The sequence below is a fragment of the Callithrix jacchus genome, chromosome 1, assembly GCF_049354715.1.
Source record: "Callithrix jacchus isolate 240 chromosome 1, calJac240_pri, whole genome shotgun sequence".
NCBI lineage: Eukaryota > Metazoa > Chordata > Mammalia > Primates > Cebidae > Callithrix > Callithrix jacchus.
The window spans coordinates 3,388,545-3,532,723 of record NC_133502.1 but is presented as its reverse complement, the minus strand read 5'-3'; positions in this window follow the sequence as shown (position 1 = coordinate 3,532,723).

The window sequence follows — 144,179 nt, the reverse complement described above, 5'->3', positions numbered from 1 at the left end:
GTACCCCAAAACCTATAATCCAATAAAAAATTAAAAAACAAACAAACAAAAAAACAAAAAACAAAAACAAAAACAAAAAAAAAAAAAAAAAAAAAAAAGAATGGCGATCATTAAAAAATCTGGAGACAACAGATGCTGGAGAGGATGTGGAGAAAAAGGAACACTTTTACACTGTTGGTGGGAGTGTAAATTAGTTCAACCATTGTGGAAGACAGTGTGGCGATTCCTCAAAACTTTCTATTATTTAAATGGCTCAGACTGGAACTCGTTTATATGCTCATGGGAATTAGTGGTGAAATTTTCAAATAATTGACTAAGCATAGTTATAAGAAATGTTATACTAATTATGCTTAAAGGGATTTTTTTTTAACCTGAGACAACTGGATCAAATAAGAAAGATTAAAATGATCAAATAAGAAAAGAGATTTGCTATCTTTTAGAGAAGGAGGAAATATGGATGGGAATAAGTATTTTCAGGTATTGGCTAAGGTGGCTAAAAAAATGTAGGCTTTATACCATCTTATCATTACCATATGGCAAAATCAGAGGCAGTTTTAGTTTTTGCACTGTTTTCTTGCACCTTTCAGTACTCAGCTCTACGATTCTGTATTATATTCTTTCTGACTTTATTTCTTCTGCTTCCTTCCTTTTTTTCTTCTCAATTCATTTCATTTTATTTTTATCCTTACAAAAATTTCTTGAGGTAGATTACGGATATAAATGAAATGCCTCAACATAGCAAATCGGAACAGAATGTAAAGGATAAATTAAAGGGGGAACAGAACTAAGGATTTATAATGGAGATAAAAATGGCATTAAAGTATAAATGCATATGTAAAATTTCCATGCAATCACTAAGGCCAAAACCAAGTTTGGACATTAAATTTTCTTATCACTAATATGAATGGGAAATCTCTATATGTTAAGTAATATATACTGCTTGTGAAATATAGGCAAATCCTTCGTACAAACAAAAATATATCTAGTATGTGGAATCCACTCAGGAGTTCTCTTAAAACAAATCATAAATAACAAAATTAAGGGAACATTTTAACAGAGAGTATTACAGTCTACACACAGGTGATTTAAAACATTATATTAGCATTCGTTATGAGTAATGATATCATACTGAAACATTCTTCTAAGGGACAAATTGAATACTTCCTACATATATGGCTCTCTGAATGCATAACTTAATTCTAAGTAGATTTTTGAATGTATGGGAAAAATAGACTGCATATTTTTCATAAAAAGCTGTAACTGTGTGGATCACAGTAGGAATGGCTACCCTGTCTTAATGTAGTATATCACCTTACTTCTTGTTCATGGTATAAAGGCTAAGAAAGAAGGCACTGGATCTGCAAACAAACTTATTTATTCTTTAAACATTTCTTTACAAAGTCTGACACAGTGTTCTACAATAAACTAGTTTAACCTAAAGCTTAGCAGTTTTATAAAATATTAGCCTGAGAAACACAAAACTAACGTTTATTGTCAAAGAAGCTAGCATACCATTTGGATAGAATGTAATTTGAAAGGGGATGGTGAGATAAATTATATTCTAATTCAAAACTAACAGTTCATGTCTACTTTTTAACCCATGATCAAAGATAGAAATTCACAATTCAGAATGATTATTGAACAGTTTTAAGAATATTACATGCTTTTGCTAATTTAATCCTCATTATGTTGTGATCTTTTCAGAGATTTATGATTCTCATTATAATATGGCCAAATAGAGAACAGGACACCAAGTAACTTATCCATAATTTCACAGTGTTTATATCCTGTTACAACAGTGAAATTTGAAATTAACCTAACAGTAACTCTGGCTGCAGAATCTATGCTCATAAACACTAAACAGCATATCTCCTTGTGCAGAAAGCAATCACCTTGCGCTATCTATGCTATCTAATGCTATAAGCATTAGCGACAAGTGGCCATGAGCATTTGAAATGTGTTCATTCAGATTTCACGTTTGCAGGACATGTAAAATACACACCAGATTCTGAATACTTACTATAAAAATAATGTAAAAATGTAAAATATTTCATCAGTGATTTTGACAGTGATTATGTGTGGAAATAATAGTTGGGATATACTGAGTTAAGTAAGATGTTACTAATATTAAAATTAATTTTACTTGTTTCTTTTTCTCTCTTTTATGATGTGTTTTAGCATGATACATGGGAAGTCAGATTATAGTATCCAAACAAACACTTGATAAATACATACATTAATGGTTGATACATGACAGCTACTCCTCTGGATAAAATACCAACGTTTTTGCTCTATGTAGATGAACCAATATTTTGGCTTTTCTTAGAGTCTGTGTCTGCAGAAAAATAATATTATTTTAATAACAATTTATTGAAGTGTTATTGACATGCAAAACCTTTACATGTTTAATCTATAGAAATTAATGAATTTGGAGATAAGTGAACTACTGCCACAATTTATGCCACAAACATATCCATAACCTCCAAAATTTAAGAGGCTACTGTTAACAAAATAATGTACTAGCATTTTATTGAATGCTAACTGGGTTCTAACCAATGGTTGCTTGTTCTTACCCTTTCATATATTCAATATTTGTAATTATATAAAAGAGTATTACTGATAAACTTACTTCAAAAATGAGAGAAGTGGAGCTAACAGAGGTTAAATAAAATTCTGAGGGTCAAATAATTAGTAATTGAGGAGAGTGGAATTCAAACCTAGGCAGGGCTTTAGTAGATGAGGATTAAGATACGAATAAAGTAATAAATTTGAGGTAGGGATACCCATTTTCCAATGTTCTAATCTCATTTTTAATTCCTGGGGTAATGTTGGGCAAGGCAAGTAACTATTTTGTGTAACAGTTTGCTCACCAATGAGATGAAGGGATTTAAATATCTCATAATATATATATTTTAAGAATACCAAAACCTGAAAATACAATATGGATCCAACTTTTATTTCTAGGATTTTATCCCAGCAGCCCTTACACAAGTCATGCACCACCGCCAAAGTGAACTATTTATTGATTCTTGAATACACCCAGCATGTGTTCTTACACCTCACATATGGTGTCCTCTCTGCCCACATGTATTCTCCTTCATCTCTCACTAAGGAGACTTTTTAATTTTCAATACTCCTATCAGCCTTTGTGTCCTACTTTATTCTTTTTTTATTATTAGCTGCATGTAACTTCCTTGCCTTTTGAACAATCATCATATTTTATGTATATTTTGGCATTTATCTCCCTTCACGTAACATTCTGGTTGTAGTATACCTGGCTAGCTATTATGCATTTATAAGTTACTTCATGTCAAATATCATACTTTCCTCCTTTGTGTATTTTCTGCATTTTACTTTAGTCATAAATGCTCCAATATATTTCTCAAGTTAAGTAGCATCTTTACCTCACTATTAAGAAATCCTGTGGATATTTCTCTCTCTAGAAAGAGAGATATAAAGATAAAGATAGATAGATAGAAACATGGATGAACCTGGAAACCATCATTCTCAGCAAACTGACACAAGTATAGAAAATCAAACACTGCATGTTCTCACTCATAGATGGATGTTGAACAGTGAGAACACAAGGACACAGGGAGGGGAGCATCACACCCTGGGGGCTGTCGGGAGGAAATAGGGGAGGGACGGGGGGGTGGGCAGTTGGGGAGAGATGGCATGGAGAGAAATGCCAGATATAGGTGATGGGGAGGAAGGCAGCAAATCACACTGCCATGTGTGTATTTATGCCACAATCTTGCATGTTCTTCACATGTACCCCAAAACCTAAAATGCAATAAAAAAAGATATATAGATACATTTTCCTTGCAAAAAGAGGAAGCAGTTGAAATTTTTGAAATTCACTGTAATAATTTTGAGAAAAAGATATAATTATGGAATTTATATCTTCATTTTCTTTCTAATCAAACAATATTAAGTGCACACACATATTCTCACATTAATAACATTAAATTATTTTTTGGTTAATATCAAGACTTTTCCAGTAACTAATTCTAGTACAATAGAAAGTAATTGTATGTGTGGCAAGTTCACAGATTCTCTGTATCATAAATTATACAACCAAATATTTATTTTATTGGTTTAGTTTTCTATATTGAGATATCATAAAAATTTCCAGAAAAATTAGATTTATATATTAGATCAAACTGTTGAGCCTTAAAATGATGAAGTGATTCAAAATCTAAAATTATTTAGGTGAAGAAAGGAGTCATTTACAAAATTTAATAGACATGCAACTTCAGTTTCTATTGACATATTTTCTATGTCAATATTTTTGAGATGGTAGGAAGTTCATTCTGGTGTTGATTTTAAGGCATTCTTATACAATATCATACAAATTAAAAAAAAAAAAACAGTTAACTAGAAACACCCACGGTGGGTCAGCACTAAAAGCAAAATGAGGTGGCCTTGAAGAAGAAAGACTGAGTTTCTGTATTCATGAGCAAGAATGACAAAGACCCCATGTTACTTCACCATTATTTAAACATCATCAACTTTTAATACTCTGTTAAATGTAACATTAACATTTTCAATGTTCAGAAGATTATCCCAATTTTCTTAAGAATAATTTTATAGTTATTATTCTTATTTACTTTGTTATTTTACAAATAATTTCAACATTATAATCGTAAAATATCTTTCAATGACAAGTATAAACATCACAAAACATAAATGTTCACTCTTTGAAATAATTATTTGGCCAAAAGTGTTGAAGACATAACTTGTCAGAAATTGGCCTGTATAGTTATTTCTATAAATAGACCTACATATAAAGGATAAAGATACTTTATAAATATATTGCTATTAGTTTTCTAAAGAATTTAGATGTATATATACATATATATATTACAAATAATTTAATATGTAAAATAAAATGTTTAAATACAAATATTTAATTCCTTAGAGTTATGAATAGATAATATATATATGTATCTGTGTGTGGATGCATATATATGAACTATACATTATTTCTTAATTTCTTAGAATGTGTTGAAGTGGAAAATAATTTATATTTTATACAACCCTATTATGATATTCTGTAGGCCTTTTAAATAATATTATGTAACAGGAATTGGAATTTTGAGCAACCATAAAGAAAATAAATCTCTGTGCAACTGGCATTCACAATATAAAAGCATGAAAAGCAGGAGAATTTGAGAAAACACATTGTTCTTTCTTAACTTCATTCTTACTCTATCTACAGCCAAATATAGAGATAGATAACTGAGTGGCAATTCATTTGAAACTTTTGCATTCCAAAAAATAGTCTTTGTTAAAAACCTGAAAGATATTGTTCAATTTAAACTGACAGAGAATTCAGAATGATATTTCATTCAAGCAAAGTTATTGCACATAAAAATAAAATAGTTCCAAGAATTCTATCTCACTTACGGGCATAAACTTCTTACAATTATAACATCAAGACATTCTTCACCACTATACTTACATTATGTTTAGTCTCATGAAGTATTTACAAGTATTTGATGTGATTACTGGTGTCGAATTGACAGAGAAATATCCATAGATTCATATATATTTTGTACATTAATATATTTAAAATATACTTTTTAAGATATCTATGCATGAAATAAAAGTTATATATATTAGAATTTATTTTTATTAATATTTATGCTCCATATTATAAATATATCTTTTATCTATTATTGTATACAGATATGTCAATATTTTAAGCAAGTTAGCTGGATATGAAAGGAAGTATGCCATTTAAAAAATTATGGATTTATAAGAGATAGATTAATGTGTGCTCAGATTAAAAAGCCATATTTGTTAGTTTTCTTTGTATGTCAGTTACACACTTCCCTTAAATTCAGACTCCATGAAAATCACATGATAAAGAATATGTGGAGCACATTATGCTTCTTTCTTTCTAAAATCTCCCACATGTATTCTTAGTTTTTCTGTACATCAATAATTCCTTCTAGATTTTCATAAGACTCCACACTTTGTTGTGTTCTTCCTAAATGTTCTTTTATGTGAATATAATAAATATTTTTTACTTAATTCCTTCTGGAACGCCATAATTATCAAAGCACTCCTGAGCTATAGAATGGAGTTGTACATAACATCATTTCTTCCTTCTTTCAACCATTCTATATGTGTCTCTACATGTGAATTAAAGTGCTCCTCTTCTTTTAGACAGACGACTAACTTTTCCCTAGCCACTTAATTTTCCACTGCCACCTATTCAAAACCCTCCCCAAACACTAATTCTATCTTCATTGAATTCTTGATATGAACCTACAAATTTGACATGCACAATCAAGAAGATACAGCCTTTGAAACTTGGATATTTTTATTCGTATTTCTACATTCATGATCCCTAACAATTAACCTTTAGTGTTTAAGTCAGTTTTCCCTGACATATGGATTTAGAACCTCATGAAAGCTAAATAAATTACCGTATTTACACATCTAGCAAAGAAGAGCTGTCCTTAGGTATTCACAGTAGACTGGTTTCAGGACCTTTCGTGGATACTGACATCCTCGGATGCTCAAGTGCCTGATACAAAATGGTGTAGTATTTACATATGAGTTACACACATTCTTCTGTATATTTAAATCATTTCTACAGTACTTATAATTTTAATACTATGTAAATAGTCGTTGTATTTACATTGTATTTTAAAGGGAATAATAAGAAAAAACCTGCACATGTTCAGTGGTTTTTAAAAAATCTGATTCTTGGTTGATTGAATTTGTGGGTACTGAGGACTGACTATACTGTCATTTAGTAAGTGGTAGTTTTTTATAAATTAAAAAAAAATCATTCTGTTTTTTTCTTCTGACTTTCATGATCTATAATTACTCACTAACATCCAAGTAACCTCCAGAGACCATGTTAGATGCTACCTTTATAATATAAGGCAACATACTTGACGTCAAGTACACATTTTATTTTACTAAATAATCTTGTCTAAAATGCTGAAATCTGATTTCCGACTGTTATCTTCTATTGAAAGCTATTTCTCAAAACTTACTACGGAATCCCACTTACTCCACATACTCAGTTAGTTTCTGTTGAACAGCAGCATAGTACATGCCATCGTCGTTTTCCTTGGATCTCACTTACTGCACATACTCAGTTAGTTTCTGTTGAACAGCGGCATAGTACATGCCATCTTCGTTTTCCTTGACTTTGCAGCATTTGACATTAATCAACATCCCCCCATTTTGAAATTCTCCTCTTCAGAGCTTCTTTTATATTAGTATTCTTTTCTTTCTGCTCCTCTACTTTGCATCCTTATGCCTTGCTGTAATTCTTTTTTCCATAACCTATTACAGGTTTTGGTGCTTTGGAATCCTATCAACATTTAACCCTCTCATTAATTTCTTAGTTCACCCCTGACCTCATGCTGCACTTCAGTCCTAGGTTTATAGTCACCAGCTGTGTGTTGCTGTCTTGCCATCTCAAACTCAATGCGTCCTTAAAATAATTCTACAAATGCAGACAGGAAGCCTTTGACATAAAGCCCCTTGAACTATGACTGCCCTGATATGTTACTAACACTAATCTCACAGTTCGTCATCCCAGTCTCGATCTGTAGTGCTTCAGAATTTATATACAGGAGGAATCAGAGAGAATGGCTAAATGACATAGGAGAAAGAATCATAGATAAGAAAGTTTTCTAAAAGTTTTCTATAGAAATCACCTTATATATAATTTTTAGATAATAAAAGAGAACACAAACTTTAAAATGCTTTCTTTTCTACTTTTCGAAAATTGTAAAAACATAAAGTAATATTGTGTTATTATTAGAGGTGCATTTAATATTGTTAATATTTAAGGTGGCTTGTGAAACAGTAGTGGATATTATTAGAAGACTCAAATCTGCCATCCCTCACCGGAACATACCCTAGAGAACTATAATGGATACATTTAACTCTTCCTACATTATTTTTTGTCCTTTCAACCTTCTATTTTAGGATCATAGGGTATATGGGCAGGTTTGTTATGTGGATTAATTGCATATTGCAGGGGTTTGGTGTACAGATTAGTCACCCACTTAACTATTACAGTACCTGATAAGTACTATAATAGTTTTTCCAACCTCACCCTCCTCCCACTCTCCACACTCAAGTAGACACCATTATCCATTGCTCCCTTTTTTTGTGTGTTCATGTCTACTCAGTGCTTAGCTCCCACTTATAAGTGAGAACATGCTGTATTTGATTTTCTGTTCCTGCATTAACTTGCTTAGGTTAATGGCCTCTAGCTCCATGGATGTTGCTACAAAGAATATGATTTTATTCTTTGTAGTAACAGCATAGTATACCATGGTGTATATTTACCATTTTCTTTATCTAGAGAACCATTGATAGGCATCTAGATTGATTCCATGTCTTCGCTATTGTAAATAGTGCTTTAATGAACATAATATGCACGTGTCTTTAGAATAGAATTATTTATATTTCTTTGGGTATATACCCAGTAACGGGATTGCTGTGTGGAATGGTAGCTCTGCTTTTATTTGAGAACTCTCCAAACTGCTTTACACAGTGTGTGGGCTAATTTACATTCCCAACAATAGTAGTAAAAGCATTCTCTTTTCTCCACAGCCTTACCAGCATCTGTTGTTTTTTGACTTTGTAATAATAGCCCTTCTGACTGGTGTGAGATGGTATCTCATTGTGGTTTTGACGCATTTCTCCGATAATTACTGATGTTGAGCTTTGTTCATGGGCTTGTTGGCCACATGTGTGTCTTCTTTTGGGAAGTTTCTGTTCATGTCTTTGTTTATTTTTTAATAGGACTGTTTATTTTTTTTTGCTTGTTAATATGTTTAAATTTCTTATAGATTCTGGATATTAGATCTTTATCAGATGCATAGTTTGGAAACATTTTCTCCCATTCTGAAGGTTGTCTGTTTACTCTGTTAATAGTTTATTTTTTTAATTGGAAAAATGTTTTATTGGCATGTAATTTTCCTTTGCTTCAAACTTTTAAAAAATGTATTTATTATACGTTAAGTTCTGGAGTACATGTGCAGAATGTGCAGGTTTGTTACATGGAAAAGCTCGTTAGTTTAATTAGGTCCCACTTATTTTTGTTGCAATTGCTTTTGAAGTCTTCATTATGAAATCTTTACAGGGTCTATGTCCAGAATGATATTTCCTATATTATCTTCTTCTTTTTTATAGTTTTAGGTTTCATATTTAAGTCTTTTATTCACCTTGTGTTGATTTTTGTATATGGTAAAAGAAAAAGGTCCAGTTTTAATATTCTGTATATGACTAGCCTGTTACCGCAACATAATTTTTTGAATAGGGTTTTTTTTCCCCATTGCTTGTTTGTGTCAATTTTGTTTGTTTCAAGCTTCTCTAACCTGTTCCATTGAACATGGTTTTTGTTTTGTGTTTTAATCAGCACCATGCTGTTTTAGTTATTGTAGCCTTGTAGTATAAAGTTTGGTAGTGTGATGCCTCCACATTTGTTCTTCTTGCTCAGTATTGCTATGGCTATTTGGGTTCTTTTTGGTATGTATGAATTTTAGAATAGTTTTTCTAATTATGTGAAAAATAGCATTGGTAGTTTGATAGGGATAACACTAAATCTCTAGGTTGCTTTATATAACATGGCTATTTTAACAGTATTAATTATTTATATTTTTGCACCTGTGAATGTCCTTGCATTTGTTTGTGTCATCTATATTTCTTTCAGCAGTGCTTTGTAGCTCTCATTTTAGAGAAATTTCACCTCCCTAGCTAGCTGTATTCCTAGGTTTTATGTTTGTGTGTGTGGCTATTTATTAATGGGATTTCATTCTTGATTTGCCTCTCAGTTTGGATATTATTGTTGTATACAAATGCTACTGATTTTTATACATTGATTTTTTTTTGTACTGAAACTTTGCTGATGTTGTTTATCAGATCTAACAGCTCTTGGGTAGAGACTTTGGGGTTTTCTAGGTATAAAATAATATAATATGTAAAGAGAGATAGCTTGACTTCCTCTTTTCTTATTTGGATTCCTTTTATTTTTTTCTCTTGCCTAATTGCTCTGGCTAGAACTTCTATTAATATGTTGAATAGGACTGATGAGAGTGGTTGTCCTTGTCTTGTTCTGGTTCTAAAGGGAACTTTTCTATCTTTTGTCCATTTAGTATTATGTTGGCTGTGGCTTTGTCATTGTGGGCTCCTTATTTTTAGGTGTGTTCCTTGGATCTCTAGTTTGTTGAGGCGTTTTAGCCTGGTGCAACGTTGAATTTAATTGAAAGCCTTTTCTACACGATTGAAATGCTCATGTGGGTTTTTATTGTTTTTACAGGAATATTAAATAAGCTGCTCCTGACTGATGTGGGTAAGCAATGAAACTAAGGCAGAAAAGAAACAGTCTTAAGTAAGGGTCTGTAGCCTTATGTCCAGAGAATTACAGAAAACTTTTAGCTGATTTATTTGTGTCCTCCACAATTTTTTTCATTCAATCTATCCAATATATTACATTCATGTGAATCCTTGTAAAGCAGAATTTTGATCAGGGAAATATTGGGATCAAAAATCCTGTCATCTCTGGTTTGCCTGATGGATAAATTCCAAATATTTTTCAAAATTTGGAACTCTAGATAATCTGGTATTCTCAGTCTCAGTTGCTTTCACCTTTTTTTTTGTACTTTTCATTTCCCTGCTTTCTCACATCTGCTGTTGATTGTTTATCTTTCCTTAGCTCTTAACTTCCCCCCTTAAAGGGAGGGGAAATTTACATTTTTTTTTCTCAACCAGTCTAGCTGGACCTTTGCCTCTCAAACTAGCAAGAGGGGAGTCTGTGCCTTTCTGAATTTTGTACATTTTATATAACTTAAGAAACACTGTGAAACGTAAATATTAAGCTTAATAATTTGAAGAGTCTCTCTGATTTCTCATTTAGAATTAAAAGGCTGAGTGTTCAACCATGTGTTTCTTCAAAATGGACATGTACACACATACACATAAATTGCTGATATAATTTACATACTTATATATGTGAATATATACATTGAAAATTACCCTGGCATCAGATCATCCAATTGCTATTACAGAGATTTAAGATGATACTACTTCTAGAGGCTAAATGTTGTATAATGATTTTAGCATATCACAGATACTAATCTTCATAGTATTTCTAAATTATAATCTTTCATTTGTTTCTTCCTCTTAATCTCTACAAAGAAGATTGTAGATTTGAAAGGTGAACTAAGTAAGAGCAAAATTATGTTAATCATTACCTTGGCAAAAATTGTGTGAAATTTAGTATAAAGAAAAGCACTACTAATACCCTTTCTCAAGCATAGAAAAAGGGATGCTCTATACGTGCCTGATTCTAACTAAATTATGTATTGAAGAATAGTTTTTAAGAAATCATACTAATGACTTTTACAAGTTTAAAATTGGGTAAAGGAGTATGTTCTTTGCCAGGTAAACTATTTCAATTACTATTTTCCTAATTGTTACCAAGTTAATAGATTTTAGTTTGTATGCTTTTCATTTTACGTGTAATTCTAGTCAGTGTGTTACCCACATTATGTAATTCAAATATTTTATACAAAATATTATTTTAAAAATTTATAATTTTTAATTATAAAATAATTGAAATTTCAGTAGTGCTTACTCTAAATAAAATGTTACTATAATCGATGTTATATCATTTTCAGATCTTTTCCAAATTTGTATAAGCACATTAATTTTAAACATACTAAGGCTATATGAAATTAAATTAAAATTTATAAAATACATAAAGTATTTCAATATTAATTGAGTTGGTTTTCAACAAATAATTTTAATTTTTATGATAATGAACTAGTTCAATAAATTATCTTTTATTTTCATGATCTAATAATCTTTTACAATTTAACCATTGCCATCAACATAATGAAATACCTGGCTAGAGATATTTTTTTATTAGAGAAAGAAAGAAAGAAAATAAAGAAGAAACAAAGAAGCAAAAAAAGAAAGAAATCAAGAAAATAACAAACGAATAAACATAACCAAAAAAAGTCTTTCCTCAGATCTATGTTAATTAAAAGCAAGTAGCCAATTTGAAAATCTATTTTACAACTATAATAACTAATTTTCTCTACCAATTCTTCCAAATGGGTAAAGCCAATTGAATTCTTCTTAAATTAATAAAACATCTGGTTCTTCTAAAAGTGTTATTTTTTATGAACTGCTTGTCGAATCTATTAAATTTATGTTATTTTCTGACTTGTTTTAAAAACACAGCTCTCTTCCTCAACTTTAAATACAATTTTGATGGTAGTGATTATATGAAAATATTTAATGAATATTGTTACTCATTGATTTTAACATTCAAATAATTTTTAAATTTTCAGTTTGGTCTAACTTTAGCATCTGATATGCTCTCAGGTTGTGTACAAATGTATTTATACAAGAAATAAGTCTTGCAGCATTAATTTTTTAAAGATATTCACTGAATTAATGTGAATATTTTATTTTATTTTGCATTTTTCCTCAGATACTGCCAAAATAGAATAAAAATGTAGTGAAAACATAAGCCACACAGATGCTTTATATTGCTGCACTGTTTATATTGGAGTTTATATTCATATATCCTCTTCATTTTTAAAGTTGCTTTAATAAACTTTTAGTTTTTTTATTATTATCAAGCACTTGGATGATAGATTAAAGGTAAGATTTGCCTTCAAAGAGCTCACACTTTAATAGAGGGACAGAGTAATTAAAAATAAGTTAACTGTTCATGGTACTGTGGAAAAGCATGGAGAAATGATATGTAGCTTTGATGGTGTGATCAAATTTGATTATTAGGTATATTACTATTACAGCATTGTCCAAAATAGACCCAGATATCAGAAAATATAAGAAAACTAACTCAGAGTATGATAAAGCAGTTCTCACAAATAATCACAGGTACTTGAACTAAGGACAATCTGTAGATTACTTTGTGTTGAATATATTGGGGAATTAGTAAGAAAAAACAATTTTAAAAATTAATGACAGACTTGAATATGAAAGTAATAGAAGAACTTCAAGATTTTTCGCTAAGACAATGTTCATTTAAGCTCATAATAAATGCAGCAAAGGATGCAAACTTTTTATTTTAGGGACAATAATGAAATCACTTTTGTACATTTTAATTTATTTTGGCTATAGTGTATGTAAGTGCAGATATGCTGAAAAAATTAAATGCAGCAATGTATATATCAGGTAAGAAGTTTAGATTTATAAAGACAAATTTAGAAATTCCAACATAGTCACATTTAAACTGATGGCTTTCTTGAGCTATAGTACTTAACCTCATCATGCTTCCGTTTCTTTGTCAATATTCTAGCAACATCATGGAGGAAAATGTATTACCTTATTACTACAACTAAAGAGATTCAAATAGTTCTCAAAATGTATGTATTCAATGATTATTAACTAAAACAACAGGGAAAGGAATGACTCTATTTACAATTTTTGGGGGGTGAAATTTGGTTCTTATAAAGTTGTTCTGGAATCAGGTAGTCTTGAAGGAATGTGCAGAAACTTCAGAGGAAACAGAAAAAATATCATAAATTTAGGTGTTTTGCAAAAAGTCCAGGTCCTGGGCTCAACTGATGCGAGAGAATGATGCAGTAGTAGATAAATATCTACAATTTGTTCAAAGTCATTCACCAAGTGAACTAAAGTCCAAATATAGCCCATGTGATTCAACATCTCTTCCAATGTACTTTTTAAAAATTGTCTATTCACTAAGCCAACTGTCTCACCTCATGAACCAGAGCAGATTTATGGAAACTAAATAGTTCCAGACTCTATTTTCTTTTATTCACTTATGCCTCCATCTTATGCCAATTCCACACTATCTTGATTGTGGTACCTTCAAAGGTGCCTAGTTTCCCTCTTCCTAAAATACAGGAAAAAAAAAAAAGCAAATTTCCTCATATATAATCCATCCAACTTAAGTCCTGTCTAAAAATTATATACATAGTAGAAAACAACTCATCATTACCATAAATAGTACAATTTATTTTGGCCTGCATAAATGTACAGAAACGTGGTCACAAGAAACATTCTGGAATTTTCCAATTTTCCTGTTAAGTTTATGTAAGATATCAATGTCACCAGATGACAGGAAAATGTGACTAATAGATGAGAAACAAATATAAATTATGTTTGTTTCTCATTAAGTATTTAATTCATGTATTTTTAGCACTTAACATGTCACACATGGCTTTAAGGAATTTGGAGAGAATAGACAGATAATGTCTCTAGTGCATAGATGTTAACTTCCAGTAATAGAGACAGATTATAAATACATGAATAAATTTGATTAATTATAATGGTAGTAAGTGTTGTAAAAATTAAAAGTGGGTCACGTGCAGTGGTTCACACTTCATAGCACGTTGGGAAGCAGAGACAGGCAGATTGGTTGAGCCCAGGAGTTCAATACCAGCCTGAGCAAGATGGTGAGACTCTGTCTATTCCATAACAACAACAACAACAAAAACGTGTATAAAAATTAGCCAGATCTGATGGCGTGTGCTTGTAGTCTCAGATACTCAGGAGTCTGAGGTGGGAGGATCACTTGAGCTTGGTAGGTGGAGGTTACAGTGAGCCAAGTTTGTGCCAATGCATTCCAGCCCAGATGACAGCATGAGACCCTGTCAAAAAAAATCAATTAATTAAAAATGGGCACTGTATAAGGTAAAGACTGCAAGAGGAACAAATTTAAGTAAAAAAAAAAAATAGAGAAATCTAGCAAAAACAAAGCTTGTGAGTCTGGAGAAAATTGAATTGGTTTGAGGAACATAAACTTCACACACCTGCTGAACAGTAAGAGATGGTGAATGCAGAAGGAAATTAGGTTAGAAATGTGGCCAGAAATCAGGAAGGACCTATTAGTCTCTGGTAAGTAATCTGAGCTTCCGTTTGTTTTTTAATTTATTGGGAAATCTTGGGAGGGTTACAAGAAAGTAAATTACAGATAATTCGAGTTCTTGTTATTTAACAGAACACCCCCAGCTTTTTGGCATAAAACAATATTTTCCTTGGCTCTCCAATCTGCAGCTTGGTGAAATGAAGGCTTATCTTTGCTTTACCACATCATCTGCCTCAGCTCAACTGGGAGCTGGAAGATCCATTTGAAAAAAGAATCTCTCTTACATGGGTGCCAGTTAATGCAGTTGACTGGAGACTCAGCTGGTGCTGAGGGTCAGGAGCTTTTCTTTTCTTTAGAAAAGCTTCTCTGCGGCCCTTTCTAGGCTTGACAACAAGGGAGCTGGACATAAGGTGAGCATCGCAGGAGGCAGAAAGTAGAAACTATCAGTTTCTTTTATACTCAATCTGGGAATTGGCACATCATTTCTATTGTACGCTATTTATTATGTGTACAAAGTCCATATTTCAGGGAGAGGCATAGACTGTATTTCTCAATGGAAGAAATATTAAATAATTTTGGTACCATACTCTTTTCTGACCACCAGTTATTTACATTTTCCCACTTTCTATATATAACCACACTGTGCAAGAAACCCCAGAATTTTTTGTGCCAGTACAGCATCAGGAAGAAAATCAATGACTAAGATCCTGTCCTCTATATTATGTATAAATATGGATAATGCCCTTTATTTGCTGTTCCTTGGGTATGTCTCCTTTGAATACAGCTCTCCATTGACATAAAGCTATAGGAAAAAAAGAGGCAAGCTCTCTTCCCTCATCATACCCAAAATTTACTGGATGGACAGACATAGGCTAATTACAAGAGTCATTGAAGGGGGTGGGTAAATAGGAAGTCCAGTGACTTATCCATAGTAATCTTTAAATCCAGCTAAAAAATATTACTACTTTATTGACTGGGTCACAGTGCCACTTCCCAGGAGTTATTATTAATGGCTTATAGTTTCCTTCTTTTGGATCTTTTTTCTACCTTGTGAAACATCTTTCATTTTCCATAAAACATAGCTTCTTCTTGCTCCTGAGTAGTTTTCTTACCATAAAAGTTTAGGAGTTTAAATGCCGTTTTCATTTTGTACTGTCTTTGTTCCTTTCAGTCTAATCTGGCAAGGTTTCCACCAGAATTGTTTATAGCCATTCTTTGAGTTTTATTGCTGCTCACTCAATTAGGTAGAAGCCACAACCACAAACCTCGTTGAGATAAGCTTTACTGCAACTTGACATCATTGTGAGGCTACTATGGGACAATAACAGCTAATTGAACTTGGGGCTTATCCTGCACTGGCGGTTGGGTATAGCTGGAGCAGCAACAGCAAATGTACGGGAGCTAGCTATGTCTCCCGTCTTATTGTCTCAAGGTCTCCACATTGTGATCTCTCGGTGTGGGCTAATTTGGACTTTGTCATATCATGGTGGCTGGGTGCCAAGAGTGAGTATCCCAATAGAACCATGTCAAAATTGATTTAATGACCTAGCCTTAGAAGTCAGATAGCATAAGACATAGACTTAACATCTCCAAGTTTAAAGAGAAGCCAACACAGACCCCCCACCTCTTGTTAGGAGAATTGTCAAGGTCATGTTGTAAGTGACTGCGCCATAGAACATTGTATTGTGCTTATTTTTAAGAAAATACAATCTACCACATTTAGAATTTAGACTAATATAAGAAAGTAATCAAATATGCAATTGTTACAAAGTTCTAATTTTTGTTTGTGTTTGGTCTCATTGCAACAGTCCAGAGATAGATGGGTGCTGAGGCTCCAAAAAATTGTAATTCCCAAAAGATGGCTTCCATCTTGGGTCAACTGGAACTAATACCTCCCTGCCAGTGAGTAAAGGCCAATGGGGTAATGTGTCATGTTTCTTTCTTTTTTTTCTTTTTTGAGACAGAGTCTCGCTCTGTCACCAGGTTGGAGTGCAGTGGCGCAATCTTGACTCACTGCAACCTCTGCCTTCCGGGTTCAAGTGATTCCCGTGCCTCAGCCTCCCAAGCAACTGGGACTATGGGCGTGTGCCACCACACCCAGCTAATTTTTGTATTTTTAATAGTGATGGGGTTTTACCATATTTACCAGGCTGGTCTTGAACTCCTGACCTCATGATCCACCTGCCTCGGCTAACAAAGTGCTGGGATTGCAGGTGTGAACCACCGCACCCAGTCCGTGTTTCTTTTAATTGCACCCTGAAGTAGCAGACATCACTTCACTGCCCTCTAATTAGACAATGGTAGTCATATGTAGTCATATGCTATAATAACCTGCAAGAAAAGATGGAACACATAATCCTTAGTTGGGAGACCATGTGTCTTACACAAACCTAGTGGTTCTATCATTAACAAAGGTAAAATGAATGTCATCGGAAAATTACTGATTTCTTCTACAAGTGACATAATCCAAATATTGCTTCAAACTCTATATGTAGTACTGTTGGGAGAATAAACTGAGAAGTGGTAAGAGTAGAGGCAGATCCCTATGTTAGAAAGCAATTACAAAACTTAAGAAACATTTGGCATTGCTTTGGGCAGGATGGTAACTGCCTGGACTTAGATTTTTGGATTGATTGACTGAATATACAATTGTATCATTACTGTAAAGGAGGAAAGATTTTCTTATAGGGTGGAATAGAAATTCATACTTTTATTTTCTTACATGTTAATATTATGATGTTTTCTTAATAGTTAAGTCAAAATGGCAAGTTGAAAGTTAGCTAAATTGATCTATAACTTATAGAAAAATCATGGGCAGAATTTTTAATTTGGGGTCAATAGTATGAAAATTATCTCTGCTGAAATATTGAAAACTATACACTTGCCTTGGGAAACTCAAGATATTAGAAAATGTCTGGAGAAGAAAATGATGCAGAGAAGTGAGGAACAGTAGTGTTGCTGCTTGTTTCAAGGGTAAAGGAAGTCACCTGGGGAGCAGAAACCCCAAAAGATGAAAGAGGAAGAAAAGACTGATGCTGTTCAGCTTCTCTCTTTCTTTTCCTAGACCCATAGTTGTGCTCATTAGGGTAAGTAATACAAGGATATACTTTGATTAAGGTTCTAGGAAGTTCTTGATTATATTTATTCTCTTTTTTGTGGTTTTGTGCTTCTATCTCCTGCTTAGTTTTCTGTTAAGTATCTCTTGCTCAGAGGGGATTACACCTATTTCCCAATAGTCTCCCTGTTTTTTCTCTCCCACAGAATCTAGTTATTTATTTTACAATATTTAACACAATTTTAAATTTCATTCCACTTTGTACATTTTTGTGCAAAATGACCTATCTTATCTAGGATTCAACATCCTAGACTGTAGAATTTGTACTTTGCATAAAATTGGAACTTTTCAAAAACGTGATTATTGACCACTGGGCGTATAATTTAGAGTTCCATCTACAAACGCATTACTGTCTGTATAATTACAACAAAGAAAGGACCCTACCTTAAGAAGACTGGGAACACATGACTCAGTTTGAGACTCTATGAGTTGGGAAGCTTTGATTTTCCCTTTTGTCTTTGTAAAGGTTTTCCTTGCAGACAGCTCTTTTTGCTGTCTCTTCACCATTTGAGTCATAGTATTTGAAGAGCCATGATTAGAGGAAAGACTGTGGAAAATAGGCCAAGAAACCCATTAGTGAAGCTTTTAGTGTTGTTCTTAAGCTTGCCAGTGGTCTAGGCAAAAGGAGTTCTGAAAGCTTTATATAACAGACTAACCCAACTCATGAATCCATTGGGGCTTGGACCAAAGCCACAGCTAGAAATGGAACCTGTGCACTACTCTGTATCCTCTGGCTATCTCTCTTTTGATTTTATGACTCTAGAAAATGGGTGTTTGAGGATTCAGATAGTCTATCTACAAATTAAATACAACTTCATTGGTGAAATAACATGCAAATATAAAAGTTGCATCAAACCAAAAAAACAAGAATTTTTATGCACAACATCTAGATATCTTAAGAGAGTCTAATATAAATTTTGTGACGTGTTAGGTCACAAGACTAATAAGGAAAAGAACAGGAATTAGATTCCAGATCTGTTGCAATACAAGAATATGTGGGCTTCATATTATATTAATTTGCTTATATAATAAATAACAACAGCATTCACAAAAGAGAGCCTCCTTTGTTACTTTAAAATTGTTACAATTTTACTGGGTTTCAGCGAAAGGAACATTCCCTGAGAAATCAGACCTGTGGGAGAAACTTATTTGCAACAGATGGATTTAGTGAAGAGTCGAAGAGAAAGATTAATTTTCAAGGTGAGAAAGGTGTAAAAGGGCAAATTAAGGCTTGTAGTACCAGGTGAGTGCAACTTTTTCTTCACCTGCCCCTGCAGACAAATACCAGATTGCAACTGAGTCAAGAGTGCAGTAGCCACACAAGGAACTTTGAATGCCATTCTCTTTCTTTTTGTTATTATAACCTGTTGCCAAAACTATGCATTTGAATAATTAATAAACAATATGAACTCAATTTTTTCAGGGAGTGACTTGACATAAGATCAGGATTATTACAGCTCTATTTTTTTTTCCTCTGAGGAAATACTTGTAATAAATGTTCTTGTGAAGTTACATTTTAAGATACTTCTGAATCCATCTCTTATAAATTAAAAGATACACATGCATATTATTATGAAAATAAAAGACTGGATTCTGGTAGACTTATTTGCTTTTAGACATTTGTTTCATGTTCAGACTTATCAAGATTTATGAGCTTTCCTCTCCTTCCATGAACTCTGTACCTTTCTTCACAAATCAATTGTATGAAGAACAGGATTCACTGCGACTTTCCTAAGTGTAATAAAATCAACCAAAAGAAAACCCAAATTCCCTTTTGCAAAGTATGAATAATGATACAGAAGAGAAAAACATTCATCCTAACTCTCCTTTTTACAAATGCCCCTTAAAGAATTTATGACTCTAGTGAATGACTAGTCTGGTGGGATGCAGTTTTCTAGGCTAAGATGTAAAATAGCCTAAGAACATTTATTACTGCTTGACTGGACTTAAAACTTTTTTAAGATATAGGCCTGCAAATCAGATATATGTTGGAAAAAGTAGTGACTATTAAATTCGGAAGATAATACACAATAAGATCAAGCTATTTAAATTATCATTTACTTTTTGTCTGATCTACATTATATCCTGTGAGAATTTCTGCATAGATTCTCACTAAATATACATCAGCATCAACAATGACATTAAACTGAAAATGATATTCATTTGGTAAAGCTGTTTTGTAACCAACTTTTTCGGAATAGTTGTATTGGCCAAATACATTAGGAAGTTGTGAATCTGATTTTTGTTAGAGAGACAAAACCATGAAACAAATGAAAAAGTGTTAAAAGATTAAGAAAACATTAATAGACTTCCTTAAAATACTTTGAAATAAAATTAAAAATCTATAAAAATATATCCAATAACCAGTTATAAAAGTTTTATTTGGACTAGCAAGTCCAGGTAATTTAATTTCAATTTTATTTTATCTACAAAGTGAACTTTTTTTATACATTTTATTTCCATATGAACTACTTAGAATTAATTTCCTTGTTTTTCTATTTAATTTTAGATTTAGATGAACAACTCCTATTTTTAAAATTATACATGATTTTTCTTTAATTCACAGTATAGAAAAATGAATATTTTTAGCCCACAGGTCAAATAAAAGACTAATAGTTTATATGTAATAGCTGTAAATTCCTAAGAACTCTATGGATGTCCAAGTGGAAGAGGTGATTAAGACAGAAAAAGGCAACTATAAATGAAGACATATAAATCCTCAACCTTTGAAATAATAAGACATGGTTTTTCATTTATATTAGCCCTTAAAAAATATAAGATCCACTGTTGAAAAGGTGCATAGTCCAAGAACTGTTGATAGAAATATATTTGATATATCAACATATTAGTGATATATTTGATCAATATATATATTTGATTAAAATATATTTGATGGAAAGAATTATTTTGATGAGAAGAATTAATATATTTGGTGGGAAATCATCAAACATATTTTGATGGGAAGAATTAACATAGATAAATATGTATAATTTTCTTTTGCTATACATTTAAGTTACCTAAACAATTAAAGCCTTATTTTCTTATTCCCTTTAGTATTAATAACAAAGTCTACTTATTTAATAAGGCTATTGTATGAAGTAAGAAAACCAGGCATATAATATTCTTTGTGTAAAGCCTACATATTGGAAGTCACATAGAAGGTAACCACGATGCTGATTTCCATTCATGAATATGTTTGTATTTTCTAGAAAGAAGTTTTGTGACCTTAATTAAGAAATATAAAAATGTTCAGACCTTTTAGGCCACAATTTTATTAGTAGGAAATTATCCTAAGGAAACAGTCACTTACACACACACATGGACACACACACACACACACACATGCACACACACGTATACCATAACATTTTATAAAATGATTGTGAATTAATGAAAATATTTACAGATAGAATAATATTAAGTAACTCATGGATTTTTAAATTAAAACCACTTTGGTATATTTTTAAAGGACTAAAAATATTTTGGTACAAATTTCAGGAAAAATACGATGCTAGCCCAAAAGAACGTGCTGATCTTGCTCCTTGGCTAACTACCACACCGCTCACCTAACTTTGGTCAAGGAGGCATTTGCAAAGCTCCCCTTCTGACATGTTGATTTAGAGATGGCATTGTTGTCTCTCTGTCTAAGGTAGCAGTTTCTTGAATTTATTTGTGAGCACATGCAAAGTCTCCTGAATTAAAAACAATAACAGCAACAACAACAAAAAACAAAAACAGAAAAACAGTGAGGACAGTTGTAAAGGTACAGAGTTTCTGCAGAGCTCCTGAACACAAGAGCCCATAAAAAAATGTGATGTAGTAATTTTATTACTACAAATGTGAATTCAATTTTCATAGTTTTGATGACTTGTGGAGGCCTTTACCTGAAGCACCCTGAATTTGAGATCAAGAAAAAAAAGATACTAAATGTTCCATCTTGGCATGCCTTGGGGCATAATAGTAAGATTGATCTAATAGTAGAATTCTGTTATTTTATAGATATGATTATATATGTTATGGTATATTTTTGTAATAAGCATGTTTTGCTTTAGAAAAAAAAAACGGAGACATTTGAGATGTCTGAAAGAGTGGAGTTTCCCTTGTGCTGTGAGATGATTAAGAAAAAATGGCATGTACAACTTTTTCTTTGGGTGGGTGGGGGTTAAAATAAGAACTCAATAATAGACAACAAGCTTCAGGCTAGTTTTAGGAAAAAAATCTTTCTTTTTTCTTTCTTTCTTTCTTTTTTTTTTTTTAAGGCAGTCTCTCACTCTGTTGCCCAGGCTACACTGCAGTGGCAGGATCATGGCTCACTGCAGCCCAGCCTCAACAGCTTAAGCTCAGGTGATCCTCCCAACTCAGCCTCCCGTGTAGCTGGGATTACAGGGGCATATCACTACTCCTGGCTCTTTTTTTTTTTTTTGTATTTGTGTAGAGACAGGGTTTCACCATTTTGCCCAGGCTGGTCTCAAACCCCTGAGCTTATGTGATTCATCTGCCTCAGCCTCCCAAAATGCTGGCATTACCAAGCTGAGACTTAACTTTCTAAGTAAATTAGACATAATTAAGAATCAGTACTATAAACATTTTAAGACTCCAGTTTTAACCAGAATCCCTTTCAGCATTTTGACAGAAGTTATGTATCTTCTACTTCAATGATTACATCTACTTTTCCTCGGGCACCTGCATTGAACATTAATTTAAAAAAGATCCTGTCAAATAGTACTCTTGAGCCTTTGTTTAATTACTCTTATTACAATACTTTTAGAAACTACCGTGAAGGAATTTACATAATTTATATTCATATATTGAAAATAAGAGACTTTAGTGAAATAATTTCTACTGTCTACTGAAAATAAAGTTTTCAGCTATATTACAATGTAAATCAAATTCTGTTATAAAGGATTGGGTGCAAAACTATATTGTTATCTTTTTTTCTGGATGTTCAAGCTTCTAATTAATAAACTTATAAATGTTCTGTGGTGAAATTAAAAAGGTTCTTAACAAGTGATTTATGAAAAATAATTTTCTCCATGTTTACTACATAGTGTTTCTCGAAATTGCTACTACGGACACAGAAAGGTTTTTGAAATTATTGGGCTTTTTTACGTTCTACAGTTTCTCTACTAAAATTTTAATTTTATCTTTCTATTTTGATAATAATTTGATAATAGCCTTATATAAGCATATTCTTTATTAATGTAAGACCAATACAGATCGATTATTTCAGTGCCATGTTTGCCTTTGGGTTTATGATATTGTTGGCTCAAAGACATGTGATGAGAAGTTAATGAACAAGTGAGATAGAGAAACTACATATGCAGTATATTTGTGCAAATGAAGCCCAAATTACATGCTTGTGACACTGTGGAAACAAAAGTTTGGTAACATCTTAATGTGGGTAAAAGGAGAAATTGAGTCTTAGTATGGCTTGGGGTTGACTAAGCCTGTGAAACTTAACACAAAACTTTATCACAACAATCAAATCATATTTTATTTTAATTGAGGTTGGAAATTTACTGTTAATAACACGTGTTCTATTGTCTCAAATTTATGTCGTTAATTTTAATTTTACGGGTTTATAATTTGCTTGGCTTAACTGATAAATTCTCTTTGCTTTTATAGTTATAAATTCAAAAAATAAATTAGAGTTCATCCCGAGATTTATGTTTTTAAGTTTTTAATTTATATCATAATGTAATTTAAGTTGATACTTGGATCAGCTGGAATTCTTTTTTAATGTGAAAAAGTTCCCATAAATTTTTCAAGCTGAAGAAACTGTTCATTGAATCATATATCTTTTTCCCCTTTTATATTTGAAAGATAAAGAAATGAAAAATATCTATTAAATTAGGAGAATTGTTTGTAAGTATGTAGTTGAAACTACTTGATTAACATTATGTCATTCTTTCAATCAACACATTTTTATGAGCGCCTATTATCCTAATATTATTTACCGCTCAAGAAATTTATTAGAACTTGAGAAAACAACAAAAGCATCAACAGTAAACATCACATACGCTAAAGGAAAAAAGGAAAATACTATTTTTAGGCCAAACATGTTAGTTTATCAAATAAGTAAGTGATTTCTTGTCAAAGAGGAATTACATACTCTCCTGAAAATATTCCCGTGAAGACATCACCACAGATAAATAAATTTACCGCTTTGAATTATTTTATTTGTTGCCATGACAGCGCCACAGACAGTTTCTCTTTTGTGGTTTTTTTCTCTTTTAATGTAATATATATTCAACTGTAACAGTTTATTAAATCAAGTATTTTGTCACATGGTGGAGGTATAAAATGGAATGGACCATCACCATACCAAAGGATTTTACTATTTGGGGACTGGGAATAATCTTATACCAAGTAATAGGGCTCGAATCGATTATAACAAATGCTCCTATAGCTGATAAAATTGTTAAATCTCTGCTCATTAGTTTCAGTTATTTAATAATTTGTAGTGTTTCTGAATTTTTTTACATGTATTCATTTTTACTTCATTTTAGGGTGTCGTTAAGAGACAAAAAAATTGCCAGTAAGAAATAAGCAAATAAGTTTTCTGAAGTGAGGATATAGCACCTATCTGTGAGATCAAAGTCATCTGACCAAAAACTGATGCCTCGGAGACTATAATAAAAGGATGAAATAATGAAATTCTTTTCCACTGTCAAGCTTCCATGTCTCTAAAAGAGATATTGTTCTTCTTTCATAAAAAGAAATAACAATATATCCTTGAAATATTATCATTACACTCAAAGTTACTTACACTCTTCCTCATTGCTGTAATTTCCTAGTTGGAAGCCCTCTAATTTAGAAAATTATTTAATGTGATTTTTTTCTTTCTGACATATAAATGATCACATCACCTTAAATGTTGGGACTTCATGTTGGAAAGTGGGTGGATAATATTCTTGAGGAAGCTGTCATCCTTTTATAGATAACATTACTTCCTTGTAAAGGTTGCTTTCTATGTATTATTCTACATTTTCTAAGAGAATACCATATAATGAAAACTTGAATCTACAGGCTTGACATCCTATTACTAAGATTATAATTGTTGAAGTCCTCAATAGAATTTTAAATCAAATACATTGTGTTACATGCCTATTTGTATTTCACTCATTGATTCACCTAGCTAGGATCTTAGAATTTAATTTTAATTGCAAATTTATTACTTCTTCACTCTCTTTATGTATTAATTTAAAATTTACTTTTTCCTGCCTTCATCTTGGTTTGAGAAAACTATTTCCCTTTTATTTAATTTCTTATTTTTAATTCACACTTGCATATTTGTTACCTGTATATAAGCAAAAAATTATAGAATAGATTGGTATGAGTTAATACATAAATATTATGAGAATATTTTCTTTATACTTAAAATAAATTGTAATTAAAATGCATTGTTTAGCTAAACCGTGCCTCCTAAAAATTTAAAGACATTTAAAGACAGCACTATGTGAAATATAAAATTACTTCCTTCCCTCTACGTCAGTAATTCATTGAAGTAATGTTCTTCAGGAAAATTTTTTTTTAAATTTTATTTTAAATTTATAATTGGCATAATAATTGTGCATATTTGTAGGGGACAATGCAGTATTTTAATCCATGTAGATGATATAATGATAAAATTGGGACAATTACCATATCTATCACTTTAAACATTTGTCATTTTTATGTGACAGGTTACAATATTTAAAATATTCTGTTCTAGCTGTCATGAAATATGCACCACTTTGTAGTTTGCAGTCACCCTCCTGAACTTAATCTTTTTTTCTGAATTTAGATTTTCAGAACACACTCACAAAAAAATGGAAACCAAATTATTTATAGAATTGACAGAAATGTTATTCTTAGTAAAAATATTAATTTATATTTATATTTGTAACTGCAATGTCTATTGTGAGCTGTAATAATCTCTTTGTAGAGGTAAATATGCAAATAAAATAAGCAAATTGTGAAAAAGCAGTCTTTCATGCTGCCTACTTGCTAAATACATCTAAACTTCAATCCAAATAACAAGGCACAATATTAGACATTTTAAGGCTGCTAAGCAAAATTGTGGGGATAAAGTATTAATATTAAATTTCAGGAGTTATATTAGGGCAGTGACTAAAATGAATAAGATTAAGAATTCAAGATTTTTCTTAAATATATTTCTTAAATATATTTTAATTTCTTAAATATATTAACATTTTCCAAGTTATGTGTCAAACACTATCACCTATACAATATAAATTATGGAGATTTATATTTTGAATAAGGTTCAAGTCAATAGAAATAATAACTCACACAAGGTTATATACTATTCCTGGAATTATTTTGTCAAAAATAAAATGTTACTGTAACTGTGGTAATGAGTCATATACAATGCCTAAATGCCAGTTTTAGTTGGTTGTTCCCAAAAATAACATTACTATTCTACATAGCTAAGTTTATTGGTTTCAGGATGACAGAAACAGAACTATGCTTGAAAAATAATTTAATCTCCCTTATGGAGTTTATCCTTTCTATTTACTTCCTTATTCTTCTTTCTAAGTATTATCATATAGTGAAAAATACTGAAATATACCAATACAGTGGCTATAACATTATATTTGATTCTTACAGATATCATTTCTTTATTTTCCAACTAGGAACAATTTTTGTCTAACTCATTAATGTGGATATTCCACTTCAAAAAACTTGTTCACTTTAATTTCCTGTTTCAGAAAGTATTTTGCATTTATTTATAATTTGTCCTGAAATTAAACCTGTACATTATTGAGTGTTACAATGTCGTCTGAGGCACGCTGGAGGACTCCAAGAACGTATTTTTGGATCCAAGAGAGCCTCAGTTTGTTTTCAAGCACTTATCTGTTCATAGCTAAATCTTCTTCATACACTTCAACCAGAACAACATATCACAACAGACTGAGTATTTTCTGAATATTCAGAAGAGTGGAATATTCAGTTGTCTTCTAAGCCAATCCTTAAAGAGTTTCACAAAAATACAAAGCAATACAAACTGTCTCACTAAACTTACTTTTGCTTCGCAGAGTAATCACTATCATCAAAATGTTACTTTTGTTAATATTTATGTGTACCTTATTACTATTTTTAAAATTTAGTGACTTACTAGGAAAATTAATATTTTAAATTTTTTCTGTTTGAATTTCTAATACAATAATATCAGTTGATACAACCTGCATAAAGTAAAGCTCCTCGGGGTCTTCCCTGACATTAAGAATGTAAGTGGTCCCATGATAGAGAAGTTTCAGGTTTTATAATGTTCAGAAACTATAACCATAAGGATAAAGAAGAATTCTAGATGAAAAATGCATACATTAAAAAATACTATTATAAAAATATAAAACTCCTATAATAAAGAGAAAGTAATGCAATTTTGTTGGATTCTGTGCAAGCAATAAATTTTTATTGTGCATTGAATATATTCTTCACACTGTTTTGGCTACTGGACTTCATTCATGATCAAAATAGCTAAAACTCATTGACCATATGAATTAAATATTCCACCGGGTATATACAGTAAGAATGAATTCATGTCATTTGCAGGGACATGGATGAAGTTGGACGTCATCATTCTCAGCAAAGTAACATAGGAACAGAAAACTAAACACTGCATGTTTTCACTCATAAGGACATGAACTCATTTTTTTCTGGCTGCATAGTATTCCATGGTGTATATGTGCCACATTTGCTTTATCCAGTCTATCATCAATGGGCATTTGGGTTGGTTCCAAGACTTTGCTATTGGAAATAGTGTTGCAGTAAACATAAGTGTGCATGTGTGTTTATAGCAGAATGATGTGTAATCCTTTGAGTATATACTTAGTAATGGGATTGCTGGGTGAAATGGTATTTCTGGTTCTAGACCCCTAAGGAATCTCCAACTGTCTTCCACAATGGTTGAACTAATTTACACTCTCACTAACAGTGTAAAAACATTCCTATTTCTCCACAGCCTTGCCAGCATCTATTGTTTCTTGAATTTTTAATAATCGCCACTCTGATTGGCATGAGATGGTATATCATTATGGTTTTGATTTGCATTTCTCTAATGACCAGTGAGGATTAACATTTTTTCATATGTTTCTTGGCTGCATAAATGTCTTATTTTGAGAAGTGTCTGTTAATATCTTCCTTTGCTCACTTTTTGATATTTTTTTCTTGTAAATTTGTTTAAGTTCCTTGTAGATTCTGGATATTAGGTCTTTGTCAGATGGGTAGATTGTAAAAATTTTCTCCCATCCTGTAGGTTGCCTGTTCACTCTGATGATAGTTTCTTTTGCTATGAAGAAGCTCTTTAGTTTAATTAGACCCCATTTGTCAATTTTGGCTTTTGTTGCAATTGCTTTTGGTGTTTTAGCCATGAGGTCTTTGTCCTGAATACCAACCATGCCTATGTCCTGAATGGTATTGCTTAGGATTTTCTTCTTGGGTTTTTATGGTTTGGGGTTTTACATTTAAAGTTTTAATTCTTCTTGAGCTAATTTTTTGTATAAGATGGAGAAGAGATCCAGGTCTAGTTTTCTGCATATGGCTAGCCATGTTTCCAAGTACCATTTATTAAATAGGGAATCCTTTCCACATTGTTTCCTTTTGTCAGGTTTGTTAAAGATCAGATTGTTGTAGATGTGTGGTGTTATTTCTGAGATCTCTATTCTTATCTATTGGTCTATATAGGTACCAGTACCATACTGTTTTGGTTATTGTAGCCTTGTAGTATAGTTTGAAGTCAGGTAGCATGATGCCTCCAGCTTTGTTCTTTTTGCCTAGAATAGCCTTTTCTCTACAGGCCCCTTTTGGGTTCCATATAAAATGTAAAGTAGTATTTTTCTAATTCTGCAAAGAAAGTTAATGGTAGCTTGATGGGAATATCATGGAATCTATAAATTACTTTGGACAATATGACCGTTTTCACAATATTGATTCTTCCATGAGCATGGAATGTTTTTCCATTTGTTTGTGTCCTCTCTTTTTTTTTTTTTTTTTTTTTTTTTTTTTGTAGTTCTCCTTGAAGAGCTCCTCCACATCCCTTATAAGTTGTATTTTTAGGAATTTTATTCTCTTTATAACAATTGTGAATGGGAGTTTATTCATGATTTGGCTCTCTGTCCATTGTTGATATATAGTAATGTTTGTGATTTTTGAAGATTGATTTTGTATTCTGAGACTTTGCTGAAGTTGTTTATCAGATTAGAGAGTTTTTAAGCTGAGACAATGGGGTTTTCTAAGTATAGAGTCATGTCATCTGCAAACAGAAATAATCTGGCTTCCTCTCTTCCTATTTAAATATCCTTTATTTCTTTCTCCTGCCTGATTGCTCTGACCAAAACTTCTAATATTATGTTGACTAGGAGTGGTGAGAGAGGGCATCCTTCTCTTGTGCTGGTTTTCTTTTTTTCTTTTCTTTTTTCTTTTTTTTTTTTGAGATGGAGTTTCGCTGTAGTTACCCAGACTGGAGTGCAATGGCACGATCTCGGCTCACCGCAACCTCCGCCTTCTGGGTTCTCCTGCCTCAGTCTCCCAAGTAGCTAGGACTATAGGCACACACCACCATGCCCAGCTAATTTTTGTATTTTTAGTAGAGATGGGGTTTCACCTTGTTGACCAGGATGGTCTCGATCTCTTAACCTCATGATCCACCCGTCTCGGCCTGTGCTGGTTTTCAAAGTGAATGCTTCCAGCTTTTGCGAATTCAGTATAATACTGACTATGGGTGTGTCTTCTTAGTGCCACATGGCACTTATTCTAAAATAGACACATAACTGGAAGTTAAACACTCCTCAGCAAATTAAAAGGAATGGAAATTTTAACAAACAGTCTCTCAGACCAGAGTACAATCAAATTAGAACTTAGGAATAAGAAACTCACTCAAAATTACATACTACATGGAAATTGAACAACCTGCTTCTGAATGACTCCTGGGTAAATAATGAAATTAAGGCAGAAATAAAGTTCTTTGAGACCAATGAGAATGAAGAGAAAATGTACCACAATTTCTGGGACACAGCTAAAACAGTGTTAAGAGGGAAATTTATAGCAGTAAATGCCCACATCAGAATGCTGGAAAGATCTCAAATTGACATCCTACCATCACAGTTAAAAGAACTAGAGAAGCAAGAGCAAAGAAATCCAAAAGCTAGCAGAAGACAAGAAATAACTAAAATTAGAGCAGAACTTAAAAATATCGAGAGGTGAAGCGCCTTTTTTTTTTTAAGACAGTATCTCACTCTGTCCCCTAGGTGAGGGTGGAGTGGTGCAGTTTTGGCTCACTTCAACCTCTGCCTCCTGGGCTTAAGCCATCCTTTAATTAGGAGATCATTATACTATTCCATTGGAGAGATGACTGTGGCTCAGATTAGAGCATTAGCATTTGAGAGGGTGACATATGTCCTGATGAATTACATGTGAATGTGAAACAAAAGTGAGTATTCAAAATGACTCCAGGCTATTTTGGCCTAAACAACTAGAAGAAGGAGAGGAAGGAAATTGAGACAGAAAAACAGGACAATTTTTTTAAAAGCTCTGCTGAGAAAGTAAGAGGAGTACAGGGATGGAGGACTGCAAAAGATGCAGCTCAAGAGAAAATAAATGTGTGTCTGTGTGTGTGTGTGTGTGTGTGTATCCACGTTTGAAAGAAATAACACTATGTTTTTGTGCTGACTTAAATGAACAAATGTTGATAGAGACAACCAAAATAAATTGTGCAGAAAACCTAAGTAGAATATTTTAATATATATATATATATACACACACACACATATACATATATATACCCATATATGTACTTATATATGTATCAAAAATATGAAGATCTTAACAACATCCAAAATTAATGAAAATTTACATGCAAAGAAATGTCTATTGAAAAAATACAATAATCAATGGAATAAAGAAGGGTTTTCTTATAAAATCAGGTTAGGAAGGATAAAGTAATAGTTAATAAGTTTTTACTACTTTACAGTTACACAATTTGTTTATTGAAAGATTCAGATGATAAAATAAAATGCTACAATTGATAAAACAAATTGGCATTCCATATATCTAAAATATATTCAAAGAAGTCATATAAATTAATACCCCAAATGAAAAATGGAGCTTAATACTTATGAAGAAATTTGAAAGAGGAGAAATGAAAGTAGTGAACATGTGAAAAAATGAAATCAAGCCTCATTAGTCATGGGGAAATATAAGTTAAGAGCTTCATGAAAAATTATTTTCCATTTATCCTAATGTCAAAAATTAAGACATGATTATACAAACTGGTAGAAGGCATGCAGATTAATTTCTACTTTCAGATGTGACTGGAAAGAGCTTGTATCAGTGCAACCATCACTTTAAAAGGTTTGAAATTACTTTATTTCTCCACTCTTAAATTTTTCTTGTTATACTTTAATTATCATTCATTTAATGGTTTCCTGGAAACTACAAAATGTATCTGTAACAATATACCCTATCTAAAATTATCAATTTTACTATGTCCCAGACAATAAATGTAGAATAGATCAATCATATTTAGTCCAGCCTTTTTAGATTTTGTCATATGTTAAAATTCTAACCGTTTATGTTATAAAGCCCACAAGACACAATTACTGTTGTTTCTTCAAACATTTGCTCTCCCATGCTCACATACCTGCATTCACACATACATATTTATTTATTTTTGCATGCTGTTTGTTTCAAATTAGAATTCTAGGTATCATTTCCTTCAGAGTGAAGAGCTTTATTTAGTTGTTCTTGTAATGCAGGTGTGCTGGTGATGAATTCTTTTAGCTTTTGATTTTTTTGAGGTACTCCTTGTTTCATCTTAATTGAAGGTTACTTTCATCCAGTGTAACAGTCTAGGCTGACGGGGTGGTTTTCTGTTACTGTTCTTGTTTTCTTCCATTTCAGTAATGTTAAAATGGATAAAATACATAAAATATCTCAAGGTCCTTTCATTTAGAATGTAAAAATCTATACTTGGATAAACAGGAGATTATAGGATACCAAATATATTTGATGAAATCATGGCCCAAATACTGAAACCTGCTGAGTAGATAGCTGTTCTTTCCTTATTGGGCCTCAACAGGAAACTGAATTGTTGTTGTTGTTGTTCATTTTGCCACTTTATAAACTGCATGATCTTTATCTGTGTTGCAATTAATATTTTATACTTTTTCATGTTGCTTTTTATAGAGCTGTGTATCATAAAATTTTTCTTAACAATAACATTACTGAGTGTAAGATTTAAACTTTTAAAACCATTATTATATAGCAAGGCAGGCAGAATAATTTCTTCGCAAAAAAAGTCCCCTTATTAATGCCCGGAATCTGTGAATATGTTTATTTATCTGGAAAATGAGGCTTTACAGAGGGGATCAAAGCACAGACTGAGATGAAGAGATTATCCTGGATCATTAGGCTGGACCCAATGTAATCACCAGGGATCCAATAAATGAAAGACAGAGTTAGGAGGACCAGAGTCAGAGAGATTTGAAGATGATACTTCTCTGATGGCTTTAAGGATGTAGGAAGGGGTCATGAACTGCGGAATACAAGAGTGGCCTGTAGAAGATGGAAGATGCAAAAGAATGGATTCTCCAATAGACCCTCTAAAAGAAACACAGACTTGCCAACACCTGGAGTTTAGCCCAATGAAACTCATTTCAGACGTTATACTTCCCAATTTGTAGAATAATGACTGCTTTATTTTAAGCCACTACATTTGCACATATTAATCGTTTTGAGCCCCAGTGTGTGGTAAGTATGTAAGAAGGGAATGTGAAAAGAGAATAGAAAAGAGACTTTCAGGGAGATTTGTAACAACAGTATCAGGATCTCCTCAACTTTCTCTTTATTGTGCATTAGTATTTTATCTAAATTGCCCATAAAAAGAAAACATATACATACACACATATACAGACATATATATACACACATAATTTTTTATAAAGAAGACATAAATGTTTTAGAAAGGTTAAATATATATGTATATATTTATGTATATATATCTATATATATAGATGTACACATTACTTTTAAAAAGCACATACAATTCCTTTTTCAAAAAGAGTTTAAATATATGTGTGTATAGAGTTGACCCTTGAATGTGTGGGTTTGAACTGCACAGGATCACTTATACTGAGATTTTTCTCTCACCTCTGCTGCAGCTGTGATACAGCAAGCTGATATACCCATCCTCTTTCTCCTCCTCATCAACTCTACATGAAGACAAGAAGGATGAAAACCTTATGATGATCCACCAGAATACAGAATATAATACACATAACATACAAAACTTGTGTTAAGAGACTATTGTCAGGTCAACTGTAGGCAATTAGTAGTTAAGTTTTAGGGGAATCAAAGTTATCCATGAATTTTTGACTTCATGGGGGTTGATACCCCTAACTCCAACATTGTTCAAGGGTTAACTGTATGAAATACATGTACATCCACCACTTTTGCAACACACTCATTCTCCAAAATTGTCAGGGTATGTGGGCAGGCTGGAAATTTATACTGGATTTCTATGTTGCAATCCTGAGGCAGAATTTCTTTTTTTGTTTTTAGGAAACATCAAATGTTTTTGCTCTCAAGGACTTCAGCTTACTGGAACAGGGCCACTCAAATTATTGAGGTTAATTCAATTTTTTTTAAAAAATGTACTTTATTACTTATTTTAAAAATGGATTCATAACAAGTATTGTGGTATAAAACATGATGTTTTGAAGTGCATATACAGTATACACATAGTTAATAACAAATGTTTTATCCCATATAGTTATCATTTTTACCATAAGAACGTATAACATCTATCCACGTTACATTTTCAATAATACAATACATTATCATTTATTATAGCCACTTTGCTGTACAACAGACTTCTGGAAATTGATTTCTCCTATCTAACTATAATTTTATGTATTTTGGCCAACGTGTCCCCAAATCCCACACCCTCCTAAGAAATTGCCCTTTACCCATTTTGTATTCTTGATATCAGTTAACAGTAAATGTGCAGATTTGTTTCTGGATTCCTTTTTTCTGTTTCTTTAGTCTACATGTCTATTTTTATGTGAGTACTATGGCGTTTTGGTTACTATAGCTTTGTAGTATACCTTGAAGTAAGTTAGTGTGATACAAATCTAAATGTTTTACTTAACATCAACTGACTGCAATGTTAATCACATATAAAGACACCTTCACATGAGAATTTAGACTAGTGTTTTAATAATACCTGGATTTGTTTTTATACCTTAAGTTCTGGGGTACATGTGCAGATCATGCAGGATTGTTACATAGGTATGTGGTTTTGATTTGCATTTCTCTAATGACCAGTGATGGTGAGCATTTTTTCATATGTTTGTTGGCTGCCTAAATGTCTTCTTTCGAAAAGTGACTGCTGTTATCCTTTGCCCACTTTTTGATGGGGTTGTTTGTTTTTTTATTCTGGTAAATTTGTTTCAGTTCTTTGTAGCTTCTGGATATTAGCCCTTGGTCTAATAGATGGGTATATTGCAAAAATTTTTTTCCCAAACTGTTGGTTGCTGGTTCACTCTAATAGCTGTTTCTTTTGCTCTGCAGAAGCTCTGAAGTTTAGCTAGATCCCATTTGTCTATTTTGGCTTTTGTTGCCATTGCTTTTGGTGTTTTAGTCATGAAGTCCTTGCCTAGGCCTATATCCTGAATGATATTGCCTACATTTTCTTCTAGAGTTTTTATGGTATTAGGTCTTATGTTTAAATCTTTAATCCAACTGGAGTTAATTTTTGTATAAGGTGTAAGGAAGTGGTCCAGTTTCACCTTTCTGCATATGGCTAGCCAATTTTCCCAACACCATTTATTAAACAGGGATTCCTTTTCCCATTGCATGTTTTTGCCAGGTTTGTCAAAGATCAGATGGTTGTAGATTTGTGGCATTAATTCTGAGGTGTCTGTGGTGTTCCATTGTTCTACATCTCTGTTTTGGCACCAGTACCATGCTGTTTTGATTACTGTAGCCTTGTAGTATAGTTTGAAGTCAGGTAGCTTGATGCCTCCAGCTTTGTTCTTTTTGCTTAGGATTGTCTTGGCTATGTGAGCTCTTTTTTGGTTCCATATGGAGTTTAAGGTGGTTTTTCCCAGTTCTGTGAAGAAGGTCAATGGTAGCTTGATGGGAATAGCATTGAATCTATAAATTACTTCAGGCAGTATGGCCATTTTCACGATATTGAGTCTTCCTACCCATGAGCATGGAATGTTTTTCTATCTGTTTATATCCTCTCTTAATTCCTTGAGCAGTGGTTTGTAGTTCTCCTTGAAGAGGTCCTTCACATCCCTCATTATTTATATTCCTAGGTATTTTATTCTCTTTGTAGAAATTGTGAATGGGAGTTTCCTCATGATTTGGCTCTCTGTTTGTCTGATATTGCTGTATAGGAATGCTTGTGATTTTTGCACATTGATTTTGTATCCTGAGACTTGGCTAAAGTTGCTTATCATCTTAAGGGGATTTTGGACTGAGACAATGGTGTTTTCTAAATATACATTCATATATTCTGCAAATAGAGACAATTTGACTTCCTCTTTTTCTAATTGAATATGCTTTATTTCTTTTCCTTGCCTGATTGCTGTGGCCAGAATTTCTACACTACGTTGAATAGGAGTAGTGAGAGAGGGCACCCTTGTCTTGTGCCAGTTTTCAAAGGGAATGCTTCCAGTTTTTGCCCACTCAATATAATATTGGCTGTGGGTTTGTCATAAATAGCTTTTATTATTTTGAAATATGTTCCACTGATACCTAGTTTGTTGAGACTTTTTCACATAAAGGGCTGTTGAATTTTGTGGAAGACCTTCTCAGCATCTATTGAGATAATTATGTGGATTTTCTCTTTGGTTCTGTTTATGTAATGAATTATGTTTATAGATTTGCCTATGTTTAACCAGCCTTGCATTCCCAGGATGAAGCCAACTTGATTGTGAATGATAACCTTTTTGATGTACTGTTGGATTGGGTTTGCCAGTTACTGAAGATTTTCACATCAATTTCATCATGGATATTGGCATGACATTTTCTATTTTAGTTGTGTCTCTGCCAGGTTTGGTATCAGGATGATGTTGGTCTTATAAAATGAGTTAGAGAGTATTTCCTCTTTTTGTATTGTTTGGAATAGTTTGAGAAGGAATGGTACCAGATTCTTTTTGTATATCTGGTAGAATTTGGCTGTGAACCCATCTCGTCCTTGACTTTCTTTGATTGGTTAGGCTATTAATTGCTGCCTCAACTTCAGACCTTGTTATTGGTCTATTCAGGGATTCAACTTCTTCCTGCTTTGGTCTTGGAAGGGTGTAAATGTCCAGGAATTTATCCATTTCTTCCAGATATACTGGTTTCTATGCATAGAGGTGTTTGTAGTAATCTCTGATGATAGTGGCATTTTTGTGGGATCAGTGGTGAGATCCACTTAATCATTTTTTTTATTGCATCTATTCTATTCTTTTCTTTTTTATTAGTCTGGCTAGTGGTTTGTCTATTTTGTTGATCTTTACAAAAAGCCACCTCCTGGATTCATTGATTTTTTGTGTGTGTGTCTCTATCTCCTTCAGTTCTGCTCTGATTTTAGTTATTTCTTGTCTTCTGCTAGCTTTTGAATTTGTTTTATCTTGTCCTCTGGTTCTTATAATTGTGATGATAGGGTTTCAATTTTAGATCTTTCCTCGCTTCTCATGTGGGCCTTTAGTACTATAAATTTCCCTTTAAACACTGCTTTAAATGTGTTCCAGAGATTCTGGTACCTTATGTCTTTGTTCTCATTGGTTTCGAAGAACATCTTTATTTCTGCCTTCATTTCATTGTTTATTCAGTAGTCATTCCAGAGCAGGTTGTTCAGTTTCCATGTAGTTGTGCAGTTTTGAGTGAGTTTCTTAAACTTGAGATCTAATTTGATTGCACTGTGGTCTGAGACACTGGTTGTTATTATTTGTGTTCTTTTACATTTGCTGAAGAGTGATTTACTTTCCATTATGTGGTCAATTTTAGAGTAAGTGTGACGTGGTTCTAAGAAGAATGTATATTCTGTGGATTTAGGGTGGAGAGTTCTGCAGATGTCTATTAAGTCCACTTGGTCCGGATCTGAGTTCAAGTCCTAGATATCCTTGTTAATTTTCTGTCTCCTTGATCTGTCTAATATTGACAGTGGAGTGTTAAAGTCTCCGACTATTATTGTGTGGGAGTCTAAGTCTCTTTGTAGTTCATTAAGAACTTGATTTATGTATCTGGGTGCTCCTGTATTGGGTGCATATATATTTAGAATAGTTAGCTCTTCTTACAGCAGTAAAGCCTTTACTATCCTGTAATGCCCTTCTTTGTCTCTTTTGATCTTTGTTTAAGTCTGCTTTATCAGAGACAGGATTGCAACCCCTGCTTAAATGTACCTCCATCCCTTTATTTTGAGTCTATGTGTGTCTTTGCATGTGAAATGGGTCTCTTGAAATAGGTCTCCCGTCAGCACACTGATGGGTCTGGACCCTTTTCCAATTTGCCAGTCTATGTCTTTTGATTGGGGCATTTAGGTCATTTACATTTAAGGGTAATATTATTTTGTGTAAATTTGATCCTGCCATTTTGATACTAGCTGGTTATTTTGCCTATTATTTGATGCAGTTTCTTCATTGTGTCAATGATGTTTACCATTTGGTATGTTTTTGAATTGGTTGGTACTGGCTGTTCCTTTCCATGTTTAGTGCTTCCTTTGTAAGGCAGGCCTGGTGGTGATGAAATCTCTCAGCAATTGCTTGTCCATAAAGGATTTTATTTCTCCTTTACTTATAAAGGTTTGTTTCGTGGGATATGAAATTCTGGTTTGAAAGTTATTTTCTTTAAGGATGTTAAATATTGGCCCCCACTCTCTTCTGGCTTGTAGGGTTTCTGCTGAGAGATCCACTGTGAGTCTGATAGGCTTCCCTTTGTGAGTGACCTGACCTTTCTCTCTGGCTGCCCTTAGCAGTTTTTCCTTCATTTCAAACCCAGTGAATCTGACATTATGTGCCTTGGGGTTGCTCTTCTTGAAGAGTATCTTTGTGGTGTTCTCTGTATTTTCTGAATTTGAATGTTGGCCTGCCTTACTAGGTTGGGAAAGTTCTCCTGGATAATATCCTGAAGAGTGTTTTCCAACTTGGTTTCATTCTCCCTGTCACATTCAGGTACACTGATCAAATGAAGATAAGGTGCTTTCACATAATTCCATTTTTCTTGGAGGCTTTATTTCTTTTTACTCTTTTTTTTTCAATCTAATCTCGGCTTTTCATTTTATTTTATTGAGTTGAGCTTCGATCTCTGATATCCTTTCCTGTGCTTGATCAATTTGACTATTGAAACTTATGTATGCTTTATGAAATTGTTGTGCTGTGTTTTTCAGCTCCATCAAGTCATTTATGTTCATCTGTAAGCTGGTTATTCTAGTTAGCATTTTGTCTAACAAATTTTGTCAAGGTTCTTAGTTTCTTTTCATTGAGTTAGAACATGCCCCTTTAGCTCAGAGATGTTTGTTATTACCCACCTTCTGATGCCTGCTTCTGTCAATTTGTCAAACTCATTCTCCATTAGGCTCAAACCTGGATAGTTAATCTTGGCCGGGGGAGGGGTGTCCACCATTACCAAGACAGTTCTAATCTTGCCTGTGTAAACAAAATTGCAAGCTTTGTAAACAAAAAAAGCTCAGCAAGGCCTCTGCAGGAAGACTGTGGCTAGACTCCCTCCTTGCTGGGCAGGGCATCTCTGAAAAAAGGCAGCGGCTGGACAAGGACTTAATAAATAAAGCCCCACCTTCCTGGGTCAGAGCACCTGGGAAAAGGGGTGGTTATAAGTCCATCTTAAAGCTACCAGAGGAAGGAACAGGCAGCAATCCTTGCCGTTCTGCAGCCCCCACGGGTGAGTCCCAGGCAAGCAGGATCTGGAGTGGACGACCAGCAGTCCTGCAGCAGAGACGCCTGACCATTAGAAGGAAAACTGAAAAACAGAAAGAAATAGCTTCAACATCAACAGAAAGGATGTCCACTCAGAGACCCCATCCCAAAGTCACAAAGTTCAAAACCCAAAGGTGAATAAATCCATCAAAATAGGAAGAAACCAGTGTAAAAAGGCTGAAATCATCAAAAACAAGAACACCTCTTCTTCATAACAGAATACCTGGATTTTAGAGCCTAGCCAAGTGGACACATAAAATGAACTATTACAGTCTACTCCTTATCAACTTGTCACACTTACACATCTCCTTAAATCATATTTAATTTCCAAATCAAGATAATGGCAAAGAATACTTCTTTCTGACATAATACAATCATCCTGCATAAACCTGAAAATCCACCAACTCTTTCGCCAGGGGAGGATGAATAGGTCTTGGTTAGTGTTTTCTCTGATATCATGTAACTCAAATGGAATGATATAAAGTTAATATTTAAGTACTATGTTGCAAAATTAATACAACTTTTTTTATAGAAAGGGGTAATGTTAGAGACAGCAAATGTGTTTGTGTATATGTATTTGAATATATGTGTTATGTATATATATAACACAGTCACATGTTTGTATATACATATGTCCATATACCTCACGTATATATGCACACACATACTTACCATTAGATCATAATATTTACAATACAATAAAGTGTCAGTTCTTGTTTCTGAAGTAGTCATGTGGACTTTGCTCATCATCATAATTATCTTTTTCCAGTATCAATTCCTTACTACTTTTGTCCTCAGCAGGCACCTCAGTGGGTTGTGGTTTTTTTTGTCAAGTGACATAATACAAACCTTTATTTCTTAAGGATCTGTGCCTTTTTCTTTTTTTTGTGAGACAGGGTCTTACTCTTTTGCCCAGGCTGGAGAATAGTGATCCTATCATAGCTCATTGTAACCTTAAACTCCTCGGCTCAAGCAGTCCTTACACCTCAGCCTCCCCTACAGGTGCATACCACCACTCCAGGCTAATTATTTTTTTGTTGTTTATTTTCTGTAGAGGTGAGAACTTGCTATTTTGCCCAAGCTAGCCTTGAACTGCAGGCCTCAAGCAATCCTCCCACTTTGGCCTCCTGAATTGCAGTGATTACAGGTGTTAGCCACTGCACCCAGATTTTCATTAACTTTTAATCACAGCAGGATATGGTAGTACTCAGAGGCCATAAAGGATCTCCTGTATTAGGCAGATTCTTCCTTAGCTCAATTGCAGAAGTCTAATCTCCCTTGGTATTAAAGACCAATCATCCTGTGAGTATAGTAGCTCCTTTATTTGCCTGTTGATTCAGAGTCATGAGAAATCCAAATTGACTGAGCAGTAGTCTTAATTTCTAGTTCAATAAAATCATTGTTTTGTCCCTTCGTGGATTTCTTCTCTTTGGAACTAAAACCTCTAGACCAGTTCGCCATAAAGTTGCTGGGACAAAAGGCAAAAAAAAATTTGCTAGTGGATCATTAGGAGTTATAGTGAACAGTACCTCATTTCTATCTCCTTGATTCCTGAACCATTAAATCCGGGCTATGGGAGAAACAGCAATTTATACGTGGCACGGATTTAGAACATAGCCTCCTAAAGGAAGAGCATTGCCCCAATCCTGCAAGATATTTTCACCTAGCTCTCAATGTAGCAGACTCTTTAAAGGGCCATTTTATCAAGCCAGCTGCTTCAGAATGGTGGGGAATATGGAAAGACCAGTGAATTCTCCTACAAATTTGAAAAGAGCAGGCAAATGTAATAATGTAGTAAAAACATCAAATTTTCCTGCTTTTCTCCAAAAGCAATAACTGTCAGCCTGTATTATGACCTTTTCCTACAAATATGTTTTGTCTGCTTGTATTTATTTATTTTTTATGGCTCATACTTTTAATCTCAGCAGTGTGGAGGGCCATTGCCTTCTTTAAAATTTGTATTTTATACATAGGCTCTGTGCTGTTTTTAATTTAAAGTCATTTGTCAATTAACAAGGAAGATACATTCTCAGAAATCCATTGTTGGGCAATTTTGCTGTTGTCTGAACAACATAGAGTAGATTGACCAAATTTAGATGATATAAACTACTATTCACCTAAGATATATGGTATAAACAATTGTCCTAGGCCACAAATGTAAATAGCATGCTTGTCCTGAATGCTATAGGGAATTGTAAAACAATGCTATGGATTAAACATATCTAAACATACAGAAAATACAGAAAAAACAAGGCTTATAGATAAAAGGAACCCCTGATTATGGCACTTACCATGAGTGCAGCTTGTAGGAGTGGAAGTTGTTCTGGGTGTGTCCGTGAATGCATGGTGAGTGAATGCGAAGATCTAGGTAGGACATTACAGTATATTACCATAGATTTGTAAAGAGTACACTTCAGCTACACTACATTTATAAAAAACTTTTCTTTAATAATAGCTTACTGTAACATTTTTTACTTTATATACTTTTTAATTATTTTCAAATTTTGACTATTTTGTAATAATATTATAGCTTAAAACACACAACACACTATATGATTACACAAGTACTCTATATTTTTATTCTATAGGTTTTTTTTAAGTTTTTGTTATTTTACTTTTCAAACTTTTTCGTTGAAAACAAAAACACACACACACATTAGTCTAGACTTTCATAGAGTCAGGATCATCAGTATCACTGTCTCCCTTCTCTGTATCTTGTCCTACTGGAAGGTTTCAGGGAGACAGACAAGGACCTGTCATCTCCCATGACAATAAGACCTTCTTCAGGAGTACCTCTTGAAGGATCGTCTGAGGCTGTTTTACAGTTACCTTTCATTTTTAAGTAGGCACACTCAAAATAATGACAAAAAAGTATAGCAAATACATTAACCAGGAACATAGCGGTTTATGGTCGTTATTACGCATTAGGTACTACACACAGTTGCATGTGCTATACTTTTATAAGACTCTCAGGGCTCTCAGTGTGTTTACAGCAGCACCACACACATATGGGTAAATGCTTTGGCTATAATGTTGCAATGGCTAAAATGCCATCAGCAATAGGAATGTTTCAGTGACTGTATTTTAAGCTTTTTCCATGTCACATAGTCTTTGCCTGAAACTCACTCTCAATGGCTGCCAAACTGTTCACCTTATGGTTTTATCATATTGTGTTTATTTATTTGTGAACATATTTAGAGTGTTGTTATAGCCTTTATTCTACTTAGCGTATTTTTAAAAGATATTTTTCTTCAATTTAGTTAATATAAATAGCAGTTTTCTACTAATTATCTATCACCTATTTAGCGGCTCTGTTAGATAATTTTAACCTTACATGATAGATTTGCTTCCCAGTTACACTTAAAAGGTACACAGTTTTTAAAAGTTAAACTCTTTAAATTACCTAGGATATTGGTAGTGTGTAGTGCAGGATGACTAAACACTTTAACGAAAAATGAGTTGCTCTACCTCTACTTGTGGAATTTATTTACAAAGGTTGCTGAATCACAAATAATTACTTATGTAAACTACCATTTCTTTATGCAGTGTCTGCATGAATACATGGATTTATTTTTTGTCCAGTGCTTATATTAATGATTCATTAAGGAAATTATTCCTTTACTTAAGAAATAATTTCTTTTTTATTTTTTTTGTAAAACTTTTGTTCAGTACACAATAGGTGTATAAATTTATGGGGTGCATGAGATGTTTTGGTACAAGCATGTAATGTGAAATCAGCACATCATGGAGAATGGGGTATCCATCCTTTCAATCATTTATCCCTTGAGTTACAAATGATTCAATTACATTATTTATTTTTAAGTATACAATTAAGTTATTATGGACTATAGTCATCCTATTGTGCTACCAAATAGTAGATCTTATTTATTCTTTCTATCATTTTGTACCCATTAGCTCTCTCCACCTGCTCTCCAACCACCCATAAGTTCAACTGTTTGGATTTTTAGATCCCACAAATTAGTGAGAATATGCAGTGTTTGTCTTTCTGTGCCTAGCTTATTTCACTTAACATAATCATCTCCAGTTCCAGCTGTGTTGTTGCACATGAAAGGTTCTCATTATTTTTATGGCTGAATAGTACTTCATTGTGTGTATGTACCACATTTTCTTTATCCACTCATGTGTTGATGGTCATTTAGGCTGCTTCCAAATCTTAGCTATTGTAAACACTGCTACAAGAAACACTAGAGTGCAGCTATCTCTTTGATACACTGATTTCTCCTTCTGTTGGGTAGTTACCCAGCAGGTTGATTGCTAGCTCAATTTTTAATCTTTTTGGAAACTTCCAGCTATTCACCATAGTGGTTGTACCAGTTTTCATTCCCACCAACAATGGACAAGGATTCCCTTTTCTCCACATACTCACCAGCATTTGTTATTGCCTGACATTTGGATATAAACCATTTCAACTGCGGTGAGGGGATATCTCATTGTAGTTTTAATTTGCATTTCTTTTTTTTAATTGCATTTTAGGTTTTGGGGTACATGTGAAGGGCATGCAAGATAGTTGCATAGGTACACACATGGCAGTGTGATTTGCTGCCTTCCTCCTCTTTACCTATATCTGGCATTTCTCACCATACTATCTCTCCCCAACTCCCCACTCCCCACTGTCCCTCCCCTATTCCCCCCAACAGACCCCAGTGTGTAGTGCTCCCCTCCCTGTGTCCTTGTGTTCTCATTGTTCAACACCCGCCTATGAGTGAGAATATGTGGTATTTCATTTTCTGTTCTTGTGTCAGTTTGTTGAGAATGATGTTCTCCAGGTTCATCCATGTTCCTACAAAGGACACCAACTCATTGTTTTTGATTGCTGCATAATATTCCATGGTGTATAGGTGACACATTTTCCCTGTCCAGTCTATCATCGATGGGCATTTGTGTTGATTCCAGGTCTTCGCAATTGTAAACAGTGCTGCACTGAACATTCGTGTGCATGTGTCCTTATAGTAGAACGATTTACAGTCCTTTGGGTATATACCCAGTAATGGGATTGCTGGGTCAAATGGAATTTCTATTTCTAGGTCCATGAGGAATCGCCACACTGTCTCCCACAATGGTTGAACTAATTTACTCTCCCACCAGCAGTGTAAAAGTGTTTCTATTTGCATTTCTGTGATGATCAATGCTATTGAGCACCTTTTCATATGCCTGTTTGCCATTTGTGTATCTTCTTTTGAAGAAAAAAGTCTGTTCAAATGTTTCAACCATTTTTGATTGGATTATTATTTTTTCTAAGAGTTGTTTGAGCTTCTTTTATATTCTGGTTATTAGTCCCTTGTCAGAGAGGTAGTTTTTGCAAATATTTTATCCCATTCTGTAGGTTGCCTCTTCATTTTTTTGATTGTATACTTGGCTGTGCAGAAGCTTTTTAACTTTATATGATCTCATTTGTCTATTTTTGCTTTGGTGCTTGTGGTGTATTGCTCAAGAAATCATTGCCCAGACCAAGGCCTGCAGATCTCCAATGTTTTCTTGTCATAGTTTCATAGTTTGAGATCTCTTTCGTTTAAATATTGAATTCACTTTATATATGGTGAGAGGTTGGGTTCAGTTTCATTCTTTTGTATATGGATATTCAGTTTTCCCAGCATTATTTATTGAAGAGACCATTTTTCCCCCAATGTATGTTCTTGGCATCTTTGCCCTTCCCTTAAAGACAGTGGGTTTCCTTCTGGGCCAGGGTGTTTCTAGAAGTGTCCTCTGGGAACTAGGGTCTGGAACGAGGGCCTCATGACTCTGACTGGTGCCCTATTCTGTTGTGGCTGAGCTAGTATCCAAAATGCAAGACAAACTCCAGTCCAGTCTTCCCTCTTCCCTCCTCAAGTGGAAGGAAGGGGTCTCTTTTGCAGCCTGGAGCTGTGCAGCCTGAGGTTAATGGCAGGGTGATGCCAGCACTCCTTTGGTTGCCCCAACTGATGTCTCAGATTATCACCTGTCCCCTCAGTCTACTGTCTCTGCATCTAGTTCAGCCTTATGGCTTGCCTATGAGTTGCAGTCTTTATGGCCTAGACTGCCTTTTAAGTTTACTTAGAGACTAAAGCACTTTAGCCTTAGGTGACAAGGTTTGCCAGACACTCAAATTTGGACCACTGGGATTGGCAATTCCCCTCTGGATAGGGCTGTTTTAAATGCTCTCTCCTTGGTCAGGCATCAGTTGAATTTGATCTGGTTTTCCTTTCTTCTCTAACAGGAGAGCACTGAGTTCAATACCTCACAATTGCTGTGTTCTCCTCCCCCAGCACCCAGAGACATGACCCACACCATGCTTCTGCAGCTGGGAGGGGGACAGGTGGCATAGGTGATTTAGGACTGTTTTTTTCTATCACTTCACTGCCTCTTTCAGTAATATAAAGTTCAGCTACTGTGAGTACTCACTTGATTTTTGGTTCTTATGAAGGTGTTTTCTTCTGTGTAGATAGTTGTGAACTTAGTGCCTTTGCTGGGGAGATGATCAATGGAGCTTTCTATTCAACCATATTGTTCTGCCTTCTTGGAAATCATTTTTTGACAGCTGACTATAGATGTTCAAAATGGTATTGAATACAACTCACATTATCTTCCTTGTGTTAGAATTGATAGTAAACGTGGAATGCAGATATTAAATAACTTAAGTAGAGATGTGTTTCTTTGTTGTTATTGTTAATACAAAGCACAGATTCTATGAGAGTGGATAACCTAACTCATTTTGATGTAAAATAAGATACATTCTAGAAAAATAATTAGATGAGAGGTCTGAAAGTTAGGAATTTACATAATTTTTAGGACTGAAAGAAATCTATAATGTATATAGAGAGAAGGAAGAGAGTGATACACCTTCAATTGGGAGGACAAGAAGATCAAGACAACTGCATTTCTTTTAAAATCATGCTAAAGATTAGAACCAATAGAAAGCGTTGACAGTGAACAGAGAATGTGAAGGAGAGAAACCAGCCTTCTTTCTGAAAATTTTCTCCTTCTACATTGATAGACAATGTTACGATTTACTGACATAAGGAAGACTGCAGGTGGCAAAGTTCTGACGAGAAAAGCAGGAGCTTATGTTTTGACAGATGAACTTTGAGGGGCTTATTAATCATCCAAGGAGGATGTCTCAAAGAGAGATTTAGACCTAGAGGGCTACAGATATAGAAGTCTTAGGGTAGAAGATTGTATTAGAATCATAAATTTAGAAATTTCAACACTTAGTATTTATACTAATGAGGTGAGATGAGCTCACCAAAGTAATCAGTGTATATTGAAGGGTGCTGTATAGAGTTATGTCAGGGATAAATGTGACAGTATATTTTAAAGCAGTTGTACAATTTCAGCTCCCATCAAGGAGCTAATGATTTCAGATTATTTGCTAATACTAGCAATTTAGTTTGGGTTTGAGGTTTGTGTTTATGGGGTCACACTCTCTTATGTTGACCTGCAATTTCTTTTGGTGTCTAGTGGATGTGATAAGGAACATTTTTTTCTTTTAGTATGCATAAATCTACAGGATTACTTCTGTTTCATAATTTTTAGTGATATTAATGTACTAGAGTTTAATCATATTTTTATTTAGATAACTTGCAAATAATATTTAGTTATACCTGGAATTGAGGTTGAGCACAAAAAAAAGGTGAATAAATAACGAAGGAAGAGTTTATTTAAATGTTACAGGTAATAATACTGCCTACCATCTAATAATCTGCATGTTTTGATATGAATATGAATTTTTTACAATTTCTCATTGGGTCTCAGATTCAACTTCTCTAATAATACGAGCATCTTACATGGGAGTAGGATTCTAGTATCTGTAGACAAGAAAATTAGTATCAAAGGGCTTGCAAATTGAAGGGCTCTCCTTCATTGGGTGATCAATTGGATAGAAAATTGTTTAAAGTTATAGGAAAATATGGGTTATGCTGGACTGACTGAGAGATACAATGTAAGTTTTTAAGCTTCCTTGATACTTTTTTTTTTCTTTACAAATTTTCAATATTTACTTCTGTGGTACTCTTAGAATCTAAGCCCTGGGTAAGATGCCACACCATGCTGCAAATAATGGCATGACAAACTTTCCTAGTGCATGCGAGATAACTGTGCACATAGAAATGACTCTGTGGGATATATTTTTAAACGTAGAAATGCAGGGCCTAAAAGTTTATGGTTTAAAACATTTTCAAAGTATCTCTGGATGCTAAACAAACTTACGTTCCCTCAACATCTTGTGAGCATTCCATTCGTCCCACCTTTGATAACATGGATATTACCAATCTTTAAAATTTTTGCTGATATGATCCTTATTGTTTTAACTTTCATTCCTGTGCTTAACACGCTGATTGAGCACCTTTGCATATATTTTCCTCTGTTTGTATTTTTAAATTTTTCTACATCTTCTTGACTTCTTTAAATTGTTTTACTTTTCTTTGCAATGTTTTATATTTTGCTCTTTATACTGAATCCATATTATTTTTGAGTCTGCATGCATGTGAATTTTAACTTGCTTATGGTTTCACTTATTATAAATATTTTGTGTGTGTGTGTGACTGTGAGTGCATTGTGATGTTTGAGTGTGTGTTTGTTTACTGTTGTTAAAACTAATCTTTTATTTTATTTTGCACTCTCTGTCTTGTAAAGTGATCTTCTAAGCCCATAAAATAAGTCTGGAAGTTCTCCAGTAATTTCTATATACTAGCATAAGTCTAAAAATATAAGAATTATCTATTCTTCAAATATTGGTAGCAATTCCTTTAACACCATGTGCTGGGATGAAATTTAGGTATTCTTAGTGTGTTTCATATCCTGCTTCAGCAATAATACTTTACTGGATGTGTTTTTTAGTCGTGCGTTGTTCCAGAAAACTTGCTCATTTCCAGATATTTTCTATTTCTTCCTACCAGCCAAATAGAAATACTGAGTTGCTGACATCTAAACTTCGTGGATGTAGTGGGTTTTCTAGTCCACCATTATACTGCACAAGTTTTATGCTTTTCCCCTCAGCCAGTCAACTTCCCTCTGAATTAGAATTTAACTGTGATAATTTTAAAAATTATTAATATACTTTGTTTTGGGATACATGTGTATAATATGCAGATTTGTTACATAGGTATATATGTGCCATGGTGGTTGGCTGCACTCATCAACCCCTCATCTACATTAGGTATTTCTTCTAATACTGTCCCTCCTGTAGCCCCCCAACCCTTAACAGGCCCCGGTGTGTGATGTTCCCATCCCGGTGTCCATGTGCTCTCATTATTTAACTCTGACTTACCAGTGAGACATGCAGAGTTTGTTTTTCTGTTCCTGTGTTAGTTTGCTGAGAATGATGGTTCCTGCAAAGGACATGCCCTGATATCTTTTATGGCTGTATAGTATTCCATGATGTATGTGCCACATTTTCTTTATCCAGTCTGTCATTGATGGTCATTTGGGTTAGTTCCAAGTCTTTGCTGTTGTGAACAGTGCTACAATAAAGAAACATGTGCATGTCTTTATTATAGAATGATTTATAATCCTTTGGGTATATATCCAGTAATGGGATTGCTGGGTCAAATGTTATTTCTGGTTCTAGATCCCTGAAATATCACCACACTGTCTTCCACAATGGTTGAATTAATTTACATTTCCACCAACCATGTAAAAGCATTCCTATTTCTTCACATCCTCTCCTGCATCTGTTGTTTCCTGCATTTTAATGATCACCGTTCCAACTGGTGTGCATTGTGGTTTTGATTTACATTTCTCTAATGACCAGTGATGATGAGCTTTTTTCATGTTTCTTGGCCACATAAATGTCTTCTTTTGAGAAGTATCTGTTCATATACTTTGCTTACTTTTTGATGGTGTTTGTGTTTTTCTTGTAAATTTGTTTAAATTCCTTGTAGATTCTGGATATTATTCCTTTGGCAGATGGACAGATTTAAAAAATTTCTCCCATTCTGTAGGTTGCCTCTTCACTCTGAAGATAGTTTCTTTTGCTGTGCAGAAGCTCTTTAGTTTAATTAGATCCCATTTGTCAATTTTGGCTTTTGTTGCAATTGCTCTTGGTGTTTTAGTCATGAAGTCTTTGCCCATGCCTATGTCCTGAATAGTATTGCCTAGGTTTTTGTGTAGGGTTTTGTTATGGTTTTAAGTCTCTTACATTTAAGTCTTCAATCCATCTTTTAATTTTTGTATAAGATGTAAGGAACGAATCCAGTTTCAGTTTTCTGCATATGGCTATCCTGTTTCCCAGCACCATTTATTAAATAGGGAATCATTTCCCCATTGTTTGTTTTTGTCAGGTTTGTCAAAGATCAGATGGTTGTAGATGTGTGGCATTATTTCTGAGGACTGTTTTCTGTTCCATTGGTCTATATATCTGTTTTGGTACCAGCACTATGCTGTTTTGGTTACTGTAGTCTTGTAGTATGGTTTTAGATCAGGTAGTGTGATTCCTCTAGGTATGTTCCTGTTGGTGAGGACTGTCTTGGCTATACAGGTCCTTTTTTTGGTTCCATATGAAATTTATAGTAGTTTCTTCTAATTCTGTGAAGAATGTCAATAGTAGCTTGATGGGGATAACATTAAATCTATAAATTGCTTTGGGAAGTATGGCCATTTTCATGATACAGATTCTATACGTGAGCATGGAATGTTTTTCCATTTATTTGTGTCCTCTCTTATTTCCTTGAGCAGTGGTTTGTAGTTCTCCTTGAAGAGGTCCTTCAAATCCCTTGTAAGTTGTATTGCTAGGTATTTTATCCTCTTTGTGCTTGCTGTTTACTCTCTGTTCTGTTTCTAGAGAGATGATTAGGAAACGTATATCACAGACAATATAGTGGTTAAGCAGATTTAACCTTCAGGCAAACTGCTGAGATTTGAGATAGGACAGTGGTACTAATTAGGTTTTTAAACCTGAAGTTACGTAATATATGTTTGTCTTAGATTCTTCAGTAGTTAAGGCAATAACTACGTAAATGGTAGTTAAATACCTCATTAGTTGTTATAAACTCAACAATTGTTACCTCATGTTACTATTATCATTTAATAGGAGGGTGGAAGATTGAGTGGGGATAAATTATTGCAGTCATGTAATATTTGTGTCACATATAAATCTTAAGCCTCAAATTAGCATTTATAGAAATTTATAAATATTTTTTATTCTTTAATTGCATTTTCACATTTTTAAACTTAATTGGAATATAGCATATATTAAAGAAAATACACCCAACATATATACTCAATACATTATCACAATACAGGTAAGTATGCAACTGCAATATGTGCAAGGAATAAACTATTGCTAATATCCTAGAAGCTTACCCATGCCTTTTTCTAGTTGCTAATCCTTTATAGCCTCTGCCTCTAAGGTTTCTTTATTTTGACCTTAACTCCATAGTCTAGTTTTTCCTGGTTTTGAGCTTAAAATAAATAAAATCATAAGGTGTTTATTCCTTTATGCCTGGCATTTTTTTACTCAACATTATGCTTTAGTCTGTAGCTTCAGTACATTAATTTTCATTGCTACATAATAACATTATATTGTATAAAAATAACAACATGCAACCATTCCACTAATGGTAAACATTTCAGCTATTTAAATGTGTGGCTATTATAAATAAGACTGTTGTTAATTTTATATGTCTTTGGTGCACACATGTATGTACCAAGATGCACACACACATGCATGAACTTGCTAGGTGGTAGCATACATACATATGTAGCATACATACCTATGTAGCAAGCATACATATATTCAACCTTGTAGACAAACACACATTGATTTTTTTCAAAGTCATTGTTATGCTGTCAGTGTTTATGAGGGTTTCTGTTTCTGCAAATCCTTGGAAACAGGTGGTTTAAATATCAATAATTCTGGTTAATGTATTTTCATATAACTTATTGTGATTTGTGATTTCAATTTGTATTTGCATAATTTCTAATCCGTTGTCCACTTTTTATTACATTTATTAAGTTTTGGGGTATCCTTATTCATGACAAGCCTATTCTGTCACCTTGCCTAAATATCTATGAGATAGAATTTCCATTTCTCATTGCTGTGGAGTAGTTACTTATAGTTTCATAATTTGAGCTTCTTTTCAATGTCATGGATTACAAAATGTATGTTTTATACTTACAGTATTAGGTTTCACAATCCTTGAGAATAATTTTTTTTATTTATTTAGCTATTCTTTATTTTTTCTATATTTTAAAGTATTTTTTCTGTAGAGGTCTTCACATTTTTTGTTATGTTTCTTCATAGTTATTCACATTTTAAAAAGTATATTTTAAAATATCTTTTAAATATATTATATATATTACATTTATAGGTGGCGCCCAACTAGATTTTGAGAAGGCAAATGTGCTTCGGATGTTTCTTCTAAAAGAATCACATCTATATTGTGGGGGATGTTTGCAAGGTAGTGGAGAAGGAGAAGTGAAGTAGAAGGCCTTTCCAACAAGCTAAGTGGTGGATAGTTAGGGCTTGATATAGAGAAAAAGGAATTAATAAGTGATGAATATAAGCAAAATCTAAGCATCTGAGTCCACAGAAATTAGCATCTTTTGACTGTGAACAGTGATGGATAGGATGAAAGATGAAAAGTTACTTTCCTACCAAAAATTTTATAATTTATTTTCTTCTGGAAGAATAAAATAAGATATTGGTGTTCAATGGGAGTCAAGAGAAAGTAGAGGAAGTCATGACTATGTTTTTACAAATGTTCATGGCAGCCTCTTTTCACATTCCTTTCTGATGTGCTCACTACATATGCTCTCAAAAGAAAAATCAGTTAATATTTTTTTCTCCTCCTCTTTGTGACTAGTCTATGTTCATCATGAGAAATACTGAATGACTACAGACATAAATAAAAAGCATTCCTTTAAAGTTCCAGTGATGGGTTAGTAACTGAGGAGTCTGTGAAATTTTCTGTCTAGGTGTATCCTTAGAAAAGCCACTGCTATGCCCAACCAGCACTGGGAATCCCAGATCACATGCAATCATAGGAGATGCCCTGACATGCAGATGATCAGCATATGTTCTGGTAGAAGGAGATTACAGTGTTGTGTAAAGCAAAGAGAAGAAGGATGCCCAACTCTCTAACATAGGCCTCGGTGTCCACAACGAGATAGGAAATGAGCTAGGAAGCAAATCTACCATAAATGGAGAAAGAGGAGAAACCAGTTGAGCTTTTAATAAACCTATGGCCTGACTCATTGGGGTGGAAATGGAAAGAGACCCTTATGCAAACATAAATAAAGTATGTCATATATAACTTACACCAATAATGATTTTCTCTCCCACAACCTCAATTTTGCCCAGATTGAATTATTTCTCATTTCCTTATTTTTTCACAGTAATTTATTTAAGTAAAACCAGGATTTCTTTTATTCACCTCCATTTCAGTTGCTAAGTCTAAGTGATTTAAATAGTTCCAAAAATATGAGAAAAGATGATTGGGTGAAGTTACACAACACATTATTATCTGATATACAGTCATTGATTTTGTATACTAGCCTTGACCCCTGGCTACAGACAACTCTGGCTTTTGAAGATTCAAAGACAGAGGCTTGTAATCATTTCATACTTTAAAAGCATTTTTATAGTACATGTGTTTAAATAATTCATAAGAACAAGTAATAATACCTCATGTTATTTATTTTTCAAAAATATTTCATATATTTCCACCTCTTCTTTCAGATGATTTTTTAAAAACTTGTGAAGATTCAATGTGGCTGTTGTCTTTGAAAGATGGTCTTGTCAATCACAAGGTCAGTTTTTAGCCTTGCAATATGATAAGATGATGTGCATTTGTTTAGAGGGAGACTTCAGGATACAGCAAAGTGTTTTACAAATGGTTACCATTTTTATTCTTATTAGATTTTTGAAAGTATTTTGTTTAAAATTTTATTCTTTTCAACCATCTCTTTAAATTACCCATCAATTCTTGTTAAGAGTATACATTGTGTATCTCTCTATATATTTCATATATTTTTGTGTGAATTGTGTTATTTTTCTATTCAGTCTATATCTCCAATATGACTCAATATATATATGGATTCCATATTTTGGTAGTGATTATTTCCTCTTTTATTATTAATACATTCTAATTTATTTCAAGTTGTCATCTCTGTAATACATAATATTCTGTAAAATGTTGACTCCATTTTTTATGTTTTATAATTCCTCAGTTATAATTGCACATAAATTAATATTTCAATTGATGTTATGATGTACACAGTGTTTTTTTACTATGCATTGTAATGTTTATCATCCAAACTCTCCTTTCAACTGTGTTTTATTCTCCTCCATTTTATATCTTAGTGAAAATGTCCCTCCTAAACTTAGCTATTAAATGAAATAAATAAATTAGGCATTAATTCCACCCTCTTTTTCTTCATTAAGTCATGCTGATCTTACTCCTCAATGGTTCTTAAATTCAATCTTTATTTTTTTCCCACACTTTTGTCCAGGATAGATGCTCAACATCATCTTTCCTGGATTGCTGGCTCAACCTCTTGATTCTTTGTCTTCTCTCATGTCCTGCCAGCCTCATACCTGTCCCCTAGCCTGTGGCCAGAGTGCTTCAACTGAACATGCTACTTAATTTCTGAGACACATTTTTTTAAAAACCTATCTATTAATAACTCTCCCTTTTTTGATTCATCGTACTTCACAAAGCGGTGACGAATGTGGTTAGATATTAATGTCCTCCCCTCACAGGGCCACAGCAAGGGTCTCATGGTTGCTGCAGTGTCCTAGCCAAGGAAAGCTTCATACTTACCTTAGTGCATTATGCAAGCTTCCTAATTTTCTGAATATTGGTGGACATGAATAAACATGGAAAGCATTAAATTAAAAAGTTAAAAGTCCTTTAAGTGATATAGAAAATCTTCCTAGACTAGGAAGCATAGCTAAACTATGTAATACCCTTGTGCAAATCTTTAAAAAGATATCATTTAGCCCCTAACAGACAGATGATTTTTAAAAGAGGCCCCAAGTAGACAGTTGGTATAATTGATAATATGTTTTTGCTAAGAATGAGGTGGGGGACGTTGGGAAGGAAGGGGAGGGCAGGGGGGGGGAAGAGAGAGAGAGAGAGAGGGAGGGAAAGAAAGGGAAAGAGAATTCTTTTTAAAATTTTTTATTGCATTTTAGGTTTGGGGTACATGTGCAGAACATGCAAGACAGTTGCATAGGCACACACATGGCAGTGTGCTTTGCTTCCTTTCTCCCCTTCACCCACATTTGGCATTTCTCCCCAGGTTATCCCTCCCCACCTCCCCCTCCCACTGACCCTCCCCTTTCCCCCCCCAAATTATCAGGGGCAGATTCAGCCCTGTGTTAAGTTCCAGGAAATGGGCCAGTTTTACAAACTGCATAAGGCCAAACTCCCGTTACCCGATCTCTTGGTGTATTGCCTTCTTTAAGCTATTAATCATGCTGTTTTACAAATTATGTCTTTTCTATCTTTGTCATCACTGATTAGGAAAACCTTACTCTGTTTCCTTGAAGGATTCTCACCTATCCACACTTTCAGCTAGTGTAACTTTTTTCTTGAGTCCAGTCTTGCTTCCATCAAATCTAGTGTGTAATATTATCATAGACATGATCACATCATTTTCTCTATATAGTGTTTATATTTTCCAAGGGACAAAAACACTATAAAGTTACACTACTTCTCAATCCAGCAATTTTACTCTTAGTTATCTACCCAAGAGAAATGAAACATGTATCTACACACACTGGCATGTAAAGGTTCTTGTCATTGTTATTAATAATGTTTACAGTGAAAACAATCTAATTGTATGCCACCTGATGAATGAATCAACAATCTATCCAAATGGTAGAATACTACTTAGCTATAAAAAGAACAAACTGGAGATACATACTACTATGTAGATGAACCTCATAATTTCATACACACTGAAAGAAGCCAGGTACCTAAACCACATACTGAGATTTAATTTATATACAATGTCCAGGAAAGGCAAATCTTCGGAGATAGAAAGTAGATTGGTGAATGACTTGAACAATGGAGAGGGAGAGAGACAGTTAATGTGCACATAGTATCTCAGTGAAGTGATGAAACATTTGAAAACTGATTTATGTTAATGGTTTTAAAGCTTGGCAAATTTACTAAAATATCGGTGAATTCTACACTTGAAATGGTTGAATTATATGATACATAAAAAATGACTCAGGTAAATTACTTTGTGAAACAGATTAGTTGTCTTTTCATTTCTGAGGTTTAACCAACAGCCCAAGAACTGGCCCATGCACAATCTCTACTCAACATTTTCCCCAAGTTAAAAAACATTAGTTATTACTCATTTGTTTAGAATAAGCGTATAAAGGCCTTATTTCCAATTTGATAGATATTTGGTTAATATTAAAAAGTCAGCCATGATTCTAATATGATTTTCTAAATAAAGTGTTTTATTAACTAGTCACAATTCAGTTTGTGTTTTCCCATTGCTGAAAAAAAGATTTTTTGGGTGATCCCTAAAATAAAAGATTCTGTAATAAAATAAAGTTTGTAAAATTGCATTATATAGTCGTTTCTTAAAAGATTCATAAGAGACACTATTATATATTTTTAGAAATCTTGAGTTAGCAGCTTTAAATTTATTTCTTATTTGGTTGTTGCTATAATAATGCTATGTTTTAAAGAGCCAAAATCATAATAGTATACAAGAATATACATGGATTTTCCAATCACAGATATGAAGACCCATTAGATATAGACCGAGCTGCTTTTTAGACGTCATTCATTCTTGGATCTGGGTGAAGGGACAGAATCTATCTGGGGCTGGCTTTTTTGCTGTAAATCAAAGGAGACAAGAGACTATGATACACCACACAGACACATATAGAACTTTTGCTTGGATGTGGGATGTATTATGCTCGTTCAATGATATGAGGAATTATATCTTACCCAGGGTGAAGTAATGGCAAGGGAGAGAATGAAAGATATGTGACCTTGCTATTCAGAGATTTCTTACTTTTAAATAGATCTCACTACCCATTTTTTCACAATACGTTTTTGAATCCTAGATTAATGGATTATATTTTGAGAAACAATGTGAAATTGTAATTATTATCTCTGAATGTATATTAAAATCGTATGTAGTGTTTTTCAAAAATATTGATAGCCACTTTCCACCTATGCCGATTGATGAAACAGTCTTGGGGGAGTGGAATCCAGGCAATGGTATTTTAAAATTATCTTCATTTGATCTTTGAATATATATAAAACGTTTGAGAACTACTATTGTAGAGAAATGGAATGTGGCAGAATATTTTTCATATTCTTCATGTGAACATTTATAACTAGAATTCAATATTTATACATATATAACTAAGCTTAAGTTCATTACACTTCAAGCAGATCTGAATTTTATTCTCTTAGTTACAGAAAGAGTAGTGATTCTTGAAGTTTGATATGGAGCTTTATTTTAGCCTTATTGGGATTATATATTCCATTCCCCTTGGAGTCTGTCTGTAGATATCAGATTATAAATCCCTTTGTAGAGTTTTCAGTGCATTATATTTTGCTGGTATATTTTTACATGGAGGAGAGAATATATTTTGGGCCATAGATACACTATGATTAAGTATTATGTCTTCCAGGAGAAATGCGAAGCACATTATGGTTTCAATTATATATATTTGCATAATTTAAAAAAATGTAGAGCTAAGGAATTTCAACATTATTTCAGAAGTTCCACAAGATGTTAAATTTTTGTAGCTTCAAACATTTCAATCATCCTATGGGAAACTCCTATTATTTTTTCCCATAAATTAAGTATCTGTTTTTTGACTTGAATTACATATATTGCCTTATAAAGTTTTCAAACACTTTGACTATAAAACATTATTTAATAACCTACACTTAATAAGTCAGAAATGTTCTATTTGTGTTATCACCTTATACTTATGATTTGAAGTTCTTGGGGACTAATACGTAACATGGTGATTCAGAGTATAGAATAATAAAGAAGTGCGAAGTCTAAATCATATTAAAGCATATAAAGCAATAAAAAAAGGAAGCATCAATACAGAAGAAAAGCATAGTACGTAAAGCAGAATGAAGTAATCAGTAGCAGTGGGTTATAGCATACAATTGCAGATGATTGAAGGAAAATCCACTTGAGTTATGTAGTGATACTAAAGAGGTACAACAAATTTCCACTGCAAAGGATAAAAGGAATTCTGAACAATATAGTTGAACTTTGGTAAATAGTTTTGCTTTCAAGCCACCAAAGAAGAAAAACGAAGTGTCTAGGTTCTAAGATCTAACAGAACCTTAAATCCTACATTAGGATACTAGGACTCTAATATCTACTTTTATCCCATGGTAGCCTAATTTTTTTTTACCACAGGATGAAATTAGATATTACTAAGTAGTTATTACTTATTTTCTAAGGAACTAATGTGAATTACTACAGTTTCTTATTACTATGCTAAAAAAAAATTCACCACAGAACTGGTGGACTAAAACAACGGTAACCACTGAACTCTTCTTTTCCATGTTCCTAGGGGCTGACTGTTCTCAGCTGAGTGGTTCTCACTTGGAATCTTGCTTATGGTTCCGGGGAAATGGTGGTTGAGACTGGAATGATTTCAAAGGTTTTTACTCTCACAAGTCTCCATGTAACTTGGCCTTCTTCACGTTATGATAGCTGAATTATAATAAGAATCCTAAGGGACAAAGCAGAAGCCAGAAGGTGTCTTCCTATTTAGGTCCCAACTTTGGAAATTATAACATATTCCCTTTCTATTCCAGACATTCAAGAGGATATTCAGAGCCCATGCTTTCAAAAGAGGAGTGTAAACTTCGCATAAAAACATGGAAGATGGAAAATCTTTTGGCCACTATCTTGGAAATGTAATCTGCCACATGGATCTTAAAATTCCTTTTTTATTTTTGCTTGCTGTGAGCAATAAAATATTTACCTAGGCTTATATAATGCACACATCATAATTTTCCCAAAGAAGAATTTTAATATGGGAGTTTTGGATACACACAGGATGTGAATTGCAGACATTCTCCTAAGAGTTTACCTAGTTGTTCAAGGTATGAGAAAGGCAGCTGCCTTTGTCTGAAACCCCCACACATATCACTCTTTGTCTTACTCATTAAAATGCAGCCTTAGTCTTGTAGTTCCTCTGAAATTCTAAGCTGGTTATCACCTCATAATCTCTGCTTATATTTGTTAATTTGTCCCCTGGATCTTTGCATAATGTCTTAACCAGCTTGGGCTGCCATAATAAAATACCAAAAGCTTGGTGACTTGAATGACAGAAATTTATTTCTCATAATTGTAGAGGCTAAAATTATTGGACCAGGGTGCCAGCAAGCTTGGGTTCTGTTGAGAGCTCTCCTAGCTTGCAGAGGGCCACCTTCTAGATATGCTCCTATGCAGAGAAGGGTGAGGGCAAGCTCTCTGGTACTTCTTTTTATAAGGACACTACTCTAATCTGGAAGGCACCCATCCTTTTGATCTCATCTAAACATAATCAGTTTCCAAAGTTTCCATCTTCAAATACCTATCAATGAGAGATTAGGGCTTCACATGTGAATTAAGGGGGTTGGGACAATTCAGTCCATAGCACATAGGTCCATAGCACAACCTTCTCATATTTTCTCTCTCAGTTCATATGTCAAATCTTCCCTGGCCATCCCGTTCACAATAGTTCTGTTCTTCCCCAGGCATTTTTATCATGTTGCCTATTTTCTTCGGTGCATTTACACTCTTCCTTCTTTATATTAGATTGAAATCTCAACTAAAGTAGCTTTTTGTCTTCATGCTGGAACAGTGCTTACTGCAGACAAGCCTTCAGAAAATGATCCATGGTTGGGTGAATGAGTTGATGACTCACCAGAATAATCATATATGAGTGCTTTGGCAGCTTTAATTTTAGGGGAGAGGTTCTCTTTCTTAAACGGTCATAAATCAAACCACCTACAGTTTTTACGCATTCATTCCTATTCTGTTATTCTGCAGCCACGGAGAAAGTCATTAATTCTTTGACATAATCAACTGCACTTGAAAAATTTATAAACAGCTCTTCTGTCCCATTTATATCTTCACGTTAAAGGTTGTGCATGCTTACAAACACATTTAATATGACAGGTTTCTAATCCTCTTGTCATCAGTGACACTTATCTCTACAAGTTTTCAGTTTTCAAATGACCCTTTGAAAGTGTGTGCTCCCAGTAGAATATAGCACTCTAGGTAATGCCTCACTAAGCTGAGGATATAATAGGCCATCACTTCCCTTGTTAGGGGCTGTGTATTTTTATTGATGCTGAATAAAATATTTTGCCTTTTCTGAAGAAATATGATTCACAAACAATCTAATGCATATTTCCATTTTTAATTTTGTCTATTTTGCCAAAGCTAAAATCAGTTTTGCCAAGTGTCAAATATCAAGAATCTTAGGGCCTTTCAAACTGACATTTAAAAACCAAGAAAACAAAAAAAAAATTATTCTAAATGGGTTAAGATTCCAAAATAAATTCAGAGAATTGACACAAAATGAGATCATGCTGTTTTCATAAGCAAGATCAAAAGAAGCTTCCAAATAATTCATGAGACTTCTGATTTAATGCCATATGGCTGGCATCTTTGCAATAATCAGCTTGAATTTCCTGTTTAAAAAATGATAAAGACCTTCAAAGGAAGAAATGAAAACAACAAAACCTAAAATTGATTAACAACCAATGATTAGAATCAGTTAAATTTTAACAATTCCTTCCCTATCTTGTTGGATTAAGGCTATTTTTTTCATATGTCCTACTCATATTTAGACTCTAAATTCTGTAATCTCTAGAACTTTGTTAAGAATATCACGACAGTAGTCAGTCATACTGGGTTTAAATCACAGGGTCAACCTTGTTGATTTTAAGGCAAGTTACTTAGCATCTTCATGCCTCAGTTTCCTCCTTTGTAAAATAAGAGTATTAATAGTATCAAATCAGAATTAAATACAAAATAAAATAATGTGCATATGACTCAGTAAGTATAAAACAGGTATTCAATAAAAGTAAGAAATTGATGAAGTGTTTATTATAGAATAAAATATTTAGGTTTGCTTGAAGACATTTAGAGATATATAATCCTTTCACCAATGGCTTCCCTATTGGCAAAGCAATTCACATTTTAGCACCAGAATTTGTAGTTCTGCTGCTCTAATGAAAAAAAATTTACCTTTGAAGGTATCTGGGTCGCCAACACCACCATCACCACTGTCACCACCTCCACTACTCTTGTGTCTCAATCCATTGATCTGTGCACTAGACCCTGGCCACTTCAGCTCCTTTCTATAGACTGTAAGCATAAGTATCAACTGAAGCAAGTTAGAATCTTAGAACCCCAGGCCCTAGTCTAGATTTAACTCTGATTCTGGCTTTTAATAAGACCCCAAGTTTATTCATATGTTTATCAATATACATGCATCTCTGCTGTATATTTATCCAGAGGCTGCAGCTTCCAGCAAAAGACTGTTCAAACAGTAAACATAAGAGTATGGAATTGTTACTTAAACCCTGAAAATTTTTACAGTCTGTTAATAAATCCAGATGTTCGGGTATGGAACCAAAAGCAAGAGAAATATTCTGAGATTTAAAGTTTTACCAATTGTATTTGTGTATACCGGGGTATCATGTAAAGGAAGATAGAAATAATTGATTGTACAGCGTTTCTTGATGGAAGCAGGACATATCAACTGACTTTCAGTTCCAGATCTGCAAGAAGATTTGAATAGCATCCAGTTAGATAGTAAATAGAGAAAGGATTTGACAAGTACTATTGTATTAAACAAAACATTTGAATAAACTTTTCACAACAAATACAACACTTAAAAAAACATTAATAATTGGAAAAGAGCCCAGTCACAGGAGACACCAAATAAATATATGTTGAGGTCAACCAAAAAATGAAAAGAGAAAATTGCAAAGAACAGACAGTCTTTCAGATTTTAGGAGCTCTGTTTAGTGGCAAAGAGAGAAAATTTCAAGACAATGCCCTAAGTGCAGGATAGGAGTATGTAAAGGGCAAACTCTGGCATGTATCTCACCCAACATGTGTGTATGTGGGTATAAGAGGGATCTCTGTAAATAAGGGTATTTTACCTCAGTTTAAAAGGCATGATTGCTGCTTATGGGGATAGAGGGGAAGGTAATGACATTACAGAAAATTTGATGTAGGCTTTCCTGTGAGTCATGTATGATTGATCAGCCAGCAGCACAAGATGTCTTGGGAGAAATATCAGAATTCACAACATGGAGGTTATTGCATGAGGAGCTTGTGTAGGGTGGAGTGGGGTGGAGGTAATTATAGAGAAGACTTTGAAATGTTTTAAGGGGAAAAATGCTAAGATCAGGTTTTAGTTTCATATAATAATAATAATGTATAATAGCATATTATGCTGAGAATGTAATATATATATAGTCTCATTTAAACTTAATAAAACCCTATACATTATGGGCTGCAATTATTCCCATTTCAAAGATGAGAAAGTGTGAGCTTAGAAAAGTTAAGTATTTCAAAATGATGCATAATAGTCACACTTCCCCAGTATGAACTGGTTGAGCTTCATGTCGGGTGCAAAGGCTTAGCTTGGTATCTCAATTCCTCGTCTTCCTGGGAATTTTACTCACATTTCTGTTGTTTCTGATTTTTTAGCTTGTGTAATTTATGTTCCTTTCTTGGTTTACTATCTTACTTGAGGTACACATCTAACAACAGATTTAAAACTGTTCCTTGGGAGAAAAATATATGAAGATCGTAAATATCTAAAAATATTTGTTTTCTACCCTTATACCTAATTTTCTGAGTATAAAATTTTAATGTTGGAGAAATTATTTTCCATCAGTCTTTTAGCCACTGCCCATAGCTTTTTTTTGTTTGTTTGTTTGCAGAGATGCCATTGAGAAATCTCAAGCCATTTGGAGATCTGATCTTTTATCTGATATTTATCTTTTATATTTTCTCTAGAAGCTTTTTGATTCTTCTCATAGGTCATAGTGCTCTGATAGTCCACAAACATGAGCTTTTGACTGTAACATGTAACATAACTGTAACATGAATTTATTTTCATAGAATGTGGTAATCACTTAGAGTTGTATCTTTTAATCTGAAAGTCGGCATTCTCTGGTTCTGAAAAATTTGTTTATCTCCATTCTGGTTTCTCTGTAAGCTGTTTTTGGAAGAGTTTTTTATACTGCAATCATCGAATTTAATTAATTTTATCGCATATTTTCTTTGTGTTCAGTTTTTTTTTAATTCTTCAACTTTTTTAATTTTTATAGTTTTATTATATTTTAAATTCCACAAGTTCATTTTAATTCTTGACTTTTTTGTATTATGACATCAGGGTTCTATACCTTTTTGTACAATTCTGAAGACATTAAAATAATTTTTAATGTCTGCATAATTTGTTTCCACCAATTGGCTTGTTTTCTATTTATTTTGTTCTTTTTTAGATTAGAAGCTTTCTTTAGGTATCTCATAATCGTTTATTGTCACTTTATATGTAAGAGTGAAACTATTTTAAAAATTAAAACTTGACCTCAAATTTTGAACCTAGGATTGAGCGTGGTGACCTTGGAATTCACTAAATGCTGATCTGTGTGTGGTGATTATTGGATGATTTCTCACTCCAGCGTATTTGAGTCTTTCTTCTTGACAAACCAAATTTTTCACAGAAAAGGGCTCCAATCTCCTGTTCAGAGTTGTTCCTACCCTCTAGAATTTTGTAAGAACAGGGAGGTAGGAGTATGAAGTTTCAACATTCAGCATCCAGTTTTCCCCTTCTTCGTAATACCTACATATTCAATTATCAAAGGATCTTCCAGACTTGAAACAATGTTTTATTCTTCCTAATAGTATTGAGTAAGGTAGCAGATGTTAGCTTATAAAGACTTCTAACAGTTTTTCTTACCCATTTCTCCTCTTTGGGTGGCATCCCTTCAGGTAAGCCATCAGGTGAGGTGAGGATGTGTTGTCTTTCTTATTAAAACTATACATCTAAAGACCTAATCCATTACTATTCATAGCAATAATAGGTCCTCTTAGGGTTTACATTTAGTAGAAAACGTACGTTTAGTTAATAAAAGTGTATTTATATGTATACATATGTTTGTAATAGTTTTACAATTATACTACTTAATTTTATCTTTGTTATTTTAGAGCAATCTCATAAATAAGAACATATATTATGAAAAAGTAAATATAAAAAAGCAATTCATTTGACAACTGTAATGAGAAGTAATAGATATTTAAAGCCATGTGAATAATACAATTAGAACTATCAAGATGCTAAGACAAAGGCATATCCATAAGCGTAAAAACAATACTCCTGTCAATACCAACATCTCTATTGTTAACACAGTGAGCTTCAGAATGAATTGTGTACATTGTCATTGAACATAAGTGTATACTAACAAATAGTTAATATTACAAACAGCATGTAAATTATAGGACATTTGTACTTTATGAAGTTTTTAATTTATGAAGCAAAGCAAACTATAAATACAATTGCATAGAGGATAAATTTGTGGTAAAATATATTAAAAACTAAATTGTATTGTTTCAAGGACCCCAAATGCTAATTAAACAGAAGATAATGATATAATTAGTAGATGTGACAGAAAGTGTTCTACTGCAAGAAATATTTGTAACACGGTCGGTACAAAGGGGCAGATCAATAAGGAGTGAAATTAAATGAGATTGCAGATCTCTCTCTATGTTTCAGCGAGATAGGCATTTTAAACTGGGTCATGAAATGGATTGGGTGCCAAAAGGAAATCTGAGATAAATGGGAAGGCAAGCATGAGATTTAGGTTAATATGAATTTATACCTAAAACTCCTGCACAATTTAGAAAACAAGAAGTTCAGGTTTGTTCATGGTACTTCAGAACAAACAGAATGTGAATTTAAAAGGGAGTGTCAAGATAAAAAGCAGTCATTTCATAGTACTGAAAATAGGTGGTCATGGGCACATTTGTAAATATAAAATGAGTGACGATCAGCTGTATTTTTCGAAACGAAAACACTAAAGGAAAGTTGATAGATTTTTAAACATATGCAAAGGAGATGAGAAAAATGTTTGCATGTGTTCCAGATTAAAAAAGAAATTTTGAGTTTAAAATATCTAAACAGCATATAATATTATTTTAATAAATTGTTAGGACCATATTAAATTTTACCAGGAATATAGAATCAATTGGACATGATTTTATAATTAATTTATGTATCAAAATAAATTATCTAGAGACATTAAGACCAACTGTCAGAACAGCTATGACAAAACTATACCAACAAAGCATCAAACTTCCACACTTAGTACAGGATTTGGGGATATAACTGCTTGAAATCTGAGTTAATTTGTTGACAGTAAAACATACTTAATATTAGTGGTTTGAAAAAATGATGAAAACTGATAGAAAAGTTCTACCCTGACATTAAAAATGTATGATTACATATCTATATTTTCCTCTCGCTCTCTCTCTCAGCTTCTCAGGTTACTCCTATCTTTGTGTTGTCTTCATTCTCTAAGAGATTTTCTATACATAGTGGAATATGCACCTACTTTCAGAATCAAATCTTGTTTTTATGGTTTATGTACAAATGAATGCAAAAAATAAAAACAATGAAAGTGACAGATACCATCACATGAATTATTAATTAAAGAGGAATCAATTCCTATCCTATTTTCTTAAGATAACCCTGTTGTCTCCATTAATTTCACCACTGGAAAGTGGTAGAAGCAGTTGGTGGGAAATATTCCACTTCAGTTCAAGGACTACATAAAACCAATATTTAGTGAATATCAACAATGAGCCAGAATGCTCTGGCTCATTTGCAACAAAGAAAGAAAAATTTCTGTTCTCATGGAGCCTATATTCTAAAGTAAAAAAAATGAATATGAATAGAAAATAGAAGAATATGGAAAACATATACGTACATTATATGACATTTTAGAAGGCAATGCATACTTTGTGGAAAATGATAGTGTATAATAAAGTGAAAGAAATTGGGAGTGCTGGGATTTAGGGTATTGGGGGTGGCTACTTTAAATATGGTTCTTAGTCTAGTACTCACTGAGAAGGTGATGTTACATCAAGTCTTACATGGAATGTGGGGCTAACCATGCGGATTTATCTAAGAGAGTGGCATTCGTGCCAGGGCTAATATAGGAACCTGTTTTACATTTTAGAGAAGTTGCAGGAAGGCTAGTGTGGTTAAAATTGGAGAGTGAGGAGATGAGGTCAGAATTTGTAAATTATTTGTGGACTTGACTTTTATTCTGATGAAATATGTAGACTTTGGAAGGTTTTGAGCAGAGGAATGAAATAATCCAACTTATATTTTGAAAGGATCACTTTGGCTGCTCTGTTGAGACTAAATTGCAGGTAGACTGAGAAATGAGAAGCAAAGCATGGAGATCAGTTAGAGGAACTCGGAGTAATTCAGGTGTGAGCTGACGATATATAGGATTTCATTGTGGTCAGAAATATACTCGAAAAGATTTCAGTCTTCTTAAATTTAAGACTTGTTTGTAAATAAATACATTTGATCTATCCTTGGTAATGTTTTATGGGTTCTTGAAAACAATGTGTATTCTGCTGTTTTTGCTTGAAATGTCCTGTATATATCTGTCAGATCCATTTGGTCTAGTGTCGTTCAAATCATCTATTATCTCATTGATATACTGTCTGGATGTTTCTTTTCACTGTTGAAAGTGGCATGGAAGTCTCCTACTATTATTATATTGTTGTTTATTTCTTCCTTTAGTTCTGCCAATATTTGTATTATATTTTTATGTGTTCTAATGTTAGTTGTGAATATATTTTTTAATTGTTGCACGTTCCTGTGTATCAGCCCTTTTATCATTATATAATTTCCTTATTTTTCTTTTGTGACAGCTTTTTACTTAAAGTCTATTTTGTCTGATATAGTTATAGCCACCTCTGCTCTTTTTTTTTTTTTAGTCACCATTTGCATGGACTGTCTTTTTTAATCCCTTTACTTTCGGCTTATGAGTATCCTTAAATCTAATGTGAGTTTCTTGTAGACAGCATCATATAGTTGATTTTTCTTTTTATTTTTCTCATTCTGACATTATTTTTTGTATTTTGAGGAGTTTAATCTCTTCACATTTAAAGTAACTACTGATTAGAAAAGATTTACTCTTGACATTTTCTTAATAGTTTTATGTTAATCTTATAGGTATTTTGGCCATCTTTTCATCTCTGGCTGTTTTCCTTTATGTTTGCTGGTGTTTTATATTGATATGCTTTGATTTCTTCTTTTATTTTGTATACCTTCTATACATATTTTAATTCTGATTATCATGAGACTCAAATAATATATATTTATAAAGACCTATTTTAAGCTGATATCAAATTAAGAGTCATCCCATACCAAAAATAGACTTACTTGTATCTTCTTCCTTCTACTTTACACCATTTTCACAATTTACCTCTATTTATGTGGTGCATATAGTAGTACATTTTTGTTAAAGTTTTTAAAAATGTCTTTTAGCTCTTCTACTATGATTAAAAGTAATTTACCAACCGTTATTCTATACTGAGAGTATATATATAATTTGCCTTTCCTAATGAATATTAGTAAGAAATAATACTCATTAAAAATGTAAATATATAGAAAATATTTTTATGCTACCACCTTGCTGTATAGCATCCTTTTATTTTAACGTGAAAAATTCCCTTTCGTATTTCTTGTAAGGCATGTCTAGTGGTAACAAACTTTCTTAACTTTTGTTTTTCTGGCAAATACTTGTTCTCTCCATTTTTTTTTTTTTTTTTTTTTTTTGTGACAGAGTTTTGCTCTGTTGCCTAGGCTGGAGTGCAGTGGCACAATCTCGGCTCACTGCAACCTCTGCCTCCCGAGTTCAAGCGATTCTCCTGCCTCAGCCTCCTGAGTAGCTGGGATTATAGGCATGCACAACCATACCCGGCTAATTTCTGTATTTTCAGTAGAGACGGGGTTTCACCATGTTGGTAGGCTTGTCTGGAACTCCTGACCTCATGATCCACCCACCTCAGCCTCCCAAAGTGCTGGGATTACAGGCATGAGCCATGATGCCCAGCCTCTCATTCATTTTTAAAAGACAGTTTTGGCTGGTATAGTATTATTGATTTAGCAATTTGATTTTTACTTTTAGTACTTCAAATATATAATCTATCCCTTTCTAGTATGCAATGTTCTTTATGAGAAATTTGTTGATAGTCTTACAGAGATTACAAATCATTTTTGTATGACAAATAATTTTTCCTTGCTGCTTTCAAAATCTGTCTTGTGACTTTTGGCAATTTGAGTATAATATATCTTGATGTACATTTATTTGGGTCCATTTGATTTTGCAATTTTTAGATCTAGATGTCCATTTTCTTCACTAGAATTTTGAAGTTTTTGGTCATTATTTATTTAAATTATCTTTCGGTTTCTTTCTCCCTTCCTTGCCTGAAACTCTCATAATACATACATTGGTTAACTTGATGGTACCCCATAAGTTACTTTTCTTTTGACCTTTTTATTTTTATTTTTTTACTGTTTGTCTTTTAACTGAATAATTTCAAATGACCTATCTTTGAGTTCACTGATCTTTTATTTGCTGGATATAGTCTGCTCTTGAATCTTTCAGGTGAATCTTTTAATTCAATTATTGTATTCTTCACCTCTATTATTTGATTGCTCCTTTATTTATTATTTGTTATTATTGTTGTTGTTCTGAGACAGAGTATCACTCTGGTACCCAGACTGGAGTGCAGTGACAAGATCTCAGCTCACTGTGAGCTTTGCCTCATGGGTTCAAGTGATTCTCCTGCTTCAGCCTCCAGAGTACCTGGGATTATAGATGTGCACCACCAACCCCAGCTAATTTTTCTAATTTTAGTAGTCGACTAGGTTTCACCATTATGGCCAGGCTGGTCTTGAACAATGTTGTCAATGATGTTCTGGCCTCAAGTGACCAGCCTGCACTGGCCTTCCAAAGAGCTTGGATTACATGTGTGAGCCACCACACTGGCCCTGCTTGTTCCTTTTAAAAAAATGTTTTCTATCTCTTGGTTTAAATTCTCAATTTGTTCATGTATTGTTTCCCTGACATCACTGAGCATCTTTATTACTGTTAATTTGAATTCTTCACCAGAAAAATTGTACAGATCCATTTCATTAAGGTTGGTGTCAGGAGATTTACGTTGCTTTTTTTACTTGAAGCATATTAACCTGTTTCTTCATCTTTATTGATTTTCTGTGTTGGTGTCTCTATATTAGACAAAGCAGCCAAATATTCCAATCTTGACAGACTGGCCTTTTATAGGTGAAGACTTTTATCAATCAGCTCCAATCCACTTTCTTTGGTCTTCGCAGGCCCTGGCTATGTAGGGTAAACTAGGTCCTATCTGTACAAAAGGATAGTAAGATAAAAGCAAGGTCTTTAGGTAGCTACCAGAAATTCTGGGTCATTGGATACACCATTCAATTCTTTACCTCCCCCAAAAGTAGCTGGGAGCTGGGGTTTTTCATTCATTCTCTGCGCTGATCCTAGGGGGAGACTTTTCGGTGAATGATAGCTCATGCTTCATTTGTATTCTACCCCAGGCAGCTAGTTTACATCAGATTCATTAGTATTCTTTGATAGGCAGGATATAAGCAAGTTCTCTGGGCAGCTCTGGAGGAGCTGGGGCATTGAACACATGGCTTTATTTTCCTCCCGAGGGTAGAAGCTGGAAGCTAGGAATTTTCTTCCATTCACACCACGCTGAGCTGGGAGGAGGAGCTAACCTGACTGCCAACACAAGCCGCCATCTACATTTTCTTCATTGTGGCCTGACTGTGCTGGTCCCATCAACATTCCAAGCCTCACAAAATAAAAGACAGTTTTCCGAGAAACCTCCACAAAGAGTCTATAACATTGGATGTGTGGACCACCCCCGAGAGTAGCTGGGAGCTAGGGGATGTCTTCCCAATTTTATGATTCTATGCTAGGGACGGTGGTTCTGGTAAAAGGGTGTTCTTAATCTCTCTACTGGCTTTGATAAATTTGGTTTCCTGTTCAGCTGAGGAAAGAGGCTTTCAGTGATCTTCAGGATTTCTTAAGAAAAAGATTTCTGCGATCATTGCTGAATCAGTGTAGCTGTGGAGGAAAGGATTTTCCAGGGTTGCCCCTACCACTTCTTCCTGACTTCACTCCCACTTTTGGACTTCTTAGGTCTGGAAAATTTGTTCTATTTATTAAATGTATTCCATAGTGTTTGTAAACAAAGAAAATGAATCTATCGACTCTGAAATGGTATATCTTTCCATAATTGATTTTTTCATGAAAATATTGGCAAAATCAAGTAGTTGCTATTTTCATGTGTGCATATTGGTGTTTTCACTATAAAATATAGTATGAATATCTTATACATGTTATGCTATAATCTAAATGCCTGTGTCTTCTAAAAATGCAGGTACTGAAACTTAATCTTCATTTCCATGGTACTTGGAGATAAAGTATGTGGTAATGGAATCAGTGTCTTTATGAAAGATGTTGGAGAGAGCTTATTCGTTGTTTCCACCATGTGAAGACACATCAGTGAGGCACCATCTTTAAAATGGATGGTAGACCCTCATTTACTGCTGGATCTGCTGTCACCTTGAACCTGGGCTTTCCATCCTTCATAACTGTGAGCAACACATTTTTATTGTTTATAAATTATCTAGTCTAAGATATTTTTATAGCAGCTTGAAAAGACTAAGAGTGTTCAAACATCAACACCAAATAATGCACAATAATAATGGTAAATAATTGATTTTATATTAGGGTTTTGAAAAATATTGGTAAGATTACTAAAATCAAGCATCCTTTGATTATGTTTTAATGGGTAATTTCAGAATATAAAATTATGGTTTAACTTCAATTTAAGTACATTACATTTGTAGAGATATACATTAAGCATTTCAATATAAAAGATAAATTGAAACAATAAATGCTGAATAGAACTTCTTTTAAATACATGATATTAGGTTAAGCTTACTCTTTGATGTTTACTCTAACAAGGAAAAGAAAATACCCGATGGATTGTAAAGTTAATTTGATATGCTTTAACCTTTGCCTTAGAGCATTTGATTAGAAAGAACAAGCCATTTGTTTCTAACACTTATAGCCTAAAGCTTGCTATAAATACATAGGCACTACCCATCCAGGGAAACTAACAAAATTAATTGTTGACATTGTGGGAAATCACAACATTGTAATTTGTTGTGATAGTTTGCAATTTATAAGATAAAGTAGGCATACCTGTTTACTTATTATTTTTTACTTGCCCTACAGTGGAAAATAATTTGTAGGCAGTGTTCAATAATATATTTAAATAATCAAACAAGATATAAGTAGCACATGAAATCTGAGAATGCTACCATTTTTGAAAAATAAGACTAAAAAGTGACAGAATTCTATCAGTAAAACTAAATATGCAATAAACTATTAGCAAAGGTTAAATTAAACTTTAAGTTAAAATTGTAGAGTGAAAAACATCACGACATATTTATTCATCATCGGGTTCAAGTCAACATGAAAATGAATGCTTATAACTTCATAAATATTATGTATCAATTCAGAAGAGTCAATTAATTGAACAAGGCTGGTTTTTCCTTCCCTTTTTTCATTTAGCTAAATCCATTTTCTCATGCCATAGGTTTATTTGCTTTTCCTTCTGTCTTCTACTTCTACATATGCACATTTCTATTTCAGTCTGTCTCTAGGATTTGAACTTCGTTTCTACTTCATTACTTCCTTTTATCTCCCTTAGCTGTATAAACCAGCTAATTTTCTTCTTCTTTTTTTCTCCCATTTTAGATCTGTTCCCAGAAATAGCAATTGTCTGATGAGGTTATGAAAGAATAGAATAGAATATCTATTTTTCTATTGGAAATGTCAAGTTGAATATATGTGAGTGCATGTCATATAATAGATATCCATTAAATGTAGATTATATAGACTATTTCCAATTTTCACATAGAAGAACGCTATGTAGAGACTCTGTTCTACACATATGTTCCTGTTCCTCCTTCTTAATGTTTCAAACTCAAAATTTTAGGTTTAAATGTAATTTTAATTAAAGACACCTTTATTTTCTATCTTTTACACACACATATATATAAATACACTCTTTTTTATTTCAATACGTTTGGGGAACAGGTGGTATTTGGTTATATGAATAAGTTTTTGGTGCTGATTTCTGAGATTTTGGTGCACTCATCACCCAGGCAGGGTGTGCTGCACCAAATCTTTAGTCTTTTATCCCACCAATCATTCTCCACAAGTCCCCAAAGTTTATTGAATAATTCTTATGTCTTTGCATCTTCATAATTTAGCTACCACTTATAAGTGAGAACATACAGTGTTTAGCTTCCATTCCAGAGTTACTTCACTTAGAGTAATGGTCTCTAATTCCATTCAGGTTTTTGCAAATACCATAATTTCATTTCTTTTTATGGCTGAGTAGTATTCCATGGTGTGTTTGTGCGTGTGTGTGTATATGTGTGTGTGTGTGTGTGTATATATATACCATATGCAATCTTTTCTAAAAATTGCATTATGATTAAGGGTTTCTGCTTCTCTGTAGAATAGAGTCATTTGTATTAGGTAAGCATTCCAACCAAAGAAAACTGGAACATTAATCAAATGGAGAAATTATCTCTTTGAAGGTATGAGAGATCTGCGTGGCAATGAGAGCTGAAGGAGCTGAAAGAGATGAAAGAACTTTGAGAGGGGAACACACATCTGCATTCACTGGTATTCTGGAAGACATTGTTAACACTGAACAAGAACACGTTTCAAAACTTGGCCTTTGTATTACCAAATTAGTGGCAATGAAGAGCGAGTTTTGGTGAGAACTTGAGCTCCAGCATGCCGGGCATACACCATTCTGAGGTTTTGTAGATCAGCAATATAAAACCAGGCAGGATTCTCTCATTTTGTGAAAATATTGAGAGAACTCTAAAATAGAGATGGTTTAGAGTTAGGGACTGACTGGGAGACGAGCTCTGCCTTGACACTATACCTAAGGTTTAAAAAACTTGTGTGATCAACTAGAAATCGAATGTAGACACTTTCCTGGGTCTTCAATATACATTGATTGAGCACAGTTGCTATTTAGATTAAGGTGATTAAGGTTCACTCTCTTGATAAGGTTTGGCTGTGTCCTAACCCACAGCTCACCTTGATTGTCATAATCCCCACCTGTCAAGGGCAGAGTCAGGTAAACATAATTGAATATGGAGGTGGTTTCCCCGGTAATGTTCTTGTGGTAGTGAATAAGTCTCACGAGATCTGATGGCTTTATAAATGAGAGTTCTGCACGAGCTCTCTCACACGCCATCAAGATTGTGAGGCCTCTCCAGCCAAGTGGAACTGTAAGTCTGTTAAACCTCCTTCCTTTGTAAGTTACCCAGTCGTGGGTATTTATTAGTAGTGTGAGAATGAGTAAGTAATATACTCCTTACCCTGCAGAGAGAAGGACATATCATCTCTCAAGATATAATATCATTTGGAGACTTTTAAAAACATACATCTATCATTAGAAAAGGTTACTAAGCCTATCTATGATATATGACCAAAGTAAAGAGAAAAGCACAGTGAACTCAGATCTGCAGTGATTGCTTTTGGAATAAGCTGACAAGGCCTTGAAAATAGCACAGAACACTGACATCTATGAAAAGAATGAATTAGATGCAGTTAAGCTAATCAGAAAATAGACCAAAATTTGGGTACTAACTTCATAAAACAGCCTTGTAAAATGGTCAATAAACATAGGAAAACCTGTCAATCACACTCTCACTAAAAAATGCAAATTGAAACCACAAGATGCTATCACTGCACAGCCACCATAATGAATATTAAGAAAAAGTAAGAAAATAGCAAGTACTGTTAAGCATTTGGAGCAACTGACAAATTGGCACATTCACTTTAAAAATTATTGGGCAGTATCTTATAAAGTAGAACACGCACATTCACTTTGAACCTGAAACTCACCCCTTGGTATTTGTCTAACACATATTCAATAAATGATGCATACAAGATGTTCAACATGGCTCTATTCACAATATTCAAAAATTTGAAACAACACAAAATGCTTGTTTACTCTAGAACTGGTATGATATATAATAATGGCATAGGTAAAGTGAATAAAACCTACACAATTAACTTGGAAGAATTTCTCAAAAATAACTGAGCAAAGTCAGCCATATATAAAGAGTACTTACTTTACAGCTTAATTTACACAAAGTTGAGTGAAAGGCAAAATTTATCTAAAGTGTTTTGAGTTCAGGATGGGGGGTTGATCATTGGAGTGGAGCACGAGAAGCAATTATAGGTTACTAGTAATGTTCTATTTCTAAATTTCAATGTTATGCACTTATGTTAACTTTTGTATTAATTTTAACTTACAATTTATAATGTTTTCTCTTATTATAATTCATTAATGAGTTTTCATTAAAAATAAAAAGGACTTTAAAATCATGCAAAATATTAACTACCGCTGGAGAATTTATAGTACCAAAATAATGTTGATCTTTAAAGTAGTCACTCTTGGATGTTACCTGAATTTCTCCCTGCATGAGACTAGCACTACATAATTTATTGTCTATATTTTTGGAATTGCTTTTGAATTCCTTTGTGCAAAGTATTTTAAAAATCAGTATTATGACCATTCTTTAATCTTTTATCAATATCAAATGCATTAAAATGCAACTCTTTCTAAATATTGCATTGTGGTTAAAAGTTTCTCCTTCTCTGTAATATATAGGCATGGGTACCAAGTCAGCATTCCAAACAAAGAAAAAATGGAACATTAATCAAATGGAGATTGTTATCATTTTAATAAGTATATGCTAAAAATATTTAGATTAAATTACTACAACCGATATGATAAAACAGTATTGTAGACAAGTAGAAACTTAGAAAGCTTGTTTTAAACAATCTGATAGTAAAAGTGATCACAGTGTCATTTTCAGAGAGCACTGAGATACTTATAAATCTAAAACAAAAGCAACTCAGGTTATTATGATGATATTTCCCAGTAAAAGTGAGGATGAAATAAGTGATCTTCCCCCTGTAGCCCTTCTTGGAGTCTTGCCATGACAATTCTGTTGATGTAACCTAAATAGCAGGATATTTATTTACAACAGCTGCCTTACTCAGCTACAACCACACAGGTATCATTGATATGACATTTTAAGAAGCTTTTTAGATATTAGGTCAACATGCCAGTTTTTAGCTGAATGTAAGTATGAAATACACAGGGAATAGGCTTAATATTTAATATTCTTATCTGTTGAAAATTATGTTTAAAGTAAAGCACGTAGAAACAGACTGAGAGCATATGCTTCTTAGCATACTAAAGTATAGATTTGCAAATAGTTTTTTGAAAGTTATGGTTGCTGCATTCAAAATTTAAGAACATGTATAAGCCCTAAAATATCTGACATTCAGTCTATCATTTCTCCTGGAATTTTTATTCCATGTGTTGTTGTTTTTACTTTCTATTTTTTCAACTTGACAATAGACCTGGATTTTGCCCATAAGGCAGCTTCAGCTTGCATTGCACATCAGTCAGGCTGCTGTTAGAATCATCATTTTAGATCTTAAGCTTGGTTATAATTTGATGTAAATTTTTTTAACAGTCCAGTGATCAGGAATCTGATGTTTCCCAGCAGGGAAACTCCATTTATGTGCAGGTTATTTTATGTCTTTGACCTCCCTCCCCATCCTGCTCTTGGTGAAGCCTCTTTTTGGGGGCAAAAACTCTATTTGCAGCCCTTCTTGTAAGAAACATCGGTTGGCATATCTTTTGGTGTTACCGTCAAGGTATGAGAGGGATGTCAGTTTTGTAGCTGGGATTGCGATGTGTTTTCCCAAGTCAGCCAACTGAGTATTTTTGAACCACAGAAACAAAATGGCTTCTGGGTAGTTGGTTTATTCTTGGTCCTCTATTTCCCATACTCACTCTAATGTTATTACAGTGGTCAGTGGCCTTTGGACAAGTTGTCCACTGTGCATTTCTCCTGAAGCTGCTGTGCTTTTTCTTAATGGGGGATATTTTGAATGATCCTTGCAGGGTCAGCACTTTGTACTGTATTTGTAGAGTTAGCATCCTTTTCTGCTTTCCTACCTGTATTAGTCTGCATTCATACTGCTATTAAGAACTGCCTGATACTGAGTAATTTATAAAGGAAAGAGATTTGATTCACAGTTCAGCATGGCTGGGGAGGCTTCAGGAAACTTACAATCATGGCAGAAGGCAAAGCAGAGTAAGGTACCTTTTCACAAGGTGGCAGGAAGGAGAAGTGCTGAGTGAAGTAGGAAGAGCCCCTATAAAACCAGCAGATATCATAGGAACTCACCCATAAGAACAGCATGGGGTAAACCACACCTATGATTCAATTACCTCCGCCTGGTCTTTCCCTTGACATGTGGGCATTGTAGGGATTATGAGGATTACAATTCAAGATGATTTGGATGGGAATGCAAAGTCTAACCATGGCACTACCTAAAGATAGGTTTCTTTTGTTATTTTCACTGGCTTTAAGTTTAGTGTAAATTGTTTAAATTATTTTAGAGAAGAAGTTTTTGTTTGTTTGTTTTGTTTTTGAGACTGAGGAGTCTAGCTCTGTTGCCCAGGATGGAGTACAGTGGAACAATCTAGGCTCACTGCAAACTCTGCCTGCAGAGCTCAGAGGATTCTCCCACCTCAGCCTACCAAGTAGCTGGGATTACAGGCCCGCACAATCATGCCCTACTAATTTTGTTTGTGTATTTTTAGTAGAGACGGGGTTTCACCATACTGGCCATACTGGTCTTGAACTCCTGATCTCAGGTGATCTACCTGTCTCAGCCTCCCAAAGTGCTGGGATTACAGGCGTGAGCCACCAGGCATGGCCAAGAAGTAGTTTCAAATAGTTAAATGTTCAGTACTATAATCCAAAATTAGTAACTTTAAACGAGAGAACCTTAATTCAAGTCCTGGCTCTTTCTAACTATATGAAATTGGATAAATTATATTGAGACTCAGGCTTCAGTTCATTCTTCTATATAATAGAAACATTTCTTAGGTTTGTTGTGGAGTTTAAATAAGTTGATTAATACACAGCACTTACAAGAATATCTGGGTAGGTATCATATACTACATTAAGATTAGCTATTGTACTTATTATACAGTCTTAAATTATTTTTAAATATGCGACTTGCTACTTTAGAATTTCAAAGGATAAGTTCTATTCCTTGAAATATATATATATGTGTGTGTGTGTGTGTGTGTGTATACATATATATACATTTAATTTTTGTTGATAATCTGTGTGATTTAGTACTAGGTAACATAAACCATAGCTTACTATAAAATACAATACAGGCAAAGGAGATAAATACATTTGTATTTGGAACTAATTTTTCAATATAATAATTTATTAAGCATCTACATGCCAAAGGAGTTACAGAAATGTAAACATAATTATGGTCTTCAAGACCCTTAAAGTCTGGTAGTGTCAGCATTGCAGTAAGAACTTACAGGAGAGAGTTTGAAAGATGGGGAGAGCAGGGAGAGAGATGGTAAAAAAGAAAGAGTGTCACAAAGTGTTACATGTAGTTAGTTATAGTTATAGTTAAGTTCTATAGCTATGGTACATAAATGCATTGAATTAAATCATCTTCTGTAATTTATTACTTATTTAGTGCCTCAGTCATTCATATTTTATGCATTTAAATATTTAACTTCTCAGATATATTTATAGCTAGAATACATTTTTCATAAAAATTAAACATAAATATACTGTAAATATATAATATAAAAAATTAAGCATAAATATACTACCTGCTCTTAAGAATAATATATGTATTTTTTAACCTTATACCCCCCAATCCCTTAAGAAGATAAATTTGAAAAAAAAAGTACCACTTTACATGTTTTGGGGTATAGAAGGAATGTGTATTGACTGTAATAGTGTGTTTTCAAACAGTAATGTCATAGAGGATGTAGATTATTGATATTTTCAGAAAAAAAAATGTGTACCATGTAGAGATAAGGAAGACTTTATTCAAGGCATCACAGTAGGTGTAAGACTACTATAAGAGGGAGACAGATTGAACTCAATGACAGGAAAACAAAAGGAGGGAGAAGTTTGAAGGGCCAGAGTGAGGTGAAATGCATGGAGGTTCATTAATGTCAGTAGGTCATCTGTGTTTTCTCATTGGTGCTTCTGTAAGTTAGGTTCCTAACACCTCACAAAGACTGGGAAATATAAACATTATCTTACTTGATTACATTTCAATGGAATGACTTCTGGGTTCATCAGAAAGATATCCTTTGTTGTAAAACCAGCAAGAGGTTGACAGGTGATTTACATCTCAAAGGAGCAGAGAAAGAATTTACAGTTGGAAGCTTTCTAAATTAAATGCTCTGAGAAAAGGGATATCAGAAATCTGTACGCAGGAAGAGTCTATCTGAAGCGTAGGCAAGCTGATACCAGAAATCTGTACTCAGGAAGACTCTGAAGTTTCGGCAAGCTGGAGAAAACATTAAGGCTTTCTTGCTCAATATCCTACTTTAAATATTTATAGGCCGGGCACGGTGGCTCAAGCCTGTAATCCCAGCACTTTGGGAGGCCAAGGCGGGTGGATCACGAGGTCAACAGATCGAGACCATCCTGGTCAACATGGTGAAACCCTGTCTCTACTAAAAATACAAAAAATTAGCTGGGCATGGTGGCGCGTGCCTGTAATCCCAGCTACTCAGGAGGCTGAGGCAGGAGAATTGCCTGAACCCAGGAGGCGGAGGTTGCAGTGAGCCGAGATCGTGCCATTACACTCCAGCCTGGGTAACAAGAGCGAAACTCTGTCTCAAAAAAAAAAAAAAAAAAAAATTTATAGTTATATGTTATATTTCTTAGCATACTCAGACTAGAAAACAAAACGAACCCAGAAAGAGAAAAGTTCTACAGTAAACAGTAGCCAAACAAGTACGAAGAAAGTTTCAGTATGTGACCATGTTTCTAATTCAGTCTTGCTATTTAATGTTTAACAAGACTCACAATAGTAATAATAAGACTTCACACACAAAAAAAGAGACGGATTTAGACTCAAGTCTCAGAGCAATAATGAAATTGCACACACATTACTGTTTTTAGATCTTGAACTTGAACCTACTGCTATGTTAATGCACAAGGTAATGATCCAAGGGTGCCCTGATTTGCCAGATTATATTTCATTCAGTTTGAACAGATGGTCTTCCATTTAGACAAATTGTTCCTTGAAACAAAAGATTCAATTCTCTGTTTTATAGAAGATACACATTCTGCCAACTATTTATTCAAGTAAACATCATATTAGATAAATAAGAAAAACAATTATAATTATGGTGAAATTATCTGTCAGCACTGGTGATTTCCCATGGATCACATTTTCACTTAAGTCTTCTATAGATGAAATATATTTTTAATTTAGTGACATTGACATTTCAAATTTTAAATATTACTCAACTATAGGGACTTGCAACTAAATTATAAAATGATGCCAGAGAACTGTTTAAAAGTGATACTTTCTAAACAGCCCTAAAATATTTTTAAATACAATTCCCCTTAATTTTTTTTAACAATTTCTGGTAAGTATTAGAGGTAGAGGAAAAGGAAAACAAGATTCTCTTAAGAGGGAGAAGATGAGGGTTTGATGTAGATTATATGTACTTTTTAAAAACAAGTGTTTTTAATTGTTTCTTTTTGAAAAAATTCAGAAATTATATCCATATGTTTTGCTAAAATTTTACATTTAGCATTCTTTTATATTTATGTATTTTTCAATTGAATTTTTATTTTATTCAAGGAGTACATGTGCTTGTTACCTGGGTATTACATGTTTAATAGTGGAGCTTCTAGTGTACTCAGCACCCAGATAGTGGACACTATACCCAGAAGGTTAGTTTTTAACTTTCACACACCTTCCCTGCTTCCCTCCATTTGAATGCCTAGAGTCTGTTATCTCTGTATTCGTGTACATGTGTATCATTTGTTTAGCTCCCTCTCACAAGTGACAGCACTTGTAATAGATTTTCTGTTGCTGTGTTAGTTCGCTTAGGATAACTGCCTCCAAATACATCTGTGTTGCTGCAAAGGATGTCTTTTTGTTCTTTTTTTATGGCTTCACAGTTTCGATGGTATATCCAATCAACTGCTGGTGGACACTTAAGTTGGTTCCATGACTTTGCTATTTTAAATATTGCTGTGACAAACATACAAGTTCCGATGTCTTTTTTTTTTTTTTTTTTTTTTTTTTTTTTTTGAGACGGAGTTTTGCTCTTGTTACCCAGGCTGGAGTGCAATGGCGCGATCTCGGCTCACTGCAACCTCCATCTCCTGGGTTCAGGCAATTCTCCTGCCTCAGCCTCCTGAGTAGCTGGGATTACAGGCACGTGCCACCATGCCCAGCTAATTTTTTGTATTTTTAGTAGAGACGGGGTTTCACCATGTTGACCAGGATGGTCTCGATCTCTTGACCTCGTGATCCACCCGCCTCGGCCTCCCAAAGTGCTGGGATTACAGGCGTGAGCCACCGCGCCCGACCCGATGTCTTTTTAATGAAATGACTATTTTCTTTATTCTTCTAGATACCCAGTAGTGTGATTGCTGGGTCTAAAGGTAGCTCTATTTTAGTTCTTTGAGATATCTCGATACTGTTTTCCACAGAGGTTGAACTGATTTACATTCTCATAAACAATGTATGAGCATTCCCTTTTCTCTGCATCTACACCAACATTTTTTTTGTTTGTTTTTTGACTGTTTAATAAAAGCCATTCTGACTGGTGTAAGGTGATATCTCAGTGTGGTTTTAATTCACATTTTGCTTATGATTAGGAATATTAAGCATTTTTTTCATGTGTTTGTTGGCCATTGAATTTCTTCTTTTAAAAAATGTTCATGTCCTTTGCACGGTTTTTAATAGGGATTTTTTTTCTTGTTGTTTGAGTTCCTTGCATAGTCTGCATATTAATCCTCTGTAGGAAAAATTCTACTAAATATTGACCTAGGCAAATAATTTATGCTGGAGACTTTATAAGCAATGCAACAGAACCACAAATAGACAAATGGGATTTAAACTAAAAAGTTTCTGCACAGCAAAAGAAAAAATCGACAGAATAAATGGATAACCTACAGAATGTGAAGAAATATTTATATGTAGTGTTTTTTTGTAACTTAAGGGAAACTGCAATCTCAATATGTAATCAATTGTGTAATAACAGTAATTGCTCTACCATCACTATCACCATCATTATAATAATGATACATATGTAATAATGATATATACCATATATAATATATAAAAATCATTAATATAATCATATATAATAATCATGTTACCATTATCATATATTAACACAGAATGCAGAAAAATGAACAAAAAAAACACTTCCTTTATCTCCAGATATTCCAGCTACTAAGTTGTTTCTCTTTCTCTTGAACAATTTAAAAGCATCTATATTTCTTTTGTCTATCAACCTTTGCTGAAATGTTCCACAGAAACTGCTGTCATTAAAATATTAATCATATATTTCATATTGCCAAACTGAATGTTTGCTATTCTTAACCTTTTAATATCCTCAATATCCCTATCTCTGTAAACAGTACCATAATTGTTTAGTTGCCCAAGCCAAAAAATGAGGTTATGCTTGGCTCTTTGTTCTCCATTCCTCTCCATATAATCTCTAGAGACTATATAAATTTGTAGTTACATCTATCAACTTCTCTGCACTTGTCACTGCCACTTACCTGTATATATCAGTAAATATGTCATTGTTCATTGCAGTTCTCTTGTCAACCTTCTTCTGATGTCTCTCTAACCCATTTTTTGCATGGCATACAGTACTGTCTTTAAATAAGAGGATCATATTACTCCAATTATAAGATTTTAATTACTTTCCTGTGTATTTAGATTAAAATTAAAACTCAAATGGTGCTTTCTGTTTGAGTGCCTACTTATTTCTGTAACCTGTAATTTTATATTCTTCTCCATGCCCATTTTATTCTGTCAGACCTGGTCACTATTCATTTTCTTAAATATAGCCACTGCAGCCATGTCTTAAAGACTTCACCCAAGATTATAGCTTTTTCATAAGATATTTCCCTAGGTTTCTCCACTGCTGTTTTCATCTTTTAGGAATCAATCTTAAAGTTACCTCCTCAAAATACTTTATTCTTTCCATCTTAAGTTTTACTCTCATTTTCTATTAATTTTGCTTATATGCCATGTCTCAATTTGTAGCTGAATATTGCTTGCTTACTTTTTTGTTGTAAACATGGTGAAATTACCTATCAACTCTAGAAATTTCCTATGGAGCCCATGTGTTTTTATAGTCTTGAAGTCAGAAAAATTTTTTAAATTCCCTAAATTAGATAATTTCTAAATTATGTTTCTCAGTGGCATACCAACTACAGTATACACTTTGGGTGATAGGAACTGTGTGTGTATTCTTGACTGCTTTAAACTCAGTGCCTGGCACAAGAATTGGCACGCAAGGCTCTAAGTTATATATAAATTGGTTGAATCAATTAAAGAATAGAGGAGTATAATAAAGGTTTATTCTTTCTCCATGGAAAAACTTTTGCAGATTTCCACCACCTTCTTAACCAAAGTCTAGAATATTTTCTTTTCTTTTTTTTTTTACCACAAACAGTGGAAAATTTTTAAACTGAAGTCTGCATTTCATTATGCTGCATGATAAAAACCCAAATTTGGAAATCCATATCAATGTGTATTATATAAAACACTATATTTTGAGGGTGATATCCTTTTGACAAACACATTCCTTGGTAGAATAGATTGTTAGGCTGATCCACCAAGAAAAAAATAAAAAGCACCCATGCATTATATCTTTGACTGCTATGCTGATTTCGTATATACTGAACTGTGTTACAGGTTTCGAAGGAACATTATGTAAATGTATTCTAGTGGTCAAAATTTCTGAGTATCATTGGTTTACTATTATTCAGTTTCTTTGTTTTGAGAAATAGAGTAATAAATGCATAACTTTGTAAAGGAGGTTTGCACTGTTTGTCCTCATCAGAAAGTAGAAGAGTATCTACCAGACTCTACTTGAGCACAGCTGGAAGCCTTAATGAATAAGAACATTGAGTTCTCCTTCAAGCAAGGTTAATTTAGAGCGTTTCCGCCTTCAGTACCATCCATAAATTAATTTCTACAACCCATAACATTTTTTATTAGCTCTTTCAGGAGAAAATTTGTATGTAATGTGCATAAAAATCCTATAAACTTACATTTCCTGTTTAAGAAGGAGATGAAATACCATATAGAAATTTTTGTGCTCTTTTTTATGCTTATCAATTAGCAATGTTATCAAAATACATGAGCTTCATGAATGCATTAAAAGAGTAAATGAGGTGCTGATTAGAAATTTCTTCTCTAATAATTTTTTAAATGTATCATCTAGTTTCTATTTTTAATATAAAGTTATTTTCTTGCTTATCAACATGGCTATAATCCATTGTGAATTTCTTGCCAAGGGATCTTTTTTTTTCATTTCTCATTTTCTAGTGCATGATTACATAAACTTTATCACTTATTTAACTACTTTTCCTAAATTAACCAGGTTTCCTACGCAACAAAATGGATTTTGGACTAAAAATGGTTACTGACAGACCATCTATCATTAATAAGTTCAGACTGGCCTAATTTATTTTTAAATAAAGTCTGACTAGCCTTTTTTAACCTTATCAAATTATACAGTGTATTCAGCCAAAAAGGAATTCCTTTTATGGAACTGGTTTAACATATATTTCAAGGTCTTTAAATTGTTTAACTCATGACAGTGTGAAGTTCTCTGATTTCAAAATTGTGAATAGAATGTGAAATTTCTTCCCAAAGAAAAAATTCTGGTGCAAACATATGCAATTTTGCCTTTATTCTGATATTTTAAACAAATATTTAAATATAATACATGCAAAAATGCATAACTTAGTTGGGTATATGCACTGATTTTATGAACATTCTTTAACATGTAAATATGTATCAGTAACATATATGTTAATAAAACATGAGATATATATATATATCATATATATGGCATAAGTAATAGTAAATAAATTGAACCCAGCACACAAATAAAATATAAAATATTAACTGTAATTTAGAGACTGTCTCCTTAACATGAGTAATTCTTCCCTTTCTCTCTTCTAAAATCAAATATTCTCCTGAATTTTGTTAAAAATTTTATTGCTTTTAACCAAGTAATATATTGTTTAATTCTTATAATTCTTACACTTCATATAAATGGATTGAATTATATGTATGTTTCTGGAAGTGTGCTTCTTGTGCTTAATGTAATTTAGGAAATCATTCACATTGAAGCCTGCCTGTTTTTTTTTTTGTAAATATAATAATCCATTACATAGGTATAAGACTATATGTTTATCCTTTGTACTATAGATATGTTCAGTGCCTGATTCATGCAAATGTTATACTATTAATATTATTGTGTATGTTTCCTGAATATGTGCTTTTATAGGATGTTACATGAAACAGGAACTTCTGGGTCATAGAGTTTGTTCCTGTTCAAATTTGCTGTGAAAGATTAAATGCTTTTAAAAGTGAGTCTACCAATCAATGTATCTTTGTACAGGGATAAGCAACATAACTTTTTAAACCACAAAAATGTAAACATTTGACTTTGTGCAACATTACAAAACTCATTTGAACCTATTAGATATGGAATATTATTTTAATTTACATGCCCCTATTATTTTTAAATTTGTAAGTTTTTCTTACAGTTATAGAACATTGGTACTTTCTTTTCTGTAAACTGTTTTAGCATAAGTATTTCTCAAAAAATTATAATCAAAAATAGATAAGGAACATCTATAAATTATAGGTTGCTTATGCACGGTTGATGCTTATACTTGGCTGTTTCTCTATTTTCCTATACTTTAATAGATGCTTATTATATGACATTTACATTTTTTGAAAAATAATTATTCTAAAATGCTTTCCAGTTTGTGCTTTCCTTTTTATCTCATACTATTTATGTGTGTTTTTTGTTGAACAACTAATTAAATTTGATATAGTCTCATTTATCATTCTTTTTTATGATACATTATTTTGGTCTTATTGAAAAATGTTTTCCCTGTATAGAAACAGAAAAATCTACAGGACAGTTTACATTATTCTCTAATCATATTCTGAAGGATACTTCAAACTCTGTGTGATAGTACATGTTATTTATCAACTTATATTCACTAATATTCACTAATTCATTTTTCTTAACCTATAACACCATAAAGTAAAGCTATAAAGCTACAATGGGATTTGGTAGATTCCATGAGGATAACTTACAATATCTTTAATCATTTTACTTAGATTCTGCTATTGAATTTTGTGGATTTCATGCAGATGGGTACATGTATGTTATGCATACTTGCTTTCCTGCTTCTCTACTATTCTATTAGGGAATGATAAACTTATTTAAGGGAAGTACAAATATGTAAAAAAAGTGAGCCTAAAAAAGGGTGGGGAATTACTTATACATGTGCAAAAACATTTAAATAATGCTAGTAATATACAAAAATAGAAAATTTATTAATAGAAAATTTATTAAAGCTGGGACTCAAAAACTGCATCCTTTAATTTCAAAATACTAAAAATGTAGAGTTAGAATGGATACAAAGTTTAGAAGATATAAACTGAAAAATAATATGTATGTAACTTTCTATAGAACAGAAAATACTAACTTTAGCAAGAACAAAATAAAAAAGAAAGTAGAATTCAGAATAACCTGAACTAAAATAAATGTCACAGAAAAAAACTATAAGCAACTTTAGATATCTATGCTCAGAATAATAATCATGTATTATATTAGAAGAAAAGCAAAATATTTGACAAATAATCATATATGAGTTTATGGTTCTAAGTGTATTATAAAGTTCTCAAATACTCAACAATATTATTAAATTGAAATGTAGTAAAATTAGTTTTCTTTTTTTGGATCTTCTCAGTCTTCCAAATTCTCCCCACTGGGGGAAAAATAAAGCATGCTAAGATGTCTGTCTAATGTGATTTTGAAGTTCAAAATGAGATTTTCAAAACTCAAAAATAAAATTAGCAAGTGAAATAAGTGCATACATAATGGAACACTAGAGATCTAATAGTCCATAATGGAATAGGATAATAATTGGTTTTCCTTTAATAGTTCATCCTTTTATGTCTACATCAGTATTCTATTAAAATCATGCAATTTTATTTTCATGTTAGTTATTTCTACTCAATATTACAGCAATATGAATAAACTTTGTAATTTTACTAGTTTGATGAAAAAGTAGAAGTAGAATATTTTGAACTATTTCCATTACTTTATGTCTATATAATTTTTGTCACTTATTTTTTAAATATAAATTCTTAACCATGTTATTTCATATGTAAAAAGCTAAATTTGCATAAAGCACTTATGCAGACTTGTATATTTAATCATCATATTTCATCTAATTTTCAGTGCTATAAAATTAAATTATTGATACTGCCTAAAACACAGCTTATTCATGATCTCTATATTTCACCCATCCACAGCATATTTATGATGACACTGTCATTAAAAATGATTTTGCATATGGACATCACCAACATTTAAGCTTCACATTTGTATTAAACATGACCAGTTTAGTACATCCAAAATCTTAAAGATTTGAGAAATACATCTAATAAAACACATAAACCTAGAGATGATATAAATGCATTTTTGGTCATAGGACATGTATTTCCTACTTGATTATTCATATTTTATAAAAGAGTAGAACTTCTGAATATTGAATATACTTATTTTGTGAGAATATCATTAAAATTTGGTAGAGTTAATATTCCAAGTATCTCCTAGAAAATATTAATATATTCCATGGCATTTTTTTAATACTTGATATGCCCAAAGAGTAAACACAGAAACGGTTAAGTAAATAAAATATATGTATCTGTGAAATTCATTTCAATATTTTCTTTAATATTAATCAGTTCATATTTGTCAACTCAGAGATGAGCATGTTGGTAATACGTAGCTACATGTATATGGGTAAGCATGAAAGTGTATATATCAATAAACAAATTGAAATGTATAAAGTTTATTGATATGTTACTCTACCACATTTTTTAAATGAGGAAAGGATATTCGTGAAGTGTTTATGTCCTACCACTATCCGACAGGGTAGACACTTTAATTTATAATCTGACTCAGATTACATATTTTAGACATCTTTGACCTGTTGTTTGGGAGAGTTGGTAATTGAATAAGTGTGTAAGTTGTATATTTTGGTACATAATTATTATAAATACATTTTTAAATTTATACTTATAATTAAACACTATTTTGTTGTACAAAATTATCTAAAATTATTTTACAAATATTCATTTTAGTTATATCTCAATTCCAATAAAAAATCTTATTTATGTGCCACTACCTTCATAATCAAACAGTATTGAATTGTTTCTGTATAATATCCTTCCCTTGGCATTCTCTTTTCCTTATACTTGTTTTTGTTTAAATCCCTAACATTGGTGATCAGCTGATTGAGAATTTAATTTTTTTAGGCTTTCTCTCCCTACTACAACTTAAGCTCTAAGAATAGAAATTTTTGCCTCTGATTTGTATTGCACTGTAAGTGTTGCATACCTGGCACATGAACCTTTACCTGGCTCATGGTGGTGCTAATGAGAGCACTTTACTACTATGGCTGCTATGACAACTGCCACCAGTGGAACACTCCTAATCTGAGAATCCAAAATTCAAAATGTCCCCAAATCCAAAATTTTTTGAGTGCTGACATGCTAGCACAGTGGAAAATCCACACCTGACCTCGTTATTTGAAATATGGTATAAAATTACCTTGGAGTGTTGTGTATAAGATATATAGGAAACATAACTGAATATTATGTCTAAATTCGGCTGCCATGCCCAAAATATCTCCTTATGTGCATGTAAATATTCCAAAATCTGAGTAAATCTGATATCCAAAACACATCTGTCAAGTGCTGTCAGGGGTATTGAATCTGTGTTACTGCTAAAGTTAACGTCTGTGCAGAACTTATCATGTTTCAGGAACCATTCTTACTTTTGATTTGCTTTGTTTACATACAACACATCCAATAGTCAAAATAACCTTATGATGTGTGCAGCATGATTATTCCAGAAAAGGAAACTGGGGTGCAAAAAGTCAAGGCAAGATTTTGACAAATTTCACACACTAGCAAAATTTGTAGCCTGAATTTAGCCCTTAACTTGTTTATATTCTGTAGAATTATATTTTATACTCAGTATTCTACCTTCACTCTCAAGATGTTATTTTAAATTAAACAACTGTGATGTGATTCCACATATGTACAATTAAAAGCATTATAGATCAGTAAATGACTTAATGATCAGTGAGTTTTTTATTACTTGCAGTTTATTATAAATAAAATTTTTAAGTGATTTTCCTCTCTGAAATAGTTAATCTGTGTTGAAAGTAAAAACCAAGTAATTCCCTTTTCCTCTTTCTCTTCAAAGTATTGTTCTAAATAATGAATCCTTAACAAATGACACAGAAACATTTTAATCAGTTTTTTATTACTTTCTCACTGGAAATTTATTTATTGGTAGATAATTTGAAAATAACCGTTGCATTGGCTATGAGAGTCATTTTATTTTTCAATGTAATTTGTAATATCTGTCATAAAAAGTTTTTTAAAGTAATTTTACTATATGTGTTGCAGTCCAATTGTAATATTGATCAGAAGAGATATTTAATGTCAGGTTTCTTATTAAAAATGCATTTATAAAGAAGTGGAAATAGCCTCAGTTTGCTGTTTGATTATGTATAATTCAATTTTTAGCCAAAGAGCAACTTGTGGTTTAACTTGTTTTTTGTTTTGTTTGTTTTGTTTTGTTTTGCTACTGAGTCTTCCTCTGTGGCTCAGGCTGGCATTCTTGGCTCACTGCAACCTCCACCTCCTGGGGATTCAAGCAATTCTCTTGCCTCAGCCTCCTGAGTAGCTGCAACTATTGGCACCCAGAATCACATCCAGCTAATTTTTGTATTTTTGGTAGAGATGCAGTTTCACCTTGTTGACTAGGCTGGTCTCAAATTCCTGACCTCAAGCAATCCACTTGCCTCAAGCTCCCAAAGTGTTAGGATTACAGGCATAAACCACCATACCCAGCCAGGCTTAACATTTTAGACATGTAGGTTATTGACTCTCAAAAGAGAAATATAGGTAAAAATATACAATAACATGTTGTATATCTCAAAGATGTAAACAGTGAGTCCCCAATGCTGTTTGTAAGTTGCTACATGGGAAGACACAACTTTTTGCTCCATGAAAGCCATATTATAAACAGTGTTGGCTTCTCACAAGAGGCAAAAGAGGCCATTATTTGCATGAATTGATTCATTTATTCAACTAGTTTTAATTCAGAGCTCATTGTGTCCTAGGCTGTGGTGCAGACCTGTCACAACAGCTGGGAACTAGACAGAGAAGGTTTCTACCCCCTCTGCAGTCATCTTTTCAGGAGGGGACAGGAATAAAAGCAAATTAATTAATATATACATATATTAAAATTTTCAGAAAGTAACTGATAATAATTAAAATGATAGTGTGATTAAAAATAACTGTGTATGTGTGAGTCATTTGTTTAATGAAGTGATATTTTGGGCCATAAGATGAGTAATGAAAAGTGGGTATATACAAACCCTATTTGTTTCTTTGTTTGAATGATTTAGAGACAGTTTCATTCTTGGTGCCCAGGCTGGAGTGCAATGGCACGATCTTTGCTCGCTGTAACCTCCACCTTCTGGAATCAAGCAATTCTCTTGAAGCCTCCCAAGTAGCTAGGATTAAAAGTGCATGCCATGACTAATGTGTTTGTAATATTATTTTTTAAGTTTTTAATTATATTTTTAATTTTTTCATATGCCATAAGTTCTGGGGTACATGTATGAAAAAATGCAAGTTTGTTACATAGGTAGACATGTGCCATGGTGGTTTGCTGCATCCATCACCCAGTCATCTACATTTGGTATTTCTTCTAATGCTACCCCTCCCCAATCCCCCCAACCCCTGCTATTCCTCCTCTCACCTCCCACCCCCAACAAGGCCAGGTATGTGATGTTTCTCTCCCTGTGTCCATGTGTTCTCATTGTTCAATATCCACTTGTGAGTGAGAAATGCAGTATTTGGTTTTCTGTTCTTGTGCCAGTTTGCTGAGAATGATGGTTTCCAGCGTCACCCATGTCCCTGGAAAGGACATGAACCATCCTTTTTATGGCTGTATAGTATTCCATGGTGTATATGTGCCACATTTTCTTCATCCAGTCTATCATTGATGGACATTTGGGTTCATTCCAAGTCTTTGCCATTGTGAACAGTGTTGTAATAAACATAAGTGTGCATGTGTCTTTATAACAGAATGATTTATAGTCCTTTGGATATATACCCAGTAACGGGATTGCTGTGTCAAATGGAATTTCTATTTCTAGGTCCTTGAGGAATTGCCACACTGTTTTCCAAAATTCTTGAACTGAATTACACTCCCACCAACAGTGTAAAAGCATTCCTGTTTCTCCACATCCTCCCCAGAATCTGCTGTCTCCTGATGGTTTAATGATTGCCATTCTAACTGGCGTGAGACGGTATCTCAATGTGATTTTGACTTGCATTTTTCTAAGGATCAGTGAAGATGAGCTTTTTTTCATATGTTTGTTAGCTGCATAAATGTATTCTTTTGAGAGGTCTCAGATCATATCCTTGGCCTACTTTTTGATGTGTTTGTGTGTGTTTTTCTTTGTAAATTTGTTTAATTTCTTTGCAGATTTTGGGTATTAGCCGTTTGTCAGACAGGTAGATTACAAAATTTTTTTGTCCATTCTGTTGGTTGCCAGTTCACTCTGATGACAGTTTCCTTTGCTGTGCAGAAGCGCTTAGGTTTAATTAGGCCCCATTTGTCTGTTTTGGCTTTTGCTGCCAATGCTTTTGGTGTTTTAGTCATGAAGTCCTTGCCCTTGCCTGTGTCCTGAATGGTATTGCCAAGATTTTCTTCTAGAGTTTTATGGTGTTGGGTCTTAGGTTTAAATATTTAATCTACCTGGAGTTAATTTTTGTATAAGGTGTAAGGAAGGGGTCCAGTTTCTGCTTTCTGCATATGGCTAGCCAGTTTTCCCAACACCATTTATTAAACAGGGAATCATTTCCCTATTGCTTGTTTTTGTCAGGTTTGTTAAAGATCAGATGGTTGTAGTTTGTATTCCTAGTAGAGACAGGGTTTTACCATGTTGGCCAGGCTAGTTTTGAAATCCTCACCTCAGGTGATCCAACTGCCTTAGCCTCCCAAAGTACTGGGATTACAGGCATGAGCCACTGCGCCAAGACTATGGACCCTGTTTATTTAAGAGGAGAGAGTACTCCACATAGAAACAAACAGATAATAAAACCCAGGACAGTCTGACATAATCAAAGAGAAGAAAGAACCATGGTGCAGCTACTGTACGGTGATTGAAGGACCAAGGTGAAATCAAACTCAGATATAAGAAGAACAGGAGAAAGTCAGAGAGAGTCTGTTTCCTGAGGCTTGCTCCTGAGGCCTGGAGGGCCCCATCAGTATAACAGAAGATTTTAACAATTGCTATGGGAGTTATGTGCCAGGAGCCATGGACAAAAACCAGTAGCCTACATCATCATAACATCACAGGCCATCCCCTTGTTTCCAACATGGATTATTTACTTCAAAACATACCCTCATGTATAATTGGATTGTTTATATACAAAGGATAAATGCTTGAATGGATGGATACCCTATGTTACACAATGGGATTATTGCACATTTCACATCTGTGTCAAAAGAGCTCATGTATCCCATAAGTGTAACTACTATGTATCCACAAAAATCAAACTAAAAAATCTTAAAACATGCAACTCAAAGATACTGCCACATTGCTAGAATCCAGTTTAGTCATTAAGAATGAGTGCAGTCTATCACCATATTGTATGAATATGTCTCTCAGGGAGAGGCCACTCAAATTTGCAGGCTTTTATTTTATTTTATTTTTAATCTTGTCAGATTTCTAAAACAGGATTGGCCTCAGAAAACATAGACCTTTATACTCTCAGGGAACTGGAATAATTGAGTTAACAGACAATGCCTTCTCTTGTTCTGAGCCTTTATCAAGATGTTAATGGAATGTTGAATTTCCTTGAATTTATAACCCATTTATTCATTTCTTTATCCTCAGCTACTGTTTCTCCTCTCCATAAACACCCACACTTTTTTGCCTTTTGAAGGGACATTAGAATTGCCACTGTGCTGGTCTAGATTGCAGGTAGCAAATCTAGACCTAGCAAGTACGTCCGCCTTGGTCCATGTCCATTCTGATAGGATAGTTACATGGGTGCAGATCTGGTGAGCTACTTTTACCATCAGGTGATATAGCTACATTCATTTTTAACACCAAGTTTGTTAGATGACATGAAGGAGAACCCATCCCCATTGGGCCCTTAGGAATTCTGACCTAAGTTTTAAACACATAGTGACAGTTTGTTGCTTAGAAATCATGCCTGCTTCCAGCACCTGTAGTTACAGCCCTGGTCCTAGGACCATTGCATCAGGTAGGGGAGGAAAAAAATTGGAAGTAATTTGAGGAAGAAAGAAAAAAATATAGTCATTATACTAGTGTACTCCTCCCTTGGCAAGAATAGCAGAGTTATGTCAGCATTCTTCCCTCCTCCTCTTTTCCAGATTAATCAGGAAAACAGGAAAATCTAATGGGGGCATTCTGTTAGTCTCACAGTCGTGAAGACATTAAGACAGCCCTTCATGCTTTTATTTCCCCTGCTTTGAACAACTGATATTTAAATTGCCCATCTTCTCTATCAGTCTATTACACTGATGAGGAGATCTCTCTGCCCGTTGTTGGATATTATGGGCTGTGCAATGTGTTCCTTGTTCTGAAGAAATGACAGTTGGCCATCCAAATTTCTACAGTATCTTCTGTTCCATTTTATTTTAAAGGTACTCTGAGTATTTGCATCTTTTAGCAATAAGCAAATCTCAGTCTAAAGTCAGTGTCTATTTCTGTCAAGACCCATTTGTAGCCCCCATGGCTACCAGCGTCAGTCTCACTTGACAGCTATCTTCACAGCCTTCTCATCAGGAAATCTGCCCCATAGCCATCTGTAGTTCTGTCTCTCTTGCTGACAATTAAAAGAGTTTTTATTGGCATTTTGTGCCTGACAGGGTGCAAGAAAAAACTTGCCTAGATTTCAGCCCATTTATGCATTGCTGCAGTGCCCCTATATCCATTCATTTTAGGGAACCTCAAGGGAGCACACAGGGATGTCTACTTGTTGATTCTAGTCACCTTCTGAACCGGAAAGGGGGTTCTTCCAATGGTCATCATCTTTTCTTACTTTAAAGTACTATTCAAATTTCTAGGTCTGTGCTAGATGTGGTGATCCTTTCAATGGCCAGGCTTCCAATGTTCTTCTGCCTAATCATGTGGCCAAGCCAGTAGTCACTATCCATGAGTCACTAAAAATGCAAACATGGGAACTTTTATTATTGTTTGATTATTTTTTCATCCATGCTAGGGAAAGAGCATGCAATTCACAACACACTGAGCTGACTTGTTTTTACTTTCATTGATGAAAGTAGCATCTTTCCAAAGAAGGTGGTGTCCATTTTAAAACGGCCATCCACAAACCAAGCAGTTCTTGGTTGGTCAGCCGAGAGCCATTTATAGGTCTGTGTAGAACCGAGCAGCTACTCACACAGTTCCAGAGTCAGTCCCAGAGAAAAGAGACTTGCTGCTTATGAGGATCTGTTCCTTTCATTCCCCTGGTAGCATGATCTTGTATAAACTGCTTCCATTATTCACAACTATTCTGGGCCCTGCCATGCCATTAGAGCGTTTCTCTGAAATCGCCTGAGAGAGCATGGGTATTTCAGAAGTCAAGATGAATTTTATGTCCCTCAGTCATAGGAGTGATTTAAGTTAAGAGCCAGGTAATAAATGTGCCTCAAGTGGAAATTCTCTTAGTCCAAAGTCCCAGGAGTCCTTACTGGAAGCCTCCCACAGGCTGTGATAAACACCAGGAAACACTCCAGAGAGAGTTATCAGGTGGGGAATTTGTCCTCAGCAGCACTCCCGCTTCTGCTTCTAGTGTATACTCTGTGGGCCAAGGCAATCTTACTGGTTCCCATTTAGCACTGCCAATTGACATTGCTTGAAGGGAAGAATTACATGCCTTCCATTTTACAGTACTAGGTAAGAGTAACATCTCTCAGCCAGATACAATGTCTATTCCCATAAAACATTTAGGCAAAGGAGAGAAGGTTTTTGCATAAAGCCAGTTTAAACATTTCAGCTCTCATAATCCTATCAACCCTTACATTTGTATAGTCTAGTCCCAGGGACTTTTTTTCCCCACCCTCAGACTATATTACCTTCCCTTGTGCAAAAGGCTTTGGGTCGTCAGGAGTTGAGTCAAGGAAACATGGCCTCTCTGTCAATCATTTTGTGGACTAATCAGTCTAACAATTACCTTAGGAAATTCCAGGTAGGGTTTCTCATCATAATCTTTACCATCTGGCTTTTAAAATTATTCAAACTAGAGTAAATGCAGCAAACTGGATTGAGGCCCTACAGTATTGGGAGAATACCAGGAGTTCCTTTCAGTACACCAACCTCCAAGGGTGTTGTGTTCACATCTTTGTTTCAGCCCATCAATTTCCACTGTGTTTTATTTCTCAATGTCTACCTAAAGATTTCCACCCTGCTGGGATGAGTCCCATAACTCCTTTCCATTCTTCTTAGTTTCACTCCTATCAATGTTTTATTTCTGTCATTACTTAATAACCATTTAAAATTGTCACCTTCTTCCCATCAGTTCTTCTACTCTCCCTTTTGCCTTTCATTCTCTTGTAATTAACTTAATGTTTTTGTTAGTATCTTTAAGACCCAGGAGGGGTAGCCGAGACAGCAAGTTTGATAAGGCATCTAGAACTGCGGTTGGCTTCTGTAGGAGTAACATCACTTAGGGTACCCACATAGAAGAGGCCCCCTTAACCACAGCATTTACCATGACCTATGTAGTGGGCATATTCAGTAGGTACATATCCCAGTCATCACAAAGATAGTCACACATGGGTTGCTTATGAAATATCAGCTGCTTCATCTGGGGTGCTCCAACTGGCATTTATAAGGTAAAGTCTGGCAGTCCCTTTCCTCTGAGTAAACAGACCTCATCAGTAACCTCCTGTGTGTCTGGATCCTATATCCCCATCTGTGACTTTTCAGTAGTGAGCTGTGGATTCGGCATCAACCCAAACATACTCTTCTATTCCGTAGCATTTGAAACCAAAGATACTGTTTCTCCATTGGTTACTCTCAGAATCTGTTGTAGGAAAGGAAGCTGGGGAAACTGATCTACAAAACAGAACAGTTTCTTCACACTATACCCTCTGATTTCAAGTTACTTGGTTTTGTCCTTCCCCACACTGACTCCTTTCCTGGAAACCACAAGTCTCACAGGTGCTTTCTGTTGTCTGTGTATAATTTTGCCCTTGTAGAGGTAGCTCTGAGGCTAGCGGCCTGAGCTCAGACTGACATCTGAGTTTGGTCTAGATTCAAGGCCCAACATGGCATTTTTTTAAAACTTTCATTTTAGCCATTACCGATAGCAAAAACCAAGGGCTAGCATGTATCAGGTTTATCTTATTAGCTTGAATTTCATTATGTATCTGGTAAACCAAATCTCTGGGAGCTGAATCCATACCTGAATTCCACAGGTAACTTTTATATTTAGTATTTGAGTGCAGCACAGCAGTGACTCCAAACCATGGGTAACCACATAGCCACACAGAAATTACAGGTTCTTCATCTCCCATGCATTTATCTTTTCTCTTCTGAAACTACTTATTGCTGTTAGCCTGGGCAGTTCTACCACATCCCACTTCTGACCCCAATTGTTTGGAAAAAGTCTCAAGCTTTTTTTCTTCTGCTCTCACACCAACATGTCGATCAACACAGAAAGTTTTGTGACTACATGTGTGGGGTTTTCCCACTTCACACCAAGCTGTGGATAACAGCTGAGATTCCTCTAAGTCAATTCATCTCTGATGCTACCTTCCTAGAGAGAGCCTGAGATCCCACAGGTTGAAGGTTCAGTCCACAAGATTGCCCCATATCCCAGACACCAGTCACAAGTCTAGGCCTCTTGAGCTTCCAGCTGACTTGTTGCAAATTGTGGTTCCCATGACTCCCTCTTTGTGCTTCACTAATTTGACAAAGTAGCTCAAAGAACTGAGAAAAACACTTGCATTTACCAATTTATCATAAAGAATATTGCAAAGGATATCAATAAGGAGATGCATAGGACAAGGTAGAGGGGTGGGGTGCAGAGCTCCCATCCTCTCTCTGGGGCATCACTCTCCAGGTACCACCAGATGATCAGTTATTCAGAAGCTCTGTGAACACTGTCATTTTTGGTTTTTATGGAGGCTTCATTACTTAGGCATGATTCACAATCAGGAAGAGATGTGATTAAATGAAAAGAGTATAATTACATACTAATAGAATACATAGAAAAACCTGACAGGATTTGTTCGTTCAGATTCTTCTTGGACTCCTTGTGAAGTGTTCCTTCCCTCCAGGAATGGAACCGAACCCTCTCTGGAATTAGGGTCTTTTGACCCACAATCAGATTGGAGCCCCGTCTTGGGCGGGTAAAAGGGAGAATAGGGGAAGGTAAGAGAGAGAGATACATATTGATTCTCTTTGCTGAGGACCACTCAAGAGGCTTAAAATGTTCCAGCAATATAAAAAAGACTGTAACAAGGACTATGGAAATTATGAGCCAGAAACTGTGAAATAAATATGTGTGTGTGTGTGTGTGTATGTATATATGTGTGTGATATATACATATCATAAAATCACATGTTTATTTTACTGCTGTAGTATTTTATAATATTAGAATAAAAGTAACAAACAGAACTCACATTTTCACCACCTAAATTGAAGATATTTTTATATTTGATTTAAATCATTGTATAAGAAATAAACATTTCATCGATGGGCATTTGGGTTGTTCCAGGTCTTTGCTATTGTAAATAGTGCCATAATGAACTTATGTGTGCATGTGTCTGTATAATAGAATGATTCATAACCCTTTGAATATATACTCAGTAATGGGATTGCTGGGTCAAATGGAATTTCTCTTTCTAGGTCCTTGAGGAATTGCCACAGTGTCTTCTACAATGGTTGAACTAATTTACATTCCCACCAACAGTATAAAAGTGTTTCTATTTCTCCACATCCTCTCTGGCATCTGTTGTCTCCAGATTTTTTAATAATCACCATTCTAACTGGAGTGAGATGGTACCTCAATGTGCTCTTGATTTGCATTTTGCTAATGACCAGTGATGATCAGCATTTTTTCATATGTTTATTGGCCTCATATATGTCTTCCTTTAAAAAGTATCTGTTCAGGTCCCTCACCCAATTTTGAATGTGTTTGTTTTTTTCTTGTAAATCTGTTTTAGTTTTATAGATTCTGGATATTAGCCCTTTGTCAGATAGGTAGATTGCAAAAATTTTTTCTTATTCTGTTGGTTGCCAGTTCACTTTACTGATTGTTTCTTTTTCTGTACAGAAGCTCTTGAGTTTAGTTAGATCTTATTTGTCTATTTTGGCTCTTGTTGCCAATGCTTTTGGTGTTTTAGTTGTGAAGTCCTTGCCTATGCCTGTGTCCTGAATGGCTTTGCCTATGTTTTCTACTAGGGTTTTTATGGTGTTAGATCTTATGTTTAAGTCTTTAATCCATCTGAGTTAATTTTAGTGTGGACAAGGAAAATGTGGCACATATATACCATAGAATACTATGCAGCCATAAAAAATGAAGAGTTTGTGTCCTTTGTAGGGACATGGATGAATCTGAAAACCATCATTCTCAGCAAGCTGACACAAGAACAGAAAATCAAACACCACATGTTCTCACTCATAGGTAGGTATTGGACAACAAGAATTCATGGACACAAGGAGGGGAGCATCGCACACTGGGGTCTGTTGGGGGGCAATAGGAGAGGAACAAAAGTGTGTAGGGAAGTTGGAGAGGGATAACATGGGGAGAAATACCAGATATAGTTGATGGAGTGATGGAGTGATGGAGTGATGGAGGCAGGAAACCACGTTGCCATGTATGTACCTATGCAACAATCCTGCATGTTCTACACATGTATCCCAGAACCTAAAGTGCAATTATATATATATATATATATATATATATATATATATATATATATGAAATAAACATTTCAGAAAGAGCTAAGTACGCTTGTATTCATGCCCCAATCCTATCCTTATTCCATTTATGTAGCTTTGTAACAGGTAATTTTTTAAATAGACTTTATTTATTTAAAGATGGAATTTTCCTCTTGTTGATCAGGCTGGAGTGCAATGATGTTAGCTCACCACAGCCTCCGCCTACAAGGTTCAAGCATTTCTCCTGCCTCAGCCTCCCATGTAGCTGGGATTACAGGCATGCACCACCATGCCTGACTAATTTTGTAATTTTAGTAGAGATGGGGTCTTTCTATGTTGATCAGGCTGGTCTTGATCTCCAACCTCAGGTGATCCACCCACCTTGGCCTCCCAAAGTGCTGGGATTACAGGCCTGAGCCACAGCACCCAGCCTATTAAAATAGACTTTATTTTCTTTTGAGTTTTTAGTTTACAGAAAAATTGAGCAGAACATTCAGAGATTTTATACATGTTCCTTGCCTCAACACATGCATACTTTCTTCTGTTATAACATCCCCCACCAGAGTGTTACACTTGTTACAACTGAAGAATCTGTCATTTACATCCAAGTTCTTAGTTTACATTATTTGTCGCTCTAGGTATTTTGCATTTTATACGATTGAACTAATGTGTAATCATATGGATCTACTATTATGATCTATATCATATATAGTATTTGTACTTCCCTAACTAACATCTGTGCTCTGTTTTTTCATAATTTCTTCCCCACTAAACCTCAACAACTGTTTTGTTTCTTTTGTTTTTTTGCTATCTCCATAAATTTGCCTTTTGCAGAATGTCATATAGTTAGAAACATATAGTATGCATTCTTTCCAGATTGGTATTTTTCCACTTAGTAAAATGCATTGAAGATTTTCCATGTCTTTTAAAAAATTTATTTATTTATTTATTTTACTTTAAGTTCTGGGATAAATGGGCAGAATGTGCAGGCTTGTTACATAGTTATACATCTGCCATGGTGGTTTGCTCCATCTGTCACCCCATTATCTACATTAGGTATTTCTCCTAATGTTGTCTCTCCCTAATCCCCCCACCCCCAACAGGCCCTGCTGTGTGATGTTTCCCTCCCTGTGTCCATGTGTTCTCACTGTTCATGTGGTCTTTGGTTTCTGTTCCTGTGTTAGTTTGCTGAGAATGATGGTTTTCAGCTTCATCCATGTCCCTGCAAAGGACATTAACTCATTCTTCTTTATGGCTGCATAGTATTTCATGGTGTATATATGCTATATTTTCTTTATCCAGTCTATCATTGATGGGAAATTGGGTTCATTCCAAGCCTTTAGTATTGTGAACAGTGCTGCAATAAACAGATGTGTGCATGTGTCTTTATAATAGAATGATTTATAATTCTTTGGGTATATACCTAGTAATGGGATTGCTGGGTCAAATCATATTTCTAGTTCTAAATCCTTGACTAGTCACCATACTGTCTTCCACAATGGTTGATCTAATTTACACCCCCATGGACAGTGTAAAAGTGTTCCTATTTCTCCACATCCTTTCCAGCATCTGTTGTCTCCTGACTTTTTAAAGATTGCCACTCTAACTGGAGTGAGATTGTATCTCATTGTAGTTTTGATCTGCATTTGCCTAATGACCAGTGGTGATAAGCTTTCTTTCATATGTTTGTTGGCTGCATAAATGTCTCCTTTTGAGAAGTATCTGTTCATATCCTTTGTCCACTTTTTGATGGGATTATTTGTTTTTTCTTGTAAATTTGTTTAAGTTCTTTGTGGATTTAGGATATTAGCCCTTTGCCAGATGGGTAGCTTGCAAAAAATTTCTCCCTTTCTATAGGTTGCCTGTTCACTCTAATGATAGTTTCTTTTGCTGTGTAGAAGCTATTAAGTTTAATTAGATGCCATTTGTCTATTTTGGATTTGTTCCATTGCTTTTGCTGTTTTAGTCATGAAGTCCTTGCCCATGCCTATGTCCTGAATGGTATTGCCTAGGTTTTCTTCTAGGGTTTTTATGGCATTAAGTTTTATGTTTGAATCTTGAATCCATCTTGAGTTAATTTTTGTATAAGGTGTCAGGAAGGGGTCCAGTTTCAGCTTTCTGCATATGGCTAGTCAGTTTTTCCAACACTATTAAATAGGCAATCCTTTCCTTATTGCTTGCTTTTCTTGGGTTTTTAAAAAATCAGATGATTGTAGATGTGCAGTGTTATTTCTGAGGACTCCTTTCTGTTCCATTGGTCCGTATGTCTGTTTTGGTACCAGTACCATGCTGTCGTGATTAGTGTAGCCTGGTAGTACAGTTTGAAGTCAGGTACATTACGCCTCCAGCTTTTTTTTTTTTTTTTTTTTTTTTTTTTTGCCTTAGGATTGTCTTGGCTATGCAGGATTTTTGTGTGAAGTTTCATATGAAATTGAAGGTGTTTTTTTTCCAATTCTGTGAAAAGTCAATGGTAGTTTGATGGGGATAGCATTGAATCTGTAAATTATTTTGGGAAGTATAGCCATTTTCACAGCATTGATTCTTCCTAACCATGAGCATGGAATGTTTATATTTGTTCATGTCCTCTCTTATTTTCAATGTATTTTAATGGCTTGATAAATAAATTTTTGTTAGTGCTAAATAGTATTCTGTTGTCTGAACATACCATAGTTTATCCATTTGTCTACGAAAGAACATATTGATATTGGTTGCTTCCACATTTTGGCAATTATGAGTAAATATGATATAAAAATCTATGTGTAGGTTGTGTAGATGTAACTTTTTTAGTGTGGTTAAAGGCACTATAGTTACATTTCAGTAAGACCTCCTCTATTTCAGAGATGCATACTGAAATATGGATTAAAAGGTACAGTGACTGATGTTTGAATATTATGAGAGAAAGTTAAGGGAGAAAGACAAAAAAATTGTAGGTTATTTTATTAAAAATTGATTTATGAGTACATGAAGATTCAGCTCACCTAAGAAAGGCTCATCTGGAGTCTTAGTTAATTCAGTCATTCTTGCATCCACCATTTTTCCATGTTCTTGAAATTTTGTATACATTTTGTATACAAAATGTGTATGTTTTTGTTTCTAGTTGGTACAGTGGAATTGATGGCATGTCTTTATAACTTTTATTTTGCTTCTTTTCAGATGCAACTTCTAGGGATGTGACAGTAAGCCAGGTGACTTCATATATGTGTTTGTACATTTCCAGAAGGCTTAGGTTTCCGTGAGATTTAAGGGGTAACACGCCATTTGTTTGTTAATGGGACAGTGAGTGACAGGGTAATTGTAATTGGGAAAGGTCATATAAAGCAGATCCTCAAAAAATAATCTGACCTGAGTTTCTTCACAGATGAAAGGAACACAGATTTGTAGGTCAAATCCTATATTGATCTAGGGAGTATACTGTTGCATAAAGAAAATGGAAAGTAATCACCACTATTTCCTTAATAAATACATTCTACAAACATTTGCTCTCTCAATGCCTTCTCTTCAATCTTTGATACATTCTATGTTACAAATAGTGATTATTTGACCAATTGTGATGTCAACAAATACTGTGGATTACCCATTTTTTGTTTCCTCTGTCACAAGAGTTATCTTAGGAATTCTTAATATGTAAGCAACTTGATCCCAGATTTCCACTTTGTGGATCTATTTTCCAGAAACTTTGTAAGTACTAATTACTTTGTCAGTCAGTGACTAATAAGGGAACAGATGGCATTCACCAATTAAGATAATTCCAGAATTATTTGAAAAAGCAAAGATCTTCAGTAAAAGAAAATTTCTCCAGAAGAAAAGCAGGCAGATAAATGTCGCAATTACACATTTATACCTTTCTTCCATTTCTTGCTGGGGCTCCTTTTTGGAAACCAGAGGATGAGACAATCCATTGATTTAGGGCCTACTTGTCATGCTCTCAGGGTGGAGAGCAAAGTGGAGAAGATTATATGTAGGTTTGAGCTCTAGTGGTAAACAGTATACTTGGGAAACAGAACTATCTTCGGTTAGAATATGTCATTTTGAAATAAAAATAAAAATATTCAAAGTAAGGAGCTGGATTTCATACCCAAATGGAGGGGAACAAAGAAGTTTCATGATCAAGTTCCTAGGATGGCAAGACAGAAGCAAAAATGTGGGAGTTGTTTTATGACAAGAATAGGGGTAATTAATTCAGTTTAACAATATGAAGCCAGTTTTCATGTTATGGATACATGATGATTGAATATCTGATCCTGACCAGCTGACCTTTGCAATGGAAAAGAGTTAAAGTAAAGCTCAATATTCTAATAATACCTGTAACCACAAGAGAGAGACATGTATCTGTATATGTATCTGTATCTGTATATGTATATGTATATATCAGAGCAAAATATAAGAAATATCAGAAGGGATAAATTTAAAGAGGATATATTTGTATAAGAAAAAAACAATTTTGTGAGTTGCAACTGACTGAGGTGTGTATGTTGTGAAATACCAGTGAGAAAGAGAAGAGTTTGGCATGATTTTCTTGAAATGAAAATAAATTGAAAGGAAAAGATGTTGGATTATATAATTCTCTGATATGGAAAATAAGAAATATTAACAATCTTAATATTTATAATTAATAGTCTATTTTTGGAATTTAATCAATAGGAAGAAAGTTCAGTCTCAGAAAGTGTTCCTGAAACATGATTACAGTATATAATCCAAAATAATTGAATGATTGCCTACCTCAAACATGACCATATCAAGAAAAGACAGGGAATCTGCTTGTAATCAATACATATAAATTAAAATATTTTATATATTCCTATACAGTAATATTTCAGACTTACTATTATAATAGGCTTACTCTAACAAACTTACTTTAACTTAAAGACATGGATACGTATTTACTAAGGAAGAATATGCTATCCTTACATATAAAGAAGCATAGCACTGACCCGTCCCAAGCTACAAAGTCCAGGTTCGCAAACTCACTCACTTGATGTATGATCTCAGTCAACTTCTGTAATCTCTCTGCGCATCAGTTTCCTCATACATAAAATTGACTAACAATTGGCACTTTTCCACAAGGTTAAATAAATTAAGTCATGCAGGGTTCCCAGTGCAGAACTTACAGGTAGTAACTGTCATTATTATGGTATGTTCATCGGGCTTTCGCAAAGATTTGACATGATTGAATTGATTTTTTTGATTTATTTTTTTATTGGAGCCACTCTGTTACCCAGGATGGAGTGCAGTGGCACAATCTCGGCTCACTGCAACCGTCGCCTCCCAGGTTCCAGCGATTATCCTGCCCCAGCCTCCTGAGTAGCTGGGGCTACAGGTGTGCACTACCACACCTGGCTAATTTTTTGTGTTTTTAGTAGAGACAGGGTTTCACCATGCTAGCCAGGATGGTCTCGATGTCCTGACATTGTGAACTGCCCGTCTCAACCTCCCAAAGTGCTGGGACTACAGGTGTGAGCCACCGAGCCCAGCCTATCATATTGATTTTTTTTCAACTGTTAACATTTTGCTACATGCACTTTAAAATATATATATTATTATTATACTTTAAGTTCTGGGATACCTGTGCAGATCATGCAGGACTATTACATAGATATAGACATGTCATGGTGGTTTGCTGCATCCATTCCCTCATCATCTACATTAGGTATTTCTCCTGTTATCCCTCCCCAATCCCCTCACCACCTGCTGTCCCTCCCGTAGACCCCCTACCCCACATTGAGATTTCATCTGACACCAGGTAGAATGGTGATCATTAAAAAATCAGGAGACAACAGAAGCCAGAGGGGATGTGGAAAAATAGAAACACTTTTACACTGTTGATGGGAATGTAAATTAGTTCAACCATTGTGGAAGACAGTGTGGCGATTCCTCAAGGACATAGAAATAGAAATTCCATTTGACCCAGCAATCCCATTACTGGGTATATACTCAAAGGATTATAAATCATTCTATTATAAAGACATATGTACACATGTTCATTGCGACACTGTTTCAAATTGATTCTTTTTTTTTTTTTTTTTTGAGACAGAGTTTCACTCTTGTTACCCAGAATGGAGTGCAATGGCATGATCTCGGCTCACCGCAACCTCCACCTTCTGGGTTCAAGCAATTCTCCTGCCTCAGCCTCCCAAGTAGTTGGGACTACAGGCACGCGCCACCATGCCCAGCTAATTTTTTGTATTTTTAGTAGAGATGGGGTTTCACCATGTTGACCAGGATGGTCTTGATCTCTTGACCTTGTGATCCACCTGCCCCAGCCTCCCAAAGTGCTGGGATTATAGGCGTGAGCCACCACACCCAGCCTCAAATTGATTCTTAAGAAAACATTTCATTGAAATGTAAAAGCTCAAAAGTGTCCTACTTAATAAGTGGACATTTCTCAAAGTGTACATAGCCATATAACCCACACAGTTTAAAAAACAGGAAATTGTTTTCTCGGAGGCTCCCCTATGAGGTGTCACATTTGCTGTGTCCCCAGAGGTCATCTGATTATTGTTTCTTGGTTCAGTGTTTCATAGCCTCTGAAAATGGAAGGTGTTTTCTTGGACAATTGGAGAAATGTAATCTCATTTACAGGTACTACTATTCTGATTACTGGAAAGTAAAATGCATTGACATTTAGATTCATAGTTACTAGTTATTATATTCCACTTTATTCATTTTAAAAAGCCTGATCAAATCAGGGTCTCCTAATCAATCGATAATGAGAAATAGAGAACAATATCCTGGATTGCAATCATATCACTGAAAACTATGTATTTGATTGTAATCATGTTACCTAGAAATCTTCCTGTCTCCTTTGAGCATCTCCTTTCCTTTTAAGTTCAACTTTGCTAACTATACAGGTTTTTGTTTTATTAAGATTTTTTCCAGCTGGTTAACAAAGATCATATGAGCACTAGGATAGCATGAAATAGTGATTATTTGTATCTGAAACTTATACCAAATAAAGAATAGTCATCAGTTAAGACTTAAAATGAAGTAATTCCAAACACAACAACAAAAACAATGCATAAAACAAAAATATGTCAACATAGTTTATTATTTACTATTTACTGCATGTCTTCAGCAAGTGGTGAGATCAGGCTTCACATAGCCATAAATGGAAAAGTAAATTACACCTATTGACCCTTTCATCTTCTATATATACGTGTGTGTGTGTGTGTGTGTGTGTGTGTGTTTATAAAATACAGTGTATCTTTGAGGTTTACAACATGATGTTACAAGATATATATAGATAGTATATGAGATATATAGATAGTAAAATGATTATTACATGAAGCAGATTAGGATATCTGTCATCTCACATGGTTTTGTTTGTGACAAGAGCAGAAAAAATCTGCTTTTAAAAAAAATCTCTAGTGTAATATAAGATGGTTTAATTAACCTTAGTCCTCGTGTTACACATTGGCTCTCTAGACTTGTTCATCCTACATATTTGCTATTTTATTTCATTTTATCAACAGCTCTTCATTTTCTTTCCTATGCCCTCACCCTTTTATTCTATTTTATTTCATTTTATCAACATCTCTTTTTATGCTATTTTATTTCATTTTATCAACATCTCTTCATTTTCTTTCCTATGCCCTCACTGTTTTATTTTCTATGGGTCTGTATTTGAGTTCTGTTTCTTTTCATTTGATGTGCATGTGAGATCATGTAATATTTTTCTTGTTGTGTCTGTCTTATTTTATTTAACATAATATCTTCCAGGTCCATCCCTGTTATGGCAAGATGTCCTTTTTTAAGGCTGAATAATATTTCATTTCATTTCCTATAGGTGTACATATGTGTGTATATGTGCACACGCACATACATGCACACATCCCATATTTTCTTTATCCATTCATTTGTTCATGAGCATTCAGATTGTTTCCATATCTTGGCTATTGTGAATAATGCTGCAATAAACATGAAAGTGCAGATATCTTTACACAGTGGTGATTATCTCCTTTTAATATGTATGCCCAATGTAAAGAAACTAAGAACTTTGAAAAAAGGTTTGATGAAATCCTAATGAGAATAGACAATTTAGAGAGGAATATAAGTGAATTAATGGCACTGAAGAATACAATATGGGAACTCTGAGAAGTATGCACAGGTTTTAACACTCGAATTGATCAAGCAGAAGAAAGGATATCAGAGTTCGAAGATCAACTTAATTAAATAAAACAAGAAGACAAGAATAGAGAAAAAAGGATAAAAAGGAATGAGCAAAGTCTCCAAGAAATATGGGACTATGTGAAAAGACCTAATTTACATTTGATAGGTGTACCTGAATGCAACGGAGAGAATGAGTCCAAGCTGGAAAATACTCTTCAGGATGTTATTCAGGAAAACTTTCCCAACCTAGCAAAGAAGGACAATATTCAACCCCAGGTAATACAGAGAACACCACAAACATATTCCTCAAGAAAAGCAACCCCAAGGCACATAATATTTAGATTTACCAGGGTTGAAACAAAGGAGAAAATACTAAGGGCAGCCAGAGAGAAAGGTCATGTTACCCACAAAGGCAAGCCTATCAGACTTACAGCAGATCTCTCAGCAGAAACTCTACAGGCCAGAAGAGAGTGGGGGCCAATATTCAACATCCTCAAAGAACAGAACCTTCAGCCCAGAATTTCATATCCAGCCAAACTAAGCTTCACAATTGAAGGAAAAATAAAATCTTTTATGAACAAGCAAGAACTCAGAGGTTTTATTACCACCAGGCCTGCTTTACAAGAGCTTCTGAAAGAAGCATTACACATAGAAAGAAACAACCAGTATTAGCCTTTCTAAAAATATACCAAAAAGTAAAGAGCATCAACATAAAGAAGAATTTACATCAATGAATGGATAAAATAGCCAGTTAACATCAAATGGCAGTAACCCTAAATTTAAATTGACTAAATCCCCCAATCAAAAGATATAGCCAAAACTCAACAGTATGCTACACCCAGACCCATTTCACATGCAAGGATACACAAAGACTCAAAACAAAGGGATGGAGAAAGATTAACCAACTAAATGGAGAGCAAAAATAAATAAATAAAAAGCAGGAGTTGCAATTCTCACATCTGATAAAATAGATTTTAAAGCAACAAAGATATAATGGTAAAAGGATCAATGCAACAATGAGAGCTAACAATCCTAACACCCAGATACATAAGACCTATGAAGAGATTTAGACTCAACGAGACAGAAAATTTATAAGGATATCCAGGACTTGAACTCAGATCCGTAACAAGTAAACGTAATAAATATTTATAGAGCTCTCCACTTTAAATACACAAAATATACATTCTTGTCAATGCCACATCACACCTACTCATAAGTTTAAATGAAATATTGATCGGCCATTATTAATACCCATTTTTAGAATAAAACAACATTCCCGTTCTCTCTCTCCCTCTTTTTCTTCCTCTTTCTTCCTCTCTTTCACTCCTTTTTTTTCTTTCTTCTCTCCTTTCAAATAAAAAGAAAACAGAATAGAAGCATCATTTCCCAAGTAGTAAGAGTGCTTGCCCTAGAAGCAAAGAAATGTAGATTTGAATTTCAACTTGCCACTTGCAGATTGGGGTTTTGAGAAAGGTATTTAACCCGCTCTGAGCTTCAGATTCCTCATCTGTAAAAAGTGTGAAGCAATTAGCATGATGTTCGGCATTCAGGAAGTGCTAAGTCAATGTTAGCCCAACAGGGCTTCATGGCTAAAAGCACAGATTTTGCAGCCGGAGTGCCTGGGTTGATAATCCAGGCTCCGCCACTTCCTAGCTGGGTGACCTTCAGCAAGTCACTTAACCTCTTTGAGCTCCAGGTTGCTGCAAAGTGAAACTCACAATAGGGTTGTGATGGCGATTTCATGGGTTAATATCTGTAAAGCATTTAGAAAATAAAATATATATATGCCCCAAAGGGAGATTACAATGTATGTGGTACTTCTATGTCTTTAGTATGGTAGTTACTAATGTTTTTAGTAACGTCTATACTCATAATGGCAGTACGATCCTGAAGCCCCACCAACGGTGTGCTAGGGTTCTGTTTTCTCCACAACCTCATGTCCGTCCTTGAAATGGATTTAATTGAAATGTACCACCATAAGGCAAATTGAAATAGAGTTAGCACTTTTTTATTATTATTTTAGTGCATGTGGGATTTTACCATGTTGGTCAGGCTAGTCTCGAACTGCTGACCTTGTGACCCAACTGCCTTGGACTCCCAAAATACTGAGATTACAGGCGTGAGCCACTATGCCCAGCCCAGAATTGGTATTAATGTATCAAATCTTATCTAAAACCTATAATTTTTGACTTAGTAATATTTTCAATTCAACATTTAATTTGGAGAAATGTTTAATTAGGATGTAAAATCAGACTTGTCCAAGTTACCCTAGTCTATATGAATTCAAATATTTAAGACAATCAGTATATGAATATTTTATCTCATAAATTGTAATAACTTACAATATGGCTTAAATTCATATTTTCAAAATATTTGAGTTGAATATTTTTAGATGCATGAAAACATCAATAAGATACTTTTAAAATACTGAATAATTTTTGACAATAATTAATTTGTATTATCAATGTTTGAGAAATACACAAATAATGTAATTGTTCAGAGACATTCTTTTGCTTTCATATCCCAATTTCATCTTGCCTCTGTGAATCAAGTTACCTGAGATTTCCAATACCATCCTCCTTTCTTCTATTTCTTTCTTTTCCTCCTATGACAAGTTCTGTTAATTACAACAGTTACATTGTTCCTTCTTGACACTATCAAATCCACTAAACCTTCTTCAGTTGCTCTTCTGTAGTAATCAATTCCTTCCTGGTCTCTTTGTATGCAGATTTTATCCACAAATGTATCATGCACTTTGTTACAAGATAGATTTCCCAATGTATGATTCTTTCTTTAATTATTTTGTTTTCTTTTGTTTTAGAGACAAGGTCTCACTTTGTCCCCAAGGCTCGAGGGTAGTGCTATGATGCTTATAGTCACAGCTGCCCAGAAGCTGAAGCAGACAGATTACTGCAGCCCTGAACTCCTGGGCTGAAATGATCCTCCTGCTTCAGGCTCCTGAGTAGCTGGAACTATAGGCATGCATCACCACACCCTGTGGATATTTATTTTTACTTTTTGTAGAGATGAGGTCTAGCTACGTTTGCTAGGCTGGTCTTCAACTCCTGGCCTGAAGCAAGCCTCCTGCTGAACCCTCCCAAAACATTAAAATCATACGCGTGAGCCACCACCCTCAGCCCCTAATATGTAATTCTGATGATTTTGTTCAATTGCAAAAGACTTAAATATTTCTCCATACCAATAAAACAGTAGTATTTCATATAGAGCATTATGCCCTAAAATACTATATCTGTTAAACATATTATTTGTTTTACAGATATGTTATTTTAGGGCGTAAAGCTCTTCTTTAACTCTATCCTGGAATGTGATGCCAGCCATTATTTATATTTTCCCTGCCTTTGGGTCGTCAAATGTTACACTAATTAAAGCCTATAAGATTTGCCACAGGGACTTAGGGTCATAGATCTGGACATGAAGGGATTACTACAGATTTTAGTTGGAGTTTTCTGTATCATCACATTGTTTTTACTTCTGTAAAACTCAAGTTTTACTTGAGTATAAGTTTCAGTTCAGCAAAAATAATGTTACAGAAGATAGTCTTATTCAGAGTGCATATAAGTATGAGAAGGTATCAGTGTTTCATATTTAAACATATGGTTTGATATGAAGCATGAGATGGATGCTAAGGCCTTCTAATTCACCATTTGTGTTTGTACTATTATATTTAATGAATGGATGATTAATTGACCTTAAAGTTTCATTTGTGCTCACATTCTTTAATCCCAATTAAAGCAAGAATTTTCAATTCAGTGCCACCATCTAATGAAACTTATTTCAAACTGTATTTTATGAAGATACTTTATTTTTGAGATATCATTTTAAGACATTTTAGATAAGTGATATAAATTCAGCCAATGCAAAATTTAGATAGTATGTAAATGAAAATACTGTGCTGATGATTATCTTTCATGAAATAAATTAAGAATTATTTTCATAAGAAAGATAAATAATTTCTATGTAGCTATTATTTTTGCAGCAAGAAATCATAACAGTATTTAATATGTCCAAAAATGAACATTACAAGCCAATTCTAAAAATAATTGTACCACATTTTCCATCTGTTACAATGCTCGGTTAAGTTGTAGGAGCCATAGTTCTGTATTAGAAATGATCTGTGGTACGTACATGTTCTAATGTAACTTTATCATATTTCACAAACTTAAACTATCAATGGCCATACAATCACAATAGTACTCTGTTTTGTTTTTTTTTTTAGATGATGTTATGGTTTGAATGCATTCCAAAAAGCAAGTGTTGGATATTTAATCCCTAATCCAGTTATTTGTGAGATGGTGCCTAAACAGAAGAGTTTAGGTCATGAGGGCTCCACCCTCAAGCATGAATAAATGCTGTTTATGAAAGGGTTTGAGGCCGGGCATGTTGGCTCACGCCTGTAATCCCAGCACTTTGGGAGGCCAAGGAGGGTCGATAACCTGAGGTTGGGAATTCAAGACCAGCCTGACCAACATGGAGAAACCCTGTTCCTACTAAAAATATAAAATTAGCCAGGTGTGGTGGCACATGCCTGTATTCTCAGCTACTCAAGAGGCTGAGGCAGGAGAATCATTTGAATCCCGGCAATGGGGGTTGAGGTGAGCCAAGATCCTGCCATTGCACTCCAACCTGGGAAACAAGAGCCAAACTCTGTCTCCAAACAAAACAAAACAACAAAAACAAAGGGTGTTTGGGGCTGCGTGTTTGAGCTCTTGCTCTCTCTGTCTGTCTTAGCTCTTCTGCTATGGGATGACTTAGCGGGAAGCCCTTGCTACATGCTGACCTCTTCATCTTGGACTTTTCAGATTCCAGAACCAAGAGCCATTTACAATGAACAAAAAATTACCCAGTCTGCTGCATTCTGTTATAAGCATGAAACAGATGGACACTGATGAAATCTATAAAGCATTATTTTGAATAAGTGAATTAATTAAAATGATTACAATAGTGTATTTTCCATCACGATACTGTCTTTAAGGGAAATGTAATGGCCACAAAAATCAGTCTGTTCAGTTCTGACTAAAGATAGTAGCATATAACAAAATGAATACTTAATAAAGAGTTTAACACTAAAATTCTCAGGTATTACCTTAGTTTTACCATTACATAAGTTATACTTCATGGAGAATAAAAAATTCTTTGTCACATTCAATCAGCTATTGGCACAGCTATGTAACAAACCACCCCAACCCCCACTGGTTTATGTTGAAAACATTTCTTTTTCTTTCATTCTGTCTGCAGTTCCCTTGGAGCAGCTTTGCTTCAGGCTGTGATTTACCTGGGCTTGGCTAGGCATACCTAAGCTTGGCTCCAGTTAATATAGATTCAAGTCTTTTTCAAGACTATTCAGGCTTAAGGGGCGAAAGCTACACAGAACATGCTCTCTTATGGCAGGCCAGTGCAGCAAAAGAAAGCAAAGCAAACTACCAACTTCACTTAAAACCTCTGCTCATGCCACTTCTACACATATCTCATTACACATTCACATGCACACACACACACACACACACACACTCTCTCTCTCTAACCTGGTTAAGTGGAAAATCATACTTTCAGAAATATAGCCACTTCTTGAAGAGAGAGGGAATATTTATTGAAGAGTTATTTTTGTTATTGCAGTCCAAACTCTTATTCAAAAACATCCTCTTCCCTATTGCATGCAAAATATACATACACACCTTCAATATGCATCATTAAAAGTCTCATTTATTTCTAGCCTTAGGCTAAAATTCTGGAATATTGAGACTATATTAAGTGTAAATTTGGCTCTTCTTCCTCCAGAGACCAATAAAGCAAGACATACATGAAACATGCGATTAGAAAGAAAAAAATAAAGGAGGTTCAGAATAACTGGTGAAATTGTAACACTGGAAAGTGAAAAGAATTTGAGCCATATGGAATACAGTGATATATGGTAACTCAGAAATATTACTGGATAAATGTCTCTACCTTCCTCTATCCTTTGTTTGGATAGCTTGCTGGTTTAGGATTCTTTTTTCATTTCAAACAGGTCCCTAATTCAATATTATTGACAGTGTTTGCAATCACTTTCCAGGATGTCTCCTGTTTTATCATTCTCCTTGGCCACAGGTGAGGAAGTCATTGGAGACTCTTCCCTCCTTGGCAACTTGAGATTCTTTCAGTCCAATTACTGCCAATATGATATTAGTGGCACATGCATTATGCTTTTTCATCTCAAATAGTCAGTTTCTTTTAATTCAGGGCATGGATGCTTTCATTAGCACAGCTATCTGAAATATGTAGTGAGTTTTCTTTCTTTTTTTTTTTTTTTGGTTTTTCTTGTTTTTTTTTTTGGTTTTTTGGTTTTTTTTGAGACGGAGTTTCGCTTTTGTTACCTAGGCTGGAGTGCAATGGTGCGATCTCGGCTCACCGCAACCTCCGCCTCCTGGGTTCAGGCAATTCTCCTGCCTCAGCCTCCTGAGTAGCTGGGATTACAGGCACGCATCACCATGCCCAGCTAATTTTTTGTATTTTTAGTAGAGACGGGGTTTCACCATGTTGACCAGGGTGGTCTCGATCTCTTGACCTCGTGATCCACCCGCCTAGGCCTCCCAAAGTGCTGGGATTACAGGCTTGAGCCACCGCGCCCGGCGTAGTGAGTTTTCTATGTATCATCTTAGGTAATTCCATTTTCCAAAGAATATACCCACACTTTTTGAGTTGTGACTATACGTACCTACCTGCCTATCTGTCTACCTCCCTCACTGCCTCTGTCTAGACTTGACTACAGGAAATTCGGATAAAAACATAATGTGTAGGACAATTATCCTGTTAAAGCCACCTTAATCTTCTTATGTGTCTTTGATTTTGTATTTGTCTTAATGGCATGTATTGTGATTGCATATTGAATTTTGTATTTTTCTAGTGGCTACTTTTTAATGGTCGCAACTCTGATTTGGTTAGAAATAATTTTAATTCCCATCAGTTCAGTTTCTTATTTTTCTCTGTTCTTTCACATTTCTGCTGACAAATTTGCTAGTACTTTTCTGAGATTATCAGGTTGGTTTTGCTATTGTCATACCTTATCAAATATAGTTCACACTATTAAATTTCTCCTTATAAACTTCTTTGATGAAAAGAAAATGAGTTTATTAGAAACATTTGTAGAATTTTTCCAGTTAGTGAAATGACAATTTTTACCAAAAGTCATATTTCTGCATAATAGGTTCCATTATTTTTTCAGCCTCTCAAAAGAATTTCCTCATGACACATTATTATCAGCACCCTATATCTGGTATCAATTTCTATATTTATTAGCTCTTGTCAAAATAATACTATAAAATACAATACCCTGATTGAGTTGTTTAAACAATGAACATTTATGTCTCCACTCGGTGTCAATAGTGGCTGAGGCTCTGTTTTAGTCATTGGATCAGCTGGGTTTTGCTGGGATTGGCTGGGCTTGTTTCCAGGCAGCAAATCTCAGCTTAGTTTCAGTTGGCTTCAACTGAAATATGTAGTGAGTTTTCTATGTATCATCTTAGGTAATTCCATTTTCCAAAGAACATACCCACACTTTTTGAGTTGTGACTATACGTACCTACCTGCCTATCTGTCTACCTCCCTCACTGCCTCTGTATTTTTTTTTTGTTCTAGTAATGTAACTGAAAGAGAGTGAATATTTGCTCATCAGTTATTGAATCAATCACAGTTCTGTACTCTTATTAAGGATCAGAAGAATGATCTTCAGTTTGTAGACAATGCCATTGCCTACAACTTCTGATCATACTTCTGATCCTTAATGAGACTCTTAAACTGAATGGTGATGATGCCAATGGAAAATAATTTTTATAACGGACATATTGAGTTCAATTCCTACTCATGTCTACATTTCTAGTTGTTCAACCTCACACTATTTAATATACTTCAGTTTTAGAATAGGCACAGATATCCATTTTTCTCTGAATAACTAAAAAAGTAGAAATAATAAATAGGCATGATTGTTAAAGTGCTCACTTCCTTTTTGTCTGTAGTGATTCAGTTAGTTGATAGTGATAATAGTGTTACTCCTCCCCATTCTGAATAAAGTATACTTTGTGATGTACTTTTTCTTATATTTGGTTAAGTGATTTGATGACTCTTTAGCTATTGACTGATGTATTGCATGGTATTTAGATAAACACATTAGTTTATAAAACAAATATATTTGAAGATGTATTTTAGCAAGTTGATGTGATTTTCACAAGGGATTATTGAATATATCTAATATATTTAATGATATATTAATTACAAAATAATTTTGTAAGTGTAGTTCTTTAGTAGCAGTGCAACTTTGTAGTATCATTTTTATGATTTATAAGTTTCAATATACATATAGTTGTGTGAAATGTATGCAGAATATGAAATATATATTGGCAGTCATATAAAATACATGTGATGTTGCACAGTAAATGAAATCTTATAAGAAGATTAATTTTTAATTCTTCATCAAATTGAAGAACTCATTATACTTTGTAAAAGTCTCCTTTATTATCTAATTCAATAGAAATGTTGAACGTTTTTCTAAAACAGTTGAAGTTTGAATGCATTATCAATGTCTTCTTAAATATCTTATCAAGGCTTCCTTGAATTTCTATTACTGTCCAAAGCTTAATATAATTGTGCTAAAATGTGTCCATATGATTAAGGTGTCATGTTACTAAAGCATATGGGAAGATAAATAGCTTATGATTAGAAATCAGTTAAGGCTCTTGTCTTTATTATACACATTTTTATTTTTTGCCATTATTTCTAGTAGGGGTTTTAAATTTTAGGTTATTAAATTATGCTATCTCATAAAGGTCCCAATTGGAACACAGATAACTTAGTTATGAAGTCATAAGTTCCTAATGGATTGTTAACTTACTGAAGGAGTTAGTCATAAGTTTAGCTCAAACAAATGTTTAGGAATAATTTATCAATTATTTAAAAAATTAATTTAAATTTGCGTGGAAGCATACATTTGTCAATCTTTACAATATAGTTTGGCAATCAGAGAAGGTTTCTCGTGTTAAGGAGCATCAAGTTATAAGTCCCCCCAAACCCAAAGTAAATTATTATGGTAATTTTTAAGCAAGTTTAATATTGTCAGTTGTAGTCAAGTGATGCTTCCTTATAAAATTGCCTACAGAATGAATTTCTAAATGGAAAAAAAAGGCAAAAGTGAGTTTTAACCCAACAACTATTTACAATGTAAAAAGATTTATAAAAAAAATGTATTCTTATCTTCAGGCAGCAGTTTCTTTTTACAAGATATAGTAAATAAGTAATAATTAGGACATATAATTATATCTCACTGATCCACTAATTGTTAATAAAATTTTTAATTTATTTGTATTTCAATCTGGATAATTATTTATCTATATATGTATCCATCCATACATCTATCATCTATCTACTATTCATGAGAGCATATCAATTAGAATTGCATTTTGCTGCAAGTAACAGAAAAACCTGACAAAAGTGGCTTAAGTAAGTCAATAACTTACTTGTTTCAAATACCTAAAGGTATTGGATTTGAAGCTCAGAGCTAGTGGGAAGACTAGAGGTGTCCCCAGTGACTAGGCACCATTTCTCTCCATTAGTTTGTGCCTTTTTTGCTCATGGTAGAAAATAAAATCAATGATAGTTGGTATAATTAATGCATTTCAATATCAATGGCTTTAACCTGGTAAGATTTTATTTCTTATTCAAAGTCTCAGGTACTACCTTAAAATTTAACACAAATGGATTAAATTCTCAGTATGAGGTTTGCATTTCCTAAGAAAAAGGACTGTGCCTCTTTTATCTCATTAAATTATTATTTATAGTGGTGTCTAGAAAAATGCAGATGCTTATTAATGGAATATTACTAAACTAGTCACTCTTTCATGTTCTTCTTGTGTATACTAGCACCATTGTTTATCTACACACAACATAAAGCTTAGGAGCCATAATGCTGAATGCAATGGTTTTCTAACCTGTTAACACTTCTGGATTCTTTGAAAACTTCCTTATGTAATGGGAATTATTTTAGCAAAGGAAGTAGGGGAAGAGAAAGAGAGAATGAGTTTGTTTCTGGTCTTTACAAATTTCAGATTAGTAGACTGTTTTTCTACTAATAGAAGATTAAATAGTCTTCTGTTTATTTCTTATAAACTTCAAACTTAAGTAAGTGCATTAGTCTTTTCTCACACTGTTAGTAAAGACATAGCTGAGACTGGATAATTTAGGAAAGATGTTAAATTTACTCACAGTTCCACGTGGCTGGGAGGTCTAAAAATTATTGTTGGAAGCAAAGAAGGAGAAAGGTACATATTACATGGCAGCAGGAAAGACAGCATGTGCAGGAAAACTCTCATTTATAAAACCATCACATCTCCTGAGACTTACTATCATGAGAACAGTATGGGAAAAACCTCCCCATGATTCAGTTATCAGTATCTGGCCCCACCCTTCACACGTTGGGATTATTTAAACTCAAACAGAGGTTTGGGTGAGGACACAGTCAGTCCATAAAATTCTGCCCCTGCCCCCTCCCAAATCTCATGTCCTCACATTCAAAAGAAATCTTGCCTTCTCGACAGTCCCTCAAAGTCTTAATTCATTTCAGGATTAACTCAAAAGTCCACAATCCAAGGTCCCATCTGAGACAAGGCAAGTTCCATCCACCTATGAGCTTGTAAAATCTAAAGCAAGTTAGTTATTTCCCAGAAGTATGGCTATAGGCTTTGGGTAAATACACCTGTTCCACATGGGAGAAATTGGCCAAAACAAAAGGGCTGCAGGCTCTAAGCAAGTCCAAAATTGAGCAGGGAAGTCAAATCTTAAAACTCCAAAATGATCTCCTTGACTTCATATCTCAAATTGAGATCACGCTGATGCAAGAGGTGTGTTCCCATGGTCTTGGGCAGCTCTGCCCTTGTGGCTTTGCAGGGTTCTGTCCCCCTCCTGACTGCTTTAACAGTCTGGCATTGTGTAATGTTTCTTCAGGAACATATTACAAACTGTCAGTGGATCTACCATTCTGAGGTCTCGTGTATGATGGCCCTTTTCTCATAGCTCCCCTAGGCAGTGCCCCAGTAGAGATTCTGTGTCAGGGTTCCACCACCATATTTCCCTTCTGCTCTGCCCTAACAGATGTTCCATATGAGGGCCCTGTCCCTTCAGCACACTTTTCCCTGGACATCCAGTCATTTCCGTAGATTCTCTGAAATGTAGGTGGAGGTTCCCAAACTTCAGTTCTTGACTTCTGTGCACCTGCAGGCTCAAAACACCATGTGGAAGGGGCTGCACCCTCTAAAGTCATGGCCTGAGCTGTACCTTGACATGCCCTGGAGACATTTTCACTATTGTCTTGGTGATGACATTTGGTTCCATGTTAGTTACTTATGGGAATTTCTGGAGTAGCCTTGAATTTTTCCTCAGAAAAATGGCTTTCTCTTTTCTATTACATCATCAGGCTACAAATTTTCTAAACTTTTATGCTCTGCTTCCCTTTTAAACATAAGTTCTAATTCCAAACCATATATTTGTGAATACATAAAACTAAACACCTTTAACAGTACCCAAGTCACCTCTTGAATACTCTGCTGCTTAGGAATTTCTTCTGCCAAATATCCTAATTATCTCTCTGAAGTTCAAGGTTCCACAAATATCTAGAGCAGGAGCAAAATGCTGCTGGTCTGTTTGCTGAAACATAGCAAAAGTCACTTTTGTTTCAGTTCCCAAACAAGTTTCTCATCTCCATCAGAGATCACGTCAGCATGGACTTTATTTTCCATATCACTATCAGCATTTTAGTCGAAGTCATTCAACAAATCTCTAGGAAGTTCTGAACTTACCCACATAGCTCTGTCTTCTTCTCAGCCCTACAAACTATTCTAGCCTCTGCCTGATACCCATTTTCAAAGTCACTTTACATTTTTGGGTATCTTTACAGCAGTGCCCACCTCTACCCTTATCCATTAGTCTGTTACAGGGATGCTAATAAAGATATAGCTAGGAATGGGTAATTTATAAAGGAGAGAGGTTTAATAGACCCACATTCCCACATAACTGGGGAGGCCTCACAATAGTGGTGGAAGGCAAAGAAAGAGAAAGGCATGTCTTATATGGTGGCAGACAAGGGCGCTTGTGCAGGAGAACTCCCATTTACAACACCATCAGAACTTGTGAGACTAATTCACTACCATGAGAACAGTATGGGAGAAACCACCCCCATGATTCAGTTATCTCCTGGCCCCACCCTTGACACATGGGGATTATTACAATTCAAAGTGTGATTTGGTTGGGGACACAAACCATATCAGTAAGAAAATGTAAAATAGCAACTGTGAAATAAAACATTTAGTTGATATAAACTGAATATAAAGTAAGCAGTCTTAAGAAATTAATTTAGTGATATACATGTATTACATAAATGTATATGTGCATATATACCTGTGTGTTTGTTTAGTTAATTATATAGCTTTCTTCCTTTGTAATTGGTATGGACCTTGTATTACTAATTGAGATACCTTATTTTATAATTTTTTTTAAACTTTCTTTTTTTTTCTTTATTGCATTTTAGGTTTTGGGGCACATGTGCAGAACATGCAAGATAGTTGCATAGGTACACATGTGGCAGTGTGATCTGCTGCTTTCCTCCCCTTCACCCTTATAATTCTATATTGAAATCAGAGAATCCTCATTAAACAGTCTTAAAGAATGTTATTATTTTGTAGAAATTAAAATTCCAGAGAATTGCCACTGAGGCTTTAATGTGAGTAGCAATGATAAAGATCCTTGTGTGTCATTTGTGTGATATATAAAATATCACAAAGTTATGTCTGTCAAATTTTTATTTACATAAAGAAATAATTACATGAACTTTGCATAGGTCTCAAATGACTAGTATACATATTTTAATATAATGATGAAAAAAACCCCAGAATCTATTTGCTATATTTTTCAACTCTGCTTTTTCACTACTGAAGCTTCATGTATCTTTTAGTACTGGAAAGATCTTATTTGTGTGTAGTATTTTTGTTGATTAAAATAGGAATTTAAGTCATACCTTCTGGAAAATGTTTATTTTCAGAGGAATATTTCAGCAAGACTAAGTTACACTTAACACATATAAAAATAATCACAAACTTTGCATGTTACTTTAGGGTTTGCATAATTTTCAGTAATAGAGCATGCCAGTTATATATATATATTACTCCATATGGTTATACAGAGCAGATAACATATCCCAATATTTTTCTTTTGTTTTTAACACCTTAGAATAAACAGAAAAGTGATATTCCAAGGCTTTTTAAAAAACCATCTTTAATTATTTGAGTTAAAAACAGAAATTATACATAATAAGGCAAACAAAAGCCATGGACTGTCTTGGAAAAAAAAATTCCCAAAGTAAATAAATACATCAAAAAATATCAGTTACAAATTAACCTAAATTAGAAGTAATTGAAATTTAGAAATTTTCACCATTGTGCTACTAATTTTATTTGGAAATAACTTACTTATACAACTTTTTTATCAGGAATATATTTTTTTAAAAAAGGAAACAAATATACAATAGGTATAAATTTTATATATACATATATAATGTGTATGTAAATAGTAGGGTTCAGATGGAAGATGATTGAAAAGATTGAACATGTTTGTCTTATCAAATGTCTATTTAAATTACAGAAATTCTGTATATTAGTTTAAAAACAAATAAATATTATGCTTTAGGATTAGAACAACTATGCTCATGTTGTGTTCACAATTTTGGTAGGAATATTTCTTGATTAGTCTATTTTCAAAACTCAATATCAGAAAATTTACAATTTTTTTAGACCTGTTTTATAAACACATAATTGTTTGCATTAAGTTGGTACACTGATCTTAAATTTCAGAAATTGAGCTTTGATAATGAGGTCGTGGGTTACGATAAGAATTTGATTACTAGCAGTGTGCATTAAGTTGGTACACTGATCTAAAATTTCAGAAATTGAGCTTTGATAATGAGGTCGTGGGTTATGATAAGAATTTGATTACTAGCAGTGTGCATTTATTTGAACAGATATGATACATAAATTTATTGAACATAAAACTATTGAAGCGGTTCATTTCTGCTGCAATGTTATTCTGATATTCAGGAAACAAAAAGATTTGTGTTATTCATTCTTTACTGATACCCACAAATTGTGAAGTTCCAGATGAACTGCTGTGAGAATTTATGGGGTAGAAAGCACTACTCAAAGCCAAAGAATTACTGGAGAATAATTAGAATGCTGATGAAACGGAGCTTGGTATTTAGGATCTATAGACTCAAGTTTAAGTCTCAGTATGGCAACTATAATTATTATATGCTTTTGCATGAGGAGGTTACCTTTCTAAATTTCTAAATTTAGTTTTATTTATCATTTGTGAAGGGAAGGGAATGGTTATGATAGTTGATACTGCTTGTGTGTGTGTCAGATTGTCTACTACATTATGCTACTTAACACAAAAAGCACAGGGTTATGCACTAATATTTCCCACAATTTATAGATGAGGGCCCATAGACCATGATATATAAATATTCTAGGGACAGAGTTGTTCAAGTAGTAAATAATAAAGCAGTAAAACATTTTTAAACAATCAGATTCTATGGCTCAAGCATGTGAGCAACAGTATATTCCTTTTTCATGGGACTATTACAAAGATTCAATTAAAACCTATTTCTAAAAATCAAAATAAGATGCATTATACATAGTAAAACTTCAAGACTTACCAGTTATTATTGCTGTTAATATGATACTGGTTTATTTCTATACAATATGAGATTAATGTTAGTAAAAATCTACCTAATTTGTTTAAGAACAAATAAATACCAGTTATAGCAAAGATACATAAATCTCTCCTTTAATATAATATTTTAAACACTTTGATAAATTTATTTTAATACAGCTTTCTGTAGATTTAAAACTTTTTATTTACCCATTTATCTGTTTGATTATATTACTTGCATTTTACTATTGTGATTTTTAAATAATGAAGTCATCAGATCATGACATTTTTTTTTAAGATATTCTGAGGACTTTTCATCAACTTAGCAGAGAATCAAAAGCCCTTACCCGGCCTCATATGATCAGCAGGGTTTTTCAGTACCTTCAAACACATATTACTCCAATAGCAATAGTCTTTCTGCTCCTTCTCAAATATATTTGAACAAGGATGTTTCACCTGGTCTACCCTCTGCCAGAAATCGTATCTCCCCCTCAGTAATTCAGGCCACATAATTTAGGTCTGAGTTCACATATGAGCACAGCAAATAATCCATTCTATCAAATCTATTTAAAATGTTTTCACCTCATTTTTATCCCTTAGCTGGCTTTATTTTTTTCTTTATATCACTTGAAAGTATGTGACATTCTATCATCTTTTACTTGCTTAGTCAACAGCAATATTATACATTTCATAATGATGATATTTTGTATTCTTAATCTCATTATACCTGGGATCTTAAAGGGAGCCCAACACATAGCATAAAATCATAATATTGTTGTACTAATGTGTAAGTACAGCCACATATGAGATAACTTAGCAGCATGGGAATTGAAGTCCCTTGTCTTTCTTGAATAAAATACACCACCAAAGCAGTTCCTCACTAAGAATAAAAATTAAATGCATAACAGGATGATGTTGGTCTCTTAAAATGATTTGGGAAGGATTCCCTCTTTTTGGATTATTTGGAATAGTTTCAGAAGGAATGGTACCAGCTCCTCTTTGTGTGTCTGGTAGAATTCGGCTGTGAACCCGTCTGGACCTGGGCTTTTTTTGTGTGGTAGGCTCTTAATTGCTGCTTCGACTTCAGACCGTGTTATTGGTCTATTCATAGTTTCGGCTTCCTCCTGGTTTAGGCTTGGGAGGACACAGGAATCCAGGAATTTATCCATTTCTTCCAGGTTTACTAGTTTATGTGCATAGAGTTGTTTGTAATATTCTCTGATGATGGTTTGAATTTCTGTGGAATCTGTGGTGATTTCCCCTTTATTGTTTTTTATTGCATCTATTTGGTTGTTCTCTCTTTTCTTTTTTATCAGCCTGGCTAGTGGTCTGTCTATTTTGTTGATCTTTTAAAAAAGCCAGCTCTTGGATTTATTGATTTTTTTGAAGGGTTTTTCATGTCTCTACCTCCATCAGTTCTGCTCTGATCTTAGTTATTTCTTGTCTTCTGCTAGGTTTTGAGTTTTTTTGATCTTGCTCCTCCAGCTCTTTCAATTTTGACAATAGGGTGTCAATTTTGGATTTCGCCACTCTTTTCATATGGGCACTTATTGCTATGTATTTTCCTGTAGAGACTGCTTTAAATGTGTCACAGAGATTCTGGTATGTTGTATCTTCATTCTCGTTGGTTTCGAAGAACTTCTTTATTTCTGCCTTCATTTCATTGTTTATCCAGTCAACATTCAAGAGCCAGTTAGTTGTTCAGTTTCCATGAAGCTGTGAGATTCTGGGTTAGTTTCTGATTCTGAGCTCTAACTTGATTGCACTATGGTCTGAGAGACTGTTTATTATTTCCGTTGTTTTGCATTTGCTGAGGAGTGCTTTACTTCCAATTATGCGGTCAATTTTAGAGTAGGCGTGATGTGGTGCTGAGAAGAATGTATATTCTGTGGCAAAAAGAACACGGCAGGGGGCATCACACTACTGGATTTCAAACTATACTACAAGGCTACAGTAATCAAAACAGCATGGCACTGGTACCAAAACAGAGATATAGACCAATGGAACAGAACAGAGGCATTGGAGGCAACACAACATATCTACAACTATACAATCTTTGATAAACCTGACAAAAACAAGCAATGGGGAAAGGATTCCCTGTTTAATAAATGGTGTTGGGAAAACTGGCTAGCCATGTGCAGAAAGCAGAAACTGGACCCCTTCCTGACACCTTACACTAAAATTAACTCCAGATGGATTAAAGACTTAAACATAAGACCTGGCACCATAAAAACCCTAGAAGAAAATCTAGGTAAAGCCATTCAGGACATAGGAGTAGGCAATGACTTCATGACCAAAACACCAAAAGCATTGGCAACAAAAGCCAAAATAGACAAATGGGACCTAATGAAACTCCACAGCTTCTGCACAGCAAAAAAAAACAGTCACTAGAATGAATCGGCAACCAACAGAATGGGAAAAAATTTTTGCAGTCTACCCATCTGACAAAGGGCTGATATCCAGAATTTACAAAGAGCTCAAACAGATTTACAGGAAAAGAAAAAACAAACAAGCCCATTAAAAAATGGGCAAAGGAAGACATAAAAGAGGCCAACAAACATATGAAAAAATGCTCATCATCACATCACTGGTCATTAGAGAGATGCAAATCAAAACCACACTGAGATACCATCTCACACCAGTTAGAATGGCGATCATTAAAAAATCTGGAGACAACAGATGCTGGAGAGAATGTGGAGAAATAGGAACACTTTTACACTGTTGGTGGGAGTGTAAACTAGTTCAACCACTGTGGAAGACAGTGTGGTGATTCCTCAAGGCCTTAGAAAAAGAAATTCACAGAAAGGGGAGTACTAAACAGTGGGGTCTATTGGGGGGAAAAGGGGAGGGCCAGTGGGAGGGGGAGGTGGGTAGGGATAGCCTGGGGAGAAATGCCAAATGTGGGTGAAGGGGAGAAGAAAAGCAAAGCACGCTGCCATGTGTGTACCTATGCAACTGTCTTGCATGCTCTGCTCATGTACCCCAAAACCTATAATCCAATAAAAAATAAAAAAAAAAAAAAAAGAAAAAGAAATTCCAATTGATCCAGCAATCCCATTACTGGGTATATATCCAAAGGACTATAAATCGTTCTACTATAAGGATGAATGTTCATTGCAGCACTGTTTACAATAGCAAAGACCTGGAACCAACCCAAATGCCCATCGATGATAGACTGGATTGGGAAAATGTGGCACATATACACCATGGAATATTATGCAGCAATCAAAAAAGATGAGTTCGAGTCATTTGTAGGGACATGGATGAATCTGGAGAACATCATTCTCAGCAAACTGACACAAGAACAGAAAATGAAACACCGCATATTCTCACTCATAGGTGGGTGATGAAAAATGAGAACACATGGACACAGGGAAGGGAATACCAAACACTGTGGTCTATTGTGGGGAAGAGGGGAGGGACAGCACGGGTCGGGGGAGCTGGGGAGGGATAGCTTGTGGAGAAATGCCAAATGTGGGTGAAGTGGAGGAAGGCAGCAAAACACACTGCCATGTGTGTACCTTTGTAAATGTCTTGCATGTTCTGCACATGTACCCCAAAGCCTAAAATGCATTAAAAAATTAAATGCATAAAACACATTGAAATAGAATACAGTAGATTACATTAAATATAGTAATCAAAATATTAGTCAAAACACATTTGTCATTAAGCAATCTATATACTTATTTATTAACAGATTAAACAAAAAGAACTAGTGACAGGGCTGTTAACTCTTTTTTTCAAGGTAATAGCAAGTGAGAATTATGATTAAAGGCAACTGCAGTCACTGCAATGTGATATGGAATTATGTGTGAATACTACTTTGAGAAAGTCATATAGTGCCAGTGCAGTGCACACAAATTCCAGGGTCAAATTCTTTAAACTTACATGAGAACATGAGGATAAATGTGTAACAATCTGAATGCATTCATTTCTAGGTTGATGTTTACAACTTATTTTTCTACTTTCATGTTTTCTTACACAAAATCAATTTGATATCATTGTTTAAAAATTGTACTAGAGAGATCCAAATTTCCAAACTACAAAGCTCTTGCTTTTCACATTTATATTCCATTGGTTTATGTACTCTTTAACTGAGTTGAGTAATTTGAATAACAAGTATGAATGATACAACAGATTTGACAAAAATTCTTCTGTGGTGATCACCAATGAAACTTGTGGGGAATTTAGCCTGACAAAGAGCCTGTTGTTCCCTGGCATTCAGAAAGCCAAAGCCACCAGAAGGGTACATTCTGCAGAAGGGAATGGAGAACATCTGTTTATTAAGCTAGTTAGTAATGACAAGATAAAATGTCTTCTACTATACATTTGGGTTTCATTTGAACTTTACAACAACCTCTTAAAGAAAGTAAGGAACAACTTATTCTTTATATAAGGAAATTGAAAACTTACCTAAAAATAAATACTCAGAAGTGACAAAACTGGGAATGAAATCAAATTCTGTTTCCCTTTCACTACACAACATGCTTTGTAAAATCTAAAGAAATGAGCTGAAACATGTTTAGGCCATTAGCTTCTCTTCAATAAGATGCATTGTCTCTAAATAAGTTATTTTATGTATTTTAAACAGAAAATGTTGTATCTGAATAGGAAAGAAATCAAATATCTCATTGGGTAATGAAAACACACACCACACGCACACACGTGTAGACACTGCATTGGCTAATGCTGCATTGTATGAAGCTAGGATTTCTCTAGTGAGTGTAAAACTTTAGCACAGGGCTCTTTACTACAGACATATGACAGGCATTTTTTTATTTTCCCTGATGTAATTCACCGAAGTTAAGATACAGACTTCTTTTTTATTGTACCACCTCAACTCAGAGAAAAGAGAAGTTTCTAACTTGAGAGACATTAAGAGAATTTCCTATTTAGTTCCAAAATGTATATAATGCAAAACCCATATGTAGTTATTTTAGTGTTTTGAACCTTTTAACAATTTATTGAATCCCATGTTCCCCACGAAGGATAAAATTAAATGCATAAAACTCATTGGAATAGAATACAGTAGATTACATTGAAATATAGTAATCAAAATATTAGAAAAAACACATTTGTGATTAAGCAATCTGTATACTTATTTATTAACAGATTAAACAGAAAGATCTAGTGACAGGGCTGTTAGCTAATTTTTTTCAATGTAGTAGCAAGTGAAAATTATGACTAAAAGCAACTGCAGTCACTGCAATATGATATGAAATTATGTGTAAATACTACTTTGAGAAAGTCATATAGTGCTTATTTTGTGGTTTGCTGCCCATATTCATCTATAAGGAAATGAATAATTTCCATTAATGTTAGTAAAAATAATGTTATACTATTTGTCTCATAAAAGTTCAGGAACCCTTCTAATTCTGTTTACAAACAATTATGTTTCACAGTGTAGAATAAGAATTCCTGCTACAAAATATTCTATGGCCCATATTTTCCCTTTCTTTTTAGTCATCTTTATGTCCTATGTACGTTTTAGTTTTTGATTTTATATTTTATCTCCCTTCAAAAACGATAATCAGTTCAAATATAAACATCATACATTGCCAAAATTATGTTCTGCTGTTTAATATGATAGCGTTTGACTTGGAATTAGTTTGGCAAAAATAACACAAAACCTTAAATAACAGAGTAAAAATATTTAGAGGAAGGTCATACCATAAATTCCAATTACAAAAATTAACACAAGCGTTCAATAAAACAATATAGATATAAATCTAATGATTTAAATATTTGTAAGTACGGTTTGTTTGTTTTCTTTTATTTCAGAAAAATCCTTAATGTTAAGATGTACATGTATAATACTCAACTTTTTTATTAGTTTTTAAAGGAAAGGAGTTTAAAAAGATTCAAGAACAGTGTATCTGAATCAGGATATATATATTTTTTAAGTCCTGAAGTATACCTAAATAGTGGAGCCTTGAGAATTGAAACTGACGGAAACAACACAATCCTTGCCCAAATGCTTTTGTAGCTTAATTTACACATTCATTGCTTCACAGGAAAATTCTGTGGCTTCTACCTTCAGATCCAAATTCAGATATGTGTCACTGTCTTGTTGTATTTGAATGTATGCTTAAATGACACCCCAACAAAGCTGAGAGCTTTAGTGTGTAATCTAAGATGGATCCAAGCACCTGTACCTTTATAAGCACTAATTTATTCATTCAGACCTGTAATAGCAGGTGTATAATTCCCACAATGGCTCGTGTTACATAAAAAATTGGTGAGAACATAGATCAAACACTTATTTTCATTAAATAAATGCTAACACCTTCACATTCACATTTATTAGGACATTAAACTGAAGAAGTGAGAAGGAAGTCATATGTCTTTATTTGATTTAAGTGAGCTCGGTGCCTCAGAGATGAGTGTTTTCTACCTTTTGGCCTTCTATCAACCAGAGTACAAAGGAGCCTGAGGTCTGGTGCTTTGGGCAAAACGGCTGCTTTAATTATCTGAATCCATTAAGACAGCCTCATCATGGAATCCATTCTTGCTTATATCTGTCACTATTATATGCCTAAAGTGCTCGGTCCTCTCAGATCCTCTTTCTGATGGTTCAAAGTCTCCTCTGATCAAAATATTTTAAATTTTGCCCCAGATACCACACTTTCATTTTCTTTCACATTTTTCTATATTATTCAATAACATCCAGCACGTGCTATATTTTACACTTTTTCATTGTTTATCTTCTAATTTTGATTGTACAGTCTGCTAAAGAAAGGAATTTTGTTTGGCTTATGTACTTGTATGTCTTCCATACTTTGAGTATTACCTGGCAGGTGATACTTCTTGATGAAAAAGTTGTTGATAGATAAATTAATGATTAAAGGAGATGTCTCCAAATAGGATAGTTCCACCTACCAGTTTACCTTAAGATCTCAAATCCCAGTATGGATGACCAATTCAATGCTTTCTCATGCCACCAGTCAGCCTCGTGATCTGCACATACTCTATTATCCTCTTCAGTTTTCTGAACAATAAACAGGAAGATGATGCAGCTAGAAATTGTGAAATCATCTCTGTGTCCAGCTCTTGTTTCATTATCATTGTAGTCCTAGCCTTACATATGAGTAGAACATTTCAAAAAGTTTCTGAACAGTGTGCTTGCTCCCTCTTAAAAGGATTGGAATCCCTGACAGTGATAGCTCTAACTTTCATTACTGGCATATCATTGTCATAGAAAGATACTCTGGTTTTATGTTTTTTCACCCTTAACATGCATTTTCTTCCTCTGGTTATTCTCTAGGGGGAAGCAGCATCAATATTTATCTTTAAATCAAAACAGACTATCACATTCTCATGAGAAACTATATAGATGAGTTCAAATTAATAATCTAAAAACATCAATTTATTGCATTCTTATGTTTTAGATATGGTGTTTCAGGATTAACAAAGAATGAGATTTTCTTGATATCACTCTGTGTATTTATTTATTTCCACTTGTTCATAAACTAATTTATCTACATGTGCATGGAACTCATTCAAGTGGTATGTTAATTTGACCTTATAACTAAATAAATAAATTCTTTTGCAATAACAAGTAGTGACCATCACTTCTTTTCTAAAGGAGAGAATGAACTTTGTGGATTACATGTTAATTACTGCACCAAACTCATTGTGCCAAGTGCTTGGGCTTAAGCAAAAGTTATCTGCCATCTTCTCCCCTTCCTGTGTTCATCTGTCTTTCCTTATCTGTGTTCTTTTTTCCTCTCTCTCTATTTGGTGGCATGCTCAGTTTTCAGTCACTTTACCTTGGCATCACTAACAAACCTACTTTTTTTTTCTCCCACATCCAGGCTGTTCATCCAACACATTTCAAAATTCTGTTATTTCTTCCTGTTCCTGTCCTTAAAAGCTGTCACTTCCCCTCTGTTCCTGAAGCCAAAAACCTCATCCTAATATCTTTATCTACAGCAACATGTTCTCTTCTACTCAACATTTATTCTGTGGTTTACTTTACAAGCCACATAAATTAGAAAAATTCCTGTTTTCCTTTCAAGGTGATTGCCCATCTTACATTAAGTTATTTCTGACTTGAGGAAGCTGAGTTCCTTTTGATTCACCCTGCTGCTCTTCTTTCTGCCTGTTCACACGGAAACCTGCCCAATTTACTTCTCCACATTGTTTTCAATTGCAGACATTATTTGTTTGTAATTCCTTTCATCCAAGTTGAGAAAACTCAAACCTTACCCTTGTGAATCAATCAGGATAGGATAGGAAGTGCTGTGGTGACAAGTAAGCCCTGAATTTTAGAGGTTCACAACAAAGGATAATTTTTATTCAACACCATTCTCAGGTGTTGAGACCACTGCCTAGGTAGTCTGTGGTGCCTTTACTTTAGGTCCAAGATGGGCAGAGCAGTGTCTGGAAAGAACATTACAGGTTTTGGCAGAAACTATGTGCTGAGTTATTAAACTGTCTGCTTGGAACTGACAAGGGCCAATTCTGTTTACATCTTGTGAAATTTAGTCCCATGACAATGCTCTAGTTGCATAGGGTGAGGATATGTGTTTCCTGCTGGTTTGCTGAAATCTTGAGCTCCATCCTCTTTGGTCAACAGTAATATAATCTTCCCTTCCTTCACAGTCACTGCCACCACCACCAAAATTTTGCATTTTGTCCAAGAAAATTCAGTTGACCTGGAAATAAGAAAGGTTTCATCTGTCACCATCTCTCCGAAATGAGGTTGTCAGTTTGAAGCAACACTCTGGCAAACTGTAAGTCTGTGTGGCAGAAGCAGGGCAAAATCTATCTTGGAAATGTGAGTTCCAGAAGGATGGATAAGAATAATGACAAGAATCTGCTGTAGCTTCTTCAGTGCAGTTATATACACATGCACTATTGTTCCTAAATTATTTTTCCTTCAGATAGAAGAGGGAGTAATATAGTGTGTGAATGCTACCTGCTTAAAATAAGAAGTAAACGAAAAGAAACAATTAGCAAATGCATTAGACAGGGTACCACTGGGGGAGAAAATGACTGATTTCAGGACCCTTCTCTGAAATACAAGAGAGAGAACTGACGTGAGATTCAAAGATTTGCCACTCACAATTGAATTTGAACACTCTCAAGGTGAGATTCCTGATTTTAACTAGACACATTGAATTTACTAATAGAATTCCTGTTCTATACTACTTTTTCGATCCTAGTTATTTAATGTAAATTATAAAAATATATTAAAATTTCATATGGAGTCTACAAAATACTGTATATTGGATATGGTAGTTGATTTTATAAGTGTATTATTTTAGGAAATTATAATAATTCCAATTTCTTCTTTTGCATTAGATAATAAAATCAACTGAACATAAAATATTAATGCCACGGGTGATCTTAGAGATGATTTCCTTTAAAGTTCCAGCCAATTCTGGAACATTTCTGAAGTGAGCTTGAGTACAGTTTTTTTTTTTCTCTGCTTTACATCTCTATTAAGGAGCTTGGTACATCTCTTGTCAACCTGTTATGTTATAAATACTTCTATTTTCTAGACAAACCTTTCTTCCTAAATAGGAAGACCTGAAGTCTAAACATAATGTCTAGTATATTATCATGGTTCTACCTACTGGAAAAAATGTCCAATTCATCTTTTGTATAAAATAATTTGCGAATGGCTATGGCTTCTTTCTTACCTTTTCCTTCTCTTTCCTTCCCTTTTCCAAAATAAATTCCTTAGTATCTCTGATGTTCTCTGATATGACAAAAATTACATATCTTTTAAGAGTCTGATAACATTTCCAGTACCTTTTCATTCATTTCATAATTACTTACTGTCTGTGTATTCTGTAACATCAATAACTATGCTGATCCAATATTGAGTATTCAAATGCAGTTTCTGCTTTTCTGAAAGTTACAGTCTAATTGAGAGGCAGATATTTAGAAAAAAATATGTAAGTTAATATATCGTAACATAGCGTGGTGCATGTTCTGAAGGTAAATGACAGTGTGCTTTAACACATGGCATGTTGAACAAACTACCCTGGATAGGCATGTTGCACTAGCATTTTTATTAATTTTGCCTCCCCATTTTATTTCTGCTCTTAACATCCTAAGTGGTGTTAGCTTTATTTGCCACAGCATTAAAACTGTGACAAGTTTCTTGTTAATAATATATGACTTTAGTACCCATATGCTTAAAAGCATATAGAGTATATAGAGAACTTTAAATGCTACCTTCCAATTTATATTTTGCCATAGTATCTTCTATTAAAAAACCCTAAACCAGCAACAACAAAAAGTGTCCACAAAGCAACAAACAAAAACCTTGGCAGGTTTTTCGGAGTTTTCATGCATTTGTTTCTCATTCTTTAGAGGGAAATTAAGTTACATTTCAGGCTTAGGTCTGATAGATTGCGGAGAGGGAATGAGGTGCTGTTTAAGTTGAAAATCTTTGGAATGTGACAGATCAGATCACAAGAGACAATTGTTATTTGCACCCCTTTGCCAGAGTTCAACGACTTATTGTTTTCATCTAGCAGAGAAGCAAAAAGTCTCTTTTTATTCTTTTTGAAACTTAGTAATCATAGAATTCTCAAGAAAAGCCTAAGGTGGAAAATGTATTGAACTAGATAGAACTTAGCAATTTAACGAAAAGTGCTGTTCTTGTCCTGTAAAAATGAAAGAGATGATTGAAACTTAAGACATTAAGAGGTAAAAGAAATTGCATTCTCAAGATTAATTTTTTAAAGGATCCAAGGAGTTCTAGTTTTTCTCTTTTTTAAAGAAAAATTGTAGTTGTAACTTGCTAGAATAAAATGAAATCTTTAAATCTTATTACAAAGAGGAAAATAGTAAATCTGATCTAGACAATTTATGTGTGCATGAGGTCCATTAGAAATAGTTTATAATTTTTTACTGATGGCAAAAGCAAAACAAATACAAATGTTTCCCGAATTAATACATTTTCAAATTAATAATGTTAATCTAATTTATAATTTATGAAAAATTCTAAAATATTAATATATACTGAAAGAACAGCAGTTTGATTTAACCAGTTTTCTAACATCTGAAATAAACACTTCAAGTAAAACATTAAAATGAAATATACTGTTAAATGAAAAGTTGATTCATTTTCTTAATCTGTAATATACATAGAGATAAAGAAAATGTGATAATTACAAAGAAGATAATGAGGAAATAGAATGACTATCAGTAAGACCAAATTTTATTCACAACCCTAGAATCATGCTGAAACCCACTGAGCAGAAGTGAATTACTTTTCCCTGGGTGTGTCTGTATTTCTCAAGTAAACTGAGGAGTCTGTGCATTATTGACTTCAGTCTGTGTACATGTAAAGGGGCCACTGTTGGCTTGCAAGTCAATCTTTACGATAATGGGGCTTTGCCTTCTTTAACAACCCTTTTGCTCAGAATGTTCTATGCTGTCTGGGCTTGCCTTGTGATTGATCCTGGTTTTGAAGCTGACAACTGTGAACTAGCAAGGAAATGATGTGGCAAGAGTTGCCATGGCTGAATAATATTCAAAGAAAGGTCTGCCTGGGCAGGTTACGGTTCATGGCAGGATCACAGAGAACAGGGCAGATGCTTGTCTCCTGAGACCCCTTAGGCCACAAAGACTTTGAAATGTTATATATATATATATCTCGCATGTGCTTTTTCAAAAAAGTTAATATAGTGAATGTACTAATTTTTAAAAAATTATTATTACTATTATTATTTTTTGAGGCAGGGTCTCAATACCACCCAGGCTGTAGCACAATCATGGCTCACTGCAGCCTGGTTCTCCAAGGCTCAAGTGATCCTCCCACCTCAACTTCCCAAGAGTCTGAGACTACAGGCATGTGCCACTATGCCAGGTGCATTTTGTTTGTGTGTGTTTTTTGGAGAGAGGGTTTCACCATGTTGGCCAGGCTGGTCTTGGACTTCTAGGCTCAAGCAATCCACCCTCCTTGGCCTCCCAAAGTGCTGGGATTACAGGCATGCACCGTTGTGCTCACTGATACCAAAAATGAAATAACACTTCGAGTAGTTTCTGAGGCAGTACCTCATAATGAAATACATTACTATTTCTGTATCCAAAAGATATAATAGTCACATGAAGAGGAATAAATTGCAATTGTAGAGCATGTTATTGCAATTGAAGTTCAACTTGCAAATAAGTAAAATAATTTTTAAAAGTATTCGATTTTGAAAATTCCATATATTTTGTTATTCTAGATAAGGTATGATAAGCCCACATGTACAAAATATTTACTGTGTATCTAAGATGTTTCAGGAAACCTGAAAAAAGAATATGGAAGAGCAAGAAAGATCAATCCAGCCTTTTGGTTTCACACAAATGTTAAGAACTTCATGGTTTGGATTTTTACAGGGAAGGATTGTATTTGGGGTTTTCCATTTGGGAAGACGTGACCCCCATCAGGAACAGGGCATTTTCTCCTGCAGTGTCTCCCACAGCACTGTAGAAGTACCCATTGGCAATTGCCTCACTACACTATAAATATTTTTATTTATACTCTCTCTCACTAGACTGTGCTATCTTTAGAAGCAGGAATTATGTCTTATGCATATTTACATTTCCTGTACCCAGTTCAGTGCCTGGAATATGAAAAGCACATATATTTAATAAATAAGTCTAATGAAATGATTTTTGCCTAAGTTTGGGGATAATAAGGCAGATCAGTTAATGATTCTTAATTTTGTGTGCTAGATTATACAAATTTGCTCCTCAATTAATCAGAGAATGCTTATGAAAATAATACAGATTCATAATATGCAGGCATGGAAAGCAAATTCAAGTCTTGATACTGGTTTCTAGTACTGTATAAGTCTCTAGTTGAGATCATATCTATGAAGGCTGAAAAAAAAATCAGAGTAAGTAAAAGACACAGTATATTTGTCACACAATATTCAAATTTGAAATCTGAAATACTATGAGCTTAATTTGAATGAATGAGGATGAATGAGTATCTGCTGAAGAAATGGGATGTATTATTCCTGACTCCTACTTTCATCTTCTGTTAAATAAAAAACAAATAATGACAACCTCTGTGCTTAGCAATGTTAAATAATTTTAAGAATGAATCATTTCATGTCAATATTATTTAACAGAGGAGTTCAGGAAAGGGAGTAAACAATATGGACTAAAACTTTTTTTAGAAAGATACTTTGGGGTACGTCGAGAGATTGGAAAGAGCAAGAAAGAACAATCTATTTAAAGATTTAAGTTAGTGTTGTATAGAGGAGATGTAGTGATAACTAAATATGCATAGATTTGGGCTACACTGAAAGACCTTGACAGGGAGAAAGCACATTGCAAATGCCTAGGCATGAGTATTAAGGGATAGTAACAAAATTTAGATCCATAAGTTGTGTTGCATTCGGATATAATTTGTAAGATTTAATACAGAGATCATGGGTTTTATCCAGTAAAATGTGTTTTTAAACTTAAAATCCATAATTACATTCAGGGTACAACAAATAACACTGGACAATTGCCATGTCAATAAGGATTATTACATATTTTCAAATTTTGGAATTATAAGAAATATTTGCAAGCGTTTCAGCAAAATTGGCTTTCTAGGAGGGGAAGGATGGCCAGATCTGCCAAAACCAGGAACTCGATTTAAAAATTTAGAAGCTTCCTTTTTCAGGGAATATAGGCCATCCAAATGCATGGGTGTTTTTGCTCAGCAGAAGAATAGTGAGACTCAGGCCCCATGATATCATTCTGATTTCAGAAGATTTGGCTAATTACAGTGGATCTCTAGCCAGAGGAAATAGACTAAGTATCGATAGTTCATAAGGTTTAAGAAGGAAGGGAGAACTAATGAGGAAAGACCTGTAGTCCCAGAGTCTACCTACCTTAAGGTGTGCCTTTTGACTAACTCATTTAAAGCAGGCTGTGACCAGGTAAAAACTAGGAAATACTCCGGATAGGGCCACCATGACTTAAGAATCAAATGATAGCATCAGGGCTGTCGTCAGCATAGGACATATAGTCAGAATAAAAAGGAAAAACATAAGCATATCTAGACAGAAAGAGTAAATTTAAATGGAAAAGTACATTTTTTTCAGTTCTCAAGTTAAAACCTGATGGATTCACTTTTACGGATTTTTTTTATTGTCATGCCTTTCCATGTTTTCACATGCTGAGTTACACTCTTTCTATTTAAGTTCTTGTGTCTCCTCCAGAATCTCCTTGATCTATCTTTAAGAACTTTCAACTGAAAAGTTTTTCGGCTGGGCGCGGTGGCTCACGCCTGTAATCCCAGCACTTTGGGAGGCCAAGACAGGTGGATCACGAGGTCAAGAGATCGAGACCATCCTGGTCAACATGGTGAAACCCTGTCTCTACCAAAAATACAAAAAATTAGCTGGGCATGGTGGCACGTGCCTGTAATCCCAGCTACTCAGGAGGGTGAGGCAGGAGAATTGCCTGAACCCAGGAGGCGGAGGTTGCGGTGAGCTGAGACCGCGCCATTGCACTCCAGCCTGGGTAACAAGAGTGAAACTCCGTCTCAAAAATAAATAAATAAATAAAAATAAATAAATAAATAAAAGAAAAGAAAAGTTTTTCAATCATATATATATATATATATTTTTTTTTTTTTTTTGCTGGGGGCATAAAGGGTATTTCTGTTCTAATAACTGTAATTTTTTTTTCTTAAAACTAGGGTCATTTTTAGTTTATCACTTTCCCCTGGCCACTAAGAAAGAAAACTGATATTTAACAATGTAAACAATTAGGAATTAGAGATAGATAGAGCATATGTGTTATCAATTGCTTAAGAAAATATTTGATAGACATTAAAATACAAATTTCTTAAAATCAACAGAAAAAAAGAAGTCAGCAAGAAACATAGCTGAGAAATCAAGACTAGGATGACCTACGTGCGTTAGCCACATGTATACAAATTATCTGTCTTGCTCATTCTCATGTAAAGAAAGCACCTAAGAGGAACAGAATTACAGGCATACTTTGTTTTATTGCCATTAGCTTTATTGCACTTTGCAGATATTGTGATTATTTATTTATTTTACTTTTTAATTTGTTTTGTTTTATTATGCTTTAAGTTCTGGGGTACATGTGCAGAACATGCAGGTTTGTTACATAGGTATACACGTGCCATGGTGGTTTGCTGCACCCATCAAACTGTCATCTACATTTTATATTTCTCCGAATGCTATTGCCCCCGGGACCCCACCCCTGACAGGCCCCGGTGTGTACTGTTTCGTACTGTTTCCCTTCCTGGGTCCATGTGCTCCTACTCTTCAGCTCCTACCCATGAGTAGGAACATGTGATTTTTTTAATTGAAGGTTTGTGGCAACCTGGTATCAAGCAAATCTATTTGTGCCATTTATCCAACAGCATGTGCTTACTTCATGTCTTTGTGTCACATTTTGATAAGTCTCACAAAATCTCAAACTTTTCTATTATTATTGTATCTATTATGATTATCTGTGATCAATGATCTCTCTTGTTACTATTGTAATAGTTTTCGGGGTATCAACAAACTGCACCCAAATAAGATGTCAAAATTAATAGATAAATGTGTGTTGCATATGTTCTAACTGCTCTGCCAACTAGCTGCCACCCCCTTGTTTCTCCCTCTCCTTTGTCTCTCTATGTCTGTCTGCCTGTCTGTCTCTCACCCTCTCTCTCTCTTTCTCTCTTTCTTTCTCCGAATGTCTCTGCTCAGGCCTCCTTACTCCCTGAAATACAACATTAAAATTAGGCCAGTTATAACCTTACAATGGCCTCTAAGTGTTCAGGTGAAAGGAAGAGTTGGAATCTTTCACTTTAAATCAAAAATTAGAAATAATTAAGCTTCCTGAGGTAGGCATATTGAAAGCTGTGATAGGCTGAAAACAAGGTCTGTTGTGTCAAACAATTGCCAAATCGTGAATACAGAGGTTAAAAAATTCTCTAAGTGAATTAAAAGTGATATTCCAGTGAGCCCATGGACGATGAGAAAGTAAAACAGGCTTATTTATTTATGGAGAAAGATAGTGGTCGGGATAGAGGATAAAACCAAATCATGACATTCTGTTTTAGCCAAAGCCAAACCCTAATTATACAAAGTCCTAGTGTCTTTAATTCCATGAAGGCTGAGAGAGATGAGGGAAAGAAAAAGAAAAGTTAGGAGACAGCAGAGATTGGTTGCGGAGGTCTCCATGATGTGGAATTCCGAGGAGAAGCTGCAAGGACAGGAGAAAAGAACACTGATAGAGGTAGTTACCACCACACCACAGATTTTCACTGTGGACATAACATCCTTCTATAGGAAGAAGATGCCATCTAGGACCTTCATAGCTAGAGAAGAGAAGTCAATACATGGCTTCAAAGCTCTAAAGGACAGACTGATTCTCTTGTTAGGAGGTAATGCAGCAGGTGCCTTTAAGTGGAAGCAAATGCTCATTTACCATTCTGAAAATCCCAGGGCCTTTGAGAATTATGCTAAGTCTATTCTGCCTATGCACTATAAATGGAATGACAAAGCCTGAATGACAGGACATCTGTTTATACCCTGGTTTACTGAATATTTTAAGCCCACTGTTGAAACCTACAGTTCAAAAAATATGTCTTTTCATTTCAAAATATTCCTTGTCATTGACAATGCACTTGGTTGCCCAAAAGCTCTGATGGAGATGTACAAGGAGATTAGTGTTGTTTTCATGCCTGGGAACACAGCATTCTGCTGCCCATGGATCAAGGATTAGTTGTGATTTTCAAGTCTTCCTATTTAAGACATACGTTTTGTAAGGCTATAGCTTCTGTAGATAGTGATTCTTCTGATCGATCTAGGCAAAGCGAGTTGAAAGCCTTCTGGAAAGAACTCACCATTCTAGCTGTCATTAAGAACATTCGTGATTCATGGGAGGAGGTCAAAATAAAATTAACAGAAGTTTGGAAGACGTGTACTTCAATTCTCTTGGATGACTTTGAGGGATTCAAGCCCTCAGTGGAGGAAATGACAACAGATGTGGTGGAAACAGCGAGAACTAGAATTAGAAGGGGAGACTGAAAACACTACTGTATTGCTGCAATCTCATGACAAAACTAGAATGGATGAGAAGGTGCCTTTTATGGATGAACATAGAAAGTGGTTTATTGAGATGAAATTGTATCTCCTGGTGACAACTCCATGAACATTGTTGGAATGACAACAAAGAATAGAGAATATTGCATAATCTTAGTTGATAAAACCACAGCGGGGTTTGAAAGGATTAACTTCAATTTTGAACAAAGTTGTACTCTGGGTAAAATGCTATGAAACTACATGGCATGCCACAGGGAAATCTTTAGTGAAAGAAAGAGCCCAGTCAGTGAGACAAACTTCATGGTTGTTTCATTTAAAATTTTTTCCACAGCTCCTCTAACCTTCAGCAATCACCATGCTGATCTCTCAGCAACCATCAACATTGAGTCCAGCCCCTCTTCCAGCATAAAGAGTATGACTCTCTGGAGGCTCAGTTGATTGTTATCATCTTTTTACAAATAAAGTTTTTTTTCTAAATTAAGATATGTACAGTTTTTTAACCTAATGCTATTGCACACAATATACTATAATATCTTGTAAGCATAACTTTTATAGGTACTGGAGAAACAAAAAGTTTGTGTGACTCACTTTATTGCAATATTGCCTTTATTGCACAAATTTGGAACCAAACCCACAATATCTTCAGTTATGCCTATACTAAAAATTACTGGGAATCAGTATTGAGAAAACAAGTGTGCCATCAGGAATCCGTAAAAAAGTAGCTTAATAGAACAGCATCGTTTTTACATATGGTATGAAATATCTACTTTTTAAAAATAAGTACAAGTATTTCTGGAAATGTCTTTTGCACCTTCCTACTTCCATTAGGATATATATTATCACCTTAATCAGTCAGTTTATTTTTTCCCAATTTTTTTAAATATTATATTTTGTGTGAGAAATTGAATAGAACATTGGGAGACCTTAATAAAGTTCTGTGAAGGCTGCTACATTCCTTCAGCTGCTTACATAGTGTAGAGACAAGGGCTAACTCAGATAGAAATTAAGTGAAATTGCTTCTGTCACCAGTCCACATGTTTCTTTGCGTCTACCTCTTCCTTATCAGCTTTTTTACAGTGACTAATTAGCAAGTTGACCATAAGATCCCTTGTGATGACTGAAATTGTTTTGTTCTTCAGACAAGGTTATTTGAGGCCAAACTGCCTGGCATCCTAAAATTTTCTTTCTGACAATATCTGTCCAGGTAAATTTGATAATTTCTTCAGAGAAGAATAAGAATAGATTACATACATTTCTTTATTTTATTGATGCTTATTTTGTGCCAGAAGTCTGTGTAGTGATAACATAAATATTATTGAATATTGGATTTTTTAATAGTTTCCATGCCAATTTTCATAATCAATATATGTATATAAACTACTTGATATTTATAAAATGTTTGAAGCCTGTGTAGTCATCTTAATATAATAAATATTATTAATATTGGATTTTTAATAGTTGCCAGTTCAATTTTTATTTTATATATATGTATGTATAACTTGAGATTTGTGAAACGTTTACCCATCCATCTGGTGGATGTTTACACTAACAGAAAAAATGCAGAGAGGCAAATAAAGTAGAATGAATACTCTTACTAGTAGTGTTATTGGGACTCCCGGTCTTCATGAAGATTCATAGGCACCCAAAATAAATTCAGTAACTATTTCATACCTAATATGAAGATAATGCACAGATAATTTTAATGCGATTTTTCCTCAAAGACATTTGAATACATATAACAGGAAATTATATATTCATGACAATATATAATAATATAATATTTAGCAGTATAACAAAAATTAATTTCTCCCTTAATGTTCAGTCTTGTCACAATACTCAATATTAACACAATGAAAAAAAAAACTCTCTGAGGATCTCTGAGGATATTAGGAATTCTGATTAACCCTAAAAGATAATCAGGAATTATTAGCATATAAAAATATCATTTTGAAAAATGGAATGGGGTTATTGATTATGCTATGACATAGGTGTTGGAAAAGAAAAAGGGCTACCTAAAATGTTGATCATTACATATGAGATGGTATATGCAAATCCTTACATGTGAGATAGTGTATGCAAAGAAATGTTGATCATTACATATGAGATGGTATGTGCAAATCCTTACATATGAGATAGTGTATGCAAAGAAATGTTGATCATTACATATGAGATGGTATATGCAAATCCTTACATATGAGATAGTGTATGCAAATAAATGTTGATCATTACATATGAGATGGTATATGCAAATCCTTACATATGAGATAGTGTATGCAAAGAAATGTTGATCATTACATATGAGATGGTATATGCAAATCCTTACATATGAGATAGTGTATGCAAAGAAATGTTGATCATTACATATGAGATGGTATATGCAGATCCTTACATATGAGATAGTGTATGCAAAGAAATGTTGATCATTACATATGAGATGGTATATGCAAATCCTTACATATGAGATAGTGTATGCAAAGAAATGTTGATGAAATGGGGTCTTACAATGCCAACCCAGGCTATCCTTGAACTCCTGGGCTCAAGCAATCATCCCTTCACTGCTTCCCAAGTAGCTGGGATTAAAGACATGCCACCATGTTTGGCTATATTTTTCTAAAACAATTCAAAAGACTTCTAAAATTTTCGGTTTGCAGAAACAGTGAGCTAGAAAGAACACTGTTGACATCCTGATAATAAGACAGTAGCTGAACAAACTGCAAATTAACTGTTTCTTCTGGAGCTATTAGAGACCTGAACTTAGGGAGCAACCAAGTAATCTGAAATCTGGGGAAAGAGATGCCCAAGGTATTGCTTACTTGGGGCTGATCTGCAGAGAGATACTAGTAAACACTCTCACTTGAGAAAACTGGTAGAAATCCACTGCAGCTCATGGAAAGAAGCTACCCTTGAGATAGGGCAGGCATGCTTTATCTAGTTATGAGTGGGAAAGTGTGGTAGTCATGCTTAAATGCAGAGGTTTCCATACTGTAGGTCCTAATGAAAAGAGAAAATTAGAGTAATATAAAATGTTCAATAGGGTAGTAGGTAGGATTAACCAGATTGAAATCAGGACAGGTAGGAGTCTGAATTTTTGTTATAAAGAAAGCAGTCAAAATAGGCAAAGACATGGAAGCAAGCCAATTAGGCTTATGACTTATTAAGATTTTAACAGGGCTGAAACAGAAAATATTTGGTGAGATAAAATTATAGATAGGAAACCTAACAGCAACAGTAGTGAAAATTCTGGTAAGCTAGGGTGAATTGTATTCTATTCTTCTTGAACACTGACAAATAGACATCCTAGGAAATACAAAGGTTGATCAACTTGGACCTGTCCTATAGATCACAGAGTCGAGTCTGGAATTAGAAGTGAGATTGAGTCTTTATTAGCTATGAACCTATTGAAAACTATGATAGTGAGAAAACTTACTATGAAAATAAATGGAATCTAGGTATATCATTCAGCTCCAGGAATAGTGAGGCAGCAAAGAGAAATATACAGCCTTCTAGGGCATCATATAGTCTTTAAAACACATTTAGCAAATTACAAAATAAATTTGGGCACTATGAACATGCAAGCAAGTCAAACAATCAATTTATTAACCAGATAGGAAGGTCATCTATCTCTCTTTTAGACAATTTTGGAAGGCTTTGGGATTAGAAAAAAATCACAGGAATTTGAGTTATACTTCATGACAAGGAAACAGTATTAATATTCTAGCCTACTATAACAAAGTATCATATATGGGGCTAAAATTACAGAAATTTATTGTCTCACAGTTTAGAAGGCTAAAAGCTTGAATTCAAAGTTTTGTCAGGGCCGTGCTCTCTCTCTGAAGCCTTTAGGTCAGATATTTCCTTATCTTTGCCAGCATCTCATTGCCTAGGCATTGCTTTGCTATGGCGCCATAACTCCAACTTCTTCTTCTGTCTTCATGTCTTTCCTCTGTGTTTGAATGTTTCTATGTCTTCATATGGCATTCTTTCTGTGATGTGTCCAAATTTCCCTTTTTCTCGTAAGAACCCAGTCACATTAGATTAAGGTCCACCCTAATGACCTGATTTTAATTTGATTAAATCTGTAAACTCTATTTTCAAATAAGGTCACAGGTACTAGGGATTAAAACCAACATACCCCTTGTTTGTTGAGTGGGGAGAGGCACAGTTTGGCTCATAACAGTTACAAACACGAGAGAAACTTTAATACTTGTATTATTGGGAGAGGCAATAATAACTAACAAAAGGTGGCTAACACTAGCTAGTGGGTACTTGACCTTTACTGTGTCCTAATTATCATCTTAAGCAATCTAGAAAACTATTAGTTTAGTTAATTGTTATAGAAAGCATGTGAAGTAGGAACTATTTTCTTTCTTTCTTTTTTCCTAAGACCCCATGGATGATGAGTGGTAGAGCCTAGGTATTCACGCAGGCAACATTATTGTATTCTTAGAGTAAGCAGTTTATTTAGTCACATTTTAATATAGGAAACAAAGTTCGTGAGACTTCTGGCATTAGCTAAATCAGTAATAGTTAGAAACTAAAAGCCACATCCATATGATACCTTTTCCTTAGAGTATCAGAGTACAGAAAACATGTTCTTGTATTTGGGAGAATAATTCAGGCATCCATAGTGAAGACATCTAAGAAAACTGAACAGAGAGAGAGAGACTCATGTCTTCCAGGATATGGAAAGAAATAGTTCTCATGAGATTAGCTAAAGACTTTTGGAAGACTTTGTTGTTACCCATAATATTTACTCCAGCTTGATGTGGCCAGGAAAACTATCATTGTGAATAATTACATTATCAATTCAAAAGTAATAAAAGAAAAGGCAAACATCTGGGAAAGAACATGGAGAAAATATAACTTGGAAGAGTAGATTGGAAATCTGAACTGTATTATATCATGGAAGAAGTTGTATTAGAAATTTTACAAAAATGTGCAGGGATAATAAATCGATGAGGGCAGAGAAAGCAATTCTGTATTGGGAACTGGTTGTTAAGCTTTAATAGGTAATTTCTAGTTAAGTAGAAGATGTGGAATCATCACTGCAAAGAAAAATTTTGTGCCTGTTGCAGATATGGAAATCAAGTTGACCGTAAATTTTGATGGTCAAGGGGAGGAGAAATGGGGCAGTAGCTTGTTGACACAGTACTTTGGAGAAAACCTTGTAGGTGTGTTTTACTAATGAACATTTGTAAAATAACTACTACTATGAATACAGAGCCATATGATTGATCTTTCTCCCTTTTCCAACTTGCAAGCATTTGGAAGGTCCAGTGAGTGATAAGAAGAAGTTGAAAGCATGTTAAATAAGGTCCACTTCTGTTACAAATGCAATATTTGCCTGATATTTACTGCTCAACCAGTAGATGTAATTATTATGCAAACTCAAAAGCGAAATATATGGATGTTCAGGTGTCAGTTGCAAGAAAATGCTTAACTCTTTTGAATAAGTGGTCCAGACTCTTGGGTATCATTTTGTTTTCCTGGATAACATGCTGAGCAGCCTGAGTGAAAGTTACTTGGTTGGAAACAGAAAACATGTTCCAGAAAACAATTAATAAACAAATACAATGTAACAGTTTCATTCAATTTAGCTGTTGGCGGTATTTAAAACAACTGAGAAGCTGAAAACTAAATGATTGTTTGCTAAATTAATTTTTATGAAATAAATGATTAATTTGGGATGACAAATTATTTAATTATGATATGATGCAAAATATTTATTTATGTAATAGTAGTGTAAATTACAGCAGTCATGAAGACCGAGAGTCAATCCAACATACTTTTTTGTAGGCATGTCTAACTAATTTTAGTGGAAGAGGCAGAAAAACCGACACGCTTTAATACACTGTAATCTCTGCACCCTTGTGCTGTCCATGATCCTGGGAGAAAGACAACACCTGCTGGGAGTTACGAAAGAATATAAGCCTATTTTGCTATTCAGAGAAACTATTTCTGGTTAGAACTTTACAAAACAGTATAACTTCATGTGGCTGAGGGACTTTGAACAGTGATTCATTACATGTCATACTCTCAGCTTGTTTTAGTATTGTCATTCTTAGTACCTACACTTATTTTTCAGTGCATTTTTCAGAATGTTCTCTTATTTTCTAATTGCGGCTGAAATAACATTTTCAAGCAAACCATCAACAGTTGTGTTGTTCCTTACACATCACACTGCATTCTTCCAGGAATTAGATTTACTGGAAAATGAAAGACTGAAAAAGCAATTTTATCTTTTATTTTTCTCCCACATGTATCTTTTTCCCCAGAAATAAATTTCGATATCTTTCTGAAGAAACCTGGGTTTTAATTATTTTTTCAGAGACTGACAATTCATATTTCCCAGATGATAAATTAAATGTGTAGTGCTTATGTATCATATTTCATTAAATGCAGCTGGATAATACCCCCGTGAAAGTCATTCCCTAGAAACAGACCAAGAAAGTACCATTCAGTACACTGCGGATTCAATACACAAATTAGTACTTCAGTGTTCAGAAACAGTTAACAAAACATCACAAACTATGTGATTTATTTTGTTGAAATATTTTAATAATACCATTTTCTTTATAGTTTGCAAAGCAATTGCATAAGTGTTATCATTTTGTACTCATAAAAAACCCAAGAGATATCTATTGCTGTCTCCATTTTATAAAAAAAATAAAAAAGATATTACAACTGAAAGATTTTCTTTGCAAAAGTACCCTTGGCTGTTAAGTGGCAGAGCTGAGCATTTTACACTGACCCTCTGACAATAGGTTTTAGACTAGTTTCTATAGTACAGCTTCCTGTAGTTTTGTACATGTGAGGCTATTTAAGTCCTCTTCTGAGAAAAGAAATATTCTCAATGTAAGACTTTAAACTAGCAGCTTTTAGTGCATAATCTGGAAAATGTAAAGCAGAAATACCTTAACATGTTTGAAATTCACAAATTTAATAAAACAGTGATTAAATGAAAATTAAATATATTTAGTTATATGCAGTATAAATTATAATTTTCTTTGTCTAGGGCTTCTGAAAAATTGTGATTGTTGGTTAACAGAACAAGTATTTCTCTAGCACTGCAGCAGACGTTTTCTTTCTAGTGACATGCATGAGTGGG